The sequence below is a fragment of the Pelodiscus sinensis genome, chromosome 5 (assembly GCF_052426305.1).
Source record: "Pelodiscus sinensis isolate ZL-2025 chromosome 5, ASM5242630v1, whole genome shotgun sequence".
Classification (NCBI taxonomy): domain Eukaryota; kingdom Metazoa; phylum Chordata; order Testudines; family Trionychidae; genus Pelodiscus; species Pelodiscus sinensis.
The window spans coordinates 81,040,680-81,184,858 of NC_143056.1; the positions used below are offsets into that span (position 1 = coordinate 81,040,680).

Below are 144,179 nucleotides of genomic sequence, written 5' to 3' on the forward strand. Positions count from 1 at the left end.
AGCCATTGAACAAAGCTTTGTGTCTCTGTGCACAGGGAAAGGCTGTTCAAAATGAAGCCGGAAGTGTGATGTGCTTCCACCCCTAATCCCAAAAAAGGATGGGTGGAACTGGGAAGCTTTGCATGCCACAGGTGGCTGGACCAAACTCACCTCACCTTTCGCAGCTTCCATGAACAAACCTGGAAATTGAGCAAGTGGCCAGCAAGCTGGCCTGATTGTGAGACAGGATATAATTGGATACTAGATGGCCTCTCAGAGAATGAGAGAATGTGTTTGCTTCCCAGCACACTCCCTGGCTGCCTGAGTTAATGAAGACACCACATCTGTGGATTAACACCTTAGATCAGGACTACTCAACTTTGGAAGCCCCGGGGGCCACAATGATACTCACAGCACATGCCGAGGGCCGCAAATTAAGTGTGGTTGCACATACATGCAAATATATGCAAATAGTTTTTTTTTTCACACTGACAGGCATGAGTCAAAGATTAAGCCTTAAGCCATGGCGCTGGACCCAAACGTGGCCCGTGTGAGCCAGTCAGCACCTCTCAGGCGCTGCCCATAGAGGCTAAGCAGCCAGAACCTCCCAGCATGCCCCAGCACTCCCGGTACATCCTCCCTGGGGGCTAGAGATGCCAACATCCTGTGCCCTTCTGTTACAGCCAGCCCATCCGCTTGCGTCTTTCAATGCTCACCCCACCTGGGAGATGCTTCGCTATTGTGGAGTGGGTTCCCTGTGGAGACCATGTTCAAAGGATCCCACCCGTGGGCTGTGTGTTGAGTAGTCTTGCCTTAGATGATACTATCACCAATTATGAAAGGGGTGGGTATTTTTCAGATGCTAATGCCTGAGTGTATGCAAGACAGAGAGAGCGAGAAATGAAATGTCCCAGTTGAAAAGTTCTGAAAAGTCCGGTACTCCTACTTCCTCTCAAGTGGCCTTAGCATGGCATTCTATTGCAACACCAAAGTGATTCATCCACTCGGCATGTTCAGTTAGTCTGATTAGCCGCCGGGGAGATGATTATGTCTTTCTGACTAAATAGAGCCTGTCAGTTGCTTGAGGAGTTTTGTAAATTAGAATAATAATTTAAAACACTCCAAACCAGAACACCGTTGCCCAGCATATCAAACTCCTGACAGGAAAGTCAGCAAACTCAGGATGACCAAAGATGAGGGTAATAGGAGCCAGAGACACAGGCCATCTCTACACTGCAAACTTCGGTTGACATGAGTTATGCTGTCATAAAACTGCTGCAGTCAGTATAGCTTGTGCATCTCCTGTCATTGACCCACCAGAAATGCTTATGTCAATATGCAGGGTGTTTGCGAGGGGTAGGTATCATAGTGTGCAACCTGCAACTGTCTTTTGGGAAGTTTTGACAACATATATTGGGTCAGAAATGAGTTGTGCAAGGGTAACTGGGCACAACGGGTCAACATCACAGTGCACAACTGTCTCCATCTCAAAATGTCATCGATAGCCCATGAAACTATGTGGCCCTCTTTACTGTCCACCATCTCTGATAGAAGCATGGAGCCTGCACGGCTTGGCACAATCCTTATAAAAGTTGCAAGCTCAGGGTGCATAGTCCTCTGGTATTTACATAGCCCTAACATAAATGGAACGTGCAGAGAACATGATGATTTCCTGGAGAAATAATCTGAAACATTGCAAGAACCAATGCAAGATTGTTGGTGGCATTCACAGAATAGCGACAGATTTTGGAGCCCTGCTTCTGGGATGGAAAAATGAGAACTGAGTGGTGGAATTGCATCATAATGCAATTTGGGATGACGAGCAGTAGTTGCAGAACTTCCAGATGCACAAGGCCATACTCCTAAAGTTGTGTCTCAAACTTGCCCTAGTGTTCCAGTGGCAGGATGCCAAAATGAGAGCTGCACAGAGGAGGGAATAGTGATCACATTGTGAAAATCTGTAGTGCTTGGCTGCTACTGGCTAGTGGGAAAACCATTTTGGAGTTGGTAAATCCATAGTGGACACTATTGCCATTAAAGTCTGTAGGGCCATTAATTGTTGCCTGCTATGCAGGACTGTGACTCTCAGCAATGTGCAGGACATAGTGAATAGATGTGCAGCAATGGGGTTCCTAAATTGCAGTGGAGCAATTGCCAGCACACATATTATTTTAGCATAATCCACCTTGCCATGGAGTACATCAGCAGCAGGGGCTACTTTCGATGATTATACGAGCATTGGTGGATCGCCCGGGATGCTTAATCAGCATCAGTGTTGGCTGGTCAGGGAAGGTGCATGGCACTTGCATGTTTAAGAACACAGGATTGTTCAGAAAGCTGCAAGCAGAGAATTTCTTTCCTGACTAGATGTTCATCATTAGTGATGTTGAAATGCCAGGAGCAATCTTGTGGGACTGAGCCTTTCCTTTGCTCCCCCGGATCAAAAGCTGTATACCAGCCACTTTGACAGCACCAAACTAAAATTCAACTATCTGCTCAGCAGGTGCTGAATGAGAGTTCAATGCACATGTGGCTTCTTGAAGCGATGCTGGAATTGTTTAGTCACAAGATTGGATCTTGGTGGGGAAACAAAAAGAGTCCTCTGGTTATAGATGCCTGCTGTGTCCTACATAATACCTGTGAATCACAGGAGGGAAATTTGCCACTTGTGTGGAAGGCAGAGGTGGAGCTATTGTCTACTGAGTTTGAACAGCCAGATACAAAGATATTAGAAGAGCTCATTGTGGAACTATATTGCTCATGGAGGTTTTGAAAGAATATTTTAACAGTGAGCCACAGTAAGGTGGTGTTGGTATATGATGCTGTACCGGGTCCTGCTGTTTTGGGGCCTGTTAGAAATTGTGTGGTGCTTGGTATTCATTTATGATTGTAGCACTATCAATGTATCTATTAATTTTGCAGTGTTTTCTGTACATTTATGGCTATTATGCTGTTAGTCACTGATCCTCTGAGAAGTGTCACATTGCAGGAACAAGTAATTGGGTCATTTCAGAATTGCTAAGAACTCTACAATGTCTGTTGTGTACTAATAAAGAAGAATATAATATAATATAATATAATATAATATAATATAATATAATATAATATAATATAATATAATATAATAAAGTTTGTTCAGTAACAAAATCAGAGAAATTGGTGCAATTTAAAAATAAATACATTAGAAACTTAATACATTAATGGAACAGAACTTAACAAGGGGAAAAAAACATTCATGCCCATCTTACCTAATCATACAGACAATAACTATGTCTCCTCCAAGGATTTCAAACACTCCAGTCATCTGAAGAAGTAGGTTGTGCCCACGAAAGCTCAGGATACCATCTACATGTTTTGTTAGTCTTTAAGGTGTTACTAGACTATTTGTTGTTTTTTAAGCTTTTCCTGTTACAGACTAACTCGGCTACCCCTCTGAAGCTTTTAAATATACAAAGAAGTGATTGTTTTTAATATATCTGCAGTGGAATAGCAGGCATTGGGAGGTAGTCCCTCTTGCCACAGTGAATATTGAAGGGGGAGGTAGGGATGTGCTGTGGTGGAGTCCCCTGTGGACTGAAGAGCAAAGCGAGCCCATGATTGTCAAGTCTGTATGCCCCCAAGAGTTGGCAGCATCTGTGTTTGCTGCTGACAAAGCTCTATTGTGTCCTGGCACACCTCCCTCCCTTTGTCCTACTGGGACTCCTGGGCTTTTCTCCTCTTCTCTCTTTCCTTCTCCAGGCTGTCTGCAACGTGCACCCACCTTGATCCCTTGTTCATGGTGAGATGCAGCAAAAGGCTGCAGGATCTCACTGAACATGTTGTCCTTCATTCTCTTCTTTTTTTCCTTACCTGGTGTGTGTGTGCCATAGTTGTGGAGAGAGGCAGCAGGCTGCGAAACACACAGAGGTACCACGGTCACACTAGTCACAGCCGAGGGCCACACTTAAGATTCTGAGCTCTTTCCCCTTGCTCTTGGTAATCTTTAAACAAGACCTTCTTATGGATACTTCTGTTTGGGAGTGCCTGTGCCTGGTGTCACTCACAGCACCAGCTAAGGTGAGTGTGGGCAGCCAGGAGTGAGGGAAATGGAGAGAATTGCTTGGTTGCATGAAACTATGAGTATAGACTAGGGGTGGGCAAACTTTGTGGCCTGAGGGTATGTAAATTGTATGGAGGCCTGGTAGAGAAAGCTGTGCCTCTCCAAACAGCCAAGTGTGGCCTGCCCCACACATCCATCCATCCATCCTTCCCCCCATTCCCTGTCCTCTGATCATTTGGGACCCCTGACCATTCTCCAACCCTCCTTGCTCCCCACCTCCTGACTGCCCTGGGACTCGCACCTCCTATCCACATGCACAGCTAGGTCCACAAATGGTAACTTACATCAACCTCATTTTATAGTGGAGACCCCAGCACAGCAGAATGTGACTACATCAGAAGCAACGGACTCCTCCAGAAACAAAGATCCTCTTGTCATGAAAGAGTCCCTAGGACTAAAGAGCAGCAAGGGGATGAGGCATCTCAAAAACCATAAGCTACATCAGCGGAATTGACTCAGAAGAGAAGCTCGCTTTTCAAAGTTTTCCGCAAGGCGTCAGCTGCTCTTTAACTGGAGTGGCGCTTGCCGGCATCATCCCAGCTACTTTCCTACTGTGGGAACTGAGCCTTTTAAAACTGTTTTGACTGTAACCAAGGAATTAGGGAGATGGATGAAGCCAGCCGAAAGTGTGACAATCTCCTAAAGGCACACAGATGGTGAGCAGACTTTGCAAACTGATTCACTTTGAGTGATCACTTTCCTTAAGTGCATTTTGGATGGATTTCAACACAGGGAAGGACCTGAGGGGACCCACAACTTCTTCTCTTAGGTGGAAGAAGAAGAAGAAGAAGAAGAAGAAAAGGAATAGTTCTTCCTTAAAATATACATACACATGCAGTTATTTATTTATTTGCCCTTTGACATCAAGTGGAGCTTGTCTCTTAGAGAAATGTCATCCGTGGCTTAGCCCATATGGAGGTGGGATACAAATTCACTAAGCATGAAAAGATTTTCTCATTTCACCAGAAACCACATCTCCCATAGTTCCCAAACTGCTCGAGTGATGTATGGCTTGGTAATTGCCCTGAAAGATAAGGAAAGCCTTCTCTGTGGTTACATTTGATATTGGCCTGATATATGGGAGCTCAGAGCCAGCTCTGTGGAGGGTTTGCAGACACAGTGTGTAATATGCCTCTCTATGCTACAATTCACAGGGATCTGGGCCTAGCAGAGGGAGGGATTCTGGGGTGGGTTGGTTGCAAATTGCTTTACCACATCTAACATCCCTTTCATAGCAGCCTCAGCCAGTTCTGAACATGATGAGGAAAGTTAACAGTGGTTTATAATTGTGCCAGAGTCTCCTCTTCAGCACTGATGATCTGCAGGGCGTAAACATCAAAGAGGGAAAGGAATTTTAGGGTGGTCCAGTGAGGTAAATCTAGAGAATCCCACGGGAGGCAAGAATGAGCAAGAGAAATATTCAGATTGAATACAGAGAAAAGCTTCTGAATGGTAAGGACTGTGGACCTGTCTCCCAAGAGGAGTGCTGGGGGCACATACCCGAACTGGAAGAAAAATAGTGAGGTAACAAAATTTGCAGATACAAAATTGCTCAGGATCATTAAGTTCAAAACAGACTGCAGAGAATTGTAAAGGGATCACACAAGGCTTGGTGCCTGGGCAACAAAATGGCAGGTGAAATTCAATCTTGAGGAATGCAAAATAATACACATTGGCTACGTCTAGACTGGCATGATTTTCCGCAAATGGTTTTAACGGAAAAGTTTTCTGTTAAAAGCATTTTCGGAAGAGAGCGTCCAGATTGGCACGGACGCTTTTCCACAAAAGCACTTTTTGCGGAAAAGAGTCTGTGGCCAATCTAGACTTGCTTTTGCGCAAAAAAGCCCTGATCGCCATTTTCGCGATTGGGACTTTTTTGCGCAAAACAAACCTGAGCTGTCTACACTGGCCCTTTTGCGCAAAAGGACTTTTGCCCGAATGGGAGCAGCATAGTATTTCCGCAAGAAGCACTGATTTCTTACAGTAGGAAGTCAGTGCTTTTGTGGAAATTCAAGCGGCCAGTGTAGACAGCTGGCAAGTTTTTCCGGAAAAGCGGCTGATTTTCTGGAAAAACTGGCCAGTCTAGACACAGCCCTAGGAAAATATAATTCCAGCTATATATACAAAACAATTGGGTCCAAATTAGCTATTGCCACTCGATAAAGAGTGTGACAGACTGCTGGCTAAGCCAGAGCTCTGCCACTATAGCCTGACTGAAAAGGCCAGTTACAGACAGCTGAGCAAGCCCAGGTCTGAAGGGCTAATGGAAGCAGCTGTGGGCCTCATTAGCTAGAGGGCTATATAAAGCAGCCAGAGAGTATGTGAAAGGGAGGAGTCAGGGTGTGGCTGAGTGTATGCCCGAGCCAGGAGGAGAGCCTTGATGAGTTAGCTGCTAGAAAACCAAAGCTCTGTAAATAGAAGGTGGTGGGAAATAGGCACTGACAATAAAAAACATGGATGACTACACGAGAAAAGGTCTCTGGTTGGTTTGTGACCCAAGAAAGGGTCGCAAGGCAAGGGGCCTGGGTGAGGACCTTGCCACGTAGTCATGGATAGTTCTCTGAATCACAGACACCAACTTTGCTTCTAGCCAGGGGTTGCTTCAACCCCCTTCATCCTGACCCCATCTCAATACCACCCTGTCCCCAAGCCCCTGCTCCCACCTCACCTCCTCCTCTGAGAATACCATGTCCCTGCTTCTCCCCCTCTCTCCTGGAGAAATTGGGGAGAAATTGTACAGTGGGGACACCAGCAGGTGAGAGGTGCTGGGGGAGACAGAAGGGGAGCTTGGCTCACTAATTTTTCTCTGGAGCACCCATAGAGCACCCATGGAGTTGAGGCCTATGCTCTGAATACAGCCACTCAGTGTGCAGTGGCAGTCAAGAAAAAGCTAACAGGCTGTTACGGACCATTAGTAAAGGAAAACATAGAACAGAAAATGTCATAATTCCTCTATATAAATACATGTTATGTGGTTCCCAACCTTTTCCAGATGGGGACCCATTTTGACAATTCAGGAACACTTGGTGACCCAAGGCAATTCAAAAATGAGGGGAGGAGAAGGGGCAGAGCCACCTGGGGAGACACTTGGCGACCCTTTTGAATTGTAATGGTGACTCATATTTGGTTACTGACCCATAGGATGGGAAACCCAGTTATAGCCGTACGTTGAATACTACATGCAGTTCCGGTCGGTCGCCCCATCTCCAAACAGGAATATTGGAATTGGAAGAGGTAAGAGCAATAAAAAATGATTAAGGTTATGAAACAGCTTCTCTGAGGAGAGATTAAAAAGACTGGGACTTTTCTGCTTGGAAAAGAGACGACTTAGGGGCAGAGGTGAAAGTCAGATGGTAAGAGCCAGCTGGAGTGCTTGGCTGCAGGAGGAGATGCGGTGTAGGAAGGAAAGTTAAAGGGGCTGTCTGGAAGGGCCCCCACACTGGTCCAGAACTGCTCCAGCCCTGAGTCTCCCCTCTCCCAGAGCACCAATTAGGGAGGGTAACAGGGCTAACAAGGCTGAAGTTCCTCTTCCCCTGAGATTTGTACCCAGATGTTCTTCCCATCACTATCAGGGAGCAAGAGGAAAGCACACAGTGCTCCTGCATTTCTCTCCTTCCTGGCTGGGGAGGGCAGGGGGCAGAGAAGTGAGTGACCCATGTTGTGCACTTTCTTCTCACTTCTTGACAGTGACGGGAAGGGGAAGAAGAGCAGTGTCTTGATACAAATCTCAAGGTGGAGGGAGGGCTTCAGTTTTCCTGCCTTCTCTGAACGCACGCACACACACACGCACAAAATCCTCTATGCTGACTCCTGCATCCCTTACCCCATCCCCTTGCCCTGAGACCCACCCAAATCCCCTGCACTGACTCCAACAACCCTCATACACCCCAGTGTTGCCTCACCCCAACTCTGAGTCCCTCCCTCACCTCCAACCCTGATTCCCGCACACACACTCCTAGCTACTGGCCTGAGTCCCTTACCTGGAGCTCCTCCCCTACTCTGCAGCCCTCTGCCCTGTCTCCCACACCCTTCCATGCACACCTCAACCCTCTGACCTGAGCCCCTCCTTACACTCCCCAAATTTGACTCCTTCAGTCCTCACCCCAACCCCTTTCCCTCCAAAGCCCCAAACCCCTGCCCTAACTCCTGCTTCCCTCACATCCTCTCTCCCTGCTGAGTCCCTCCACATCCCCATACTCTCCAACCCCCTGCCCTCAGCTTCCCACACTCTATTCCATACTTACATTTCTTACAGGTACTGTTGTATTATCACCCTCCCCCCCAACCTCTTTTCCTGACCTCCCCAGGGGGTTGTGATATGACAGTACCTATAAGAAATTTAAGTTACTTTCACCCCTGCTTAGGGGATATGAAAGAGGTCTATAAAACTGTGACTGGTGTGCAGAGAGTGAATAAGGAAGTGTTATTTACTCCTCATAACACAAGAATCAAAGGTCAAATTAATAGGCAGCAGTTTTAATACAGAAGGAAGTATTTCTTCACATGACATGCAGTCACTCTGTGGAGTTCATTGCTAGGGGACATTACAAAGGCCAAAACTACAATGGGATTGAAAAAAGAATTAGATAATTTCATGGAGGTTAGGTCCTTCAGTAGCTATTAGCCAAGATGGGTAGGGATGCAACTTCATACGCTAAGGGTACATTTACATAGCAGGGCTGAAGTCGAATTAATATATGCAACTTCAGCTATGTCAATTGTGCAGCTGAAGTCAAAATAGCTTAATTTGGCTTTTGGTGCTGTCTTGTACAGAAGGAAGTCAAAGGAAGACCGCTCTTTCTTTTTACTTCCCTTACTCCTTATGAAATTAGGGTTATAGGAGTCGGAGTAAGAAGTCCTCCAGCTCAACGTTAATTCGAAATAAAGGCTTGGGTTATGTCTACACTGCACTGCTCTTCCGGAAAAAGCTACACAAATTGCGAACTGCAATTTGCATAGCTTTTTCCCCTTCTTTTTTTGGAAGACGCTTTTCCGACATTTGGTCCATCTACACTGGGCCAAACGTTGGGAAATCCTTTTTTGGAACATCCCTTCTTCCTTGTAAAACGAGGTTTACAGGGATGCCGAAAAAGCACATCTGATTTTCTGAAAAAAATTTCAGAAGAGCAGAGGCGTTCCCTGGATGCGGTAGAGTTTTTCGAATATCCCAGAAAAACTCTGCAGTGTAGACATAACCTTGTAGTGTAGACGCGGACTATGTTATTTCGGAATAATGTAAGTTACTCCAAAATAATGCTTCTGTATAGACGTACCCCAAGTGTCCTTAGCCTCTGATTACTAAAAGTTGGGTGTGAACGACAGAGGATTTATCATTTGATTATTGCCTGCTTTGTTCATTCTCTCTGAAGCTCCTGGCATTGGCCAGTGTCAGAAGACAAGTTACTGGGCTAAGTGGACCCTTGGTTTCACCCACTATGGCCATTCTTATATTCGAGCATCTTCACTTGAGTTAATTAAAACTACAATGGACAATGTCTCTGTTGATAGCTGTTGGGGAACAATACTGAACTGGGCCTTGGGAGCTAGACAGAAAGGATTTTCAATTTCTGTGATCTATTGAAAAGATTATTTCCCAGATGTATGTCAACACTAGATTCCCGATAAGGGAGTCCTACAAGAACTGTTTGCAGTACGACTAAAATAATTAAAACTACCACTAGAGGGCAATCCCAGCATTATGAGCATACACCACTTTGCAGCCCCAAACATCTGTGCATTCTACTACTGCATTTTATGCCACACAACAGAGTAAAGGCTGTGAGACAGGACTAGTTCTTTTAAACATGCTGCAACACATTGAAATTAATTCATGCCATATATGTGCAATACCATATGCCATCAATCTATGTTTCTACATCTCTTTTAAAATAAGCTAAATATAAATTAGGGCTAACACCCATTCATTGATTTCCATGGGGTGTTGCTGGGTTACAGAGCAGAACTTGCATGAACATCTGGCTGATGTAGGTGGAAATGCCGAGCTACATTCTTTGTAGGGAAGACTAGTGACTTCTTCTAGATAAGCACTCACACAAGAGTTTATCTATAGCTATTACTAGTTGGACCTCCTTCATCCAGCACCACTGGGACCTGACCAGTCCCAGATGAGAGAATTTGCTGGACCAGGATAGGTGTCCCCTGCCACCTGCCCAAATCACCATCAGCTGAGGATCTGGCCTCCATGTCTTTTGCTTGTCACAAGTAACCAGGACTCTAAGATGCTGTTTTGGAGAGGGTTTTTCAGCCTAGGAAACTTCCACACATGTCAGACTTGAGCATAAACATAAATGTTCAGCCCTTGTCTCACAGATATTTTTCTGCCACATTTGTTAAACCTGAGAGCTGTTTCTGGTAATGCTACAGCTTTGTTTCCAGAGAGGGACACACCAGATGAGGGTAAAATAGGAAAGGACCAAATTTTTGAACAAAACTCAAACTTGACTCTCTTCATAGTTTTGAAGGAGACCAACCAGTAAGGATGTATCCCTGAACATGAAGAAATGAACTTGGAGAAGGTTTGCCATGATTAACAGAAAATTAATGTTCCACTGGCAATAGAACTCTATCCTTTCCTGTTGATTGGAGTCACATATTTTCCCTGATGATGAATAAAATGTTAAAGGCAGAAGGAGGGTATGTAGCCTCTTCTATATTCCAAACTACCCAAGTGATCTCAGGGCAGGTTTTCTCATAGCGAAGCCCTCCAGGGAGCTGGGTGAGAGGTCCTGAACTTACAAGAATGAACATAGACTTCTGAAAATGTTTCCAGAGTTAATTAAAAACAGTCCCAGGGTGGGATGGTGAGAGAGAAGTTGAAATCAAACAATACAAAGTCCTATCCAAGCCTTCACTCCAGTCATGGCTTCTTCCAGAAAACTCCTTAGCTCACTACGTAGGCCCTCTCTCTCAAGAGAGCCTTTACACCGGGATGTGGTAAAAGCCGCTTGTAATTACCACTGAGTAAATCTTGTAACATTTTCCAGCAAGATCATGACCTGCTAACAGAGTGAGGTTTTCAGACAAATGCTGCCTGGCTGCTCTATGTTTGCAAAGCCATGGGAAAGCAAACGGGTCCCAACACAACTTCTCACACTACTCCCAAAATAGTCAGTGGAATGCCAACAGGTGGGTTATCATGAAGGTGCACAAAGTGTTACGGTGTAATCAAGATGAAAAGGATATTTCTTTTTTTTAATGTAAACAAAGGAATGTAAAGGGAGTTTACTGATTGTATTAATACATTTGATAATGGATTGATCACAATCATGTAATGCAGATGGTACATGGGGGAGAGCTGTGCTTCTTTATCTTTCAAAGCATTCTTTATTTTGATTGGTTGCTTGTTCTCCACCTCTTCTTATGTCCAAAAGGGGAACATTGCTTTATTAACTATCTGGCATCTGGTTATTCTTACCTGTTTCCTTAAAGGGACATTGTTAGGATTTTCAAATACCCAAGTAGCTAAGCTATCAGCTTCCTTTCCTATGCCACTGATAACACCCACAATCATTAAAACCAAAAGAATTTTAGAATTTACTTTTACCATTGAAAATGTATTTTCCACTTCATTCAGGTTGGAAAGTGAAACAGGACTGATCAGTTTCACTTTTCCCCTTTAGTCAATTTCACTCTCTTAGGCCTGGTCTGCATTAAAGGGGAAAGTCAACTTAAGATACATAACTCCAACTAAGTTAATTATATAGCTGGAATTGACGTTTCTTAAATTGTGTTTTTGGGCCATCCACCCAATGGGTGGTCGATGGGAGCATTTACTCCTCATGAAGAGCAGGACTACCGGCACCAATGGTGACACCCTCTCAGTTCAAATTTGCAGGTCTTCGCTAGATCTGGAGGATCGATCTTCTTCATTGTGTAGACAAGCCCTGAGTCTCATGTAGCAGCCCCATGGTGTGCATTTATAATTTCTGCCATGGCAAGAAAGGTTTAAATATTTCTCCTTGCAGAACTATTTTTATTACAATTTGATAAAGCCTTGAAAATATCATAGTGGATTTTGATCTCACCTTCTACCAGCCTCCTCTTTTTGGCTTGATATTATTTTCCCATTCTGTCAGTGAAAAGTACCATTTTGCAAATCTGAGTTAGTCACTCAGATTTGTTTACTCGCATGCTGTAAATGTTTGGACATACAGGCAGTCCCCGAGTTACGCGGATCCGACTTATGTCAGATCCACAGTTACGAACAGGGCCCGTCTCCCTGGTCTCCAGCAGACCAGGGAGAGGAAGCAAAGTGGCAGAGCACACGGGCAGCGGACAGCCCGGACACGTCTGGGCTGTCGCTGCCCGCGTGCTCCGCCGCTTTGCTCTGCTTTGCTCCCCGTCTCCCTGGTCTGCAGACCAGGGGGACTGGGAGCAAAGCCGCGGAACACGCGGGCAGCGGACAGCCCAGACGCATCTGGGCTGTCCACCGTCCGCGTGCTCCACGGCTTTGCTCTGCTTTGCTCCCCGTCTCCCTGGTCTGCAGACCAGGGAGACGGGGAGCAAAACAGAGCAAAGCGGCGGAGCCCGAGGGGCGTCTAGGCTGTCCCGCTGCCCCCGTGCTCCGCAGCTTTGCTCCGGACGCCTGTGGTACAGCAGCTGAGACACTGCCGGTTGGTCCCGTAGCGCCGCTCTGGGCGCTACTGGACCAACCCGACAGCACCCCAGCTGCTCTGCCCCAGGCATCCTGATTCAGCCACTGGTGGTCAGTTTCAGCAGCGGCTGAATCAGGACGCCTGGGGCAGAGCAGCTTGGGTGGTGCTGGGTTGGTCAAGTAGCGCCGAGGAGCGGCGGCACTACTGGACCAACCCAGCAGCACCCCAGCTGCTCTGCCCCAGGCGTCCCCAAGTCAGCCGCTGCTTAAACTGACCAGTGGCTGACTACAGGAAGCCCCTGCCCCGGGCTTCCTGGAATCAGCCGCTGATCAGTTTCAGCAGCAGCTGATTTGGGGATGCCTGGGGTTCTTAAGTTGAATCTGTATGTAAGTCAGAACTGGCATCCAGATTCAGCCGCTGTTGAAACTGATCAGTTTCAGCAGCGGCTGAATCTGGACGCCAGTTCCGACTTACATACAGATTCAACTTAAGAACAAACCTACAGTCCCTATCTTGTACGTAACCCGGGGACTGCCTGTATTAAGCACTGTCTTTGGGGTGAATAAAATCAGACTTATTTCTATGTAACCAGTTGTGGTTAGAACTGCCTAAATGATGTAAAAAATCATGTTTTAGTTAAAATTGTCTCAGGAACTATATATATTTGATGGTGTTTTTCACAAGTCAGTAAGTTGGGTGAGTAATGTAAAATAGTGGAAAATATGGCAAGGCTATAAACTTTTGGAGGCAGGAACTGTGGGTTTTTTACATGCTTGTTGAGCACTTAGCACAATGGGGCTCTGATCCCTAATTGAGACCCCAAGTCACTACTCTTAAACAAATAAGCATAATACTCAACAAATAGCATTCAACCAGCTGTGCAGATCCATGAATCCAGCCTAGTATCTGACACTAAAGAGAGACACCCAGTGGGGAGAGAGGCAAATAACAAGTTGCAACTGCTTAGCTGAGAAAGTCGGATCAAATTTCCAGCTATCCTCTTGCATTGCACTCAAGCATTTTGCATGTGGAAGGGGGTGTCTGAGGCACTACGTGGGCTCATTGGATACTTGAATGCCCAGCTAGTGGGCCTCAATATAGATCACTGTGAGAAACAGCCAAGGCAGACAAAAGAGAACCAATCCATTTGGTGCTGCTGGTTGGTTCGGTTTAAAATATGCTGTACGTGAGAGTATATTGCTGTTGTAGAACGTGTGCTTCTTACTCCACTTACCAACTGCCCTTTAAGTCAATTGTTCAAGTATATGTGGATTTTTAAAAAGAAAAAAAATCCCTCACTTCTACATCAGCTCTAGGGTGATTTTATGGCCCTTAGCAAACTCAGTGCTGGACGCTCCTTTCAGTACAATGCTGAGGATTTCTAAGTATGTGTACTGCATAGGATGCAAATGCTGAATTCTCCCTAGGCCTTGATGATTATGGTCGTAGAATGAATGCAACCTACACAACAGAATCTCTCCCTAGGTGAGATGAGAGAGGAGAATTATTCCCCCAGCTGGAAAATGGTCACCTATCTCCAAAGTCACTCACACAATCAAGAGTCACTTAACATTTTGCATTCACTTCCTTAGATGCGAATGGTAAACAGAGCTGGTCCTTGGGGAAGTGAATTACATGCATGCTGGCAATGCATCTGGTGTACAAATCATAGAGGGTCATTTGGACGTACACCATGTCTCTTGAACATGTGCTGTGAAAGTGAGCTATAAGTATGCATGCTAACACTGTATTTCAAAAATAAAAGACTGTTCTCTTTGCATCCCACCTCATCCCTCCTCCTGCTATTATCATATTATCATGAGCAATAATAACAACTAATAAATAACAACAAGCATTACTCACCTTCATTTGCCAGGGTATTTCTTACTGCTTTTTACAGTTGGCAAATCTAGTTCATGAGTGTCCCATACATATGGAGAACATGCACATCTGGCAGATGACTCTATACATGTGCTCTGGAAGTTTCTCTACTATGCATTAGCATGGAACACATGTGTATGAGCTTTGACTATCTCCTATGTCTCAGTGAAGGTTCATGTGTGCATGAGCTGTGAGTATATCTCATATGTGGATGACTGACCTGTGAGTGTGTCTCATAGTGTGGATCTATATTTGTGTTGGATGTGAGTGTGTCCCACAAGCATGTGTCATGCATGTGAGCTGTGAGTATCTCCTACATATGTATTATGAATACGGCTATGAGTTGGTCACGGAAATCATGGATTCTGTGATTTTATATGACCTCTGCAATTTCTGCACCAGGCAATTGGGCTCTAGCAGTCAGCCCCAAATGGTGGGGCTTGGGATTCCATGATTTATTGTTTGTTTCCCATGTTCTGTCTGTGACTTTTACTGAAAATAACGGAGACAAAATCTTTGCCTTAATTATATGCATGTCTCATTGTCAGTATGCCAGGGACCAACCTGGGAAGAAACATTGCTTTGCTGTCCTAAAGGACTCTGCCTAAAGCATGGGGGCCTGTCATATTGGAGTTAGAAGATGAGTGGAAATAAGTGGGGGTTGGACCTTTAAGGCTTCAGCTGAGACCACAGGCAACACCCTTCCTGTTTCCCAGGAAATCTGCTGTTGCTAGGTTCATCTTATCAGCTGTGTCTCCCAGACAGTAAAGGTATGTCTACACTACCCTCCTAATTCGAAGTAGGAGGGTAATGTATGCATACCACACTTGCAAATGAAGCCCGGGATTTGAATTTCCCGGGCTTCATTTGCATGAAGCCAGCCGGCGCCATTTTTAAATGCCAGCAGTTCGAACCCCGTGCCGCGCGGCTACACGCGGCACGGAGTAGCTAGTTCGGATTAGGAAGCCTAATCCGAACTAGCTGTACTCCTCATTCCACGAGGAAATTCAAATCCCGGGCTACATTTGCAAGTGCGGTATGCCTACATTACCCTCCTACTTCGAATTAGGAGGGTAGTGTAGACATACCCTAATAAAGTATCAGACCAGTTCTATTAAGAAGATACGGAATGGCTCTACTAGACAAGTCTGGCAGCTCAGTGACCTATTTAACATGGTGCTATATGGACCCATACTGTCCATCTTATGGGGATGGGACTATTCATATGCAAATCTCCTCCTGTCTTCCACATAAAAGGAGACTCAAGAACTTCCACAGCCCTATTCCCTCACTCTAACCCTGAGGAGGCCTCTCCAAGGCCTAAATGGGGACAGATGAAGACTATATGGGCTGAGTGGAGGAGTGAGTAGGAGGAGGTAGGGCCAGGCCAGGGAAGAATGCACATCATCCCCTCTCCAGACTCACAGAGGTCCCTAGGGCGCCTGTGGCCAGGGGTACTCAGTGTTAGCATGGCTCCAATGACTCACTATGCAAATGACCCTGTCCTACCACAGATCCTTTCTGGAGACAGGTTCACAGCCTATTTCATATGTTATGTGCTGGCTACACTAGTAATGAATTGACAGATAAATCTGCACCCATAATGTGATTTTAGCATCACAATGATCAAACACACCGAGGGTGATTTTGGCTCAACCTGGGAGCTCTGCACTCAGCTACTTGCAGGATTAAGCTCTAGTCAGGGGGTTGAATGGAAATTCATCAGTAATAGCATGTCCTGGGTTGTTATTTTCTTTTACAACCCTTGCCTATTAGAACAAATGAGCAGTCATTTCTCTAGGTTAGGATGGAACTTTCCGAGCTATTATCTCCTCTTTGTGGGGGTATGTTTACAAGTGTCTCATTTTAGGAACATAAAACATCCTTATTTCAATTAAATTAATGTTAAAGCCAATTTTCTTTTTTGTTTCTGTGTGGCAGGAGCAGATCCAAGTGGATCCAAATGGCCCAGCACTTGAAACATTGACTCAGAAGGAATTTAGTCCTATTATTGATGCTCTGGCTTTTTCCTCCTGGTATGCAGAAAAATATACAATTACATCCACCCATCCCAGCCCACAGAGACATTGTTATGGAAAGAATTACTCTGAAGAGCATCTGATCTTATGGGAATATGGGGATTTGACAATGCTCTGGGGTTTTAAACCCTCACAGCACAATCTGGGTATAAGATCCAGAATGCAACTTACATTTGTAAGTAGAAAATCAGAGGGATCTAACAAAGATCCCAGTTGCCCTCTGAAGAGGAGACTTTGAGATAGGGGTAGAATAGGTCACCTTGGGTATGACTACACTACAGCACTAATTCGAACTAACTTAATTCAAATTAGTTAATTTGAAATAAACTAATTCGAATTAGTGCATCTAGACCTAAAAACTCATTCGAATTAGTGTTTTGCTAATTCGAAATAGCATGTCCACATTGAGTGGACCCTGAACCGAAGTTAAGGCTGGCCGGAACCAGTTCCGGCAGGGCATCAGGTTAGGACTTAGAGTGTGGAGCTGCTGCCTCAGCCTAGCTGAGGGCTGTGCTTAAAGGGACCTGACCCCCACCCCGTACAGACAGTTCTCAGGGTTCCCCGCTTGCTTGTCTAACACGATGAGGGACAGCAAATTAGTCCTGTCTTGGAGTGCCCTGAGTGCCCACACTCGGCACATCACAGCACTCGGCCATCAGCCCGGCTGCACTTGCTGCAGGCTGCCATCCGGGGGGCGGGGGTCAATTGGGGGGGCTGTCAGGATCCAGGAGGCCCTGCAGGAGAGCTTCCTCCCCGAGGAGCCCGCAGAGCCACCCCAGTCCTCCTCATCGGGGGCTCGTGCCCCATTCCTCCCTCACCTCCTTCCACTTACCCCTCTCTTACCCCCCTTCCTGATGTAAAAAATAAAGGACACGTGTGTTCAAAAATAGAAACTCTCTTTATTTAACAAAACTGGGAGGGGGCGGGGGCCGCCAGCCTGGTCCTGGGAAAAGGCAGATGGCTGGGTGGCAGCGGGTGGCTGGCTCATGCCGTGCCACATGCAGGGTCTGCTGGCTGGGTGCTGACAGGCTTGCAACTGGCACAAGCACTGTAGCCAGACCATGCCCCTTTAAGGGCTGGGGGGCCGGGAGGGGGGCAGAAAAGTTTCCCTGGTTTGGCCCAGAGTGGCCACCAGGGCAACCTGGGAAGGGCTAGCCTCCAACTAGTTTGAATTAAGTGGCTACACAGCCCTTAATTCGAACTACTTAATTCGAACTAGGCGTTAATCCTCGTAGAATGAGGTTTACCTAGTTCGAATTAAGCACTCCGCTAGTTCGGTTTAAATTCGAACTAGCGGTTTGTATGTGTAGCGCCTATTAAAGTTAATTCGAACTAATGGCTGTTCGTTCCAATTAACTTTGTAGTGTAGACATACCCCTTGTCTCTCCAACTGAAAGAGCATGAGAATCACCGGAGAGGCTAGTAGTATGCTCAGCTTCCTCAGAAAAAGATAGCATAAGATGTTGGGAAGAAGTTTGGGCTTAGAGACTAGAATGGAGGCCTCGGGCATTAGGAAAAGCTTCAGATGAGCATCTGGACATTGGGACATTCATCACTGCCAAAGCACTGAAAGTACAGCTCTTGCTACCACAGATGTTCTTCAAGGGACAAGTTCATTCCTGGATGACCCAAATGACTTTAGAAGAGTTAAACTGGGGATGTCTTTTTCCCCCTAAATGTATGTGGTTATTGTGACAGTTCTCCTTCCCGTCCTTATGAAAATTGGCTTATGAATATAAATATGTGTAACTCAGAGATGCTTTGGACAAAACACCTTATTAATCTACCAATTTTAATGTCACAATCTGCTGGATATGTATATCCTATTTTGGTGTCTACTCCGGAAGCCTTAAAGACTGGATGAACAACTTAACGGCTTGGAAGCGGCCTTATTTGTCCTGTAAATCCAAAGGTGATTGGACTAGTAAGACATGTGACCATACCACCTGGTACTGGGATTCCATTTTTTGACCCAGGTAGTTTTCCGTGGAAGGGGGAATGTAGAACAAAAGATTCTTGCCCTGGGAAGAAGACTATTTAAGCAAGCAGAAGTTATCAGGTCTTTGTCTTTTTCTGGTGTGACACACTCCAAAAGAGGGTCGTGGATCCAGGTCAGAGTAAAAGATCATCTTTGACCTGAAGATTGTGCCTGGAACAGCTCGTTAAGGTAATAATCTTCTTGCAATACGTTTTTTAGATAATTAGAACTAGCTATGCATTTTCTATTCATTTAAATTTAGTAACTTACTTTGATCTTTCTGTTTTCACTTGCAACCACTTAAATCCTATTATTTGTACTTAATAAAAACATTTTTGTTTACTAGCAGGCCCTTTGTAAATAATTGTTAGCTGGGTGGGGGGATGACCAGTGTACATATCTCTCATTGGTAAAGAGGGCGAACATCCTCATGAGCTTTCTTTATGTAAAACTTTTACTCAGAGAAAGACAGATTTATGTGGGAATTTGATCCCTTTTGAGAGTTGGTTTCCTAGGTACTATGCTCTAGAACTGCATTCTCCCAGAGTTTAAGTGGTTCAGTTTCTGTATTGCTCAGGAGGGTGACAACCCTAACTCTGCACTTTGTCTGGCGGAGACCAGAGAATCTGGCCCAACAGGACAGGGTGGCAGGGAGCCCCAGAGAGCAAGAAGGCTGATGTCAGTGGCATATTCTGCTAGCACACTGGAGAACAATGCCAAGGGGTCTTCTGTGACTGTGCCCCATCACAGATACCTGTTTTCTATTAAATAGAACTCAGTACATCACCTGGTGATGGTGCATCCAAAGTGGGGAAAGCAGCCAATGGCTTTAGTGTGAATTGAAGTTTTAATGTGAACTACTCATTTGACTTATCAGGCTCCACTGTCAGGGGAGAGAAAGAACCATATATTTTTGTATAGGGATTAGACTGAGAAAATTGGGGATGGGTGAAGTGGCACAGGTGAAATAAGAATTAACATGGATGTTCAGTTGGAGAGCTTCCAGCAAGATTTCTGCCCCAAAAGTTCAGGCGAGTGTCCAATTCATGGTGATATGGAGCCACATTCTTGCCCAGGACCTCAACCTCAGGCCTGAAGTGAATGCCTTGCAAGCCAGTCATATCCCAAGTTTGCAAGCATCCTTTTTCTTGTTAGTGCACACACCTTATGGTGGGATTAGATTATAATTATTCATACTACAAAGAGGAATGTACAAGCAGTCTTCAGCATTGAGAATTTCTCAGTGGATTTATCTCTGGTCTGAATTTATTTTCAGCCTGTTGAAGAGGGAGCAGGGTTTCTTGCAAAACACTGAGTCAACAGGTGTGTTCATGTCTGTTAAAGGCTATTATGAGGTGCCCATTCAGGATCCAAAACGTACTATCAGCAAATGGGAAAGCCAGGCGCTAAAGCCCTGATGGAATAGCCTAGTGCTTTTATCTATTGGAAATTTTAACTTGCATTTCATGATTTAACCACATGAGGGCATATGGTTATTAAGAGAAACCATGCAAATCTTTGCTTACTACATGTACGTTGCCATTTTAAAAATGAAAAATACATCTTGAAAACCATATACTTTTAATAAACATGTTCCTTTTCCTATGTTAAAAATAAGGCATTAGACTATTTAACAGAAGGTGTAAAAGAGATTTTTTTAAACTTCTCAATTTATGTAGTTTTAATTTTTTTCTGAAAAAATGAAAATGAAACCAGCCTACTCTATTTCACTTTTATTGTTAGTCTCTTTTTTCTAAGCAATTTTGTTTTCCAGTCCTTGTTAACTGGTATAATGCCTTTCCAATCAAATTTAAAAGGCATTTGTTTTTAAAAATGCTATGGAAACATTTAAATATATTGACATTAAATCTTATAAAATCTTTTTATTTTTCCTTTATATCATTAAATAAATTCTAAATGTAGGATGTAAATTACTTGGCTGTGTTTCTTTGGACCTGAACTTAATCTAAACCAACACAAACTTTCAGCTAGGCTTGTTAAGTTATACCTCTGCACAAAAGCAACTTAGAAATAATATTTTAAAAGCTAAAAAAACATAAAAACAAAAAAGGGCTAAAATTTAAACTTAGAAATATTAGGGAAGCTTCACTTAAACTTTAAAGGTTCCTGTGAATGTTATTTTTGAGCAACAATAAATACTTGATAAAGGCACAGAATAATCAGCCTACTTAGGTTTCTATAACCACCCCCTTCACTGCATCATATGACCACCTTATCTCACAGTGTACATGTAAATACAGAGGTTTTTTATGGTATAATACTATGCAGCTAGTCCATGCTCAAAGATTATTTGTTTCATAAACATGAACTATGCAATCAAATGTTGGACTGTAAACATCATAAATCCATACACAATTTTCTCTTTTTCATCTAAACTTTATTATTCCTAATCATAGAATCACAGAAGAGCTGAAAAGGACTTCAACTGGCCTCAAATTTAGGCCCTTTCACTGAGGCAGGACCAATAAACCTAGACTAGTGGTTCCCAAACTATGATCCTGAACAGGGTTGCCAACAGACTTCACTGGGTCCTAGGCAAGGTGAAGGATGGGGCTTGGCTCCTGGCCCTCTGGAAGAGGGGGGGCCTTGAGTGGGAGGGGCAGGGCTGGAGACTAGCCTCCCCTACCCTGCCTTTCAGCATTCCTGGACCATGCTGTGTGGGGCTCTGGTGGTGATTTAAAGAGCCCAGGGCTCCAGCTGCTGCTGCTTCTGTGGTAGCTGCGGTGACAACCCAGAACCCTGGGCCCTTTTAAATCACTGCACCCTGGGGAAACTGCCCCCTTTGCCTCCTCCATCAGCAGCCCTGGTCCTGGGATTCCTTCAGGACTGTAGACTACATCTAAGATTTCCAAAAGGGCCCTCACTAACCTTCAAAAATGTGTATGGGTCTGCAAATGAGTAAAGGTTCACACTCACTGAACTAGACTACCCCAACAGGCATGTTTGTCTTAAAAAACCTCCAGTGATGAGGATTCCACAATCTCCTTTGGAAGCCAAAGTCCAGTGCTTAGATATCATTATAATTAGAAAGTTTTCCCTAATATTTAATCTCAGTCTCCCTTGCTACAGATTAAATGCATTATTTCTTCTTCTACCTTCAGTGAACATAGGTTTCTACATAAGTCAAGTTTTCTAAACTCTTTTACCTTTTAACTCTAGGCTCACAGCAATTTGTCCACATCTTTCCTAAAGTCCAAGATTCAGAACTGGGCACATTATTCCAATGAGATCTTATTAGCGCCGAATAGAGCAGGATAATTTCCTCTCATGTTTTACATACAACATTCCAGTTAATACACCTTTTCTTGCAACTGCATTACACTGATGCCTCTTATTTAGTTTATGAGCCTCTATATTCCTCAAATCTTTTTCAGTAGTTCTACCACTTCACCAGTTATTTCCCAAATGTAGCTATACATTTGATTTTTCCTTCCTAAGAGTATTACTTTGTCCTGTCTTTATTGAATTTCATCTTGTTGACCAATTCTCTAATATGTCAAGGTTGTTTTGAATTCTAATCTTGTCCTGAACATTGTTTGCAACCCCTCCTAATTTTATAAACATAATTTCCATCCCATCACTACAATTTTTAATGAAAATATTGAAAAGTACCAGATCCTAGACATAGCTGTATGAGATCCCAGTTGATATGCCCTCTTAGTTTGATTGCAAAACATTGATAATTCTTTAAATATAATTTTTCAAATGTTTGTGTACCCACCTTACAGTAATCTCACCTAGCCCACATTTCCCCCCTTTGCCTATGAGAATGTGATTTGAGACTGTGTCAAAAACCTAACTAAAACCCAGATATATTATGTCTATTGCTTTCCCCAATCCTCTAGGCCAGTGGCCCTGCCAAAGAAGAAAATTAGTTTGGTCTGCCAAATCCCTGCTGCCTATTTCTTGTAACCCTAGCATCCTCTAGATGCTTACAAATTGATTGTTTAATAATTTGTTCCAGGATCTTTCCAGATATCAGAATTAGACTGACTGGTCCTCTTTGTTCCCCCTTTTAATGGTAGGTACTATGTTTGCCTTCTCCAGTACTCTGGGATCTCCATGAGTTCTTGAAGATAATCATAATGGTTCTGAGATTGCTTTAGCTAGTTCCTGAAATACTCTAAGATGAATTTCCTCAGGCCCTGCCAACCTGCATACATCTAGCTTCTCAAATATTCTTTAACCTGTTCTTTCCCTATATGGGCTTGTGTTTTTTCCTCCTTGCTGTTAACATTAGTTGTGTTAAGTCTTTAGTAGCCATTTACCTTTTGAGTGAAGACTGAAGCAAAATAGGCATTAAACCCATCAGCATTCTTGGTGTTATCTGTTATTCATTCTCTCACTTAACTAACTAGTAGACCTGCTCTTTCCTTTGTTTTTCTCTCACTTCTAATGTATTTATAGAACCTCTTCTTTTCACTTTCTGTGTCCCTTTCTAGGTTGTAATTCATTTTCGATTTTGTCCTTTCCTGCTTGTGCTATTGTTCTGTACTCTGATCAGCAATGTTTCCACTTTTTGTAGTATTCCTTTTTGATTTTTCAGGCAGTCAGTCTCTTAGAGTATGTCTACACAGCAGCGTTATTTCGGAATAACATTTGTTATTCCGAAATAACTATGCGAGCGTCTACACAGCTAGCCCGTTATTTCAAAATAATTTCAAAATAACTAGAAGCTTATTTTGGGATTTGTAAACCTCATTCCATGAGGAATAATACTGCTTCCGAAACAGCTATTTTGGAATAGCAGTAGTGTGAACGTTCCACTGCTCCTATTTCGAAATAGCTCCTCCCCCAGGCCATTCAAAGTAATCCTCCCCCCCCCCCCCCAGTGCTTCCTGGGGCTCTAAATCAAGGTATCGCATCCACATTAGGGGAGCCTGCCTCAGACTAATTTCCAGGCTTCCCTGTAGTGTAGACACGCTATTTCAAAATAAGCTATTTTGGAGTATTTCTTCCGGAATAGCATATTCCAAAATAATTGTTCAGTGTAGATGTAGCCTTATTGTTCTTCTTCTCTTTTCTTTGCATCAGGATAGTTCAGTGTGGTACCTTTAGAGAAACTGCCAGCTCCCCCGAATGCCTTTATTCCTTATAGATTCTTTGCACGGGACTTCACTGACCAATTCTCTGAGTTTATTAAAGTCTGTTTTTTGAATGCTGTTGTCCCTATTTGGTTACTATTACTCCTTCCTCGCTCTAATGCCAATTAGTTCAATTACTGGCAGATTAACCTCTGTAGTGACTGTAGCATAGAGGGTCCTGTAGTTGGTCTAATTGTTAAATGGCTGGTCTAGTGATTAGGATGCTTGCCAGGGAATCAGATAACCTAGGTTCAATCCTTTCCTCTTCTGTATTGCCTTAGGAAAGTCACTTAGAGTACGTCTACACTGTAGCATTTTTCCGGAACAACCGTTATTTTGGAAAAACAATACTAGCATTTACACAGCAATTGCGTTATTTTGACAAAAAGTTATTCCTTATTCTATGAGGAATAAGGCTTTTTCCGAAAAAGCTTTTGTGGAAAAAGGCACGTGTGGACGCGGAAGAGGGAGTTCTGTAGAAAAAATAGGCCCCCAGGAAATAACACAGTGGCCCCTGCTGGCCACTCCGTTCACACACATCACAACTCTATAGTTCCTGTCTCCCAGTAGCTCTTAAAACTGCAGACACCTAGGACAGGCCTTATGGCAGGAAGCTGGCCCGGGGAGCTCCAACACAGCGTGCGACTGCCACACATCTGGGCACCCATGTCCCAGCCACAAGTCTCCTAAGAGCCCACGGGCCCTTCCAGGGAGCATGCACAGGGCTCCCAGGAGCCTGCCAGCATCTGGAAAAGGCTTGCACTATCCTGGTCCGGGGCGGAGACCCTGGCCCTCCTGGAGATATGGGGCAAAAAGGAGACTGTCCAGGATCTCCCCTCCCGATGGTGCAATGCTGACATACATGGCTCAATGGCCGAGACTGTGGCCACGAGGGGCCACCACCAGACTCTTGAGCAAGTCAGGAGCAAGGTGAAAGAGCTCCAGTGGGGTATGCCAGGGAGCGAAGCTCTCACTCCGGAGCAGGAGACCACTCCTGCCCCTATTATAATGAACTTCACTGCATCCTGAGGGGTGGTGCAGGCCCTTCCCCACCTCTGGTGGTGGACTCAGGGCTGGAGATGCCCATTGTCATGAAGCTGGGGTTCCCAGCCTAGGAGGAAAAGGAGGATGAGGAGCTGGAGGAGGAGAAAGAGACGGCAAGCACCATCACCACCATCACCCTGGAGCCAGTACCCCGGGGCCTGGATGTCTCCCAGGCATCCTCTGAGGCTGGGAAGGGATCACCAGGAGAGTGCTGTTAGTTTTTCACACACATGGGGCAGGGATGGCGGGCGCTGAGGGGCTGTGGTGAGATCGTCACTCCGCCTTCTTGGCCTGGCCCTTGCGCTGCAGTCCGGGCACCTGGATGCAGTGCCAGTCTGTGCTACGCAGCCCCAGGAGGCAGCCCCAAAGCACCCTGCTCACAGGCTCTGGGGAGGCCAGACACACTTCTGATGCCCAGAGGGAGACGCTCTCCCATCACCAGCCACCACTGGCAGGAGACTGGGGAAAAGGGCACTCGCCCGCCCTCACACAGACTCTGGAGTGCCGCACATGAGAATTCCTGCATGCTTGAGGCACTACTCGCTCCGGGGACAGTGCTGCCAGGTGCTGGTGTGTGTGCGGCCCCGATGGAAACCCAGGCTGCTCGAGGCCCCTCTCCTGGCCATGGAATCCCAGTGTGGCTGGACACTTCCCTTGCCTGCTTGTCCGCGAGATGGGGGTGAGAGCGGGAAGCATGGTCCTCTGGGCCCCTGTGAGGCAGGGCCCACTGTCCAGTATGCACATGCCCTTGCTCCCAGGACATCACCACCCTCTGGCCCAAGGACTGTTGCTCTCAGCTCGCTGATGAGGGCAAGGCCTCAGGGACTGTGCCTCTATGGATGACTGAGCACCTCTCTTTATTCTTCCTAGCAGGACCAGCCGTGACTGTGGGGTAATCACCACCGGCTGAGCTAGCTGCCCAACCCCAGGGGAGCTGCAGGCACTGGAGGGTCCACGAGAACCTAATGAGGGAGCATGTGGCCATCCTCTGGGACATGCAGCAGACGCTGGCCCAGAAGGTCCAGGATGATGCACAATGGCAGGCCCAGATGTGGACCGAGCTACTGCAGCTGGACCACAACATCTGTGCTATCATCCAGGAGATGATGGCCTACCTGGCACCATTCCCAGGCTCTGCTCCTGTCTCTGCTCCAGTACCTGCTCTCCCTGCCATGCCAGCCCCTGCCCCTCCCTAACCATGGCCTATGAGGGCAAGGGCATTGCTCCCACACACAGGCAGAGGTTCTCAAAGATGAGCTGAGTCAAGCTCATGTAGGACCATGAAGGCAGCCTGTAGAAACTGCTGCAGAAACTGCAGCATGGCAGTGTGGGGCTATTGCATGCCCAGAGGCAGCTCCGGCTCCATGACAAGAAGTACGCTGTGGCATCCAAAAGCTGGGCAACTAGAGCATGCACTGCTAAAGCTGTGTTGTCTCTTGGGGTACGTCTACACTACAGCTCTAATTCGAACTAACTTAGTTTGAATTAGTTAATTCGAACTAAGCTAATTCGAACTAACGGATCCAGACTAAAAAACTAGTTCGAACTAGCATTTTGCTAATTCGAACTAGCATGTCCACATTAAGTGGACCCTGAACCGGGGTTAAGGATGGCCGGAAGCAGTGCCGGCAGGGCATCAGATGAGGACTTAGAGCGTGGAGCTGCTGTCTCAGGCTAGCCGGGGGCTGTGCTTAAAGGGACCCGACCCCCACCCCAGACAGACAGTTCTCAGGGGTGCCCCACTTGCAAAGCAGTCCTGGCTTGGAGTGCCTGGAGTACCCACACTGGGCACATCACAGCACTCGGCCATCAGACCGGCTGCACTTGCCGCAGGCTGCCATCTGGGGAGAGGGGGCAATTGGGCGGCTGCAGGAGAGGTTCCACCCCCAGAAGCCCGCAGAGCCAGCCCAGTCCTCCCCATCGGGGGCTCGTGCTCCATTCCTCCCTCACCTCCTTCCACTTACCCTTCCCTAGCCCCCCTTCCTGATGTACAAAATAAAGGACAATTGTGTTCAAAAATAGAATCTGTCTTTATTGAACAAAACTGGGGGAGACTGGGAAAAGGAGGTGGGAGAGGGGAAGAGAGAGGGTGGGAGAGGGGAGGGCAACTACAATGATGAGGGGTTTGGAACAGGTCCCATATGAAGAGAGGCTAAAGAGACTGGGACTTTTCAGCTTAGAAAAGAGGAGATGGAGGGGGGATATGATAGAGGTCTATAAAAGCATGAGTGGGGTGGAGAGGGTGCATGCAGAAAAGTTCTTCATTAGTTTCCATAATAGAAGGACTAGAGGACACCAAAGGAAAGGAATGGGTAGCAGGCTTCAAACTAGTAACAGAAAGTTGTTCTTCAAAAAGCAAAGAGTCAACCTGTGGAACTCCTTGCTGCAGGAGGCTGTGAAGGCTACAACTAGAACAGAGTTTAAAGGGAAGTGAGATCAAGTCATGGAGGTTGGGTCCATGGAGTGGTATTAGCCAGAGGGTAGGAGTGGTGTCCCTGCCCAAAGTTTGTGGAAGGCTGGAGAGGGATGGCACGAGACAAATGGCTTGGTCACTGTCTTCAGTCCATCCCCTCCAGGGTCCCTAGGGTTGGCCGCTGTCGGCAGACAGGCTACTGGGCTAGATGGACCTTTGGTCTGACCCAGTACGGCCATTGTAAGCTCAGGGCTCAGGGTCGGGGGTCTCAGTGGACCACCTTGATTTTCATGCACACCTGCTCCTGGGTGGCCAGGCTGGCAGCTCTCGTGCCCTAGACGGCCACTTTCCTGTGCCTAGTGCGGTGGTCATGGACGAGGTCCACGATGTCCGCACTAGACCAGGCGGGTGCCCGCCTCTTGCGGTCCCGGGCAAGCTCCCGGGAGCTGCCAGCCTGGTCCCGGAAAGAGGGAGAGGGTTGGGGGGCATCGGGTGGCTGGCTCGAGCCATGCCAGGTGCAGGGCCTGCTGGCTGGGTGCTGGCAGGCTTGCACTTGGCACGGGCACCGTAGCCAGCCCGCGCCCCTTTAAGGGCTCCGGGGCCAGGAGGGGGGCAATAGAGTTTCCCTGGTGTTGGCCAGAGTGGCCACCAGGGAAAGCTGGGGAGGGCTAGCCTCCCACTAGTTCGAATTAAGGGGTATAAACCCCTTAATTCGAACTAGTAAGTTCGAACTAGGCTTAGTCCTCGTACAATGAGGTTTACCTAGTTCGAACTAAGCGCTCCGCTAGTTCGAATTAAGTTTGAACTAGCGGAGCGCTAGTGTAGCGCCTATCAAAGTTAATTCGAACTAACGTCCATTAGTTCGAATTAACTTTGTAGTGTAGACATACCCATGGAGAGGTAGGCAAGCTAGCAGAAGAAGCTGAGAAACGGGTGTCCAGGGGGATCCCTTTTAAGTACACGTATCAAATAGCCTTAGGCAACAGTACCCGGAAGCAACTGCTGACTTAATGCCCTGCCTGAACTGGTTCCAGGTGGCCTTAAATACAAGACAGCATCCAATCAGTGTGGACACTGTCTTTTGAAATACCACATCACTACTTCATTGCACTTTTGCTGTATGGACGTGCTGTTTTGAAATGAGCTTTTCTGGAAGATCTTTTCCGGAAAAGCTTATTCTGAAAGAAGCTTGCAGTCCAGATGTAGCCTTAGTCTCTGTATGCCTTGACTGTAATATATCAGAATAGTAGTTCTTCTCGATCTCATGGGGTGGTATATGTTGCCGTATATTAGTGATTGTGAGGTGCTCAAATGCTACTATAATAATTACCTTTGTGGTAATAGAAGAACTGAAGAGAGGCTGTTTGGCCTCCTATTCAAAGGCATCCCAGGGATGCTGCCAGCCCTGAGGGTTTAGTTTAAGTGTGGATGGGTGACTGTTCCAATAGGAGACCTGTAGTGGAACTGCTGTGGTTGTTAGGACTCCTCTGGCAAAGGCCTGAGAAATGAGCACGGGTGGGCCTCTGGCTAGAAGCTACTGAGAAGGCCATGGATTTCTTGGATTAATTGAGGACCCCTGAAGTAAAAGCAGATGAAGGGACTATTCAGAGATTCTAGTGGGAGGACTGCACAGAATTCTTGCAGAGAGGGACTATGGTTAATCCTGGTACTAGGGAACCAGAACTACTCACAGACCCTGATGAGGGTTGTGAGACCTGGAGGACAAGGTGTGGGTAGAAGAGAGTTTCTAGTGCAAGGATGGGAATTTAATTTGTGTATTCATAAACTACATCCTAGAACAACACCCTTTTATTTCAGAATGCTAGTTGTGTGCTGTGGGACACCCCCGGACATCCCCATTGCATGGGGATAGGGGAGGTTGAGACATGGCTGAGCACCTGACTAGGGACAGGGTAAGAGGACACTGTAACAATTGGCATTGTTCTATCAAAGCCAACAGCTCTGTGCCCTCTTACATCAATTGAAGGTGTGGCCCAATAACAGGGCACCAAAGAATTATCTGTAACTTCAGATGAGTTGCATCAAAATGAGTTATATCAGAGCCAGTGACCTCAAAAGGAAAGGCATTATTATCATAGTCCCAGTCTTCTGAGCAGCACAGCCCACCTGTTTAACTTATACAAATGGCTAGTAAACTGCCAAACTCCAACAAAATGCTATAAAATCCCCACAGCATGTCACTGTTTAGCCTGATGTCCTAAAGGCCCGTACTGCCACAATCAGCATTTGAGTCTATTTCTCTGCGCTGGTCTACTTCCTTTGTACTGTCTGCACAGGTCCCCCAGCTGGATCTGAGCCACTGACTCTATACCTGTCTCCCCTGAACCCCCAACACATGGGCCAGGTCAGGAGCAGCGGATGGTTCAACGGGTACTGTGGTTGCCCACAATTTGCATATCATAGAATCACAGAATACTAGAACTGGAGGGGACCTCAAGAAGTCAGCCAGGCCAGTCCCCCGCCTTCACAGCAGGGCCAAGCACCATCATTCTAGACCAGAGGTTCGAAAACTGGGGGGTCATGAAGAAATTCCAGGGGGGTGCAAGGCGACCCAGTCCCCCCTGTCAATTCACTCCCTCCCCCAAGAAAGAGCCCGGTCTGTCCGGTAAAAAAATTCAGAAAATACCATGTGAAATATCCAGTATTTTCTGTTTTTCTTGGTTTGGGCGTCCGCAAAAACACGCGCGGCTGGGGGAGGATGGAGCATCCTGGGCAGACTTCAAAATGGCCACCTTAAAAGGGCAATGCCTGCTCTGCTCTTAAAGGGCAACTTTTTTTTTTTTTTTTTATTAACAACTTTTCCCCTGGAGTACCAGCACCTTTTTTTTACGCTGGTCCCAGGAACTATTTTTTGGCCACGACTGTTTTTCAGTTCCCTTTTTTTTTTTTTTTTGCTGCTATTTGTGTGTGTGTGTGTGTGTGTGTGTGTGTGTGAGAGAGAGAGAGAGAGAAAGAGAGAGAGAGGGTTTCTCAAAAATCAAAAAGAGGGCACGATGCCGAAAAGATGTCTGTCTAACCTGCTCTTAAATATCTCCAGCGATGGAGATTCCACAACATCCGTAGGCAATTTATTCCAATGCTTAACTAACCTGGCAGTTACAAAGTTTTTCCTAATGCCTAACCTAAACCTCCCTTGCTGCAATTTAAGTCCATTGCTTCTTGTTCTATCATCAGAGGTTAAGGAGAATATTTTTTTTCCCTCCTCCTTGTAACATCCTTTTAGGTACTTCAAAGCCGCTACCATGTCCCCTCTGTCTTCCCTTTTCCAAACTAAACAAACCCAGTTCTTTCAGTCTTCCCTCATAGATCATGTTTTCTAGACCTTTAAACATTTTTGTTGCTCTTCTCTGGACCCTGTCCAATTTCTCCACATCTTTCCTGAAATGTGGTTCCCAGAATTGGACTCAATACTCCAGATGCAGCCTAATCAGTGCAGAGCAGAGGGGAAGAATTATTTCTCATGCCTTGGTCACAACACTTCCGTTAATGCATCCCAGAATGATGTTTGCCTTTTTTGCAACAGTGTCACACTGTTGACTCATATTTAGTTTGTGGTCTCACTATGACCCCTAGATGCCTTTCCACAGTACTCCTTCCTAGACAGTCACTTCCCATTTTGTATGGGTGAAATTGATTGTTGCTTCCCAAGTGGAGGAGACTGTTGCCAACTGGTGCATGTGAATGCAGTCCTAAATTGCTCTAACTAGTCTAGGGGAGAGAATGAAGACAGATCTGGTTCCACTTCTCTTCTTTTACTCTTCTCCTGTGCTCTCTGGCCTTGCTGAGTATCAGTCTCTGCTGTGTGCTCCCCTACGCTCAAGCAAAGCTAGCTGAGTTCTTGTCCTGCTCCCTGTGGCTCCAAGGAAGCAAGTAAAGTAGCAGTTCTCAGACTTCATTGCACTGCTACCCCCTGCTGCCAATGAAAATTACTATATGACCCCAGGAGAGGGGACCAAAGCCTGAGCTTTGCTACCCTGGGTTGGGGTATGGGGCAAAGCCAAATCCCAAGGGGTTCTGCCCCAGATGTGGGAGCCTGTAATCTGAGAGGAAGCCTTCAGACTTTGGCTTCAGTCCCGGGCAGTGGGGCTCGGGCTTTGGCCCCAGATCCAAGTCTAATGCCAGCCCTGGCAATCCCATTAAAATGGTGTTGTGACCATTGGGGGTCCTGGTCACAGTTTAAGAACCATTGAACTAAAGCAAAGCAAGGAAAGAACTAATGGAGCATCCAAAGCTGTTTCTTTCCACCACCCTGAGATGCAGCAGGAGATTGCTGGAGAGCTGCTAAGCACTAAAGCAGAGAAGAGACAGCAGCTGCTCAGAGCATTCCTGGGTCACACCCAGGCTGCACCTGATGCAGGCAGTGCTAGTTGGACAGAAGAGTTCTGTCAACCTAACTGCTCCAAAAGGCGGATTAACAACAGCAACAGGCGAACTACTCCCATCACTGTAGAAAGGGTTTCCAATGAAGTGCTACAGCTGTGCCACTGTAGCATTTTAAGTGTATACATAGCCTCAGGCCTGGTCTGCACTTCAAAATTAGGTTGGTTTAACTATATTCAGGCCAGCTTAATTACAGCTTGGTCTGCCCTACACAGTTAGAATGATGTAAGGCAGCTTACATTCTGCTAGACCTGATCTGTACTACTGAGTTATGTCAACATAAACTGTCTTTCATTGATCTAACTCTTTAAGTGTCTGAACTGGGATAGCCAAACGTTTTGGCCTGAGGGCCACATCTCCGTATGGAAATTGTATGGCAGACCATGAGTGCTCTCAAAATTGGGGACTAGGGTGTGGCTGGGAGTGCAGATTCTCAGGTGGGGCTGGGGATGAGGGATTTGGGGTGCAGGAAGATGCTCTGTGATAAGACCAAAGGGTTTGAAGAGCAGGAGGGGGTTCAGGGTGGGGTGCAGGCTCTGGGTTGGCGCTGGGGAGGAGTGGAATGCAAGAGTGTACTCTGTGCTAGGGCCTAGGGGTTCAGAGGACAGAAGGGGTGATCAGGGCTAAGGCAGGGAAACTTGGGGAGTGGGGGAGGACTCACAAGTGCAGTCCCAAAAGCAGCTCAAGCAGCTCCCAGAAGCAGAGGCATGTCCACTCTCTGTCTCCTATACAGAGGCATGTCCAGGCGGCTTTGTGCACAGCCATATCTGCAGATGCTGACCCTGCAGTTCACGTTGGCTGCGGTCCCTGGCCAATGGGAGCTAAGGAGCTGGCCCTTGGGGGCAGGAGCAACACAGCCAGAAGGGGGACATGCTGCTGCTTCCAGGAGCCACGCAGAGTGAGGAAAGCCCCTGGCTCCACTCTGCTCTGTGGTGGGAATTTGAAGACTAAAAGTCTGATGGGTCAGACTTGACCCAAGGGCTGTAATTTACACATCTCTGGGCTACACTAAAATGTCACTCATGTTGATGTAATTCTCCTGCTATGCCAATTTAATAACTCCACCGCCCACAAGAGGTGTGAAAATTAGGTTGATGAAGTTAGGTTGTCAGTTTCACTTACATACATTGCTGTTCGTTTTCAGAAGCCATCCCACAAAGCTCCACACTGACAATTCAATTGGTGCCAGTGCTCTTGGTGAGCATACACACTGACAACACAGTAGTAAGGACATGCCAAAGTGATTTATTTACTGTAATGGCTGTACAACAATGTAACTTAGGCCATGTCTAGACCAGTGGCCTTACAGTGCCATAGCTGTACTGATGCAACAGCACCACTGTAAGATCTCCTGTGTAGCTGCTCTATGCTGAGGGGAGAGAGCTCTCCCAGTGAGCGGTGGTAGCAATGTTGGTGGGAGAGCCCCTCTTCTTGAAGTAGATAATGTCTTCACTAAAGTGCTACAGCAGTGGTGCAGTAGTTTCTGCTATAGTGTTTTAGGTATAGACAAGCCCTTATAGTGATAAACTTAGTCTCCTTCCTATACAGAAATTAGCCATACACATATAAGCACTTTTATTCTGGTGTTTAACTGAAGTCACTGAGGAGTTGCACCATTGTACTTATACTGGTAGAATTAAAGAGATACAATTTTTGTGTGTAGATAAGGCTTTGCCAAACTGAGATCATGACTACACTAGGTGCACTTTGAGTAGGAATGCCAGTATACTGTACTTGTAAAGCACTCCGAGGCTACGTCTACACTGCTCATTGTTGCTCAATAAGATATGCAAATGAGGCACGGGGATGAATATCACCTCATTTGCATACCTAATAAGCTGCCATTTTTGCGGCACGGGCTTTTGCGCAAGAAGAAACTGTTTACGCTGCTCCTTCTTGTGCAAAAAAACCCCTCTTGCGCAGAGCCGTTCTTCCTGAAAATAAGTTACGCCAATTATTTTCAGGAATAACGGCATTGCACAAAAGGGGTTTTCTTGTGCAAGAATGGTCAGTGTAGACAGCTCCCCTGGCGCAAAAGCCTCTTCTGCAAAAATGGCGGTTCATTAGGTATGCAGATGAGGCTCAATGATATTCCACACTTAGCCTCATTTGCATACTTGACACAAGAAGCCGCGAGTGTAGACATAGCTCTGGTGTGCAGGACACAGTTGAACCAGCAAAGCTGCACTCTACAGTACATTAAAATCACCCTCTCATATGTGAAACAAGTTGTACTAGTAAAAGTTCTGTTTTGATGTAACTGCGTCTATTCCCTACTTGTGTAGAACTTGTGTGGGCAAAGCTGTGGTCACTCGTGCTATGTCTACACTGTAGGGAAAAGTTGGAAAAAGATACCCTAGTTGCAAACTGCTATTTGCGTATCTTTTTCCATTTTTCTTCCAAAAGAGGTTTTTCCGGCATTTGGCCTGTCTACAGGGGCGGCCCGTGCATATAGGCCAAGTAGGCCGTTGCTTAGGGTGCTGCATTAAACAGGGTGCCCAATAATGATGTCATGCCATTGAGGGCTGTGGAGGTGGGGGCGCCAATTGCACATTCTGCCTGGGGCGCCAGCTGCCAGCAGCCCACTTCGGGCCACCCCTGCCTGTCTACACGGGGCCAAATGTCGGAAAAACTCCTCTTTCGGAACATCCCTTCTTCCTCGTAGAATGAGGTTTACAGGGATGCTGAAAAAACGTGTCTGCTTTTCCGATTTTTTTGTTTTTTGGAAAAGTAGACCTGTTCCTTGGATGTAGCAGAGCTTTTCGTATCCCGGAAAAGCTCTGCAGTGTAGACATAGCCTCAGGGATCACCCACCCGGACATGACTATACCGGCAGAAGTCTGTAATGTAGAGGAGGCAGTGGAATCAGCTATAGAGGTAGAAAGTAGGAGACACAAAGCACCATGCAAACTCAGAGAGGAATGTCTCTGGTATCAATGTGACAGGAGCGATGATGTGTTTTCTGCTCTTAAATATAAGGCAAAGGGAGAAAGACTTTCGGGTAATTATTAAAGGATTAAAATACCCCCCTCCCCAAGAGAGAACCAACTCTTGGGATCCGATCACAAGTCATGTAACGATTGGTGTTTTTCCTACAGCCCCAGCTCTTGCAGACATGTGATGAAGTGAACAGCTCAGCTTTTCTCTCTCCCTTCCCCCCATTTTCTTTCAAGTAAGTTTCTAGCCCTCAAGGCTGCGGTGGGAAGTCTAGAACCCGGAAGCCAGTGTTGGCAAATCAAAGCAATCCCAATTATGTATCTCTAGTACAACCTCCTGGATTTTAAACCAGTTTTCATAATCGCAGGCTTGGAGGTTTGCGATTGGCAATAGCGTATGGCGCAGGAAAGGGAAGAAAGAGCCAGCAGGCTGACACTATGGTCATGTTCCCGGCGCCCAGACCCGTTGCCCTACAGCCAGTCGTAGGCAGGCGCTGTTGTTGTAGCAGGGCCCCTGATCAGCGCCGAAAGCAGCAGGGGGCGGGAAGGGGTAGGGCGTTCGAACTCTGCGCGCAGCTGCCGGCTTCCCGCGGGCAGGCCGGGGCTTAGCTGAGGCTGGGCTGGAAAGGGTTAAAGGTGCGAGGCGTCTCCGGGCTGCCCCCAGGGGGTTGGCCGCTGCCGCTGACTCCTCCCGGGCCGAGGAACTGAAAGCAGCCGGGCAAGCGATTAGCCACATCGGCTGAGTCTCGGCGAGGGAGGGAGCTCGGTACCAGCTGCAGCAGGTGAGAGCGCGGCGCCCAGCGCAGGCCGAGCAGGGGGACGAGCTGGAGAAGGGGCTGCGCTCGGGGAGCTTACCGGGAATGGCGGCCTGGGGTGAGGGGTCTGCAGCGGTGTAAGGGAGGCGAGGGGGGCTGCCCCCTCCCGGAGCATGTAGCGCTTCCCAGCGCTCTGGATCCCGAAGGGCCGTGAGGTGGGGTGTCCATGCCCCGTAAGGTAACTGCCGGTGCATGGAGCTGCCGCCTTGGGTCTCCTCTTCCCCCCCCCCCTCCCGGGCGCTTAGCGACCTGCTCGGCTTGTGCTACTAACAATGCTGCGGGGGCCCCGCAGGCCCGGCTGGCGGAGAGGGCTGCTGATGCTCTCGGCTCTCCGGGGAAGTCTCTGCCCTAAGCACGTTTGCTCCCATCCTGTGAAAAGGGGGGGGAGGCTGAGACCGGCTGTGCGCCCCCCCACCCCCAGTGGAGGCAGTGAGACGCAGCTGCGCTGGTTCGTCTTTCCTTGATCCAGGACGTTTCGGGGAAAAGACTGGGGGGGGGGGGGCTGCCAACCAGCGCGGTAGGATTCCGCTTGGGAGACCCCCTGGCACAATCCCCACGTGTGTGTGCCGCTGCGCCTGCCACTCAGCGTGAGGGGGATTTTCCCAGTGGGCGAGAGTATCCGACCGGGACTTTCCCGAGCGTGGCAGGAAACTCCGATATGAACTCCCCGCAGAGAGCTGGGCAGCAGAAACCCCCCGTGTACAGTCCGCGGGGCCCTTGTGACTCAGGGGGCTGTAGCGCTTACATCTGGCAGCTGAGGGCAACGCCTCGGGCGAGAACCCAGCCCGTGGGCCAAAACGTGGCTCGCAGTGTCCCGTGGGAACGCAACAAGCGATCCCAGCCTGGAGGGGTTTGAGCTGTCGGGGGCAACAAGCCAGCAGCGCGGATGGCGCTTTCCTCAGCTACCTGTTGTGGAGGAAAACTTTACAAGATCTGCCTTTACTGGGGTCGTGTTCTTTCGGCGCAAGCGCGTGTCATTGCGGTGCTAGCTGTACATGGCCTTGGGCTAATGGTTAATAAATGGAGCTAATGTGACTTGCCACAGAGGTCCGTGTCCATTTATTTACTTTAGAAGACTTGTGTCTAACGCTGCGTCTGCGAAGAGCTGCCTGTACTCTGCCAGGTCGCCTTGATTAAAAGCTCTTGTGCGGGGGAGGGGAGAGGCTAGGGTTAAACTCAAGGTAGTAATGTAAAAGGGCTGCCCTGAAAGGAGGGGGCTTGTAGCTGCTCCAAGAGGGTTTCTCCTGCTGGAATGCAGCAGCTGCTGCCAACTTACTAGGACATAGCTGAGTGGAGGCAGGTGCTAGGATCTCATTCAGCCATGCCAGCTTAGCCTGGAAGCCAGAGCCTGCAATGGCCTATTTTACTATTTTACTGTGCCTTGTTCAGTCTGTTGTGGAGATACTAGCTGAGGCTCCTCCCATGAGCCTGTCGTCTTACAGACATAGGTTGGCTATTAAACACACCTAAATCTTCCTGCTTGTGGCACACGAGTCTAATATGTCTCCCTTCTTGGTGTCCCCCCCTTCTGACATGTGATTGTGGGGTTTCTTGGTTTTTTGCAAGCTATATGGCTATGTCTACACTGGCAGCTTGTTGCACGAGAACTCCTTTGTGGAAGAGTTCTTGTGCAAAAACTCTTCCAGAAGAGCATCTACACTGGCATGTACTTTTGTGCAAGAGCATCCATGCCAGTGTAAACACTCTGGTGCAAGAAAGCTCTGATGGCCATTTAACCATAGAGCTTTCTTGCGCAAGAAATTCATATTGCCTGTCTACACTGGCCTCTTCTGGAAGAGCTCTTACACAAGAGGGCTTATTCCTGAGCAGGAGCGTCAGAGTTCTCACGCAAGAAGCCCTGATTTTATACATTAGAACATCAGTTTACTTGCACAAGAACATGCAGTCAGTGTAGACAGGCAGCAAGTTTTTGCGCAAGAGCGGCTGCTTTTACATGAGATCGTGCCAGTGTAGCCTGAGCTAAACACATAGGTGGTGTCTTAAGTCTACACTGGCACTTCACAGCATTAACTTTCTGGCTAAGGTGTGGGAAATCCCCCTTCCCTGTACTATAAGTTGCAGCATTGAAAAGCATCAGTTGTGAGCCAGGCTACCATGCTGGGAGCCATGCTGTTAGCTGCTCCCCTTATAGAGGTGGCTTAGGTAGAGTGCTGGGGGAGTGCCAGGGCCACACTTCAAGTTTAAAGTACAGCTGTGATAGCACTTCAAAGCCTCAATTGTTCCTCAGAGATCATTCCCTCCAGTCTCCTGACTGCTCTTCACTGACCTTTTCTAAACTCCAACTTGTCAATATCTTGTAACATGGTGCCAAGTATGGAATACTGTCTGCCAAGTGTGGTCTTGCTAGAGCTTATAAAGTGGCATTGTTGCCTTGCTGATCAGTGATTCTGTTGGATACTCTGTGAGGCAGCAGAGCACTATAAGTAGAACTTTAGGAATGGCAATTGTTCTAAGTTAACAACAAAACATTGTGATTCCTTCTAAAGCTTACAACTGAACATTGACTTAAAATAGCTTTGAAACTTTAGCAAGCAGAAGAAAAAGGTTGTTTCACTTTTTTTAGTAGTTCAGGTTTTATGCAGTATCTGAGGAAGTGGGTCTGGCTCACGAAAGCTCATCACCTATTAAACCATCTTGTTAGTCTTTAAAGTGCTACACTCTCCTGGTTTTTTGTTTTTTGTTTTTTTTGTTTTTTGTTTCAGCTGCATCAGACTAACACAGCTACATTTCTACCACTATGTATACTGTGTGTGTCTGATGCTGCCTGACCGTGTTATGGCAGTTCCAGTGAGGGGTGCAGTTGACTGAGTTACAAACACCAGAGTTAGGAACTCAGAGGTACACACCATAGTGGCTTCACTGTAAGTTGCAATGTGGTCCATCTACATGGTGTTTTTTTTTCTTTTTCTTTCTCTTTCAAATGTCTTTTAATGCTTCAGAGGAAAGTAACTATAGGATACTAACTAGTCAGGACTTCTCTTGTATGTCCTCTCTAAAACAGCGTTCCAATCACAGCAGTTAAAATCTGCAGAATTGCTCTGCAGCTGTACAGGATGTTCTTTTGAGGAAGCCATCTTATTGAACTTTCTCTTTGATATACTATTTAAACTGCAAGCAGTAGGTTAAGGCAAGGAGGCAAAGGTCACCTGTTAGTTCAGGCTTTTAGTTATCACTAGAACGAGGATGTCTACACTACTACGCTTTTTTTTTTTTTTGCATAACCAATCTGTTTAGCTATTCAGATACCTAGCCATGAAAAGCATGTGAGGACTTTAATAATTGGTACAGTTTTTTTTCTTTAGTGATCAGCATATAGCCTAAGAAGTTGTATGCTATCCTGCTTAGTATTGCTGCATGTGCTGCCTTTAAGTGAATGTTTGATCCATCCTTTTTTGATAGGCAGTATGATGTACTTTTTAAATTTTGCATCTGTCCTGCAGCTGAGAGTTCCACAGGTGGTGGTATTTCTTACCCCAATCAAGCTATTCGTAACCCTTCAAAATATTTGCCTTGCCATCTTCCTGGGGCATGACAATGACACAACAATGGTATTTGGATGGCTTCATTGCTTTGATGTTGGGGCTCTAGATCTGTTAGCTATTATATCTGTCTTTAGAGACTAGTACTGAGCATGACAAATTCCAGATATGGTCCAGCCTGTTGGATATAAAAACGGATGTTGCTAACGGTAATGGCGGAGAGCATCCATTGTAGTTCAACATATATATTTTGGCTGTGATGATCCACTTTGTGGTAAGATTTAGTAACGAATACTCATGAGAGGTTATACTTAAATCCTATTGCAAGGGCCCTGGCTGCTACAGGATTTTTGGAGATGGGTCAGGAATGTCACTTAAACAAAATGGTAGCTTGAAAATGAATAGTCCATACAGCAGTCCTTATGTATTTTGTTTCATGGTAGTCCGAGACAAGGTAGTGGGATAATCTCTCTCACTGGATCAGCTTCTGCTACTCAAACTTTTGGGATACATGTAGCTCTTCTACAGGCCTTTTTGAAATAAAGACAACTTCTTTAGTTATGTCTCGAAGTCAGGGACAGAATTTTAGTTTTTTGTGTGTTTGTTTGTTTTTGGTTTTTTTTGGTAGCTGGGGTGCTCTCTCTTCCCTGCCCACAATACTGGAGGGACTAACAGAATAGAGACTTGGCTCGATTCCAGAAGCACCAGAGCCACTTCTTGCAACACCATGGATTCTCATGGGTATCTCCTATCCAAATACTTAACAGGTCTTACCCTGTCTAGCTTCTGAGAACACTGCCTGATTGGCTGCACATCTATATTCTGCATAAGTGAAAGTCTGGTACTGTAGAAAACTTCCCATTACAGGGTTAAGTGATTCTCCCATTTTTTTTTTTAACTGTCACTTTGGGATACCACAGTCTCGTCCCCAGACTGCCTCTGTGTGTCTGAGGGGAAATGCTGCTTTGCTTCAGTCTCTGATGCTGGAGTTTGGTGCAGTGAGGCTGAGTTGGCATGCAATACTCATGCTCACATGCCTCCTCTGAAGGTCAGAAATTTGTTGTTAGATTGCTACAGTTTGAACTGTGTAGGGTTTTTTTAAATGCCACAGTATCTGTGGCAGAAGTAGTATTGCAAAGTTCTGTGGAGAGGTGGCAGTGTTTGAGACACCTTTGCAGGCCCATTAATAGGCTGATATTGCACGTATTGGGGTGTGTCAGTTTCTGACAAGATGGCTGCAAAGGTGACAAATTCTTCCTGCTTTATAGGTTACTGAACAATCTCTGCATATGCAGACATTAACAGGACATGGGAAAACTAACAGGCTGTGGGGAAAAGATGCAAGTTGGTTTGGTTATGCTCAGACACTTCAAGGTGGCACTTCTATAAGTGTCTCAAGCACAGGATTCTGGTTTTGGTTGGAACAACTGACCGGTGTATCACTTCATTCCTGCTCTGGCACGATCTGATACCAAGTGTCTCAGTTGGAGCAAAAGTACCAGAGTTTCTGTAAATACATGAGACATTTGTATTCTTGAGGTGTCTTGATGCTTGGTTGCATGGGGATGTTCTGTTTATGGTGTTCTCTTCTTCTCCCCCCCCCCGCCCCCACGCACTAGTTTGTCCTCCTGCAAGCAAAGATCCAGATTGAGGGACAGTCCTCCATTTTAATGGAAGCGGATAGCTTTCTCTTGCTTCCTCTTCTGTTCTCAGTAGCACATCTTTTCTTCACTACTTCTCCCCTCCCGCCCAATCCCCTGTATATGAAGTCTTTTGGATTAGAAGAACAGCTCCACTTAACAATGTGGTTTGGTCCAGAACCCAACTTGACTTTGGCTGATCTGACCAGCAGCAGGCCCTGGGAAGTACAATGGAGAGAACCTGTGAATGAGGAGGTCTCTAAGCACTTAATGATTCTGTGTGTGAATGCATGGTGCTGTGAGTCTGAGTTATGAGTGTGAAACTGGGGTTGGAGTAGGGGTCTGGCTCCTTTTAGTGTAGGCAGATGCCCTGGGTGTGCATTCAGTTTCATATCAGCATGTGACAGAGACAAAAGCTTCTTGCTTGGAGAAAGCTTCCACAATTTAGGCTGGCGTTACCCAATTGTCTGCAGTCTCCTCCCTTGTGAAAATTTCACTGATTTAACAATGCAGTTAATCTAGACTGGCCTCATTCCAGTTAGCATGCCACTTAATTTGGTTTCTCTGCATAGGCAGTTGCAACAACCTGGAAATGGAGACTGGCAAAGGAGATATCCTCTTCAAAGCTCTGGGTTCAGTTGCTTGCATCTGCTCCTCTTTTCTCTGGGTGCTACCTAATCATTGTAGTGATACTTGGATTGGGGGCAGAGCTTGAGGCACGTGTCACAGAGCGGTGCTAAAGTTATGTCTTCCTTAGAGGTATTGCAGTGGTTCAGCTGTGTCCTTTATAGACGTGGCCTTAGCTCTGGCCTGCTTCAGAATAGTGTCAGGCTTGGCAGGTATTTTCCACCCTGCTTCTTACCTGTGCTTCTATGGTATCCCTCAATGTGTGAAGCTTTTTTTTAATAAACAAGGTGAATCTGTAAATAATGCTAAGATTAAAGTGAAGGGGAAGGGTTTCATTCTTTCTTGCCTGGTCTATTCAAATCCTAGCTCAAGCAAATGCAGCCCACAGAAGGCACATTGTTAGGTTTGTAAATGTCTTTGTGGGACGGGCAGAGAGTGATAGGCTTGTCTCAGTTGCATAGACCCTTCTCAGCTTTCACTCAGCTAACAAGTTCCTCTCTCCCTGTTAAATACTTAAAGATCTGGTTTTGATAGACCTTTGACCTATCTCAACCTTCTAAAGAGTTCTTTTGCCATCTCCTCAGACCCACAGGTTCAAATCTAAATGGCATGAACCTCCCCCACCCTGGCAAGCCTCTGCAGCACTTGATCAGTCTTTGTAAGACATGCTGCCTTCATTAATGATGGAAATCTGGGGAATAAACCTGGCCCACTATCTTTATCTAATTCATTGTTTTAATGGGAAGTCTAGCTGGCAAAACTGAGACAGTTGGGATTCTTTCTAAACTGACACCTTTGGTTTAGGGCTTTCAGGAGTGGGAACTCCTTTAGCTAATTAAAGGTAGATGGTTATACAAAATTACTTCCCTTCAGGGACTCTTCTTTAACAGGTCCCATATGAACGTTACAAGCTGCTGGAAGAGCTGGAGGTTTAGAAATATCTCCCACATGCACACTTGAGAAGAAGCAAAGGGTGGGAGTTGTTGAAGGCAGATCTCAGCAGGGTAGGATGTTAGGCTCCCAGGCACTTGTGCTAGGGATGATGGACAGTACACCAGGGAAGAGGAGCTGGGGCAGCATTGGCAGAATTTAGTAATAGTTGGCAAAGACTATGCAAGACTAGGTTGTCTTAAGACTGTGGCTAACTTAAAACTGGGCAGCATAACTGTAATGCAAGGTACTGGGAAACATGTTTTAAACTGGCTGTGTGCACCACCAGGTTCAGACTTCACTAAACTCCAAGCAGAAAGGTAAGGAATTATTGTGGGCAAGGGGATTTAGAATAACCTAGAAAATGCTATAAACCCAAGGTCAGCCTCACCTTGTGTCCAATCTCAGATCCAGAAGAAATAGAAAAGCCATTAAGGAGGGTAATTCAAGGCATTTCCACCACCACCACCAGAGGCAAACTTAGTGTTCAGTACCTTCTACTTCCAAGGGAAGATATACTCCTCAGGGAATCCTGCACCCAGAAAATCCTGTGCAGTCTTTGAAAATTCTGCGCAATTGTCAAAATATTGCAATGTAATCACACGTTTTATTTAAACTGTAATACAGTGGATGTGGGTGGGGAGGAAATGGGGGTGAGGTGTTTGGGGATTTCCTTCCCTATCTGCTTGCGTAATAGAAATGTTGCTAGGTTTGAGTCTCTATTTTTAGTTATCTGCTCTGTGCTACATCATGGGAAACAGAAGAGCATGTGAGGGCTGAGGAATTGAAGCTCACAATTTTACACTGTCTACTGATCATCACTAGAAAGGTCAATAGCAAACAGTTCTTGAAGCACTTTTTTAATCAAAATTTAGACCCATTCTAATCATTAAAGCGCCATATGCATTTACAAGGCCATACTGTTCTTTACACTGAAATGGAAAGGAGCCTTAAAACCCTTACACATGGCTTATACTTCTGGGGGAATTCATAAAGACAATGGGAACAACTTACTAGGCTGACTTCAGGCAGAGCAGTTATGCTGCTCAGTTTTAAGTGTCAGGTAGGTTCTATCCTCTACCTCAGAAGCACCCAGTGCCCTGCCCTTACACTCATAAGTGTGCAGCAATAGTGAGTGAGAAGAACAGTGTCTTTCTCACATATGACTTCCAAAACCTCTCCCCTTCCAGTGGCCAGTTTGTCTTTACTGGCTACTCTAGGTGCCCAAACAGACCTGCCTGTGCTGCCAGGGAGCATTATGTGACCACTCTTACAGCTCATCTTTGTTTCCCTGTTGGAAATGGTTGGTGGATGATGGGTTTTTTTTGGGGGAAAGGGGTTGGTAGGGAAGCAAATCTGGTGGGGGGGCACAAATTCTGTGCACATGCAGTGATATAGAATTCCCTCAGAAGTAAGAAAGAGGAGGCACAGAAAATAACTGAGTATTCCAATTTGTAGAATACCCTGGGGAATTCAGGCAACCACGTTAAAACTGAGCAAAAGGAAATACTTTCAATGACATGTGTTCTGAACAGATGAGACTTGCTGCTGCACATTAGCTATTTGCTTCAATCTGGTATCTATAAAGTCTAACAGCTGGAAAGTCAGTTCATTAAGGGTTACAGCACTTGTGATAAAATTTCCAAAGGCCACCTCATCCTCATGTCAGGGCACAGAGGTGACCAGCTGTGTTCAAGGAAAACACTTCCTAACTTCAAGATATCATTGCACAGCCATGTGTTGCAGAGGTTTATCTCTGCAGATAAAGGCTGCAGCCACTATTAGGATATGTCTAGACAGTGGGGGTATTTCAGGATACTGGAAGTATCCCAAAATAGCAATTACACGTCTTTCAACGTGCCTGGTATTTTGAAATAACAGGTGCACTATTCTGGCGTCCCTGTAACCCTCGTTCTACAAGGATTAAGGGACTTGTCAGAATAGCGCTGTATTTCAAAATTTGGTGCTGTGTAGACCGTGCTAAATTTTGAAATAAGCTACAGAAATTGCTATAGCATCCCAGCCTCTGCATATAAAGGGATCCAGGCTACTTACAGAAGGAGGTTGTTGACGAGAGAGAGAGAGAGAGAGAGAGAGGCTTGCTGATTCAGGTGGACGCATGTGTGACTGCTGAATAGCTTGCAGTCTCTTCTGCAGTTGGAATGTACTGTGTAGGCAGTCTAGGTGTAGTTAGCTAAGTTCACAAGCTATCAAAGTGTGTGTGTGGGGGGGGGGGGCGGGGAGCAGAGGAGGTTAGTTTTATGTAAACCACATACCCAAGCAGTCTCATCTGTTGACTCCATTCCCTCTGTTCCATAGCAGAAGTATTTATACAGATACCCTCTTACCGGTGGGGAGCAACTGATTCCCTGAACTGCACCCTGTCCCTTAGTGCATTCAGCTAGGCACTAGGTATCATGCAGGCTAAAACTGGAGCTCCTGAGGGGGCATTTTAGATCTTAGCAATATGAGTCCCCTTGCTGTGTTTCATGGGGATTGTGTATTAGTCAGCTTTTATCAGAAGCTAGTTTCCATTTGACCAAATGTTATGAAGTGAAAGATCCAAAAAACTTCCTTATGCTAGAGCAAGTTGGACACAACCCCTCAGATCCATGGGAATTGTATTAATCTGGGATCAAACGTGAGCTGCTTTTAAGTGACCATGGCTTTGCTGTTCAGGTGGAAATGACCCTATGTTCCTCCCTGTTATATGGGGTTGGGGTATAGAAATAAGGCATCAAACATAAATGTGCAAACTTTGTCCAGACCGCTGTTGGCTGCTAATTTATATTAGGAGTTAGATGGTCCTTGGCCACAATACCTGCTTCATTCTCTGATGGAAGACTAGATCTATACTTGTCTGAGATGTCAAAAGTGACCTGCACAGTGTGCACTTGTCTCTACTAATCATGTACGGAAAGGGACTATGGGCTGGATTTGAGACCCTGCTGGCTGGTTGGGCCATGTGATGCAAGTGGAGAATCTTCTGCTTTAGCTCCTATTAGATTCTCGGATAGCTCTTCTCATTGAGACCAGCTCACTAAGTACAAGGTGTGCTAACCAGGAACCAAGAGGCTCTTGCATCAGTAGCGTTGCCATTATAAATTCACCAGCTTCAAAGGAGAAATGTGGCATCTAGTCTTTGTTTTCGGGTTCACTGCCGATTTCTCAGGCTAGCTGCGCCACCGCTCTAGCTGGAGAGGCATTTCAATTGCTTTGCTTATGAAACAACCTCCCTGTTGCTTAATAAATCAGATAAGTAAGGAATTTACTGGGTGTGAACCTGGTGATGGGCCCAGTCACTAGCCTCAGCATTGTAATTGTGAAATAAGGTTTACTTGCTGATGCTAGTGCTATGCCTTGCCCAGCAGCCAATACTGCTCCTTAACCACTGCAGAGCTGGCCATCTGGATGTGAATGTTATGCAAGTTGAGTGGTTTTTAGAGGGCTAAGTGGGCAATTTAAGCTACTCAGTAGGCTAGGCTGCATTTTGGGGGGGGGGGGGGGGTGACCAGACATGATCCTCTTCTCCTACCTACCCAGTCACTAATCCATGTTTTCCCTGTGTCCGCTGCAATGAGGCAGCATGGCTTAGTGAGCTGAGTATTGGACTGGGACTAGGGTGGCTCCTGATCTGCAGGTCCTACCACACTTTTAAATAGAAGAAACAGGCTTTTAAGCTCTTCAGGGCAGAGATTGTCACAAGCACAATGAGAGCAGGATCTCAATGCTACCACAGTACAAAGCAACTTCATCGTTTTTGCTTTCAAAACTCTCTGCTGTGGCTCTGATTTGTCTGACTCCCCAGACAGACTTTCCCATGCTACTCACTTGGTGTATAATGTCCTCCCCATCCATCTATCACACTGCCACCTTCTTCCTGCTTTCAAGATCATTCTCTGAAAGGCCCACAAAGCCCTATGAATTCCCAGTTTTTCTGCCTTCTGGGCTGTGTGGTTGGTCTTTCTATCTGCCTCTTGTACTGTAAGCTCTTTGAGTCAAGAACTGGTTTCACTGAAGGTCTTGTGTAGCACAGAGCAAATACTAACAATTGTCCATGGACCATAGCTGTGGGGGGACTGATTAACTGCATATAAAATAAGGTAAAGTGTACAGCCTTTTTGTCAATTTTCTCTGTAGCAGCAGAGAGTAGGCCCTGGGTGGCAGAGCTGAATGGGAACAATGGCTGGCTGGCTGGAGCTATGACACTCATCATGGTTGGGGGGGGGGGGAGGGGGGTAGAAAAGTTGCTGGAGGCACCTAAAAGTCAGATACAGGTTTCAGTAGGGAGACTGTCACCTCTTGTCTCCACAAAGCAACTGTCATCCCACCCCTCTTGTCAGGATTGTTAATGACATAGCGCTTAATGGGATGCAGAATCAGATACGGTGGCTGCCTGCTCATATGTGGAACTGGCAAAAGTTAAATGGCTCCAAATATCTCTGGAGATGGGGACAAGGGGATGGACAAGGAGAGTATGTGTTGTGGAAGAGCTTTCTGTAACAGGGCTGAATGAGCTCTGAATGCATTACAGTAAAAATGGAGTAACTGAACATCTTGTCTCTTCTATTTGGAAGACTTTTCAGGCCCCTGAAAAAGCAGGCCGGGATGTTACAGCCATCCTTCTGGATAGAAAAGCAGAAGGGATTGGCAGGTCCTAACCTTTCTTGGTAAGAATGAGGTGTAATGTGGTTCTCTCCCCTCTTCTCCCCCCCCCCCCCCAACCTTCTGGCCCCCGCGGGCTCCCTCCCCCAATCTGTACAGAGACCAATCTCGGTCTGTACAGAGACACAGCCATGTCATAGTTGTGTTTACTAGCATTCCAAGTTCTTCCCGCTTATTCCCCATACTTCTTGCATTTGTATATAATAAATTCAACCTATTTATAAATGATCTGGAGAAAGGAGTAAACAGTGAGTGGCAAAACTTGCAGATAATGCTAAACTGCTCAAGATAGTTAAGACCAAAGCAGACTGAAGAGTTCAAAAATGTCACACAACTAAGTGTGTGGGCAACAAAACGGCAAATGAAATTTCATGTTTATAAGTGTAAAGTAATGAACACTGGAAAAAATGATGGGGATTAACTTTAGCTACAACTGCACGTGAGAGGTCTTGGAATCGTTGTGGATAGTTCTCTGAAAACAGCCACTCAATGTGCATGAGCAGTCAAAGGAAACAATTTTAGGAATCTTTTTAAAAGGGATGGTGAATAAGACTCTTATTGCCTCTATTTAAATCCTTGTTATGCCCACACCTTGAATACTGTGTACAGATGTGGTCGCCTAATCTCAAAGATCCATAGGCACTAGAAAAGGTTCTGAAAAGGGCAACAAAAATGATTAGGGGTCTGGAATGGGTGCCATATGAAGAAAGATTAAAAAGACTTGGACTTTTCATTTTCGAAAAGAAGAGACTAAGGGAGGATATGATAGAGGGCTACAAAATCATGACAGGTATGGAGAAAGTGAATAGGGTAACACTTATTTACTTGTTCCCATAACATAAGAACTAGGGGTCACCAAATGAAATTACTAGGCAGTAGGCTTAAAACAAACAAAAGGAAGTTGTGCACTGCAAGAAGAAAAATCAACCTGGAACTCCTTGCCAGAGGAAATTGTGAAGACCAGGATTTTAACAGGGTTCGACAAAGAACTAGATATATTCATGGAAGTTAGGTCCATCAATGGCCATTAGTCAGGGTGGTTAGGAATGGTGTCCCTAGCCTCTGATAGAGGCTAGAAATGGATGATAGGAGAGGGATCACTTGATTACCTGTTCACAGGGGCATCTGGTATTGGCCATTGTCAGAAGACTGGACACTGGGCTAGATGGACCTTTTGTATGGCTATTCTTATGTCTTTAGTGGAAGGTTGTTAGGGGGGTACAGCTTGCTTAGGGAGGAAGTGTTGCCTTGGCCTCCAGTTGTGATGGATGTAGACAGACTTCCTGGGCAAGGTTAAAAGAGACTTAAAAAAAAAAACCACCCAAGAGTGATGTCATGATAGGGGATCTATTACAAACCACTTAACTAGGAGGTGGATGAGGTTTCTTGTTTTTTTTGTTTTTAAACAACAAAATCCTCCAAAGCACAGGACTTCAACTATCCAGACATCTGTTGGGGAAAATAACACAGCAAGGCACAAGTTCTTGGAATATATTGACAGCAATCTTATTTCAGAAGGTGGAGAAAGCTGCTGGAGGAGGAGAAGCTGTTTAGATTTGATTTGAACATCGAAAGGAACTGGTTGAGAATTTGTAAGCGGAAGGCAGCTTGGATGAAATGATCAAGTTCATCATCCTAAGGAATGATAGGGAGATCTAAAAATCTGATTTTTAAAATCCTGTCTTAATTTTTCTGTAAACTCAGGAGGCTTATAGGTAAGGTCCCATAGGATGCAAGGTAGGAAAAACAATTGAAGACAGCTGGCAGTTTTTCAAAAGGACATTAAGGGAGCAAGAGCACACTTTCTACTGCATAGAAAAAAGCAGGTCAAGCGACCACCCTGCTGGCTTGACTAGAAGATCTTGGCTGATCTAAAAATCAAAGTCTGATCAAAGTACAAAGGATAAATATAAACAAACACACAAGTAAGTAGTGGTAAAATTAGAAAGGGGAAAGGCACAAAACCAGCTCAGTCTAGCTAGAGACACAAAGGGTAACACAAAAACATTCTACAGGTTCAGTTTGACTAGCCAGCATCCTTGGGATCTGGCCAGTTTTGAACCACAGAGGTCAATATTGTGTAACAGTATTGCTAACACTTCTACTGCTTACTGGGCTCTTTAGAAGACATTTAGTGGTAAATGAGCAAAATAACAGCACAGAACACTTAGAGCCAGGACTGGTGGCTGTAAAACTTTGAGATGATAGAAAATTTGGCCCCACCTATGCATGGACATCTGGCTAATTTAAAATTGTGCCAGGCCACAGATGTTGCTGGACTCTAGAGAGGGTTGCTGGACTAGAGAGGTTCAATCTGCACAGATATATTAGAAAAGGAAGACAAAGGACAGGATAGGTCAATTTCTCAACGAAGCAGGTGTATGTGGTGGGGAGAATAATAACAATGTGGAAATGGCAGAAGTGCTTAACTTGTTGGCTTTCACCAAGTTGGTTGGTGATGAGATGCCTACAATAGTGAATACCAATGGAAATGGGGTTGGTTCAGAAATTAAAATAAGAAAAGAACAAGTTTAAAAAAATACTTAGACAAGTTAGATGTCTTCAAGTTACCAGGGCCTTATGAAATGCATCCTAGAATACTCAGGGAGCTGACTGAGGAGATATCTGAGCCTTTAGCTTTCATTTCTGAAAAGTCATGAAAGATTCCAGAAGGCTGCTTAAAAAGAAATAAGGACAACCCAGTAAACTATAGGCCAGTCATCTTGACTTCTGTGCCAGGAAAGATAATGGAACAAATAATTAAGGAATCCCATCTGTAAAGTGAGTCAGGATGGATTTGTCAAGAAGACATCATGTCAAACCAATCTGATAGTGTTCTTTGATAAGATGGCTAGCCTTATGACTGAGGGGAAGTGGTAGACTTGGTGTGACTAGACTCTGGTAAAGCATTTGATCCCACGTGACCACCTCATTAACAAACTAGGGAAATACAGTGTATTTGGGACTACTACAACGTGGGTGCATAACCACTGAGGCTATGTCTACACTTGCTCCTATCTCAAGATTGGGATGCAAATGTAGTGTACTGAAATTGCTACTGAAGTGCAGGATTTTAATATTCTGCACTTAATTAGCATAATCACATCCAGCCACTATTTTGAAATCACATTATTGCAAAATAAAGACGCCCCCGTGTAGCAGCATTATTTCGAGAGAAAACCCTTCTCTCGAAATAGCTGTTAAACCTCATTTAAATCCCATACTTCAACAGCTATTTCGAGAGAAGGGTTTTCTCTCGAAATAATGCTGCTACACGGGGGCGTCTTTATTTTGCAATAATGTGATTTCAAAATAGTGGCTGGATGTGATTATGCTAATTAAGTGCAGAATATTAAAATCCTGCACTTCAGTAGCAATTTCAGTACACTACAGTTGCATCCCTATCTCGAGATAGGGAGCAAGTGTAGACATTCCCAGCATTATCAATGGTTCAGTCATGCTGGAATGGTGTGAGTGGGATTCCAAAGCAATCAGTTTTGGGACCAATTATGCCATTAGCTAAATATCTTCTCAATAGCTTCATCTGTGTACACTTATAAAGTTTTCAGATGACACCAAACTGAGGACAGTGGGGTGCAAGTACTTTGGCAGATAGGGTCATAATTAAAAATCATCTGGAGAAATGGTCAGAGATAAATAGGATGAAGTTAGAGAAGGACAAATGCAAAGTACTCCATTTAATAAGGAACAATCAGTTTCACACATACAAAATGGGAAGTGATTGTCTAGGAAGGAGTACTACAGAAAGGCATCTAAGGGTCATAGTGGTACCACAAGCTAAATGAGTCAACAGTGTGGTGGTGTTGTGAAAAAGCAAACATGATTTCTAGGATGTATAAAACTCCTGTTAATAAGCAAGATATGAAGTAATTCTTTCCCTCTACTCTGCACTGATTAGGCCTTAGCTGGAGTATAGTGTCCAGTTCTGAGAATTAGACTTTGGGAAAGTTGTGAAATTGGAAAAGCTCCAGAGAGCAACAAAAATGAAGGTCTAGAAAACATGACCTGTGAGGGAAGACTGAAAACTGGGCTTTCTTAGCTTGGAAAAGAGAAGACTGGGGGGATATAACAGCTCTCAAGTACCAAAAGAGTATTATTTGTCTCCCTCCTCCTTGTGAAAACACAACATCTGATGACTGAACAAGAAGTGATGGGGTTAAATTGTAACAAGGGTCATTTAGGTTGGACACTAGGGAAAACTTCTTAACTGTCAAGATCAAGTACTGGAATAAATTGCCTATGGTGGCTGTGAAGCCTTCGTTGGAGATATTTAAGAGTAGGTTAGACAAACATCTGTCAGTCTAGATGGTGCTTGGTCCTGCCTGAGTGCAGGGGACTGGATTTGATGATCTCTCCAGGTCCCCTCTCCAGGTCCCTTCTAGATCTGTATTCTTAAATTCCCACCACTTCCTGTAGATCATAGCTTATGCTCTACGGTTTGCAATGTCTCCTGTGTCTGAATAGTCTAGGCAAAGATTTATGTGCTCCTTGGCAGTTGTTGTAAATGTATGTATCTCTGGGAGCAGTTTGCTTCCCATAGGTTCTCTTCTCTTCAAGCTGTATAAACTAGCTTCTGTCATATTTCTCTCATGGTATCAGTGGTGGTGTTTGGTACAATCACTTGCCAAAATTTCCCATTGGTCAAATTCCTTTATCTCCTATCTTCATAGGTGTGGGAACTGGCACTGTTGTGGCACCACATGCTGGCAAGCTTTTCTCAGGAGGGTAAAGGGGCTGGAGTTCAGCACCCTACCCCCATTTTTAAAAATGTTCCCTCATGCAAGTGAGTTGCAGTGGCATCTTTACTATTAAGCTTGGGTCATCGAGTTGTTCTTCCCTTTGCCAGCTCCCCATATAGCACATCCCTGGATATGTCCGCTTTCCAACCTTCTCAGATGCCCCAGCCAGAGCAGCCCTCTTTGCTTCGGCAGGGCTGTCACACTTGGTAAACTTGCCCTTTTAAAGAATCTCTTAGTTGGTGACTTTACGCTGCAAACAACACGAAATGGCAAGATAAACAATGTAGGTAGACCTTGTTTAGCCTTTGCTCTGGAGGAAAGAACACAAATTTTCCATGTGAAAGCAAAACAGCATTACACAGTGCATTAGGGAATTCTATCTGGGGTAAAGAAAAGTAGCTCCTTCCTAGCCCATCTGGTAACTTTTGGCCTTTTTAATAGCACTTTTTTTATAACAAGAATATCAGGTGCACAATCATCATCCACTTAAGTTTAGTGTGGCAATTGTTTTTTTACTATATCATTGGAACCGTATTTTGTGCAATAATTGCCCTCTGCTTTGATTGAAGATGGAATAACTTTCATTGAGGCTTTCAATTACAAGATGAAATTACAACACATAGGTGGAACTTGGAGCTGGAAGGATTCCTGGCCAACCAGTGTCCTGGCATTGTCACAAATGACAACCTCAGGAGAGGTTACACATTCCTGCATGTTAGCTGCTCCTTCTGTGCTTGGGAAGGCTCAGTGCAGAGCTGTCTGGTGGGCAATGTATGCCATTTGTTGAGCAGTACACATGCATCTTTGGCACAGCTGACTGTGACCAGCTGAAGATGGTGAGGTGTGTCCCATAGAGGTCAGGAAGGGACTTGGGTATTCATTTTTGGTTTTTTTTTTTTTTTTTCATAGCGTTGCTCCAATGTGCTGTGAGAAGACAGTACAGAAGTGAAAGGTCTTTCATACTTTAGCCCCTTCACAGTCCGTCTGAATCAGCTACTCAACTTTTTTGCATCCATTCCCACACCAAAGAGACTAAAAAACAACAATCAGTAAAAACAGGATAACACGCTTCTGTGGGTCCCCTCTGAAGTCCGAAAGTTATCAAGATCCATCTGATAAAGTTTAAAAATCGACCCCTGCCTCCATTCCATCTCCAGAGTCCAAATCTACTCAAAGGATTATCTTGCCTTGGCTAACTCCACTCTAAAATGCAGGTACAGTACTTGCCTAGGTGCTGAGGCATAGTTAATATATGTAAAGCATTTGGAGATCCCTGGCTGAACACGTTAGCCTTAGAGCCCAAACAGCACCCTTCTAGCAGGAGTAACTGCCAAATTCATGGAGAACTTATCCCATATGCCTGACACTAAGAGGAACAGTTCTTTTTACAACCATGGAGAGGTCTGTCGGTGTGATGGTCTGGCTTCCTCTGGGCAGAGTAGAAGTGATGCTAACTGAAGATGGCAGGGCTCAGTGTGGGGATTGGAGGGTCTGTAATTGACTGACTGTTCTAAATCACTCCAGTTCCAAGCAGGATTCTACCAGCTTTTACCACAGGCAGTCTCTGGGAGATCAGTGCCTGGGTGTGTCACACAAATCTTGTCAGCCTGGGACAGCCTCAGGTGTATTGTAACTGAAACGTTGTCTGACATGGCAAGGGCCATAAGATTTGTCTTTCAGGTGGCTTGTGTAGTAAAGGGACTGAATTGTTTGGTGTTGGCCTCGTCTAATGAGGCTTCCTGTTGCAATACTTGATTTAAACACATGCTTTGGCTACAAATCAAGTAGATTCATTGCAGCTTCTGTAGCTCCCTTTGTAGTTTTCACTGAATTGCTTCCCTCCTATAGCACTGCTCATTGCTGTCTTTAAACAAACACTTGTGGCTGTAGTTGTGGGGCTGAGAGTGATTCTCCCTGGCTGCCCTGCTCCCCCCTCCCCCATCCAGTGGCAAAAGAAATCTTGCATGGGGTCCTGGTACTTTGAGCAACCTCCAACAGGGCTGGCTTTTTAAATTTAGCATTTTAAGCACGTGGGGCTTGGTACATGAAATTGAGGCACCTAGGAACACGCTGCACGTTGGGTGGGCTGGCTGTCTGGATTCCATTGTATCTTGTGCAGGAGAACTCTCAACAGATCTTTGCCACTCAGTTGTGGAATAGTCACTGGGTACGGAGGAGGTGGGGAACTTCTCCATGCTTGAGCAGGAACAAAGGGAGTGTCTCAGGGATGTAAAAATTGCTGACTACTGGAGAAGCCCAAGCTTATTGGGTAGTTGAGCCAACTACTTGCATTTTTCCACCCCATACTCCACTCCTGTTGCCTCTAGCAAGGGGTGGGAAGCAGGAGCTGCTGCTGGGGTGGGACAGCTTAAAACCTGCTATGTTCATCTCAACTGGAGGGTGGGTGTGGGTGTGTGTGTTATATATACACACATACAAACACCTCCTTATGCCATCTCAACTGGCAGCTTACCCCTGCTGCTTCCTTTTGAGGGGCAGGGAGCCCTATGCTTCCCTGCTGGATCCACTGGGGAAGGAGGAGCAGAGCTAGAAGCAACTCCATGTGCTGCTGGTCTCTCCTCCTCCCCCCCCAACCCCCATGATGAGCTGCATGGAAGCTTTCCCTCCTTCTCCCATTGGCTGGAATTTGGCCAATGGGAGCAGGAGGAGGCTGTCTTGGAGACATGATGCCTGGGAGTGGCATGAAAGCAAGTAAGTGTGTTCCCCCAGCCCATCCATGACCATACCCTGCACCCCCCCCCACCACCTGCTCCCTCCTTTCTGGCCCCACACTGTACCTTCTCTTGCTCTGGCCCTCTTCCTCCCCCAGCCCCTGGCCAGACACCCTATTCCTTAATCTCACCTCCCGGCCAGACCTCACCCCATCCCACTCACTGGTAGCCCTGTCCTGCACACTGACCCCCTCATTTTTGTTTCCACCCCAGAGCCTGGAGGGGTGGGGGGAGTCTACAAAATCCACAAACCCCAAAAAGTAAATCCAGCCTATGGGAAGTCCTGACACTCAGTCTTCCCTGTCCTTCCACTTGCCGCATGGCGCTGGAGTGCCGGAAGAGTGAGGTGTCTCAATTGCAGGGGCCACATCATTGAGGGTTTTTTGTGGGATTGTGTGTGTGGATTTTTAACACAGATTAATCACTTAAACTTAATTTCCTTTCTCAATGGTTAAATTAAACTGTTCTTTAGCTGCAGCACTAGCAAAATGGCTTTGGCGTAATTATGTAATGGTGAGTTTTCATTAGCAACTGATTTATGGAAAGGTTTCCATTGAGCCAGCTGCGGCATGGGCCAAAAAGTTTGAGAACCACTGATCTAGTACCATCAGGACAAGGACCACAATTTTCTGAAAGAGAGAGGTAGTATGAGCTCTGCCTACCAAGCACATACTTGCCTATCGGACACAATGTTCTAGAAATTCATATGGGTGCAGTGCAAAATGGCTTCTCTTTGCTAAACAATAGCAAGGGTGAGGGATAGAAATGCATTGGCAACAATGCACTTCAGTGGGAGGCCCTGCCCTCAGTCTAAAAGCTTTCACTGAATTATCTTGACAGGGTAGATTTTGTCTTTCACTTAACAAGAACAATGTTGCAACCCATGAGCCACCAGATGGCTGCCACCAAACCCAATCTGTCTGCCATCACTGCTCCCTTTCACCCATGAAACTTTAGTTTTCTGCTGTGATCTCATAATTATCCCATGCTATCCAGTGCAAACGAACTCCTTGCACCCAATGAGACATCACAACACTGTCACCAGCAAAGGAACCTGGCAGCAGTGAACAACAGTATAAGGGCAATGAGTCACAGCAGCAGTGACAAGTGCTGTAGCATGATGTAGTGTCTGGAACTCTTAGGTGCATAGTGTCTGGTGCAGCCAAACACCATGGATTGGAAGGATAAAGTCAGTCCAAGATCAAGTTTGAGGGGGAAGAAAGAGACCCTTCCTACTCTAAAGCACCTACCCTCTATATTTTCCTTCTTTAGAAAAACATGCTTTAGAGTAGATGTCTGAGACTAGGGATATTTGGGGGTGTTTTTTTTTTTGATTAACCAAACGAGTAGTTATTCAGGGGGACAGGAAAGGTAGGACCTTACCAGCTGTGAGCTTACTAAAATCTGCCTTCTTGAAATCCTGACTTTTTTTCCATTCTCCCTCCTCATGGTTTTTATGTCCCAGCCATAAAACTGACCTGTTTGAAAACTCAGAGGTGGGACTGGGGTGGGGGAAGTGGTAGGGTGGATCTCCTTTTCCAAGCTATTCTCTTTAACCATACGTCTAGAATCTCAGGGGTGGAGGGCTAACATTTCAAACTCTGTAGCCATTGGCGGCTTAGTCCCCACTCAAATTGCCAAGGAAAAGTTCCTACACCCCTTTGGGGAGTAAAGTTTGCTTCCCCCCCCAGCCATTACAGATCACTGGAAAACGGAAGGCTGTAGCTTAATTTCCGAGAGAGGTACTAGTGCGTGGCTTTGCTTTCTGACATCTGTGAAACTACTTCCCTCTTCTGGGGTGCTAAGCAAACTTAATTGTATTTGTGCACAGGAACCCGACAACGGAAAGTTGTCTTTGACGCTTTCTCCTTCCTGCTGCTGCTCCTCTGTCTATCTCCACAGATAATAGAACACCACCTCCTTTCCACTTCCCCAAAAGAGAATTAAGTCTGTCCCCTCTTATCAGCAAAAGCTCCCTAGGCCTGCACAGACTTGCTTTCTTCTTGTCTTCTTTAAGTGTCAAGCTAAGCTGCAGCAGCTTCTGAATGATGCGGGGGGTGGTGGTTGGCTGGGGAAAGGGCAGAGATGCTTGCAGACTTCAGGACAGAACCCTACAACCCAAGTGGGCCTTAGTTTTAAACTAAGGCACATTTCCTTCATTAAGCAGGCTTGAGGATTGTGCTGGTGCAGTACTGGCCCAGTGGTGAGTCTATTCAGATGGATCAAATCACATATTATCTTGTCCAATACCAATTGGAAGGCAGAGATGACTTACCTGGGCCCAGTGAGTGAGTTATGCTCTGTCCCTGCTAGCTTTAAATCCTGAATTTAGCAACTTTCCTGATGTGGGCCTGCTATTAGGCTGGATTCAATTCTGCGTGTGGGCTCCTGGAGCTTGTCCCCACAGAGGGAAGTGGGGCTTCTTAGAGCATGTTCTATGTTAATTTGTACAGGAAAATGAAAGGATGCTGCCGCCAAAGCAGTGGGTTGTACCAGCCTCTTTGCTGCTGCTACTAGAAGGGTGGGGATGGAATGGGAACAGGCACTTGGCTTAACCAATTAAAGCTAGTAACTGCATCCTCATTTTATTTATTTATTAAATAGTCCTTTTTCAAAGCCGTTAGACTGTGTGGTCAAGTGGCATCTCTCCCAAAGGTTGCCAGTAAGGATGTGAGTAGTTGACTACTTGACATACCTAGGCTTATTGGGTAGTTGGCAACTAATTTTCTTCCTGCTCTCTTCCCTCTTCTCCCTCCCCCCCCCCCCCCCCCCAACGCTGCCTTTGTATCAGAGGCTAAGGGGTGGGAGAGCAGGAGTCAATGCTGGTGGGAGCCAGCTTAAAAGCCAGTTCCCAACCCCCCAGGCACTGTCCCACAGTGCCACCTTCTCCTCTCCCCCCCCCCCCCCCCATGCTGCTGCCTCTGTCAGCAGGGGGCAGGGGAGAATGCTGCAAAGCAGTCTCTGCCCACGATGGGCCCAGGTTGCAGTGGACAGAGGCTGCTCTAGCAGCAACCCCTGTCTGCTGGAGGTCCCGACTCCCTGCTGGGATGCCCTGTGGACAGGGACTGCTGGACCCAGTGTGTGCCAGGACTGAGCAAGCCCAGCTCACACCACATCTGGGACCTACCTCCACTGTACCTCTGCAGTTCAAATGTAGTGGGAGCCAGGCTGCCTGCACAGCCTTCCCTTATCCACTACATGGCTAGTGGATTACCCACCACAACATCCTTAGTTTGCTCCCCTCCCCCCCCCCCAACATTTCTACTTATGTTGCTATTTAATGGACTTTCTCCATATTTGCACCTCTGCCTGAAGTGTTGGGAGCATCACCCTGTTGCATGGGGAACAAAAGCAGCTAGATGGAACATTCGTATACTCCTGTGAACTAGACTTGTGGCTAGTCTTGATTTTCTAGTTTTAGTCAATTTCCTCCTCTCCCTCCCCCCGCCTCTCCCAAAAAAGACTTGAACACCTAACTCAGTCCCCTGACCAATGCTGTATAGTGAGCTAGTTCCCCCTCACTTCTACAAGGGAAATAATGAAAATGACTAGAAAGTGTAGTCAGGGGCACAAACTTGTTATTTTGGGTAACTCTTTAATACTGTTATGCCATTGCTTGTAATCTAAATGACTTTCAGATAGAAGTGTGGTTTGTTGAGTGTGGGGTTGTTTCTTTAAGTTCATTTGCTGTTCTGGGTACTTGAAAGGTTGCAACCTGTTTTTCCCCTCCCCCCCCCCCCCCCATGCTGAGCCTACTTCCTGGTTTGTAGCACAACCTTGTCAATAACACCTGATTTCTGTTTTTCACCATTACTTCCCTTTAATAATCTCTGAAAGGCACTTGGTGGGTTTCTCTAGCACTTATTTCTTATTTGAAAACAAACTGAAGTAATGCTGCACTCTTAATTGGATGCCTGTTATACCTAATGCCTGCCATCTCATTGGACTTTCTACTCTGTTCATCTTATTAAGAAGTTTAACATACTAATGACACCTCAGCTACAGGAACCAAACTAGAAAAGCTTTCACTGTTTACTAGAATTGTTCCTACTCCATGTGATGCTAAATTAGCCTGGTTGCCTTATTTGATGTCTGATCAGAAACCATGAGTAGTCCTGTGGCACCTCGGGGGGGGGGGGGGGGGGTACGTGCGCACGCACACACTCCTGAGTAACACTGACTTGAAGTGGGTTTTACCCACAAGCTCATGATTCTACTTTTTTTTTTGTTAGTCTTCAAGGTGCCAGAGGCCTACTCATTGTTTCTGATAGACATCAAAGTCTGTAACTTTAAAAACAACATGGCTACTCCTCTCAGAAATGTAGCCTTACTAAAGACTCTGCCCTTCATGGTAAGTGTCTTTACCTTGGATCTTGTCTATAGGGGAGTTCATTGCCTCCTATTAAAGAGATAACAAGAAATGAGGCAATAAAGCAACCTATTTCCTTCCATGTTCCACCCTTACTTCTCCTTTTCAATAACAGTGATATCGCATAAGAGGCTTCATTTTAATATATCAATTGCTTTCTTAATGACTTCAGGCCTGGCCGTACCTGTACCAAATGATGGAGGTAACAGATGGCCATCTGCATTTACTTGATTATTGGTAGGTAACTGAGCCTAGAAGCTGAGTTAACTGTTGCATCTTTAAAAGAAACACTGCAAAGAGGGTTATGTCTCTTCTTCTTTTGGCCAGGGGTGGGGGGGGGGGTACTGTTGAATTTTAAAGGAGAGGTTAAATTAGTGGCTGTACATCTTCCTTGCCATCCCCAGTGTCCCTCTTGGGGGGGGGAAAAAAACTGCTATCATAGTTGAGTTCAGGCCCAGGTGCTGTGAATAGTAAACTGTGTAGTGAAAGTACAGGCAGTCCCCGGGTGACGTACAAGATAGGGACTGTAGGTTTGTTAAGTTGAATCTGTATGTAAGTCGGAACTGGCATCCAGATTCAGCCGCTGAATCTGGACACCAGTTCTGACTTACATACAGATTCAACTTAAGAACCCCAGGCATCCCCAAGTCAGCTGCTGCTGAAACTGATCAGCAGCTGATTCCAGGAAGCCTGGGGCAGAGCAACTCTGCCTCGGGCTTCCTGTAGTCAGCTGCTGCTGAAACTGACCAGCGGCTAACTTGGGGATGCCTGGGGTAGAGCAGCTGGGGTGCTGCTGGGTTGGTCCAGTAACGCAGCCGCTCCTCGGCGCTACTGGACCAACCCGGCAGCACCCCAGCTGCTCTGCCCCAGCGTCCTGATTCAGCCACTGCTGAAACTGATCAGCAGCGGCTGAATCAGGACTCCTGGGGCTGAGCAGCTGGGGTGCTGCCGGGTTGGTCCAGTAGCACCAAGGAGCAGTGCTGCGGGACCAACCGGCAGCGCCCCACCTGCTCTACCACAGGCCCCGGGCTTTGCTCCACATCTCCCTGGTCTGCTGGGGGGGGCACTAGATGCGTTCCCTCCCTCCCCCGCCCCCCCCTTCCCAGCAGACCAGGGAGACGCTGAGCAAAGCCACGCAGGACCCGGCCCGACCCGCGGCACTTCCAGCTGATCTGGAAGCGGCCACGGGTCCGGCCCCGGGTCCTCCACCGCTTTGCTCAGCGTCTCCCTGGTCTCCTGGCTCCCGCAGCAGACCAGGGAGACAGGGAGCAGCTTTTCTCGCCCCGGAGGAGGTGGGCGGCGGGACCAGGCATCCCGCCGCTCGAGTCCTCCAGGGCGAGAATCCCCTTTCGTAACTGCAGATCCGACGTAAGTCGGATCCGCGTAACTCGGGGACTACCTGTAATGAAATGCCTCTGGTAGGGCGTGTTGCTCAGGCAACTGTACTTCTCACCTGCACTTTAAAGTCCAAGGCCTTTGTTAATGTCAACAGGACACAGCTTGTCACGTGTCTTCTGCTCACTTGTTTACCTGATTGTTCTGTAACTCTACTCCTCACAGGATGCTGGCCTTGGGGAGCGCTGTGCTGTGACTGTGTTTAGTAAAGAAAAGGCTCATTAGTTAGGGTGGGGGGGGGGGAGGTCGCGTGCTCTCTTTCTCATATATTACAGGAACAAGGTTGAGGTAATGTTTTTCAGACCAACTTCTATTGGTGACAGACACTCTTTTGGAGTTACAAGAGCCCTTCTTTTGGTCTCCCTGATCAATAGTCATTCTGATTCTCCTTCAGAGTCAGCCTCTGGGGATGCTTCCTTGCCTATGCTCTCAATATACACTAAAGCTGAGCCATGACACTGAAGTGAAACTGTTCCAGCAATTAGTGCCCGTTGCTTATGCTTTTGAGGCCATTTTTAGTGTAGTTCTCTCCCCCCCCCGGAAAGGTTTTTCACCCCATTGGAGTTGAAGGCAACTTCAGTTTTGAGTCTTTCACAACAAATGGTTAATGCAGAGTTGTCAACCTTGCAAAGGGAACTGGGCTGGTCTCCTAGGTGAGAACTCCAGATGGCCGCCGGTTCCTCAGATCTTGCTTTGTGTGCCAAGGCACAGCTCCACACTCTTCTCCCCCCCCTCCCCCTTTCAGTTTTAGGGCTTATAGTAAGGAAACAAAATGGAGAGCTGCTTTTTACAGCTTGGGATCACAAAGCAGGGTTCCCAGGGGAGGGCTGTGTCTTTTGGTTCTTAAAGATTGGCCTACCAACATAACTTTTGGGCACCTCAGTCTCACATCTAATCTATCAAGAATTATGCTAAAATGTGGTCAAGAACTGAGCCAGCAATTTACATGTTCCCTTCCTAAACTATCTGTACTACTTTGGCCCATCCACTAATAGACCATGTCCTGTGTCTTGGTAGCAAATCTAGTACCTACATGGCTCCTCTTCCTTCCTCCCTCCCTCCCAGTTTTTTTTAATACTTACTGCATGAGGACAACTGCCAACCTGGAGGCAATTAATGAATCTGATAACTGGGGAGCTCTGTATTGCAAAACAAACATCTTAGTCAAGTGGGTGGTGTGAGAGCCAGGGACAGAGTAGCTACTGCTGCAGGCTGCAAAAAAAGGACTAGTTTCTAGAGAAACCCCACACACATCAGGGCTACGTCTACACTGGCCCTTTTTTCGAAAGGGGCATGCTAATTTTCAACTTCAGAATAGGGAAATCCGCAGGGGATCTAAATATCCCCCACAGGATTTAAAGATGTCTGCCGCTTTTTTCCGGCTTGGGGAAAAGCCGGAAAAAAGCGTCCTGATTGGCTCGATCCTCCGGAATAAAGCCCTATTCCGGAAGATCTCTTATTATTACTTTGAAGGAGGAATAAGAGATCCTCCGGAAAAGGGCTTTATTCCGGAGGATCGGGCCAGTCAGGACGCTTTTTTCCGGCTTTTCCCCTAGCCGGAAAAAAGCGGCAGACATCTTTAAATCCCGTGGGGGATATTTAGATCCCCCGCGGATTTCCCTATTCTGAAGTTGAAAATTAGCATGCCCCTTTCGAAAAAAGGGCCAGTGTAGACGTAGCCCAGGAGAATAGGCAGATGGGTGCAGTAATGCCCAGGGAGTGTGGAAAAGAAATGAGGGGGAAGCTTCTGACTCTGGTACCACAGCTCTATTGGGTAGCCTGACAACAGCTAACTAAACGATGTACTCTGCTTTATGTTCTACATCCTGATCTTGAGCTCCTGCCTTAGTTCTGAAATCTTAGCTTTGGGGGTCCATTGCAGTGTCCATTTTCCCTCCTCGCGCCCTCTCCCCCCCCCCCCCCCCCCGGGATTTTTTAAATTGATGTGCAGAATAAGTGTGCACCAACATATGTGGGTAAGCATGCACCATGAGCACAAACAAAACCTAGCTATGGGCTACTCTGCTACTCGGCTGAGCAACCTCTGAATCTCTTCCTGATTGGCCGCACAAGTGTCCAGCTTACAGTGAACACTGCTCAGTTGTTTGGACTATGACCCATAAACAGCTGGCAGCTCTTCTGGATGGGCGACCCTTGCCTCAAGGAGAGATGATAGCACCATGCAGCTCATACTGAGTCTTGATTTTAAATACATGTGTTTCTTGGTCCTGGGGTGATGCTTTCCCACAGTTCGGTTGGTTCTGTATGCCTTGCTATCTGTTGTCTCAAAGGTGTTATGCACTTTCCTGGTTAGCACCTGTTGCTTTTTGAGAGGGACTAGCTTTTTTAGCCATGAACTGTGGTTTCTTTGGGTTGTGTTAATACTGTTCCTTTGCCTGGAAGAGTCACTCTAGAGGAGTCTGACATAAATCAGCAGGTAAAGGGGTGTGTGTGTGCACGCGCGCGCAATAGCCAAGCATGCTGCAGGTCTAGACTGAGGTCTGGTGTCGGAGCTGCATAGCAAGAGCTTCATAGAGTGACTTGAGCCAAATATAATCAGCCTCGCTTCAGCGAGCACCACATGTATTGAGTTTCCATAAGCTGTTTGTGAAGTCAAAGAAAAACATTAGATTTATAGTCCTAGCTTGCAATTTAACCAAAACCAACAGCTCACCAATCTTAAGTAGCCCCCACTGGTCTGTCTCTTCTATATGCAATTCTCTTTGCACTGTAGTCTATGCTTTCATCTTTCCACTTCCTCAGGACTCCTGGTTCCCACTGGGTCACCTTACAGCTCACCTTTTCAGAAGGGACAGGAATCTCCCAAGTTTCCCAATGCCACCTGTGCCTACTTTTCCCGCCACCTTTGTAGATGGGGGAGGTGGCTGGGCTCCTATTACAGATCTGAAGTGCAGCATTGAGGGCGAGGCAACTGACATGACCAGCCCTGAACAAAGAGGGGCTCTGTTCTCTTCTCAGCTCCATGCTTTCTAGATTGTGTGCACCACCTATTAAAGTCACTGCTGACAACCCTGAGCTCTCCCTATGTGCACACTACCCCAAGGGAAGAATCATTTTCCCACTAGGGGAATAAGGGAGGGCAGCAGCCCTTAATCCATACAGGCTGCTGCACTAGTCTGTGCAGGGACAAGAGCCCATTGGCTCCTAAACCTACTTGTTCAGTACTGCTGAACCCTCTGGGATTCAGGTTTTTACAGCCTCCCCATCCAGTCTGGTTTTAGGCTGAGCATGGGCCGAACTAGTCAAAGGGACCTGGGCGTCAATGTGGACAGACCAGTTACGCAGAACAGCAGGCTTAAAATATTTAAATACTGAGTCCAATATGGTGGTAGAACATCTCCTCTAAGTCAGTGGTGCAATCTTCTGTAGCTGCATCTTCAAAAGAATCGCTTCCCAAATCTGTTTAGACAAGTACTCTGTCCACCTTGTGGATATTTTATTTTGTTCTTGTGACTCACTGTTAAATGCTTCAATACTTAGAAAGCTATAGGGGATGCACCTCGGTGCCTTCCTTGGTGTTCAGGGACCCTCATGAGCCCCACTGGAGACCATTAAGTGATCATCTGATTGCTTAGTGTCCATGGTAAAACTCTCCTGAACCCTAAAGAATAAGGTGCTGTTTTCTGGAGAGGCTGACTCCTAATGCCAAAGCCCCGTGGTCTTGGGCAGCAGGTTACAGTATTTGGCTTTTATATTTCAGCTAGTAGAGCTGAATGGCAACACACACTCCTCTGTCTGAGGAGCTGGCTTCCCTGAGAGCTCCATTGAGACAGGCTGAGGAATTGGTACATGAGTACAGGATGCTTGCTTGCTTACTGGGTTTGCAGCAGTCACACCTCTAGCTCATTTAATCTCATGAATTAAAAGATCATGTGGAAACTACGAGTACAATCCCTCATGCAAACAGGAGTATTCTTAGTCTTGGCAGATCTCAAGAATAAGACAGTAAAGACTGCCTCACTACTTCGGCTGTAATGAAGTGGGACATTTCTGCAATATTTTTATGAAGCCTGGGTTTTCCTCTGTACACTGTATTGCTACCTACTGACTACAAAAGTGAACCCTGCTCTTGGAGCAGTGCAGGAGAGGGGATGTGAGGGTGGAGGTGGTGATTTTGCTGTCTGGTGGAATGAATACCATCTCTTTTAAAGGACTGCCTCATAGTAACCCAAATCAACAGGAGACCGAGCAAGCCAAAAAGATGCCACAGTGGCTGAACAACAATAGGTAACAGCAGGAAACTCCAGTAAGCAGGACTTGGGGATTGAACTGGAGAACAAGATGTCAGGTGACTGAAAGAAGGGGGCCTTATCAGAGCAACTCTGGGAGTCTGGAGACAAGGAGGGAACCAGGGAAGAGCAAGAAGCTGGGACTCCACTTGGCTGACGCATCAGGGCAGTGGCTTGACCCAGGATGCTGTATGGCTTAACTTCTGCCTCACTTTGCTAATCTAAGGACTTGTGAATTCTTCCTCACTTTGAAAATCTGATTGTGTTGCTTCAAGTACTTGCCCCTCAGTGCATAATACATCAGTAATGTACAAGCCTCCCATGGGAGTCAGGATTTGCTGCAGCACCAGTGATCCCAGCCTCTGTCCATGACTCCTTGAAGGACCAATAGCAACATCATAGAGGCTGCAGTCTGGCCTCTGGAACTGTGTGGGTCCTTGTGGCCTGGCACACTAAAGGGGCCACTCCCCAGGAGGCTTGGGCATTGATCACGCCCTCTAGCTTAATGACAGAGGTCTCTCCAGAGTCTGTGCAAATGCTGCTTGCTTAATGTGATGTCCTTGTCTTATGCATAACTGGAAAATTCTAATGTCTGGAGCTGTGGGTAAACTCTTGGAACAAGCAGCATCTTTGCTACCCATGCAGAGGCAAACAAAAGCATGGTGTTCCAAACACTGAAAGACAAGCCTACACCAGATATACCGTCCTTTAAAGCATGTGCTACAGTCCACTGCTGGAGATGCAATACTAGATTAGGTTAACTTCATTAGTTAGCTCAAATGAACAGAAACAAGGCATGCATGTATGATTAGCAATGTACCCATGCAAGGCTGTAGTGCTGAATTAATTCATCACATAAGCCTCTGTCTGTGGAGCTTGGCAATTCCAATATTGGAAACCTTCACACTTAATATATTGGGGTGGCTAGCTGCTTCCTAGATTGCCCTGTGCTTTTTTCCTCCCGCGCCCCCCCCCCCCATCTCTCCCAAAGAGAAAGTGTGGATGACTTTTGTGGCTAAAGATGCTGTATTAGAACCAGTCTACTGTCATGCGTAACCTTCGGCAAGTCACTTAATCTGTCCCCAGTCTGTAAAATCAGGATATTTGTCACCTTGGGTTATGAGAATAAGCCTAGCAGTGTCTGTGGTGCTTGCACTCTATGGTGAGTGAGGGGCCATTGAGCTACCTACATACAGTATGTTTATACTGCAGCTGATTACCATGGACCTGCTGCAGGTTTCTTGCTCAGGCTACAGAACTGTTCTAATGCTGTATAGACTTCTAGGCTTGGATTGCAGCCTGAGGCTTGAGACCATTCCATCTTGCAGAGTCATGGAGATCATGTTCCTTCCTGAGCCCAGAAGTCTACACTGCATTGGAATAGCCCTGGGACCCTGTCAGGTGACACAAGCCAGCTGTGAGCAACTAATAGTACTGACATGTATGGTGACTATTCCCAAACAGGAATGCACATGCTACATTACGTATGGCACTTGTCTCCTGTCCCAAGCTGTGTATTATGGTAGTGTGACGAGGGCTCGGTCACAAATTCACCACAACACTTTCCCATCAGTTATATGAAAATACCTAGCCATCACTTGCTTTCTAGCTACAGAGTTAGAACACCATCCAGTCTTGGTGTTTGCCTCAACAGTGCAGTAGTACCTGCTTGCATTATAGCTAGAGTTCAGTATGTGTACCCTTCATGCAGTCTGGAAGTGACTGCTGATTGGTGGGGGAACAAACCAATTAGAACGAGACTTACATTCCAGTTTAGCCCAGAATTAACCTAAATATTTAATAGGATTAACCAAAAGCTTTGGACTGAAACAAAATAACACACTGGCTTCCAGTGAACAAACCTGAAGCCAAGAAGCTGTTGAACACCCTGCCCTAAGTGGCTTTTTTGGGGGGGGGAAGGGGCTCGCTGTTTGTGGAGAAGCATCACTCCCACAAATCTCATGCTTCCTGTAGGGTTACTTACGTTCTTTTTAAAGAACCATCAGTTAGTCTTGAGAGACCAACTTAGAAGCTGCAAGCTTTTCATATAGTCATATTGGAAAGGAATCTGAACTCTGAGGCTTTGTCTACACTGCAGGGTTTTTGTGCAAGAAGCTTTTTGCAGAAGAGATCTTTCGCAAAAGCGCATCTACACCTCAAAAGCAATGCGCTTCTGCATAAGTGAGCATCCACACTGCATGGACGCTCTTGTGTAAAAGTTCTGATTGAGGGCCATTCTGTTAATGGGAGAGCACCTGTGCTTTTTCTGATAGGCTCTTTTTGGAAAAGAGACCCCTGCAGAGCGTCCACATGTGCCTTTTTGCTCAGAGCTGTAGCACAAAGTTATTCCTCGTGGGGGGGAGGAATAACTCTACCGGCAAAAGCCCTCTGTCCTATTGATTTACTGTGTGTGTGTGTGTGTGTGTGTATTGAGTTGTGGATGCTCTGCCAGCTTTTGCACAAAAACCTTGTATAGGCAGTCCCCGAGTTACGCGGATCCGACTTATGTCGGATCCGCAGTTACGAACGGGGCCCTTCCTCTCCCTGGTCTCCAGCAGACCAGGGAGAGGAAGCAAAGTGGCGGAACACGTGGGCAGCGGGCAGGGCTGTCAGCTGACCGCGCGCTCCGTGGCTTGGCTCTGCTTTGCCCCCCCCCCCGTCCCCCTGTTCTGCAGAACAGGGGGACGGGGGGGGGGGAGCAAAGCCGCGGAGCCCAAGGGCAGCAGGACAGCCACGGTGCATCTGGGCTGTCCCGCTGCCCCCGTGCTCCGCGGCTTTGCTCCTGACACCTGTGGTACAGCAGCTGGGGCACTGCCAGTTGAACCTGTAGCGCCGCTCTGGGCGCTACTGGACCAGCTGGGCAGCACCCCAGCTGCTCTGCCCCAGGCGTCCTGATTCAGCCACTGCTGGTCAGTTTCAGCAGCGGCTGAATCAGGACGTCTGGGGCAGAGCAGCTTGGGTGCTGCTGGGTTGGTCCAGTAGCACCGAGGAGCGGCGGCACTACTGGACCACCCCAGCAGCACCCCAGCTGCTCTGCCCCAGGTGTCCCCAAGTCAGCTGCTGCTGAAACTGACCAGTGGCTGACTACAGGAAGCTCCTGCCCTGGGCTTCCTGGATTCAGCCGCTGATCAGTTTCAGCAGCGGCTGAATCTGGACTCCAGTTCCGACTTACATACAGATTCAACTTAGGGACTGTAGGTTTGTTCTTATCTTGTACGTAACCCGGGGACTGCCTGTAGTGTAGACTTAGTCTAAGTTGTTGATCTTTCTCCTTTAAGTATCTGTGTCTCAACACCATGGGTTTGTCTTTTTAGGATGACATAAAAGAGAATAACGTAATTTCTCCAGCTCCCCTTCGTTTCGTTTCATCTCAGTCTGCGTAGCTGTAATATTCAGTTCTGGGTACTTACTAGAGTCTCCCAAAAGCATTACTGGGATGAATTAGCCTCTCCTTGCAACAGTATGTGATACTCATGCAACCCCAAATTGCACTGGCCTCTTTCCTGTACCCTGCTCCATGTTCTCATTACCTAGATGGCTAGGTCTCCCAAAACTTGTTTTCAGGCATAGTAAATTTGTGGTGTTTTGTGCCAAAAAACTGGCTCTGTAATGCCCTGTGTATTGAGACAGGCAAATAGTGAAAATGTTGCACAGGATTCTCTTACTGGTTTGGGAGACACCAAACAATCTACTTTGGTTCTCTGAAACCCCTGGGCTAGACTGCACGTGGTATGGTCTTTCGGTCTCTCTTGCCCTTACTGTGTCTGTCCAACTCTGGCCTGCATCATCAAACTCCTTCCTGAAGTGTTGGAGTCTTCACTACGAACACCTACATCTAGAGCAGGGCTACTCAACAGCCTACTTGTGTAAGCTCAAACTGCATCACAGGCCGCAAGGCTCAACTCACGGCTCGCAGGTGGGATCCTTTGAATATGGCCTCCACTGAGAACATGCTCCACAACAGCGAGTCAACATAATGGTCTTCTGTGATACACGTTTTAGTAGTTAAATTCCTGGACTGTTTTTGCTCATTAAAAGTACTGTCATATGGGTGGAAATCGGGCAAATATTGCGTTTTTACTAATATCAGCAGAACTGACTTAAATGGGGCCTGCGTGTGATGTCGTCTTGCCTTAATCTTTGAAAGAAGCTATTTGCACGTATATACAACCACACTTAAGTTGGGCCCTCGGGGCTTCCAAAATTGAGTAGCCCTGATCTAAGGTTTGTCCTCATGTTGTACTGAATGTAAAGATGCTTTTTGCAGGCACATTCTTGTGAAAGCACATCTTTTAAGGGTCCCTGAACCAAGTAATTTGTATGGTGCTGAATTATAGCTTATGATCTGTATAATCATGCATGGCTAAGGGTTCTCACAGTCATATGGGTGATGGGCTACTGAGTTGAGTTTTACAAGGCAAGCAGGACCTAGATTCCAAGGCCAAAAGGAATTATTTTGATCCTTTAGTCTGTCTGTTATACAGAGCCAGAACTAAATTACTAGACACTTTCTATAATAAAGGGGGGGGGGGGAAAAAAATAAAATCTTGATCTTTTAAATTAGTCTCTTACCCATTTTTGATGGCCCACAAGGGGAAACAATGAGTTGTTTGGGGAAGCAGGTAAAGGAAATTAATCTTTCTGGATTCCCCAAAGCTCATCTGTACCCTCAAATATGGAGTTGGGAGCCCACGTCTGATTATATCTAAGTGATGGAATTACCAGGCTCCTAGCTGGTTAAATCCCTTCTGTGCCTGACAATTGCATTGTGGGCCCCCTGTCACCATCCAGGAAACCTTCAGAAAGGTAGCATTTGTCACTGGTAGTCAGCCTGGTCCACCTTCTTCTGGGACAGTAAGGAAAACCCTTCATCCAACTGGCTAAAGCATGGTCTCTACAGAACCAGCTCCCATGTAGCTATATCGCTCTGGCAAAATGGCACAGAGCTATCTCTAGTGATGACCAGTACTCCTTTAGCACTGTCTAGAAGCTATGTACTGATGTGGATTGTCTTTTTTTCCCTTTAGATCCTGGAAGTGAAGGAAAATGGGGTCCGACTGTCTGAAAGTCACCAAGTATTTTCTCTTCCTTTTCAACCTCCTCTTTTTTGTAAGTATTTTTGTGCCCTGTGTGGGAGGGCTTGAGTAGGTGGGTGGCTCTGAATTAGATGATGAGCAGAAGGGACTATATATAGCCTTAGATGTGGAACATTAAGTGACCTTTAGACTTCAGAATAAACTAAAATCTATCAGACCATTCCAAAGCTATCGCTACCTCTCTGGTAGGAGAAATCCACATAACTGACCCTGACAATCCCTCTTCTGCCTAAAGTAGGAGGTGGATTGTCCCAATCCCTATATCTGCTGTGTCTGGGAATGTTAAATTTCAATTAATCAACTAATCAAATAGTTAATGGAATTTCCATCAACTACTCAATTAGTCGATAAGGGAGGAGGGGTCAGCTCTTACTACATTTCAAAGGCAGAGACGATGCCGTTGGGGTTCCCTGCTGCGCCTCTGCCTCTTATCAGTCTCCCTACACCCACACCCTGGACCATGGAGATGGTGCTGGGGAGAACTGGCTTGCAAGCGGGCTCCTTCCTCCCCTTGCTACCTCTGAAATAGAGGCAGCAAAGGGAGGAGAGAGGAGAAATGAGAGTAGTTGACTTGACTACCTGATAAGCCTAGACTTATCAGGTAATTGACTATTCGACACACTTTTTTATATCCCTAGCTGTGTCTAGTGCCTGCACCCTCCTCTGTCAATGGAGGATTCCTTTGCTTCCCCAGAAATGTGCTGTTGTTGCATTTCTTTCTCTGCCACATCTGGAACAACTGGGTTGCTCCAGAGCAGTGAAGCCACAAAATCTGAAGAATCAACTGCAAACCTCCTCTTTTAAATAAGCCAGACAGGCTTCAAAGAACCATCATAATTTCACGTCAAGTCCCAGCGGCTGGTTTTGATTTTGAACAAGCTGAATCCATCCCAAGTTTTCCATCTGAAGTGGATTTTTTTTTTTGAGGGCCTTGGTGCAGGCTTGCCTGGTGAGATTAGAAGGATTGGGTTTTGGGAGGATGACCCACTCTGAGCTGCTTCAGAATCCCTGATCAGTGCTGATTCGTTTGGTTTGGGTGACAATGAGAAGGTCTCTGTCTGGCGCATGTATCCAACTGAGTGTTTGGCCCAAACTTCTCCTTCAGTCTCTACTCTCTTCTCACCCCTCCCCCCCCCCCCCACCCCCAAATATCTTGTTTGGCTTAGTGGGTCAGACATTTCTCCACAGGCTGATCTAAATTGTACTAGTCTCGCTGGGATTGTTCTGTCTCTCTGTCTCTCTGTCTCCAGGTAGCCTGAGACAAAGCCTTTTATCAGAACTGACTACTGCTTTTAGTTCAGGTCTCAGGCTCACTGTCCGTTACACCACTAGGGCAGGGAATACTGAAGTGGTCTTAGCTAGAAATGCTGTGGAGTGGTGCAGATGCTCACTTGATCCCCCTTCTTGAGTAGGGATGTAAAACAGTCATCTACCCGATAAGCCTAGGCTTATCGGGGTAGTTGAGTTGAATACTTGCATTTCTCCCCACCCCTGCTGCCTCTATCAGACTGTATATACAGAGGACTCTATAGCTGAGGCAGCAGGGTGGGGGGGGGGGAAGGAGGCATGAGCCGGTGCTGGGGGGAGTCAGCTTGAAAGCTAGTTCCCTTCATCAGTCTCCACAGTGCGGTGGGGCTGATCAGAGGTGCAGCGGGGAACCCAGCGTGAGCAGGGACTGCTTCATTCCCTGCTCACGCCAGGTCCTAGCTGTTACGTCTCTACCTTTGAACTATAGCAAGAGGCAAGGGTGGCTCTTGCTACAGTTCAAAGCAGAGGGGCAGCGGGGATAGCGAGTGTCCCCTCCTTATTGGCTAATCTGAGTAGTCGATGGAATTTCCATCAACTACTCAAACTTCAATTAATCAGCTAATCAACATCCCTACTTGGGAGCAGGTAGCTAGGTTGATGCAAGGCTTCTTCAGGCTAGCGCTGTCCATGCTGGCATTTAGATTGGCTTAACTGTGATGTCAGGGGTGTAGATCGCACTCACTCCTGAGCAACATAACTGGGCTGATATAACTTTAGTGTAGACCTGGCCTCAGACGAAGGTCGCCAATTCCCAGAATAGCTTCAGTCAGGGATATGTTGAATGGTTTGGGGAGGGGGAGGGTTACACTGGGGAGGGGGTATCTGGCAGAGGAGCCTTGTAAAAGGAGAGCTTTACTTTCCAAGTTCGTCCTCGGTGGGGTGGAAGAGTAAAGCTATGCTCACTACCGTGCCTCAAGCTGTACTAGGCTGCAGCCTCCCAGAGAGCTGGCTTCGATGTTGCAACTGGGACACATCTGGCTCTGGTTTTCCTCAGTTTGCTATGCTAGCTAGTTCCCTGCCACAGGTTTCTGTTACTTCCCTCTGTAGTGGCCAGAATTCCAGTTAAAGACTGTCTGGGATCAAAGGTCATGGATGTTGTTGGCATACAAAGAGCCGTTTAAGGGCCACCAGAGCTTTTGAGGGGACTGGTTTTAGTTTAGATTAAATCTAGTATGTGGGAGTTATAGGGGGATTGTACTGGGCCCTTCTGCCAGTGCACGCTTGTTCCCAGGCTTATCTGTAACTTCCCATTAGTTTCAAGGGAAATTAGGATTTTGTTGCATCCTTACCAGCCCATAACAGAAGGTATAACACCATAAACAAAGTGATACTTTATGGTATCCTTTGACCCCTACTTCTCTGTGGGTGGCTGGGGTCCAGAGGGACCTTAAAGTTAAGAGGCTGTGGCTTTCCTTTACTTCAAGGCAGGTTCTGGTTTGCGTTGAGCAAGAGTAGTGGGGGCTCTGTCCTGCCCCCTGGATCATGGGGTGAGGTGGGGAGAGGTACCCTGGGACAGTCATCCTGCTTACAGGCACTGGGGCATTTCCTGTCTTCAGTGTAAGAGTATGAAATAGAGGGGGGAAGGTTTGGGGGGGGGGGGGGTGAATAGGGATTGATGTGCCTTTCTTTTCTCTCCTCACTTATTGGTTTCAGGGCCTCTTTGCAGGGGATGAGGGAACTGTGGGGTAACCAAGTGGTGAGAGTCTTGTCCGTAAATAGCCTGCTCTCTAGGAATGGAGGTGGTTCTTTCTATGGCATTTAATCCAATAGGTGAGGCTGTGTGCATGTGTGGTTTTTTTTAAATAATAAACCAAATCCAGCAGTGTTGTTTTAAACAAGGTTATTCTAGGGCATCTTGCGGCTGCTGTGCTTTTGAGTGGGGATTGCAAAGCTGCTTTATTCCACACACTACCCATGTATGCTCTGCCTCCTCTTCTCAGCCAGCGTTCCTGGGGAGCCCTAACGGGACAGCTTTGAGTTGGCGAGGGGGAGGGAAGAAAGGGGCAGAGCTAAGCTGCTCCATCAAATTGATCCATGTCTGAACTGTCATGTATTTTCCCACATTTTGCATGGGAAGAGGTTGAAAGAAGCTGAAGCGGGGGAGAGTAGTAGCTAATGCTGGAACTCTGCAGCAGGATTCTCATGGATCTTGGGCCTCTGGCTGGTTGCAGGTGACAGGAAACAGCTGTTCTCTGGGCAGCTTCTGGATGTTTATTCTCATGTGATGTTTGCAGAAACAAACTGCTGTTTTGACTTAGCACCGGGCCCCTCCCCAGTGGAAAGCTGAGCTGCAGTGCTGAACTAGGGGCAACAAGTTGAGGGAGCTACTGACCAATTGTGGTCCACTCATCCTTTCCCTGGCCAGACAACTGCCATTGTGGGCTCCCTGTAAATAATAAAAGGGTTGCCCTACCATCTAGCAGTGCAGTCACTCTGGGGTCTGTTCTGAAGCAGAAGAGCCAAACAGTACCCCTTGTAATTCATCCTGCTCTGCTGTGGATGTGGGGAGGTGGAAACCTATCCCAAAGCTGCTGTGGCATCTAGAAATGGCTTCCATTTGGGGTGGGTAAGTGACTTTCTCCTTAATGGAAGGATTCAGTCCCGGTTTCTGAGTTGCTGCCTTGTGAGAACAGGGGACTTGCATTAACACTCAGTTTCTTCCTGAGGACAGCATGTGGGAGCTGGAGTCTTTCCCCTTACAGTAACATAAGGATGACTGGGTTGAAAATTCCTTATACAAATCATGTATCCCAGCAAAATGGATTCACTCCACTCTAATCTTCATGTCCGAGCAGCCCTGCCCAGGGGTGCTGAGAGCTGCTTCTGAGAGCTGTAGGAGCTCATAGTTCCAGAGACTTTTTTTCCTGTGTCCAGCTATGCTAGTGAATAACAACTAGTGACTGCCCTCACCTGAAGTGACAGACATGTGCTGGGCTGGGTTGGATTAGGGGTGTAAACCTCAAGTTGGCTGGAGCACTGGCAATAGGAAATGCCTGTCCTGGCAGAACTCGAGTGTTAATGACCTACTTTGTATGGTCCACAGTGACCCCCTCAGTTGCAGCCCTGTGATGGGCACCTTCCTCCTACTAACCTGGGCTGGAGGGAATCCATTCAATGAACATCTCAAAACTCCTCTCAAATCCAGGGCTCTGCAGTATGTTTGGATTTCCCTGTGAAATGTGAGCGTGTGCATGCAATTAAGGTTACAGGCCTGAACCACTGTAGGACTTCAGGTGACCAGGGTCTCCAGGTCCTCAGTCTGAGCTCCCGTTTGCTGTCAGCTGTCTAGGAAGGATGAAAGTGAGAAATATTTCTTAGTCCTGGTTTCGTAGTCAGGGTCTCTAACCTACAGTGTCCTTGCCATGCTGAAATGGGCTTTTCAATCCTATTGGAAGTTGATCACTAATGTTGCAGGGGTTGGAGGGACACTGCCACTTGAGCTGGTGGTTTGGACAGCTGTCCATAGTAGGTGATGGCTCCTGAGCCAATTGAAGTAACCAAATTGCAGCCCGCAGTGCTGTTTGGGTTTATGGGGCTCAACACACAGCCCGTGGGTGGGAGCCAAACCAAAAAATAGTCCATATAATCTTCTGTTATGTGCTTTAGTAGTCAAATTCTTGGACTGTCATTGCTCATAAAAAGTGCTGTCATGGGTGGAAATCAGGTAAATATTGCATTTTATTAAGTCAGCAGAACTGACTTAAATGAGGCCTGCGTGTTGTGTCGTCTTGCCTTAATCTTTGTATTCATGCCTGTTAGTGTGAAACTATTTGCATGAATATGCAACCACACTTAAGTTGTGGCCCTTGGCATGTGCTGTAAATATCATTGTGGTCCACAGAGCTTCCAAAGTTGAGTGTCCCTGCCCTAGGGGGACCAGGCAGGATATGTTTGGAGTGGAGACTTGATGATCCAAGGCACATCAGAAAGCTCCCCTGAATGTGGAGGAAATTCACCTATGCTACCTGCTTTCTCTAATTTTCCTTATGGCAGATGTGAGATGCAATCCTGAATGGCCAAGTGGAGAGGTCATTGTGGGGCTGACTAGGAGGAGGCTGAGTGTTTACAGTCAGTGATGTATTGTGCTCTGGGTATGGCTTTCTTTATGCAGTGAATAGTGACAAGCAAACTTGCATTCAAACAATTGCCTACTGCATCAGTAGGTGCTTCTCAATTTGTGTGCTGAACTGTCTAGGGATGTTTCAGGACCATAACGACCACCTTATTGGAAGCCTCTACCATGGGAAGACCTACTCTAGATAGACCCTATGATGATCGGGATCTTTTTAGAATTGTCCAAGTAGCAGGACTGAGTGGAGGTTTTCACTGGACTGTGCAGGTCTCTGTGCATCACTCACATGGGCATTGAGAAGAGAATAACCGTCACCTTGAACAAATCCCCAAGGTTAAAAACAACCCTCAGGCTAGCTGGTCTGCTAGGCAGAATGTCATCCCAAGATAGCACGGTGCTGGGCCCTGTAATTATCCCTCCTGAGGGCAGTATGGTTTGAGGCCATAATTGCCATCTTGCAATAGGCTTGGCTTGGCACATCACTCAAGTGCATTTATTTTTGGTGCTGGATAGTGACACTGACACTTTTCCCAGGAAAAGCCCTGGTGGCTGGTATTAGAACAGATCAGAAGTCATGGTCTCAAATCTGCTGTAGGCATCTGTCTCTTCTCCCCTTCTTCCCCATCCCCTCCCCCTGCCCTTTTATTTCTAAGGGTCTGTGCCCTGAAAGCTGCTGGCCAGCCCCTGGTCCTGCACTGTGGGAGAACCAGTTTGCTGGCTTGGGGATTTCACTGATAGAAGTTTTACACTCTGACAGGAGCCCTGGCTAGACTCCTGTCCCCTTCCTTAGGTACAGAAACACCTTTGCTTAATCTGCTCCTAGTGAATTACTGCATTTCCCACCATGGGCACTGGACACTTCCCACCTGCAGACAGGATGATAAAGATGCTGACCGCAAGGTAGTGGAAGAAGCAACCCTGCTAGCTGTGCTCAGTGACCTGGCAAAATCATGGTTGTGGATATGAGATTCTCTCTGCTAGGGGATAGCGGTGTAGCTACAGGACAGCCTGTATCTCTTCACTTCCTCCTCCCCCAATCCCTTTTCTTTTTTGCACTCTTGTCTACAGCAGCTTCTGTCAAGCACAAAATTTACAGATTAGAGCAAAGGGCAGAGTGAACAGAGGCCCTGGATGGTCAGCCACATAATTGCCTCCCTGAAACACAACTCATCAGGTGTGGGTGAGGTGTTTTGGTTTGGGGTTGAGGGCTTTTCTGAAGAAACAAAAGCAGAAGATAGGCAACATTCCAGGGTCACTGCTCTATCAAGTCATGCAGCCAGGATCATGCATTTTTCTTGAATATTTTTGCAGGAAACTATTGGCATGTGCCATGTTAGCTGGGGTTCTCCTACCTCCCTCTATTTTGCCTTTTTCTAGCTGCCTCCCTGGCTTGCTCTGCTGTCCTAACCTTGCCCAGGGACACTAGTGTGCTCAGACCCACTGGAAGAGGGCCAAATGGGCATTTTTTTTTCCAGTAATGGACTGTGTTTAGTCCAGTTTGAGATAGGGATGTTACCGTGTAGCTGACGACACTGTTAACCAATAAGCCTGGGTTTATCAGTTCATCCTGTTGACTATGTGCATTCCCCCCTGCCCCTCTCCCTGTAGCCTCTGTATCAGATTCAGCAAGTGGGGAAGGCGGAAGCTGCTGCTTCATCTGCTCCCCTCACCGTCTGTGCTGCTGCCCCTCAGGTGGGAATCAATATGTGCAGGGAGCCAGCTTTTAATCCATCTCTGTGCATGCCCCCTCACCTTGTTCCCCCCACCCCCCTGTAAGAGAAGATAAGAACTGGTCTGGGGGGGGAGTGGTCTTAAAAGCCAGCTCCCCCCCCAAAAAAACACTGGCTCTGCAGAGTTGCCTGCCCCCCGATTCTTCCAGAAGCAATAGTGCCAGGGCGGCGGGGGGGAGGGAGGGAAGGAGAGGCTGTTGCAAAATGGTCCCTGTCTGTTGGGGGGAAGGGGGAGAGGCGGGTCTGAGCGCCTTGCGGAGAGGGGCCTCTCTCCATGGAGAGCTTGGACATCCCTCTTCTCCCTCCAGACAGAGGCTGCTGCCACCCCACGCTGCTGCCTCTGTATCTGTCTTTTGAACAGTCATGTAATGGATAACTTTTATGTGGTTACACAACTATTCAGTTGCACACAATCTAACATCCCTAGTTTAAGATCAGGATGGGAGCTATTGCACACTGCAGGATCCAGTCCTGTAGCCATTGCGAACTTTTCATGCAGTTTCCTTCACTCACCCTCTACCACTTAACTCTGTTTTAATTTGGTCAGTGAGTTTCTTATCCTTTCCAGGAGGCTTCTTGATCACCAGTCCCCTGCCTAGCTACAGGCACCTCTCCCAGCCATGTACTGCTGTCCCCCTAAGCAAGGAAATGGAAAGCTGATTACACTCCTTCAGTTCAATGAACACTTCCTGGTATAAAGAGGTGCAAGTCTGTTTATGGTATTGGCAAGGACTGTCAAGTTAGAGCAGTCTTCAAAACGCGTGGGAACTGTGTCTGTCCGTTTCCCCCACCCTCCCTTGCTGGCTCACTTCGGGAGCTAACTTATTATTTTCCACGTTTCCACAAAGCTCTGTGAACATGCTCCAGCTGGCCCACAATCTGAATCTTCCCATCTTGGCTTGTCTAACCTTCTCCGTCCCATCCTGCAGTCTTGTTACTGTTGGTGCAAGGGCCTTCTTGGCAGCTCCTGCTATCTGGAACAGCCTCTCTGTTTCTGCTGGGACTCCTTCCCTCTCACATAAGGTCGCAGCAGAAACCTCTGTTCAAAGTGTGCTGGGTTCTGGGTTTTTTTTTTTTTCCATTAAAGGGATGAGAGACTGATTGGTGTGCCTTTGAAGACATAAGGGCACGAATCTCCTCTTGTGCAGTGGAGCTGTGATCCTGAATGGGGTATCTGGGCACCACACCATACTGGGTGTTAGCATTAACCCAACAGAAGATGTGGTACAAGGCAGGCCCCTAATAATGAGGGCTTTGCCTCTAGTAGGACCAGAGAAGCTGTGTATGTGTAGCAAAGTGTAACCCACGCTCAGTCCAGTGCCTCCTTCTCTCAACATCCAGCTCTACATGAGTACCCAGAGGAGCAGCAGCTGCTGCTGCTGCTGCTGCTTCACCCCTGGCATGTCGTGTGGTAGCTGGGGATGGGCTGTTGCTTCTCTGTGGAACGAGCAGCTCTTTCTGGTTTGTGCTATCCCCAGAGGTTGCTAGCTGGCTGATACCAGGGCAGTGTAATGGGTTTTGGTTGCGCTGTTGTCTTTTCAGTTTCCTGGTCGTAGCTTGGCCCCATGCCAGAGGCTCAGCTGCCATACGCATGGCTTGTGGCTTTATTCCTATGCAGGGGGAGGGGTGAACTTTCTGTCTGTGCAAGTTGTTTGTAGGAGCCTGAGTTTCATGATAGCACTAACGCTTTTTGCATTTGCTTTGCACTTACCGGCTGGAGTCACATATGACAGGCTGGCATGTCCCTTACACCTACCTGATGCATCCTTGGAGGGTCCCTATTGCAAGTCCTCCTCCCCAAAGGACTAGGATGCTGGTTTCCCAACCTGTGTGAAAGCACAGCCCAGGCACCCTGAATCAAGCAGGAAGGTTTTATCTGCCCAAAAGCTCCTACAATGCCTACTTGTGGGGGTGACATACCTGCCTCTTGCTGCTGTTTCTGGAGAGCAGTGCTCCTTACTTGCACAGCTTGTGCCTTGAGTCACTAAGCCTTTCAGAGCACAGAATCTAGACGGTCTGTCGCAGACCACCTCTGCAGCATCATGTATAACTAGAGCATTGCATGAAGAGGGCCTATGTGCTGATAGCTGAGACTACTGTTGGGAGTGATGGTTTAATCTTTCTCACTCTTTGGGGGGGTGGGGTGGGAGGGATGGGGAGAATGGTGGGATCTGACACAAGCTGTTTAGCTCTCAGCCACTATTTCCTGGTGGTGGTGGTGGTGTTCAGCTAGTGACTTTCACTCTTGTTCTTTCAGATCCTGGGTGCTGTGATCCTGGGCTTTGGATTGTGGATCTTACTCGACAAAATCAGTTTCATTTCATTTCTGCGTAAGACTATGAATCACTCTCTTCCTCCCCCCCCCCCCCCCCCCGATTTTTGTGTCCTGTGGGAGATCTGTTCTGCTGTGCCTCGCTCTCACTCTTCAAATACAAAGGCATGAGCAGAGGAGGTGGGGAAGAGGGGCCTACATGCAGCGCTTCCAAGGAATATATAAGAAGCAAAGACTGGCTTTTAGAAGAACATTAGTAGTCAATGATCTTTCTTCATGGGACTGTTGGATTAGTCGAGGGATGGTGACCTGAAAATGTGCCCCATTAAGAGAAAGTAATTCTAAATAAAAGATCTCTTGAAAAATCCTAGATGTCTTCCCCAGAAAAATACATTACTAGCCACATGGCTAGATCATTGCTACAGGTCCACAGTTCAAATGTGTTCCTAGAGATGTGCAGGGAGGCAGCGTCTGCCTTACTATTGAATCCCATGTCCTATGTGGTCTGCAGAGATGGCAAAAAGAGCAGCTGATTCACAAGCTGTTGTCTGAAAAGCAGTGGATTTACAAATACACTGATTTTGGTGAATAACTGAGGCAATGGATCTTTTCCTCTTGCTGTTAAATTCACTTTTAGTCCGAAGTCTGCAGCCCCTCTGCACGTGTAGTAATAGGTTATTTCTGGGTAAGGAGACTGTTAGGAAAAATACCTTTGACTCTCCTCAGTGGGGTGAGTCACTACATTGTCAGTTCAGTTTTTTGACTAACTTAGAGCCTGGACCAGGTCGGGATTTAAAGGGATTTAGGTTAGCTGGGTTGCTAAAATTTGGCCTGTTGAAGGGTGACAGAATCCTGTGCTAAATGTTAGAACAGTCCCACTGATTCTTTACTGAGGCATCTGGGTTGCTACTTCAGCCTCTAAAAGGGGAAGAATCCAAAGGTGAAGAATCCAAAGGTGACCGACAATGAGATTGCAAAGGGATAGATCTCCCTTCACGTTTGCTGCCATAAGGGTTTGCTCCGGGCCTGACTGCTTGCTTGTGGCATTCCACGAAAAAACACTGGTATCCGTTTCACTGGAGGATGGCCTAGGTCTCTGATTTGAACTCTGACATTGCACCATTGGCTGTATTGGCTGCTCTTCCCTCCTCTAGGGACTGAGTCTTTCCATGTTGTAGCTCTGTCTTCCCTCCTTTGCCCCTCAGCCCCCATTTTACCCATAAGTTCTGCTGACTGCAGCATAGGGTTTATGCATCCTTCCTTAGTTTGGAAATCCAAAGTGCTTTCTCTGTCCCACTACTTTCCTTCCCCCTCTCCCCCCTTTCCTGTGCTGCTTTCCCAGTCTCTGGCAAGGTTACAAAAGCAAAGGGGAGGAGGAAAGAGTTCTGCACAGCAGGGCATTCCAGCATGCTGCCAAAGGGGCCTACGTGTCTGTTTTTCCTTTTGGCTGCCTGCCCAGAACAAGGGGAAGACATGGAGCAAGGGGGAATGGAAAGCAGGAATCTCCTGCCAGCAGAGTCTGGAGAGTCTTCCTTGGAAGAGCCAACATACTGCAAGCAAGGAGCCTGGGATCTTTTTGAAGACTTGGCTCTGGGGTTGGAAATATTTTTTTATTTATTTTTTTTAAATGTGGAAATGTCCCATCAATTTTCTCCTAGGAATACAGCAATTCAACAAGTGTTCAAAAGCCCCAATCCATGTCTGCATTTCTGTGGGGAACTTGAGCATTGGGCTTGGCTTAGATCCAAACTTACATTTGTGAGGCTTAGAGTTTTAGGGCTGCTACATGCCACCCCTACCGTTAAAAACCATGCAAGACAAACCTGTTTTGTCTAGTCACAGGGTCAAGATGTGATGTCCTGACATTACATCAGTCTCAAAGTTGTCGACTTTCTTTTCTGGAGGGTGGGCGGATGGGTGGGTGTCCCTGTTCTAGATACCACATGGTGTGGGATTCTCTCTCAAACCACTGATCCATGAAGATCCCAGTCTGGACACATGCAAGGTTAAGAGCTGGCTCAGGCTATTCCAATTAATGACTAGCCTTGGTGGCTACCTACCTTCTTCACAGAACATTCTAGTGGAATGGATTTCCAGTTGGATACGTTTTATAGCTTTCACTTCCCTGCATTCTGACAATCCCATGTTCCTAAATGTCTCTTTGGCACTGAGGTTCCTCATAAGCTGGCTAAACCGGCTTTTTGCCTTTCCGTTGTCTGCCTCCCTCCTACCTCTTTGTAGGGTGGCAGTCTGCAAGGAATAGTCTTCTCATAATTAGTAAGTCTCTCTCCTCTGTGGCTTCCACAATTGGTATTTAAGGATGATTGAGAAGCAAATAAAGACTGAAATGGCAGCCCTTCTCCTATAAAGTTACATCTTCCAAATTGGGTTTACTGTAATTGGATGCTGTCCCCTCTCCCCAAAGTGCAAGAATTGCCAGTAGGCTGTGCAAGAGGCATGACAATTGAAGCTCGATCTGTTTTAAACCTGAAATAACTTATACACAGCTGGCTGGCCCCTGGCATCCGAGCTGACTACACTCAAATTGTCTAGTAACTTAAATACCTGCAACCTTGGCTAGTCAACACATGCAGTTGGTTGGGTGTCAAACTTGTACCATCTCTCTCTCAATGAAAGGAGAACGTAGTCATCTTTTTGTACTATTCCTTTCCTGCACATGGGTGAAAAGAAACTGGACAAAGTAAAGATGGCTTGTTAATGTGCAAAGGCAGATGAGAGGGAGTGCTTAGGTGGGGGAAAGAGTAGAACTTTGTTACTGAATAGTAAGAATTGGGGAAACCGTGATAAGGTAGAAAAGGGTGGAGGGGGCAACTCTCCTGCCCATCTCCAGGAGTACCAGTGTTTGCTCTCTGGTCAGTGCTCTATTGCCAGTTCACAGCCAGCTTCTTCTAATTCCTAAAGGAGTGAATAGTTCTTACTCGTTCAGCCTGCTTGTAAGTCTAACTGCAGGTTCAAGAGTTTGAGGCAACCTTTCTTCCCACAAACATTTCTGTTCAGGTTTCTGCCTAGTGCCTCTGTCAACCTTCCCACAGCCATGGGTCTGGGCCTTTGATGGACTGCACAAGCATTAAAACCCTTAATGTGGCAGTAAGTGCTTGTCTGTTAATGGGCTGACTTCTGCACTCCCTGTCCTCCACAGAGACCTCATCTGAATCGTTAAAGGTTGGTGCATATATTCTCACCGGAGTCGGGGCCATCACAATGCTCATGGGATTCCTGGGCTGTCTTGGAGCAGTCAATGAGATCCGATGCCTCTTGGGTCTGGTGAGTGAATTGCTGCTGCCTTTGCCCCACCTTCCCTTCTGGTTATGCGCTTGGCTTGGTGATTGTGTTTCTGAGTAATCCAGTCCTTTGGCTCTCTCCTACATAAGTCAAAGGGCCTGCCATGTACTGATTGGGGCTCTTGTTTGCAATCTTGACTACCATCTCCCTTCTTTGCAATGTACTCTTATCCCAATTGGATGTGGTCTCAGTCCCCTCTCCCTGCCTCCATCCTCCTTGCAGTCCTGAGAAAACAAGGTTATGTGCGAGCAGCAAGGGATCGGAGGGGGGAGGGGGATTGAGGAGAAAAAACTTTCTTCCTGCTGCAGTGCAGGTATTATAGGGTAGGGTTGTCTCTCACTTCTCTGGGTGCCTTATTATGCTTTGCTGCTATAGCTCCCAGCCAAGATGCTCGCAGCCAGCCTACCAACATGCAGGCCCACACCCTTAGTGCATCTGGAACTAGGCCTAGACTGCGGCGTTTTTGCGGAGAAAAAGCTACGTAAAATGTGCTCCACCTTTTGCGTAGCTTTTGCTGCTCTTTTGGGAAGAGGCTTTTCTGCCATTTGGCCTCATCTAGCCGGGGCTAAGTGGCGGAAAAGCCTCCTCTTTCGGCAGAGCCCTTATGCCTCATGAAACAAGGTATACAGGGCTCCCCGGAAGAGCGTATTTGCTCTTCCACAGAAACCCAAAGAGCAAATACGTTCCTTGAACACGGTGGGGGTTTTTGCAGGATACTGAAGGTATCTCGCAAAAACCCCGTAGTCTAGACATAGCCTGGGAGTTACGCAGCCAGCCCTGGGTGAGCGGCCTTGACCCACCAGTCTATCTGCAAACCCATGATGGATTCCACTGGCCTTAGTTACAATAAGAAAGGTGATCTCAATGCACTCCTGGATTCAGATTTTCCTAAACTTGTGCTTTGCACAGCCCAGCCCTCTCCCCTCTTACAAAGCTTCAGGAGGGTTAGCCACAGGCTCACCTAGAGGCAGCAGGTCGGAAACCTCTCTCTGGGAAGGAAATCTACCCTCATTATTTCCCTTAACATTTCCTCTACGTGGGGAAAAAAATCTGGTGTCTAGACGCAGTCTCCAGGACATACTGGAGGATAGTCCTACTTTCAGCTGGAGCTGGTACAAACGTTTCAATGACCCTAATGCTGAAACCATACATTATGTAACCTTTTAAACAAATCCTGTCTCAGGGGTGTGAAGTGTCAGGTCTGGTGAGACTTGCTGACACAGGGCAGTGAACCGAGCTGATGAAAGCTTAAGTGTTCTCACTAGGAATCTGCTTGCTGCCTTACTCTGGCTTTCTCAAATGGCTCACTGTAAAGTCTCCTTCATTCCATTGATTGGCAAAACTGACCCCATAGATCCCTGGGGCTCCTTCCTGTTCTAAGTATGCCTTCTGAGGAGAACGAGGGGTGGCTGTGGCTCTTGGCACCAGATTGGCCAAGGCTGTGCCACTTCTGCCCTCGTGGCCCAGGGTTGGAATGGGGGGAGGCATGGCCCAAGCCCCAGCATATTCTGTCACGTGGACACTGTAACTGGGGCTCCCCTACCCACCAAACTGGTTCGTCTCCTTGCTGTGGTGTCTGTTCCTGGCAGCTAGCCTAGGGGTAGAGGTAGGGTTGCAGGCCATGGTTGATGTATATGAAGCAGCTGACTCTTGAGCTCTTTATTTTCATAATCCTTCAGGAATCTCCAGCTTGAATGCTGTTTACTCCTGTATGAAAGGCCTGTGCCAGGGTCCTGCAGGCAAAACCTCTGGAGGGAAATAGACCTTGGCCTTGGTAAACTTAGCTTGCGCTGGGAGCTTCTCCCTCATGACTGACTCCAGCAGATCACCATGAGGCCTACAGAGGCTGCTGCCTCCTGTTGTAGACTTGGTTCGGGAGTTAGCTCAGCTAACACCATCTCTTATGTTTGTTTCTAGTACATCACCTTTCTGCTGCTGATCCTCCTAGCTCAGGTGGCTGCTGGGTTGCTCATCTACTTCCAACGAGATACAGTAAGTCTCATTTGTCGTGTCAGAGCTCTACAGGGATGGTATTGGCACAGACCTGCAATACCTTCCTATCTGGTTAGGGGCTAGGAGCCTTAACTTTCCCATCCTGGGTTAGTTTATGTGCAGGCAACAAAGTCAGGCTCCCTTCCCATCCAAGCTATCACCATGTGCCCCAATATCCAGTCTGCCCTAACGTGCCTGCCAGGCCCAGCAGCACCAACGACTATGACCATCCCTATTTCTATTTAGTACTGTGTCTCCTGAGGGAGTCAGAGTACTGTAAAGCATGCTCAGAACTGCACAAGACTCAGTCCCTTAATTCCTAGGATACTTCCCAGAGTTACTTCACTCTCATCCCTGAAGGTTGGATAGAAATAACTAGGCAATGGACAGTCTGACTATTTTCCCATGGTTTGTTTTTTTTTTCCTCCTTTCCTTTCCCTTCCTATCCCCCTTCTCTCTGCTATTTTATTTAGAACCTGAATCCCTTAAACTCCATTCATCTGAAGAAGTGTGCTGTGTCCACAAAAAGCTCATGATACTATCTGCATTTTTTGTTAGCCTGTAAGGTGCTGTAAGACTATTTGTTGTTTAAGGTTTTTTTTTTTTTTCTTTTCTATAAGGTACGTCTAGACAACAGGGCATTTTGGGATACCATTGGTATCCCAAAATAGCTACCCCATATCTTTTAAATGCATCTGTTTTGAATTTTTTCAAAATAATGGGTGCAAAACTTCAGCATCCCTGTAACCCTCGTTCCATGAGGGTTACAGGATGTCTCGAAGTAGCACTTTATTTCGAAATTTGGCACTGTGTAGATGTCCCAAACTTCAAAATATCAATACAATTGAAATAATATACGCAGATTGCATATCTTATTTTGAGTTTAGGATGCTGTGTACACACACCCTTACACACTAACACTGCTACCCCACTGAAACTGTTGAACATTGCAATAGGTTGAAATGATGGTGATAGTAGGACATCTTGGGTTCAAACCTCAGTTTAACCTGAGTGGAAAAGCAAAGCTGGCATCTTTGCACTGCTATTTTAGCCTAAGTTAAGTACACACCTTTACTTTACAGTGTAGGCCTGATCCTAGATGTAAGGCTATCAGAACAGCCTCTTCTCCACTGCCTTTCATTTAATGAAATAGGTGAAAGCTCTTCACAGCTGGAAAGAGAGGGAGACTGGAATCATCTACAATAGCAATGTGTGTCTGAAGAGTATGTTCTACTATTCAAGCTGCATGTTGCTGTTTAATTGTAGATCCCTGTTTCAATAACCCACTGTCCCTCCATAAATTGTGTGGTTACTGTAGAAAGCTATACAAACCAATGGAAAAGTTGATTGATCACTTTCCTTTGGTAGTTTGGGTGGCTAGCTGGTGACCTGGACTTCCATGCCACGTGCTGGGAGTTGTAGGGCTTGCATTTGTTCTATTGACTCCACGATACAGGCAGTCCCGGACTTATGAATGGGTTATGTTCCGAACATTTGGTTGTAAGTCGGAAATACCCTTAAACGTGCTGTTCAAAAAACTTGATGTACACGGTTCTCAACTCGAAAATGCATTTAATGGGCGGTTGGTTGTAAGTCGGTGTGTTCATAAGTTGGGGAGTGGCTGTATTTGGACTCCAGAAGTAACTCTGTCAAAGGAGGAACAAAAGACAGGACCACTGTTAAATTAGGAGGTGGGGACTGCAATGCCTCACTCAGCTAACTTTGAACCATGTCCTACAGTAGCTCTGTATAGTACAGGAATGCGTTTTTGGGGATGGGTATTGACAGTAACTGGCAGACAACTGCTCAATGCTTTTTCCAGCTAGTTGCTCTTTCAGCTAGTTGCCCTGGGACACGTGGGGCAAGGTGTTAAGTTTGGATGCCTGCATTCTTTCTTGGCTTGTTCTGCCAGTTAGACTTGAAAACAGGTTGTCCTAGGTTCACTTTCCAGACCTGTATTGTACGTGGTTTATAATTAACACACCTTTTCTCCCCCCTCCCCCCGAATCCTTTCTGAAACACCCAATAATCCTTGGTTATAACTTGCAGCTCCTTGTAATGATGGTACACCCCCCCCCCCCACCCCTAATCTTAGAGCTAGAGTTGCTTGAGTCTCCTCTCCCTTAACCCCCAAGCACCACATCCTCATGTGACTGGCACAGAACATGCCCAGTAAGAACACAAGCTAGAGCTGTGTATGAGCAGAGTTTTCCCTGAGCTCTGAGGACTCAGATCTGGGACTTGGGTTCAGGCCCATGTCATGTGTCAGCAGTCTTGGCATGTGAAATAATGGGGCTGATCACAATCTGGGACAGAAGCGTTTGAACTGGGCTTGGTCCTCTTGCTGAGCTGGCCTTGCTTTTACTGAATGTGCAGGTTGGCAGCTGACTTCTTGGGTGGGGTTCTGGGTGGAAAAGTAGGTCTCCTTGCCTACTTCCGCATTTAAAGAGCGGCATAAGGAAGGAGGTGTGATGGTTCAGTGACCTTTAGTGCTTATTGAAGCCTCAGAGGCCAACACCATTAGCAGGAATCTGGTCCAAGTGCTGTCATTTCCCCTTGACTTGGGGAAGAAGCTGGTTTCCCAAGGACTAAGAGGAAGAGCCTGAGTCAGCTGAGGGAAGAAGAAAGATCATGAAACTCCCATCTGTGTGGTGAACCCAGCTGTCCCCACAGAAAGCCACGCCTTGGAGTGGCTGGGCCCCTAGAACACTGTCTTGTTCTGGGAGTTATGACCAACTGTGGCTTTGATGAACTTTCCTGCTGCAGCTGCACAGGCTGTTCCGGCAAGAGTGTCTGCCCTGAGCTGGGTCACTTTCTGTACCAAAAACTGGATTGGTGATCTAGGCAGGTTACTGAGCATGGGTTGGCTTGGAAATGCTGATTCCAGCACCTCCTCAGTGGGGGTGACCAAATGGGCACCACTGAACTTGGTGGTGGGTAGAGGGGGTTCTTTCAAATGTTCACAATGGGTATCCACTCTGCTCCTGATTCTTAGTGAAATCTCTAGTTCCCAATGTTCCTTCTGATCCTTCCTCTCTTCCCTGGCAGTGGTGGTGGCTGCTGCTGTAGCCAAAATAGTGACTGAGGCGGACCTGAAACTTCTAGTCCGTGACTGGGGCAAGGAGGAAACGGAGCAAGGACTAACCATGAGGAAGGTGTTGCTGAGTGACTAGCTTGCTCTGCCTGTCAGGCTCGAAGTTGACATGAATGCCAATGCGCACATGAGCTATTGACTGATGGGAAGGGAGATTTAGGTCTGAGTGTTTTGCGATTTACCATTTGCATCCTGAGGCTTCTGGGCTCTCCAGTTAGTAGGATCTGTCAATAAAACTGCTGGCAAGGGGTCTTGGCTGCTGTCTACTCCCCTCGCCCAAGGCTGAGTCGGGAAACACTTGCCAGATCCTGCACAGTGGCAGTGTGAAATGGTGGGTGTGAGGCCAGTATTGTGACTCTTTGTGTGATTCCCACACTACTGGGTACAGATACTACATTCTGTGCAGGTTGGTCTTCAGGGTGGAACCAATTAGTGTCTTGGGAGTTTGGTCGGTTTTCTTCCCATCTCTACACCTTCTCAGGCCCCTTGAAAAGAGGCAAAGGGAGTCAGCAGACCTCCCTGTGTGCCATACTGCCCAGAATCTTCACTTGAACATCGTCAGTCACTGGGGATCTCAATGTACTTTGCAAATACCTTGGGCTGTGACTTCATTAGTAAGTCTGTGTGTTCAGCCCTGCCCTACAGTGAGGGTAAGCCACGTGCTTTAGGCTGCACAGTGAGTTGCATAGCCAGGCTGATAACCTCCCATCTTTAACCCCGAAGAAGCAAGTACAAATTCCTTGCATGGGCAGCAGCCTTCACTGACCTCTGTTTCACTGTCTTGTCCTTCTTTGCCAGGTGAAAAAAGAGATGTCCACCATGATTCATGAACTCATTCAGGATTATGACCCTGGGAGAGAAGACAAAAAGAACATCCAGGATGCATGGGATTATGTGCAGAGAAAGGTGAGTCATCGAGCAAGGGCCAGAAGAGAAGCTATTGCTGTATGCAGGGGAACTGACAGCCTGGCCAGGCCCCTGGGCAAGGTGTGGGTGGGGGGGGGGGGGGGTCGGGGGTGGCTCTGGACTTCTGAAGCAGCCAAACACCCATTGGCACTTCATATAGCCTATAGGGCCGGGGATGATGGAGAGTTGCGTTGTGTTGGTCTCCATTTGGATGCCAAAGAAGAACCTAGGCCACAACCTACTAGCACAGTTGTGCCTCTTTGCTGATGGCTCAATCAGTTCTCTGCTGAGGCTGAAGACACTGGAGTCATGCTCCTTAGAATTCATTTCAGCAGCAGGGAAGCCTGCTCATCTTCAGTGTGGATGAGCAGCATCACTAATCTTATGATGGAGTCCATGTGTGAGCCTGGGAGGGGGTGTGGCACAGAGGGTACTGACCAGAGCAGTCTGGATTAACAGCTCAATGCACAGCTCGCTCGCATTATGCAGACTCCAGATCTCTTTACAGTAGAATTAGCTTGTCCCTGGTGACATTTTTTAAGTGGAAGTAAATATTCTAACGGAGTCTTAAATATCAGATGCTGGCTCTAAATTGGATCCTTTTCATTATTCAAGCACCAGCTCTGGCGTTTTCAGGAGTGTCCATTTCATTAAATTGTAGTCTCGTTTAATACATGCATCCAGTTTAAGCAGAAGGACTTGCTAGTGGGCCAAGCATCTGAATCCCAGGCTTCCACCTGGTGAGTTTCTGGCAACCTTGTGAGTCCGATATTAGGGTGGAAGCGCTTGGCTACTGTTTGGGTGCTGTGTATAAGACAGCCAGCTCAAGCATAAATTTGGATTGTGCCGGTGGGGGTGGGAATTTGTTTCCCACGGAAGCCATCCTGTGAGGATGGAGGAAGATTGTGTGGCCCTTAGAATCTCTTTGCAGATGGGAGAAGTTGTCTGTCCGGTCTTTTCTGTAACACCCTCCAACTCCACACATTCTGCTGACTTGGCTATAATTGACTAGAGGTGGGTCTGAAATTTTGGGTAGACTTGGTAGCAGGTGGGCTCCATCTTGTGGTGGCCAGCTGTTACTGTTGCACTTACAGTTCCAGAGCTGAAGGTTTGGGCAGAAGAGGATGAACCTTGCCCTGAAGATTTGTCCGTTTAATTTTAAGGTTGCTACTTTGCATATTCTCCCAAATGTTCCAGTTGCTTTCATCCAAGGCATTGCTATTTCCATAATACTCACACGTAAGAAGATCAAGTAAATACTTGGAGTCTGTACAATCAAGTGAAAACATGTAAAAATACTGTTTATCCCCTATGTGGTCTTCAGATTTGATTCTGGGCAGGGATAATATAGCAGCCACACAGTCTCCCAACTCTCACCCATTATTAGCCAGAAATACCATCTTGCCCTGTCTCATTTAGTGGTAGCACTCTTGCTTTCAGTGTGATGGCCGCCTTATGAGTTAAGAAGGCTTCTTTTTAAAAACTATTCTGGGGAAACTAAGTACCAGAGTTAGACACACTCTGGTGTGAGTAACACCAGTGCTAGAGTTTTGTGGTGTGTGTTAAGGGCAGGATGGGTAACGCAGAATGCACTTCTGATGTCTCTCATAGCAGAATGCCTCTGTCTTGTAGTAGCACAACTCTACAAGTCATGTGGCCTATGGAGCTCTAAGCGATGTCTGCCTAAGGCTTTTTCCTAGAGGTGAAGCCTATGAAAGCTAACATCCAGCACACTAGCTGCCCTGCATGCTAGGTCTTGTACTGTCTGCAGCTTACGCCTGTGGATTGAAGATGGAGGCTGCAGTTCCCTCTCTTAAAGCATATTAGATGTGGCCCTCTTAACTCATGGCTAGCTATCAAAATGGTCCTCAGGAAGGTAAAGTTTGAATGGGTGCCTCTGTTCTAAAGATTTACTCCACGCACCCACATCTGATATGACCTAGAATGCCAGAGGCATGTTAATGTTATGGAGGAAATCTCAAAATCCAGCCTTTAGACTTCTCATTAGGTTGCGTAGCTGCAGTAGGTATTGCATGGAGAAGGCCTTTCCCTTCCCATGGTCAGCTTCCTCCTCTGGTTTCCTAGCCCAGAGTCTGAAAGACTAAATGGGAATGCCTTGTTCTTGCTCTTAGCTCTTTTGCTGTGGCTGGACTAGTCCAGAGAACTGGACGGAAAATGTGATCATCAGGAATGAGAGCTTGACTTTCTATCCCTGCTCTTGCTCCAATGGCACGGCTGACAGTGGCTTCTGCGATATCCTAGCTAATGGGACTGTGTCAGTTGCCGACTGGCCTGTTCATTCAAAGGTAAGTGTTTGGGCCATGTGGGACCTGCATGGGAAGTATCCATTGTGTGATCCCTAGTAGTAACTTATGGGAAGCTAGAGATGGAAAACTGCTAATAAGGTCATCTAGTCTTTAGACTCCTGGGTACATGTTCAAGAGCTTGGCCCGTTGCTTTGGATGTCTTGTATCTCCTCCCCTTCCCCCCCTGGTGAGGCTGCTATACAGCCTGATAAATCTCGCTATTGGTACAGTCTGTTATCCTGTGGTGCAGAAGGAGAAAAAGGGAGCCATTCCTTTTCTGGAAGGACACAAGAATGATCATACAGGGTGAGACCTCTAGTCCAGTGTCCAGTCTCCAAAAATGGTCAGTAGCCGAGCTTCAGGGCAAGTGGAGGTTAGAGAACAGGACAATTAGAGGGAAAGACAGACTAGATCACGCCCACCTGTGGCCAAAAATTTATGGTTGTCCCAAGCATGGGCATTATATCCCCGACCATCTTAACTTATCGTCACTGAAAGACCTATTTTTTCCATGAAGGTGTATATAATGTTGGCTGTTTTCACTCTAACACTTTTGGCCTTTGCAGCATCCCATGGCAATGATTTCCAGAGGCTATCTTGTGCTTTCAGAGGGTGGGGGTGGGGCGGGGGGGGCGGCGGGGGGGGGGGGGACGACGACTACATCTTGTTGGTATTAAACCCTCTGCTTATTTTCATTAGATGATCCCTGTTTCTTGTGTCCTGTGAAGGAATAAATAACACTTCTTTCTAAACTGAACAGACCCACTCTGTCTCCTCAAATAGAAGCTGTCCTACATGGCTAATCACTTTCATTGCCATTGCATATACTTTTTTCCAATGGTGGTAGTCTTTTTTTCAAATGAGGCAACCAGAACTGGACACAGTATTCAAGGCATGGTGCACTTGTGTAATGACACTGATATTTTCTGTCTCATCTTTCTCTTTCCTAATTCTGTCTAACATTGTTAGCCTATTTGACCACTGCTCTGCAGTGAACTGAAGTTTTCAGAGAACTATCCATGGTAGGGATGAGCAATGATTTTTTTTTTTTTTTTTTTGTTTGTTTTTTTGGCATGGGGTGGGTATGCCAAGAATTTGATAAATGGGTGACCACACTCTTCCACTATGTTAATGGAGGAGATGCAGGGTCTGGGATGGAGGTTGGGTGCAGAAGGGAGTTTGGGATAAGGGTTTGGGGTGTGGGATCTAGGAGGGAGTTTAGGTGAAGGAAGGGATTGTGACTTGGGGCAGTGGACTGAGGTACAGGAGGGGGTGCCGGGTCTGGGAGGGGTGTGTGACCTGAGGTAGAAGTACAGGGTGTTGGGTTGTGCTGTGGGACAGGGGATTGAGTGCAGAGTCTGAGAGTAGGGGGTGCAAGAGAGGCTTCTGTCCTGGGGCAGGAGTGCAGGATGCAGGGGTACAGGGATTTGGGTTGTGATCAGTGATAGCAGATCAGGGTGCAAAGTCTGGGTAGGGGTTGTGACCTGAGGGGTGTAGAAGAGGGTGCAGTGTCTGGGAAGGTGTATGGGGGCTGGAGCAGGAGTGCAGAAGGTTTGGGTTGCATGGGGTAGGCATGGAGGAGGGGGGCAGAGTAGGGCAGGAAGGGGTTTGGGTGCCAGAGACAAGCTCCAGAAGGCAGATGCTTACCTGGTCATCTCCCAGCCAGAAGCCCAGCAGGTTTCTTAGCCATGGTCTCTGCCTTCCATGCCCCTGTACGTGCTCAGAGAAGCTCTAGGGACCATGTTGACTGCTCTGAATTCAACACTATGAGCCTGGGGGATGAGGAGGGAGGGGCACTTGACATTCTGCCTGTTGTGCAAACAGGCAGCTGCTATTGTCCAGAAATGGGCCAATGGGAGCTACTGGGGGGCAGGAGCAGTGTGAGAACCCTTCCCCCGGGCTCTCGCCATTCAGAGACTCATGCATGGTCCTGCAGCTAGCTTTTGAATGCTGAGCAGGAGTTGGGCAGGCAGGAAGCTGGCTACTTTCGCAGGCCTGATCCAACCCATGGACTCTATTTTTTTCCCAGCTCTCATCCATGGTGATCTTAAGGTCTTTGCATGGTAACAACTAATTTGTAACCCATAGCTCTGTGTAGCTGGGGTTTATCAGTGTTGAAATTCATCTGTCAGTTTGCTTCCCAGTGTCTCAATTTTGTGAAATTTCCCCCTTGAATTCTTCCCATTCTGCTATGTATTTAACTATCCTGTGCAAACTCACTTCATTGTTCACTCCCTTTTCCAGGCTATTGAATTAATGTTAAACAGTGCAGGTCCCAGTACAGATCTTTAGGGAAACCTGCTGCTTACCTCTCTCTCCATTGTGAAAACCGCCCATTTATTCCTACCACTTGTCTTCTATCTTTTAACCAGTTACTGATCCATGAGAGGACACTCGTTTGCCCCGTAACTACATTAGTTTTCCTTTAGAACCTTTGAAAGGACTGCATTATCTAAAGCTTTCTGAAAATCCAAATACGCTGCATCAAGTGGATCACCCATGTACGCATTTGTTGATGCCCTTTAAAAATGCTAGTCGCTTGGTGTAGCTTGTAGTAATATCTGGTTTTCAAATGCGGCAATGAGACTCTTTGCTTTGGCTTCTCCCCAACAAATCCATGTTTATCTGTGACTGATTGAATTCAAACTAATCTTTCAGATGTTTGTAGACTCACTCTTTCCCCATGTAATTTCCTTCCCAGGGCTGCATGAATAATGTGGAGAGCTGGTTACAGGACAACCTTGGCATCATCCTTGGAGTGTGCACAGGTGTTGCTGTCATTGAGGTGAGTCTCTCCAATGCCCTGCACTTGCAAACCTAAATTGTGGGTCACTTCATGCACCAGAGCTCTGGCTGGGGTTGAGTCGCAGCTCTGCTGCCCATTGGGCTGGGTTCAAAGCTCCAGCAGCCAACAAGAGCACTCATTGAAATGGAGAATGTTCAGTAGCTGTAGGTTGGATTTGCCTTCCAATCAGTAACCAAGTACTCACTTCTGTTCTGAGTGAGTCTCTTGTCTGTGGTCTTGCCAGCGTATCTGGCAGATGGGAATCCCTTCTGTCCATAATAAGAAGAAAGTGGGTAATCTCAGCTAGTGATACCTGTATAAGACTAAAGCAGACTGGTAAAGATTTTAAGATGTTGATTCTGCAGCACTGTGCTTTAGCCTCATGCTGGCTGTTCACAGCCCATTGTGGCAGCGGGAGCAGCTGTGTCTGCCTGCCTTGCACTTTGATCACCTGAGTTACTATAATATGCGTGTTTTTTTTTTCCCTTTTGAGCCTACCTGTTTTCTGACACACTTACCTCTTCCCGTACCTGTTTTCAGCTGCTGGGGATGGTGCTGGCCATTTCGCTCTGCAAGAACATTCACAGAGAAGACTACACCAAAGTGCCCAAGTAACACGTCTTCTAGAGCAACTTCAACACAGAGGCGAAAACTGAACATTTCTGCCTCATCCCCCTCAGACTGTCCCATCACACTGACCATTACTTCAGTGAAATCCCATTTCTCTCAACCCTGAGGAACTGTAGGAACCACCAATATAACATCAATCTTCTGGTGACTGGGGTCCTGGGCAGCCCCTCTACTGTCTCTGGATAGTTCCTACTATGTGAAACGAGCCACTTTTTTTTTTTTTTAAATCGGGTGATGCCCTGATCAACCTGACTGGGTGCAAAGTTTCCACTGCTAACTCCATGTTTTTTCATTCCCTTCCAGTCCATCAGGTCTAAGGTGGAATAACCCTCTTCCCTGAGCCACCCCTCTCTTCACTGCATGAGCTGGGAATCCAGTGAACCAGCGAGAAGACTGGGGGCTTGGCCTACTGGTGGTGGTGATGCGTCACCCTTGGGTGTGCATTGTGGGTGAAAGAATATTTCCATTCCAATTTCTCTCCCTTTGTCTTCTCCCTGCCCCCATCCAACTCTGCCTAAACCTTGTATGCCCAGATTCAATCTGGCTCCCCAAAAATCATTCCTCCTATTTTTGAAGTTAACCAAACACTGCCTTCCATGGAGCCCCATTCTCTTCTCATTAGATAGGCAATTAGCTCCTTCCAGGAGGTTTCTAAGCCCATCCATTCCATGAGTGGCCAATCCAGCACCTCAGATGTGGCTGCTGAGCTGCTCTTGGAACAGATGCAGGTGGGCTTTGGGCTTCACTAATTGCATAGCCCATTCTTCCCTCCCTAGTCCTCCCTTTCACTGGCTCTTGTTGGCTCAGTGGCACTTTAGAGACTGAATACTTCAGGTGTCTGTGGGCTGAGCCCAGACTGGCTCTGCTGGGCATGTTCTTGGGTTACCAGCTTTTAGAGAGGTGATGGACGAACTGTTTTTTTGTCTTGTTTTTGTGTTTTCCAGTATGTAATCGGCAATTGTTAATTCTTTGCTCTTTTTTTAATCATAAGACACCGGCATCCATGTCTTAATTGGTGGCCAGGGAAGCACCACTAGCCCTGGAGTCCTGGTCATAGGGCATAAGATGGATATGCTTGTCTGTATTTGGATTACTGACTAGGTGCCTGGAATCACTGTTTTTAGCTTTTGGATTATGGGTTTTGGTAAGGGGAGTCACTACAGTGGATATCCCAATAGGTGGATTTGCACAACAGCTGATGGCTGGATTGCTGGCTCCAGGCTCCATTCTGGGTGAGGAAATGGGATGGTTTGGTGCCTGGACTTCTGGTTGTCTGCAGTGACAAGGTTGCTGCTGACTGAGACCTAGGAAAGAAGGAGTTACTGCTTGCAGTACTTGGGAGTACGAGCTTCCATTCGCTCTCCTGTTTAGGCCTAACTCGAACTCCCTGAAACTGCCAGCTTGTGACTACAGCTCTGGTCTTGCATACTGCCCTCTTGGAAACTCAATTAAGGCTGGGGTGTTCATGCTCCTGATGCTTGTGCTGTCCAATTATGGGGGGTCATAAAGAGACAGGTGTTGCCTACCAAACTCCAACATGTTGGCATCTCTCTAACCCAGGAGAATGGTTGTGCTCCCTATGACCAGCAACAGCTCCAAAGTACCTTGGGTGAAGAATTCCCTCCTCCCCCTCCTCCTGAAAGGAGCAGTCCTGGAGTCCAGTCTTTCACTGGCATAGGAGGCTTGGGAAAGGGTGGCCCCACAGTGGTGAATGAAAATCATTGCTCTTGTGGAAGATGGGTGCTGTTTTTACTTGCTATTCTAGCTGTGGAATGTGATTTTTAGATCCTTGGCACAGGTGCCTGGTGGGTGAGTTGGCCTTCAGTGTGAATGTGTGCCATGAGTCAGGGAAACAGGAAGTCCTCTGCACTGGCTCTTCAGGCATATATTCTGACTAAAGGGGTAGGTGGCTGACTAGCTGCTTTACTCTCTTCCAAGGGGGCAATAGTGCAAAAGCCTCCAGGGAATTGGTACACACCAGTGAGCAAAAGACTGAATGGTCCATGGAAACTGCACTTCCCTTTCACCCTAGATGTCTTTTCCTTTGTGAAAAGACAAATCTATCAGCAGCCAGCACTGGAGAAAATTGCCATTGCATTCTTAGGGAGTCTCTCCTGAACCCCCTCTGCTGTACACACTCCTTCATTCTGAGTCTTATGGGGGAGGCACCATTTTATTCTGAGGAAAAACTATCATTTTCCCTTATCAGTTGTAATAACCTTTTTTCCCTTGAGGTGTGTTATTTGTGTGGCTCTCGTTCTCCAGTTCAGATGCCAGTGCTGGGTAGAAAGGAAATGGAGTCCCTGCTGCACTTTTCTATGTCCGTCTTTTTTTAGGTACCTCTTCCTACTGGAAGAAACGCATGTACAGATCTAAAACATAGATGGTATTTCTGTAATAAAGAGATTTGCTTAAAAAAACCCACCGCCCAAGCCTTGTGCATTGTGATGTTTTGCTCTGTCCTCTGTCTTGTTTAAAAAAAAAAAATAGAACCTCCTTGTGATGGTCCCACCCTAAGGGGACTTGGTGATGTGGTAAGAAGCACCCAGTGCTGACCTCTAATAGGACAAGAGGCCTACCTGTGAGACCTGGTGTGGTATTGTGGAGACATCTCCTCCCATTGTGTGGGAATTTTGGGTGAGAGGTGCTTTGTGTTCTCTAGAAATGTAGGTAACTTTTACTCCTGCTCCCTGCCTACACATGTAGTAGTACATCTTATTTTCAAGGCAGTTACTGTATTGAGGGCTAAATTAAACTTTGGGGCTGGGTGTACTTTAAGATCCACTTAGTTTAGCCCAGGGTGCCATTTGTATTTTGATTACTTTTAAAACACATGTTATAATGCCTACCACGAATGTGTGCTTTTGGTTACTGCCCTTTAGCCTTAGCACACTATGCCCACAACAAACATGGAGTACTGAATGTTTCCTTCTCACCCAGGCACCCTGTGTAACCCTAGATTTCCCAGGATGTCTTCCTGTGCCCCCTTCCTCATAGGAGCCAACTCTGTTCTCGGGTGCTGGAGCAGCCACCTACAACCTTGCAGATTATTACCTTCCACCCACCAGCCAGCCAACTCTGTTTCCCACCTACCATAGATCATCTGTTTGGTGTTGTGGGGGTTGGGATGGGATTAGGAAGAGGTGGCAGGTTTGAGAGTGGGGGAAGAAGCAAGTGGTGAGCCAGCCCTCAAAGAATTGAGGAAGTTGGCATCTATGCCCCTATTGCTACACTTCATGCTTTGAGTATGATCTTTAACTAATGGAGACCTCAAGAGGAGGGTGAGAAGTGGATGCAGCTATATTTGTTGTGGGCTGTTGAGAGCATTCTTGTGACTATAGAAAATCAGCAGAGCCATCAGTATGATTAACAGTATGGGGGGGAAGGGGGGTTACCTGTCTGCAGACCACTCTGCCTTGGATAATCTGAGTTCTGGCAAGATGTAATTAAGAAGTATGCAGTTATGAGCTGCAGGTGTGGAACCTGATGATTAGTCTACCAGACCCCACTGTGCTAACCTATCCCTTTCCCCACAGCATAAACTAACCCCAAGTGAAGTGACTCACCCACAGTCATTGTGATTCCTGGCTCTGCCACCAGCTGGAAGCCAAGAGTCCTGATTCCCACTCTGCATCTTGTAACATACAGAGGCAATGTGGTTGGAAATCAAATTACTGAACAAGAAAGGTCTACTTTAGTTGGGCAAGGAGCAAGATATGCTGTGTTCCAGCCACTACTCTTGGGTGGGAGGAGACTGAGAAGGTAGCTGGCTGCCCCTGCTACTCTTGGGGTAATCTGCTATTATGCAATACGCATACAGAAGACACTGCTGGAGGGAGGAAGAGGGGTTAGGGCAGAGGTGGTCAATCATTTTTGAAGAGGCTGCTCTGAGAATTTGGGAAACAATCAAGAGCTGCACTCCTCTGATCCTAATGGAGGAGAGGGGGTGTGTGTGTGTGGGGGGGGTCGATCTGGAATAGAGTTTGGGTGCTAAAAGGAACTTTGGGTAGCGGATTGGGTGTAGGTGCGGATGTAGGGTCTGGGAGGGAGTTTGGATGAAAGTGGGCTGTGATCTAGGGCAAGGAGTGCAGGGTTTGGGAGCAGTGTTCTTTTTTCTTCTATCCATGTGTGGAACAAATTTTATGATCACAAGGCCTGTGTGGCTGTGCACCACCAGTAGAAACCCATCTTGTGGCTGCTGCCAGCTGTGGGCACTCTGCTAATCAGCTGTGTGGCTGCCCAAGTGCTCATCTTAGAGGAAACAGTCTGGGAGGGGTTTTAAGTGCAGCAGCAGTGGTGCAGAGGGTTTGGGTTGTGACCTGGGGCAGGGGTGCAGGAGGGGTGTGGATAGTTGCGGGGCAGGGGGAGAGAGGAGGAAGGGAGATGCTGACCAGGATGTGCTTACCTTAAGTAGCTATTGGCCAGCACCTCAGCAGTACACCCAGCTCAAAGTGGCTGGCTGCAGGTAAGGTTGCCAGGTGTCCAGTTTTCACCCAGACAGGCCAGTAATTACGTCTTCTGTTTAGTTTAAAAAAAAAAATTGGACATGTAAAATGTCCGGTATTTTCTGCTTTGCTTAGCTGGAAGGCCGGTGCAGACATTTTTCCCCTACCTCGTCAGGCGGGGGGGGGGGGAGCGGGGAGCATGGGAATTTAAAGGTGCAGCTTTTTTTTTTTCTTCTGCCATGTTCGGGATTTTTTTGTGAAGGTATCTGGCAACTCTAGCTGCAGGGACTTCACCCGTCTTTGCATGCTCATTGGGGCATGGGGGCCTCTGCACTGCCTGCACCACAAGTATAGCCCAGGCAGCTCTCCTTGGCCAGTTTGCAAGGAACATTGTGCACAGGATTTCCCCAGGAGTACACTGCTTAGGGCCCATTTCCCCTGTTGGCTATATGCAGAATGAACTGAAAGCTGTTGATGTTACCCTCCATTTGACCACTAGAGGGTGGTGCTTCTCTATAGCAAGTTTAGGACTGCTAGTCCATAGTGCTGCTAATCAGAACAGGTTTGCTGATTGAGTTTCTGTAGCAGTGGAAAGTACCAGCAACCACTGAAGCAGACTAACATGCAAATTAGTACAATAGAAGCAGTCTATTTTGACGCTTCAAAAGCAAAGGCTTGAAGCTGTCAACTTCCTGGACTGGAGGTGTTCCTAGACTTCCCCAGTCTCTGAAGGCAGCACACAAGCCTGTCGCCTGGCTGCATGTATCATCCTCTACCATGTTTGACCTCCCTTTCCTCTGCAGATAAAGCAATAGAGGGTCTCGTTACTGCTGCCTCTCCTTGAGAGGGCAAAGAATGAATCTCGGAGTCCTAGAACACTAGAACTGGAAGGGACCTCAAGGGGCCATCAAGTCCAGTCCTTGCCCTCACGGCAGGACCAACTGCCATCTAGATCAGCCCTGACAGATGCCTGTCTAACCTGCTCTTAAATATCTCCAGTGATGGATGTTTCTCAGTGGCTTTCCAGAGCAAGGAGGCAATATTTTTTTCTCCCCTCCAGTCCTGTATGGTGCTGATACCATTGTAGGAAGAGTTGTGGATGGGTTGCTGCCAATAAATCTTGCTCTCAGCTGCAGCGGAAACTGCTGGTGCAAGTCGAAATTCCTCTGATCCTGTGTGCCCCGTACTACTTTCTGCAGGTTGCAGGGAGCCTGCTGCTGTTCCAGGGTTCTGTGTGCCTGGGCCAAACTCCCAGCTTCTCTCCAGGAGCAAAACTTGGCCATTTTCATCATGGCTGCTGTTGGAATTAGGGACACTTCACCTTCTTGAGAGCTTCTCCTCCTGTCAGCCTCAGTCCTTTCCATCTACAGGGCAAAGGCTTCCCTAGTGTCTGTCCATCCATAGCAACTAGTAAGTAGTAGGGAGCTGAGGTGGAATGGACCCTGGCTTTCCACCCATGCTCTGAGGCCCAGCCAATGGGCTGCTCCGGCAGGCCTCTAGTGTTTGTTTTTTTTTGTTTTTTTTTAAAGCCCTTAAGGCATCTCTGGGCTCGAGGCACATTCCTATATACTGGCTGCCTTGTCGTGGGCACAGTAGCTGGACTCTCGGAGCACCCTCAAGTGTCCCAAAAGTTGTAACTTAATAAAACTGCCAGTGCCCAAGAGTACTACCATGACTCAGGATGGCTCTAAGTAGAAAGGAAGGTCCTAGAGGTGTCCACAACTGTATGAAATAGAAGTGCTGTTGCTGCAGGAGCTGGTAAACCTTAAGAACATACGAACGGCCATACTGGGCCAGACCAAAGGTCCATCTAGCCCAGTATCCTGTCTGCCGTCAGTGGCCAATGCCAAATGTCCCGGAGGGAGTGAACAGAATAGGGAACCATCAAGTGATCTCTCTTCTGTCACCCATTTCCAGCCTCTGACAGAGCTAGGGACTCCATGCTGGCTAACAGCCATTGATGGACCTAGTCTTTCTTGAATCCCCTGTTAAAGTCTATATGTTACAGTCTGATGAAACCTTCATCTGTACAGGCAGCAGCCTGAAAGCTGATGTATTAGAACCACTGAGACACCTTTTTTTTTTTATCTTGCAGGTTAGGTAGAGCTGAGAAATATAAACCTGCAGTGGATTTGAGCAGAGAATTTCATGGGTGATTAACCCTTTCAGAACTGTTTAGGACACCCATCAATGTTACCAAATCCATAGCCAGACCAGTTACGAAGTTGAGTGGTGGTGCTTACAGTAATATTTGAACTCTGTCCCCACTGTTGTAAACTGCCCCATTCCAGTACAAGGTGAACCACGTGGCTTGGCTTGGGATATGGCTAAAGAAGGAACAGCAATTTGGGTCAAGCCTGGGAAATCGGGGGGAGCCAAGAGCTTCCCACAGATGCATGTTTTTCACTGCCAGTAGCTGTCACTTTAAACCACTGACAGAAAACCCTCAGTTGCCTGTGGTCCGGATACCTGTTAACCCCCAGCAACCCTTGGCTCTGCTTCCGGGGTTTTGTTGCAAGAAAAGAACCTCTCCTAGTCAGGATTGTTGATTGGAATCTTTGGTCAGATTAACCTAACCTTTTTACTGGTTGCAAGATGAAGGCAGTTGCCAGGATAGCTTATTTGGCTCAGGAACTGGTATTAGCTATACTCAAGGCTTCTTTAAGTTGGTTCAAGGAGGGCATCAACTAGGGTCACTTGCTGGTGTAGCTGTACCCCCTAAGTCCTTGTTAATGTAGACAAATCTTTGGGCCTTGACTACCCTCCTCCAGGTCTGCACAGAACAGCTGTAGACAGAGCTCCCCCTTCTGTTCCATAAAAGGGGAACTGGTACTTTCACACTCAGGCTTTGTCTACACTACAGGGTTTTTTTTCACAAGAAGCTTTTTGTGGAAGAGATCTTGAGCAAAAGCATGTCCTCACCTCAAAAGTGATGTGCTTTTGCACAGGAGAGTGTCCATACTGCATGGACACTCTTGCACAAGAAAGTTCTGATGGCCATTCTGTGAATGGCCATCAGAGCCCCTGTGCTTTTTGTGATGGGCTCTTTTTGCACAAGAAACCCCCTGTTGAGCATCCATACACACCTTTTTGCGCAAGAACTCTTCTGGAAAAAGGAGTTATGCCTCGTAGAAGGAGGTATACCTATACCACAAAAAGCCCTCTGTTCTGTTCATTGACTGTAGATTTTTCTTGCGCAAAAATGTTCTTGAGGTGTGGACACTCCGGGTTTTTGTGCAGAAACAGTGGTTTTTGTGTGAAAACCCTGTAGTGTAGACATAGCCTCCGCCTCTCTTATGAGCAAATGATAGTAACTGGCTTCCATATTCCAGGCATATGTACTGCTGGTTCCTTCTCCTACTACTCAGGATTGATGTGAAAGTCTTGGCCAGGATAGAGCTGGAGTGGGGGAGGGCAAGTAATGGCAAATATAAATTTATGCAAAAGTTCTCATGAGCTATAGTTTCTGGCTTGCACAACATAGGAGTAGCAAGTGCTGGCTGTTTAAAGTACCCTTCCTTCTTTTAACTGACTCCTGTAATATGGTAACACTAAAGAGGACATTCAACTTTAGCTACTGTGAGGTAAGTTCTCCACAAGCTTTAGCTTCCATGTAATGCTGGGTTAATGTGACACCTAGATCCTAAGGTAACTGGGCCATCCATAAAAAGACCATCAGCATGATAGGCAGAAGAGCCCCTCCTGAAACATGGGGCTAGGGAGGAAGCTACCCCTCTAGATGAAAACTGGGTGCACTCCACTTCACTTCCCTCTAGCAAATTCCAATAGGGTGGTGAAAGTAATGCTGTTTAAGATCATGCCATTTACCTTCTACGTGCTCTACAGCGATAACCTGCCCATCGCCCTTCTCCACAAGGGCAAGGAAGTGGTGCTCTTTGGCTATCCTAGGCACACCTGAAAGACCCCTAAAGCTATTTTTGCTGTCTTATGGCCTTGCTTTAAATCTCACTCCTTCTTGCCTTGGGCCCAAAACCATCAGACAGCATTATTGCTGCCTTCCTCTAACTGCCCTCTCCCCCTCCCTCCCGCAATGCTGCATATCCTGTCCTGCCCTATGCTGCCTTGCCTTACCCTTCCAGCTCTAGCCCAAGTCCAAGCAACCCTCTCACTGCAAACTCTTTTATTTCAACCTGAGTCAGGATGCCCTGACCTCATAGAATCATTTACCCTGAGTGACAGGCACAGCACTATTTAATTTAACCTCCTTGACACTTCACTACTAATTGTTTTCTTTCCCACGTCCCTCTCACTCGACCTACAGGAAGCTCAGATGGGACACATGGCAGTTCATCAGTCAGGTTAGCAGGGGCTTGCTATTCTTGATTAACTGGGTGAATGGCTGAGTACTGGGTCAGTGATGCATCTAGAAGGTGATACTGCAGAGCAACTTCAGCCCTCTCAATCAAATTATTTCTATTGCCCTGCTAACAGCTGCTTCTTTCCTCCTCTCTTCAAAAAGCAGCTGGGACCTAGGTCCCTTGAGTAAGTTCAAGGCTAAATCCTGAAGCCACGTCTACGCTGCAGCACTATTTTGGGATGCCGGAGATGTCCCAAAATAGCTATTCCAAGTCTCTCGAGTGCACCCGTTATTTCAAAATATAATGGGTTTGCTAATCTGACATCTCTGGAAACCTCATTCCATAAAGAGTAAGGGACTTTTCACAATAGTGATTTTATTTAGCGGTAAGTGCTATATAGACAGTGCCAAACTTCAAAATAAGCTATTTTGAAACTGACTCCAAATAAGCCACACAATGTGCGTTGCTCAAATTGTGTAGCTTATTTCGAGTTATGGGTGCATGTAGATGCAACCTAAATGTGTTCCCTATAGGAGCTGGGTCAAGAGGACAGAGTCCAAATTGCATGTATACATGTATGTGCTTGTGGCCAGTACCTAATGAAGGTGGAAAAACTTCATCTGATGAAACATAGTACTTCACCCATGGGTCTTTACCACTAGCACTCTCTGTAAAAACTACTTCCTGCCCTTCCCACGCGATCAATTTGTACACTGAAGTGTGTGCATTGAGCTATCTTTTCAGCTTTGAACAGACACCTGAAAATGTTATCAGTGTGGAATTTCAAAGCATGAGTTCAGAAGCAGAGAGCAAGCACAGTTCTAAAAATAGAGGTGGTGTATTCCCAATGGTGGGAATTCCCAAGAGATGGACAATACAGGCAACTATATACCTTTAGGAAATACCTAGGAAGAAGCCAGTAGCATGTTCACTAAAATGCCCTTGTGGAATTTGTGAGGTTCTGTCAGGGTTAGTTTAAGGCCTAGAGCAGGCCTGGGCAAAATACAGCCCATGGGCCAGATCTGGCCTGTCATGCTACTGAATCCACCTTGCGGAGGCTATGGGGGAACCCCAGGCAGGCTCCTCTGCTTGCCCCACATGCCACTCAAACACAGCTGTGGAGCACTTTCGCTGAGTCTGGAGGTGAGGGGGGAAGATTCAGATGCTGCTCCCAACCCCAGCACAATTCCATTGGCTGGTACTCAAGCACACAGGCAAACATTGTTAAGCTCTGCAAGCCTATAGCTCAGGCAGCAGGCTGGTCTGGCTGCTGGCTGGTAAGTCCTGGCCAGAACCTGCCTCTGGCACCCCAGCCCCTTCCTTTCCCCAACCCTCTGCCTCCCACTCCTGCCCCTGCTACTCTGCATGCACCCATACCCTCCCCAGATCTGGCACCCCAGTCTCCTGACTGAGATCACAATCCCCTTACACCCTAGGTCACATCCCAAAACCCTGCACCCTAGTTCCCCACCCTAGGTCATACTGCCTCCTTCACCCAAACTCCCTCCCAGACTCCATTCCTCCTGCACTCCAATCCCTTACCCCAAGCTCCCTTCTGAACCCAACCTCCATCCCAGGCCCCGCACCTCCTCCATTAATATCATGGAAGACTGCGGCCCTCTACCACTTCACAAAAGCTTAGAGTAGCCCCCACATCAAAAATTGTTGCCCAGCCCTGGCCTCGAGGCCCTATTGCTGAATTAATAGCATGACCTCAATCTCTGCTTCCTCCCATCTCCTGGTGTGTTGAAAGGTATAAGGATGGCAGCAGGGCACCTGCAGTAGTAGCTTGAGTTGGGAATTGTCTGTTAACACCTCCATTCCTGTGAATGCTGAGCAGTCTCTTTTTTGCATGATGCTGGGCAACACCACCCTCTCAAGACCTCTGGACATGCCCTTGCTGCTGCCACTGCATCATGGATCTGCCAGAGTGGAGTTGCAAGAGTCCCTTTGAGTGTGTGTGGGGGGGGGGGGGGAGGAGGTGAGGGGGAGGAAGGGAGCTGAATCCTTCTGTTCTGGGATGTACTCTTCCCCCACTGACAGGGCAGTGCTGACCTAGGGCATCAGAAGCCCTGGTAGTGGTCGCAGGCTTTCGCAGGGGTGGCCTGTATGAGTTCATTCCAAACCAGTTTGGTGCCCTGGTACAGGGGGGATCTTTGTCCCCGGATTGCTTAGTCAGCTGTGAGTTCTGTTGGCAAAACAGGAGCAGCACCCCTCATCCTGAATAGGCCTTCATGGGCCAACCCACCCATCAAAGCAGCAGTTCCAGTAATTACTGCCTTCATTGGTGGAAGGGACTATGAACTGGTGCTCCTGAGTGACTTCTGTCATCCTCAATGTCGCTAGCCTTTGTCCAAGTGTCCTTAGTGACCAGCCTCAGTGTTTCTCCTGAGGCAGGTGCAGTGCTTGTGTGGGGAGCAGACTATCATGCTTCTCCCCTTGACTCTTGTGAGCTGTGTTTGATGTGCCCTAACCATGGCAAATCTTTCATGTAATGTATCTTCAGGGCTGGATTATCCTCTTGCCCTGAACCTTGACCTCCTCCAAGGCAAGGACTCTGTCAATAAATCTCATGAAAACAGGGGCAGCCTCCTGCTCTGAGGAGAAGAGCAAGCTGCTCCTGAGAGCAGTGTAGAAGGACTTGTTAATGCCTTTCTTTTATCTGCGTTAAAAACATTTGCGTTCTAGGGCTTCAGCTTCTTCCCAGGACAAATGAGTCAGTGATTTAAAATTCCTGTAATCTGAGTTCTTCAGGCAGATCCTTTGTAAGGGTAATGTCTCAAGTAGCACCCATGAATGAATATGGTATCCATGCTCTGGCTTGGCAGAGTTCTAGATTTTTTTTTTTAAATACAATTTTGATGGATAATATCAGTGTGTTTATTCAAGCACTTTTTATTTTAATTGATTTACATTTTCATTGCTATGAAAATTGGAGCAGGGGGAGGTCAGACAATTTAATGACAATAGACGTGATTCAAAAAGTTAATGGCCCTACTTGAATTGTGGAATGTTTTTTTTAATTGTAGCTGAGTTGTAGAAAAATTGTGGAAAAATGACTTTATTTGTGGTAATATATTCCAATTATTACTTCTGCAATTTTCTGTTGCCGAAGACTGAGAACACGGGCTCCTACAATCCACGGGAACGCTGACTGAGGCAGCTTGCGCTCCTGCGCACTCAGCCCCATGTGTGGCAGGGCTCCTACTGTCAAAATTACAATGGAAGCCTAATATTGGGGAAATTTCAGATTCCACAATACTTATAACCACAAAAACCTATTGTAAATGTCCAACATCACAGTGTACAAAGTAAATAACCGTAAATCAATCTTAAATTCTCAGGCACAGTTAAATGTTGCTTATCTCTAAATTCTGATTATTGTTAGAGGTGGGGGGGGGGGTTACAACTGGCATTTACTGTTTAGACACACGCTGGATTATGAGGCTTTTCCCTTTCTTGTTCAAATATAAAGGTTGAAGATTGGGGGAGGGGGATGATGTGATGAAATCTGCTAACATGTCTTTCACCTCTGAAAAGTCTTATCTACTCTAGAAGCAGAATGAAGTTGGGGCTAAAAAGAACTTGGTCAGGAATGTAGCATGAAGGGTCACCTTTAACTGTAGCTATATGTATCTGTGTACACAGTACTGCTTTTAATACATGTTGGTGGCACACAAGCTTTTGCAGGGCTGAGTCTACATTGCACCCCTTCAAAAGACTGCCATGCTTTTCTCCAATGCTTATACCTATCTGTGTCAGTAAGTCACAGCAGCTCCTCCGTTTTCAGGGTGTTTACCTTTCTCGCTGCTGTGGCTCCTGGGGCCATGCTCTGTGGCAAGCTTATATATTCAAGTACTTCTAACTTTTCAAAGGCCTTTAAGGCTGAAACTTCTCTTGTTAGGATTCATCCCAGGGATGAATCCTATGGGAAAGGTTGGCTTGCTTATGAATTATGACTAGAACAATAGTATTTCTCCCTGGGTTTAAAATTCAGGTTTTTCCTAGAGGTTAAGTGCTCAGAGAAGACACGCTCAGTCTGGAAATAAAGGGATAATTTAAAAATTGCATATGCATGATACACGATGTTCTGTTCACTGTAAAAATGTACCGTGCTCTAGAGAGATGCTCATGAACATGCATATAGCTGGAAAATCCCCTGATGAAAGAAACCCAGCTGTGTTTGTTTGCATGGGTGACACACTTCATCTGAATGTCAAGTTTTACTTTCAAATGTGCCTACTGCTTGTATCTGTTTGAATGTTCAATCAGTGTTCGTTCTTTTCACTGAGAAATTAAGTGCAGAATCCATGCTAATGCAACATTTTAAATGCATAAAAGGCAGAAGAGTCGAAGTTATTGTTACTTCAGTTGGGTTAATTTTTGTCGTCCTTGCATGTAAAAAAGCTACTGCTATATATAGGACTATGAAGGGCTGCAATGTAGCTACAATGAAAGCCATTGCCATTACCACAGCGGTGCTTTTGGTTTAAACCTGCGCACACATTCCCATACACGCAGGGCTATGTATATTGTGTACAAATAGATGTAAATAGAAGTCTGGTTTCATCCTTTAAGCAGCAAGATCCTGACTCTATTTTTCAGTACACGAGTGCAAAAACAGATCTCCACCTCTGTGACAAGTAGTTCTTTAATGGCCTATGTCCTAAGGAAACATACAGTAATTTCAGATGCCCTGATTTATTTCAGAGCTGACCTGTGCTCATAATCACCTAAAATAAACCAATCCAGGTTGCTGTACCTTCTGTCCCGGTTGGAGACCTCATTGACTATTACAAAGCCTTTGCTGAGGCAGAGGGGTTGAGCTAGCCTAGAACCACTTGAAAACACAACTAGTTTCACAATATTCTGAGGAGTAAAGAGCTGTACACAGAAACAGTTCCCATCCCTCCTCCTGCTGGAGCCCCCTGACCAAATGGAGCACGACCTTGCTCTTTAATACGGATTCTACCAAACGGAGTCTGTGGGGCCCAGCTGAATTTCTGCATAGGAGGTAAGTGCACAGAAAATCTCTTGGATGTTTCAAATGCACTCATCGAATGCCTATGATGATTGTACAAAGGTACTTTGCTTGGTGTCTGCAGTTGCTTTAGTATAAAGGTCAGGCAGACTCCATACAAACATTAATCCATAGCTTCTCAATGGCAAAATCTCCAGTAGCCCAGGGACATGTGCTGATGGGTCTGAGGTTAATTTTGAGCAGAAGAGTGCCAATATTGCACAGTCCACCACTGCAGATGGAGAGTGGGGTTGATTCTGAGGAGATTCTCAGAAGCCTCTCCATGGCTAGAATGACTGGCACTTCCACCACACTAACAATATGGCTTTTCTGTAGCCATTTTCGAAGGTTTTGTTCTAGGCCAGAACCAAAGCTTCCTTCTGCAGCCAGACTGAAGAGCAGCAGCCATTACTGTAAGGCAGTGGTCCCCAACGTGTGTGCCCACTGACAACCTGGGCCAGCCTCTTCTCCCCCTCCCCTCCCCCGGCGCACAGTGCACTGGAGGCGCCGGCCCCAGGCACGCGACACGCACTGGCGCCTGGTGCGCTGCGCTCGGGCAGCCCCAGCCCCGGGGCACATCCGGGCGCGCGGCTTGGGCGGCGGCCCCACGGCACGAGGCACTTGGGCGGCCCCGGCCCTGGGACACATGCCAATGCCGGAAGCAAGGGCTTCCCTGCCCCTGGCGTGCCCCAGGACGCATGGCCCCATCCCCCGGGCACCTGGTGCGTGAGTGGCCCCGCCCCCAGGCGCCCGGGAGCCTCTATAGGTTAGAGACCACTGCTGTAAGGACTGGAGTCACATAATCAGTGTCACACCAGGCTGTGTGGAGGGGACTTTGCCTTGATAGCTCTTCCACTGTCACCAGATAAGTTCTTTACCCATCTTGAGATGTTTAAGTAACACCATTCTGTCTGGCAAGAAACTGCTTATCAATAGAGAATGTTGTGGAATCCTGATTCTATGATGATTGTCAGTACAATTTCCTGTTTGTCTGTGTGATCTCTGGCTTGTAACTGTTTCTGTCTGTTGTATAATTAATTTTGCTAGGTGTAAATCAGTTAAGGCAGTGGGGTATGACTGGTTAGGTAATTTTGGTATGATTGGTTAGTAAAATTATACTAAAATAATTGGCTATGGTATAGCTAAGCAAGACTCCGGTTTCATTATATAAACTGGGTTCCTAGAAGGAGGTCAGGAAAAAGATCAGAAGCAGAAAGAAGGAAGCAAAAGGCTGAAAAGACCAAAGGGAGACAAGGAACCCCAAGAAGAACAACTCATCTACAAGACCCAGCCTAAGATAAGAGCTGCCAGGACTCTACTGCATGACCACAGCAGCTAAGATCCAGAGAGACTGATATTGCCTGGCCAATAGGGGAAGTCTGCCTGCCTTTATCAGGATTGGTGAGCATGACACTGTGCTTAGCATGTGTATTCTGCTTGTTTGGGAATTGTCAGTAAATAGAGGATAAGGATATTGCGGTGTGAGGCTCTTTAAGTGGCTAAAGATCCTGTAAAACCCACAGGAAGATGTCCTGAGCTCTAGGAATTGGGTAAGGGTGGGTGTGTAAATTAACAGGATTGCACCTTGAGCCCTAGGAACTGGGTAAAGGTGTGTCCCTACAGTGTGGAAGGGTTAGAAATTTGTTTGGATAACAACACCAAGGAGCAAGTGGGATAGGATAGCTTATACTGCCACTGCCATTAGAGCACTTGTTCCTGGGCAATAGGGGGCAGCTAGAATTCCAGCGTGCAAGCTCTTCAGGGCAGGGACCTGGTCTGGCTGCTTTAGGAAGTTTTTAACCTCCCTTTGGACACTGTAGAAATAACATATCTGTGTGACCTGCCCCTATAAACCCTGCAGTCTGTCCAAACTTTCCTCTGACAATGGCATGCGCTGGTGGATGGACATTCTTCCTGAATGGAAGTGCACCCTTTGCAAAAATTTGATCACTCCATCTGGGTTAGCGATCTCCCTGAAAGAGTATGGGCTTGTCAACGTGCTTTGGCTATGTTTGTCTCTTCCAGAGACACACATGTGAGGTGAACTCTGCCTGGTGTTTTCAGGGGGCCTCCCAGCCTCACTGGCCTATTTGTCCAAACCAGAGATGAGCCACTCTCACCCCTGCTAACATGAGCACATTTCGGGTAGCATCTTCTCATGCCGCCACCACCAGGATGACTGAGAGCAGCAAATGGAGCTGTCTGGGTTCACTGAGGCCATTCTGCTGTACCTTCCACACTCTTCCATGAGCTATTGATGAGGCAAGTCTGATCTTTGTCCCGTTGGGGACACCATGTTAGCGGGTCAGGTTCCCTCAGACAATGAGCTCGTGGTCATGGGTGAAAGGAATGTGCTCTGCTGAGTTGGGCCAGTCAATGTTTTCTATTTTTTTTCCAGGAGGCCTCGTGGGTGGGAAGTGGGATGTATGGGTTTCTTTGAGACACACCCGAGGGGAGACTATTGTAAATAGTGAACTGGGACCAAGGGACAGGCCAAGTGAAGGGATCTAATAGGACATGACTCGTGCAGCTAGTCTGACAGAATTTGATCTCCTCTAGCCCTCTGCTGCAGCTAAAATTATCTCCCAAACTATCCACTATTTTCATCTTTAGTAGTGTGACTACTCCAGCATGTACAAGACACTTCTGCTGACTCTTTGCACATACAAAGAAACACTTCTGTGTTGCCCTTCTCCTCAAACAGATGGGAGTCAGTTGTTTTCAGGCTCCATTCAAGCCTGCACTCTTCTGATTATAAAATCTTCCACTGACTTCTCCAGTGGTCCTCTGACATCTTGTCTCTCTTCTCATCCTTCCCCAAATGTCAGCCTCCTTTCTATTCCTTCATGCAGCTTTACCGCTGGTGGTGAGAGCCTTTTCCTCTATAGCTCCAGCCTTCTGCAAAACCCACTTTCTAAATCTCTCCACTTCATTGACTCCATCTCTTTCAAATTTCATCTGAATCTATCTGTTGTTGTTTTTTTTTTTTTTTTTTTTTTTCTTCTTTGGCTCTGAAAATAGACAAATGTTCAGGAAGTTTGGATCCAGAGTTGAAGTTGGCAGCTTGGGCCACTGTTCCTAATTTTTCAGCCAACGGCTGGCTTTGTCACTAGAAGGGCATTGGGCCATGCCCACCAGCATCATATCTGCAGAGTGGAATATGGATGAGATTTTGGTTTGTATTTGAGCTAGTTCTTACTTTAACTACTTTCCCTTGGCTCCCAGCCTGCCATTCTAACTAGGTCCAAGCATTTGATTTAATCTCAAAGAAGCAAGTTACAGCCCGGCTGGTTCTATGATAACATCTGATGAGTACTATTGCAAATTTGACAGTTTGTGCCACACCCTGCTGTTCTGATCCAGGCAATGCAGAAGCAGGGTTACAGGGTCCTCCCTTAGGCAAAAGCCTCCTCTAACATGACAGGAGATGTCTCTCTAGGTTTTGAGGAGAGGTAACTGCATGAAACAGTGGGGGTTTTTCCTGTTGCTTCTAGTCTACTCCCCTTTTGACAGAAGGCACAATGTGACTGAATTCTTTCTTTTGCCATCATCCGTTTGGCCAGAAGACTGTTTCCTTAGAAGGTTCCTCAGTGGGGACACCTAAATACAGCAGTGATGAGTGCATTAGAAAACCTAATAGCAAAAGGCCAGTTGGAATCCACCTCAGACTTTTCTGGGCCTGAACTCCCTGGTTTCAGACAATGCAGAAGCTCCCTGTTGACTCTGCCCATTGGTGTAATCCTCAGTAAGCCCTTTTGCTTGCCCTTATCCCCCATGAGTCTTTTGGATATTCTGGACTGGAGTTTAGTTTCCATCAACACAATTTGAGGAACAGCTCTGCACCCTCATCATCGATTCTCTCCCACCCCAGTTTTGGGGGTGTCCAGATTTCTAGAGTGTTGGTTTTGAAGATGGGGAGGGGGGAGGATTTATTATCCATAGTTAAGTTTATGGATGAAGAAGCATTGTGGACATTCTCTGTCCCAGACACCATGAAGTTTTCTTTGTTCTGCTTTCATCTGTCAGGCTTCTGCTATTATTAAAAGTAACACCATGCAATCCTCTAGCAATCTTTCCACAAAGGATCTTTTTTTTTTTTTTTTTAAGTGGCTATGGAACTAGCCCTGTGTCCATAAAGCAAGATGTCCCATTGGCTGTAGTAGCATTACCTGTATACAGGAAATGGTTAGGGATCAGGACTTGTATGCTTGCAGCAATGCAGGGAGAGAGGGCAGCAGTGAGTCAGGAAAACTTTGACAACAGATACTGGGGGAAACTTATTCTGCCACCCCTCCCCAAAAAATCCTTATGAGATACTAAGCCGCCTCTCTGCATGAACACTTACTTGGAAAGGTTTTGCTTAAAAATCCCTCTTATACTAAATTATATGAATTCAATTCCAAAGCTCCAAAGAGTTAACCTGAACATCCTGAGATCTGTAGTTACTCAAGAGAACACCACATTTTACGTCTCTTTAAGCCATTAAAAAGGTCTGCTGCTATGTAGGTCCCATGAAATACACAGGAGGGAGCTGTCGTATGCAGAGAATTGTGCTGTTGCAATACAGGAGGCCTTTGCTCTGGCATATCTAAATAAGCATGACTGGACACAGAGAAATGCAGCTGATGAGACTTTTACAAGGTACCCATTTTTCCAATCTCCTGTAAATTTTGCAGGGAATTCAGGGCAGTTCTGCATCTGTGCTACTCCTTCCTCATGTCATCAATATTTAATTATAGAGTGATCATCTTGAAATGCTGTTGAATGTGAGGCTAGAGCTCTTGTCACTGATCGCTAGTAAAAATCCTGGCAGTGGGATAATTTGGCAGCCTGCTCCTTTTCATGTTCCTTGGAAAAGGCCCCCTTATTTTTAATATGAAAGTAACATCCTGAAAAGGGCCTGACTCCTGGGATGCATGGGATCTTTTTTTAATAATACCCAGTTCCTCAGCCTTGTGGGAGAACCTCTGTCCTCTCATTGTACTGATGTTCCTTTCCAAAGTGCTCCAGACGGGATATTTTGGTGAGAGGAAGAAAGGGAGGAGTTCAGTGCCAAGGAATCAAACCACCTCTAAAGTTCTTGCCAGCCCCCATTACCCTGGAGTGCTTCTTGTCATCACCTGCTATTACTGGCTGGTTTATGAGTTCTTTAATAGCTCTGCTCAAACTAAAACCATTCTCGCTCCCTCTAGAGCCTCTTGCTCAATGGCTCCTACCCAAACACACAAGCAGGTGAGAGATTTTCCACAGCTGCCAACCCTCCCTACTTATAAACATACCACACTAAATCAAATACTGCCACTGGCCATTTGGGCAGAGTATCCCTTGCAGGGAGGAGGAGATAAACATCAGTTTCTGGTGTGGGACACCTACCCTACCCTTCCTAGAACCTGGGAGATAAAGATGAGAGCCTAAGAAGACCATACAGTATGTCTTCCCTGAGTTCAGGGCAGGATTATTCCCTATGGTACATCAGTAGAGGATAAAAACCTAATTTTCTTCTATTAGCATGGATGTTAGGTGAGATGGACCTTTTCTGAATGCTTTCTACTGCTGTGCTGCTGCCACATAGCTTTTTCTCCTGAGACCACTTCTCCCTGTGGGTGCTATTTGCACCACATCCTCTACTAGTCACATTTTGGCACCCTGCGGTGGTTCTACGGGTACTGCACACCTGTCCTTGTGCCTCTTCATGTGCAGTGAGCCAGAGCTTTGCTTCAGTTGCATCACCAAAATGCTCTGTCCTTGCATAGCCTGAGCTGTGTTTCTTACCATCAGCATGCACACATGTTCATTTTCCTTGATCACCTTGATTATGGTGCTAGTGTGCCAACTTGAGACAAATTTAAATAGAAAGTTGTGACCAACAAAAGGTGGAAATGAAACTGTTCCCAGCTCTTCTCTTTACTTTTGAAGGCCTGGAAATCCCCTCAAGATTTTTTTCAGTTTTCCTTTCATTGTAAAACTGAATTTTTCAAAGGAAATTTAATTTTCTCTGCTTTAATTAGACTTTTTCTGCGAAGGCAGTTACGAGCACTGGTCAAAACTGTACTGTGGCTACTCTGGCTCTGCAGAGAATGGAAATTCCATTTCAGAGAGGCATTTTTTCATTCCACTTCGAAACACAATGCTCAAAATTCTCAGAGGCTACGTCCTGCGCTATGACTTTTGCTGCAAGAGCCTATGCAAATGAAGTGCAGATTAGCATTTTCTTGCACTTCCTTTGAATACTCTTTCATTCTGTTTTTGCGCTAGGGGCTTTGGGGCAAAAACAGCCACTGTGATGGTTCCTTCTTGCACAAAATCCCCTTTTTGCGCAAGATCCTTATGCCTCAAAAAAGGATGTATACAGATCTTGTGCAAAACCCCTTTTTGTGCAAAAAGGAAACCATCACACTGCCTGTTTTTGCACGAAACCCCCTAGCGCAAAAACAGAACGAAAGTATACAAATGAAGCATGAGAAAATACTAATCTGCACTTCATTTGCATAGGCTCTTGTGGCAAAAGTCTTAATGTAGATGTAGCCTGAGAGAATTCATTTCAGAAAGTGAAAGTATTTCACCATGACTGACATGTCTTCCTTGATTTTTAACTTTTTTTAAAATTATATTTTACACATTGAAAACAGAAATGTCATTTCAAAACAATCAGTTTAAGAGTGCCAGGGGTTTTATTTCAGGAAGGGGGATGAAGAAAAAGTTTAACAGCTTGGTTTTACATAGTGTTTCACTTTCGAAGGAACTGCATTTTTGATGGAGAGCTGTAAAGTTTTTCTGATATAGCCACAATATTAGACCACTAAGGGGGGGGGTCCTGTAATCCAGTATATATGGTCTGTGGCTGTCGGCAATAAGGCCTCTCATTACTTTCCTTCACCTTTCCATCCTGAGCCTTTGTGCAGGAATAATCCACTTTATTTTCCCTTCTGTGACATTAAGGCTCACAAGATAGAATTCCTTTCCTGGTTGCTTACCTCATCTCTTCTGGTGCAAGTTAATAACAGTAAATGTTTCAAACTAAATGGGTAGTTCAGCCTGGGTCCAAACTGATTTCCCCTCCCCTGCCCGAGTGAACAGGAACATAAACACAAAGGCTATGTCTACACTACAAGATTTTTGCCAATAATGGCCATTTTTGCACAAAAACCCACAGAGCATCCACACTTCAAGCGTGTTCTTGTGCAAGTAAATTAGCAGGAGAGAGGGCTTTTGCTGGTAGAGTTATTCCTCTCCCCAAGAGGAATAACTCCTTTTTGCATAAGAGTTCTTGAGCAAAAAAGGCAAGTGTGGATGCTCCACAGGGATTTCTTGCCCAAGAACCCCCTATCAGGAAAAGCACAGGTGCTCTGGTGGCCATTCTGTGGATGCTCTCTTGCACAAAAGCACATCACTTTTGCGATGCGCTTTGAGGTGTGGATGCATTTTTTGTGAGACGTTTTTGAGCAAAAACTTCTGTGCAAAAAGCTTCCTCCGCAAAAACCCTGCAGTGTAGACTAAGCCAAACACAGCCATGCAGAATTCAGCCCATTCCATGTACTATTTAAGTGACCGAGCACATTCTATTTGCAAATGGTTTTGCTAAGCCAAAACATTGGATGGCCAACTACTCTGACCACACAGGATTGAGCACAATGGGGTTCTTGTTCATGGCTAAGTTTCCTAGGCTCTATGATAAACACAAATAATAAGTTGGGGCATTATCTACCAAAGGCTGATCTACTACAGCAGCACGTGTGCTAGGGAAACTCTGCTGCTTCTCTTCAGCTACTCCCAGTCCCAACTTTGGGGCTGAGAGTGGTAGAGCTACCCTTTAGTGACCTCTTCTTTATCCTTCCACTCCCTCTTTTTGGACACCAAACATATTCCTAGCCTGTCCTATCTAGACCAGCTATCCAGTAAACCTGGTTCTAAGCGCTTAAAATTTTATACCACTTTGTAGAAAGACAAATTATTCCATTCCCTTTAATGGTGACTTCCAAGTCAATTTGCACCAGTTGAGTAACGTACAGAACAGACATTCATAGCACATTTTCTTTCCCAACCCCATTTTCCTTAATATTTCCATTTTGTTTAAAAAATGTTGGTATATCCTGTCTAAAAACCAAAAGGATCCAACTCCTATAAAATCAATTCTCTCACCCTTCAGCATACACGTTCACTTTGGCATTCATAGGAATTGCCACATCAGCTATACAATGAACAACAGACATGACTGTCATCAGACGTCTAGCTGAGATCGGTTTCTTTCATTAATCACTATTTAGCTCTCTAGGCTAAGATCTAACACATTTTTGTTCCTAGCAAACTTTTAACATTTTTATTTGATTCAACTTACGGAGGAATTTTCTGTTCTCTCTATGGATTCCCGATGGAAGTCAAACTAAAATGGTAGCTCTCCATGCATTGACATTCTCCAGTTTAGTTCCTCCTTAGGCCATTTCTTCTAAAGCTCAAAGACACCCCCCCTTCCCCCCCCCCCCCCCCCCCCCCGCCAGGACTCCTCTTTTAAACAGACCAACCTTTTCAAGGGTTAAACTCCTGCTCCCTGCCACCTTGTAGCTTGGCTGATTCAGAAGTGGATGGAGCAGACTTTCTAGTTTTAATGCCTTTTAACTCTTGCATGGGCTATGGTGCTTCCATTGCACCAGAACCCTGGTAAAAATACACTGGTGTTGGGTGCATGTGTAAGGGGTATGGGGCTCACTTCACCCCACCCTCTGTCGCTGGTCTGTCTCCATAGTTTAATGCTTGTGATTTAAAGAATCTGTTCCCCAGACCCTACTTTTGGCTCAGACTTTGTTTGCAGTTTGCAGCCCCTGCCAAAAGTAACTATTATTAGTCTAAGATGGGGGGAAAATCCCACTGCATTCAGTCAGTGTTCCAATTAAATCCCCATTACAGCCTGCTAAAGTGGTATGGCTCCTGAAGGGGAATTTTCCATGTCTCCTCACCCAGCAGCCACTGGCAGCTCTCACTAATGTTCCCTCTGTCCTTCCCGTGCAGTGAATGTGCTCCCAGGCAGGTATTAAAAACCTGCAGTTCTGTCCTTCAAACAGATTTTTGGGTGTTTCTTTTCCCTTGCACTTTGTTGCTAGCAATGTGATAGTTCCACTGCTTTGGTCCCAGCAGAGCCCAGATTAGCTGTTGGTTTTCTTTGTATTATAGGTTTGGATCTGGACAGCCAAGGTTAGGGCAATGTTGACTGAGCTAGCAGTGGTGCTATCATGATGCCCACCATGGCATGAGGGCACCTGTGAGCCATATACTGTACTAAACATGGAAAGGAACTTGATTGTAGATACAGTCCCGAATGCCTTGCTGAACCATCCCTCTGCCCACCTGTCCTCTGCTTTCTATGTTTATTTTGTAGAAAACTTTGGCTTTACACGTTCTTTCAAAACTAGCATGTGGCCAGGTACTGAGACTGTTCCTATGATACAAAAGCAAATGGGGTACAGTTGAGGTCATGTCTGCATTCTGTACATAAGTGTTTCATGAAATTTTGTATATAGGATTTCCTAACTGCTTTGTTTTGTTTTTGTTATAAGCACTTGGGAGACATTTGGTTTAGTACCACTGAAATGATCTACGGATCAAATGTGTCTGTCTCCCTAGCTGCTGTAAGTCGTCTGGGACAGGGAACGCCAAAGTTCTGCTTGAGCAAGGCAGGAGCCCAGCAGCCTTTACGTTTCTCAGCAGATGCATTTGTTTTGTCCACCTCAGGTCTTCTGCAGAGAAGCCAGGATTCTATGCTGAGCTACTAAGCAGAAATTCAGCTCCAGATCTTTGACGCTAGCCAGGGGAGTTTTGGGAGTGGAAACATCATCCTTTCAGAGTTCCCCAGGAGCCCAAGTAGGGGAGGCCTCATAGAACAAGAATAAAAAAGAGCATACACCAAACAGGGATAACAATCACCATACAGGCTGCTGGCAGCCATGTGTACAGGGAGCATCCTGGTGGTGCTCCCTAATAGTTTCTATTAGCAGCCCACATGCATCCTGGGGAAGGAAACAGCAGCAGAACAAAGCCCAGAGAACAGACAAAACAGGAAAATGACAAATGCTCAAGTCCCCTTGTAAATGAAGTTAGCTTATTGAAACAAATCCCACCCTCAGTCATCAGCTTCATTATCAAGTGCTCATATGACCCTGTGCTCCTCCACATTGGTGCCTTGACTTCCTGTTTGGGCTATGTACTTCCCAGCTGTGGCCACCAGGTGTCCTCAATAGTGGTATCCAGTTTATCTCAGCAATTTGTTTATTGACCAGCAGTATTCTTTTGGGGATGGATTTGCTGTGGGCTCCATTGGGCATTTGTTCTCTTCATTGTGAGACACTACGCAGTCATCCCTGTGCAATGAATAAGCCAATAGCTGAGGGTGTTTGAGTTGCTTTTGCAGTTTGTCTAACTCTTCGTAGGCAGCTAGCATTAATTTTTAACAAAGGTTGTGTAAACTGAACCTGGAGCCGTAACATCTCAAGCTATGATCTCTGCAGAGTCTGTCCTGGTCAATATGCGGATGGTAGATCTCCAAGAAAATTCTGGCATTGACTTAGCAATACATAGAGACCCAGGAATTGCCACGCCACATCTGCCTAGTGGGCCCTCTAGGCTAATATCCTGCTCTGGCCATGGCCACTACCAGGTACCTCAGGAAAGTGTGAGAAGCCCTATAATGGTCATGTTGTTCTGTAGCAGTACATAATTGATAGTTTGATCTTAGATGGGCTTATGCCCTGACTCCAAGGATTTTACATTCCTTTATAAATAATTTGCCCTGAATAATGTGTGAATTTTATTACTCATTAAAATAGTTATATCTTTTTCTGAATACTGCTAAGTTTTTGTCCTTTGTAATATCCTGCTTCAGTGAGTTCCACAGACTAATTATGCTATCAGTAAGAAACCAAAAAGAAAAATGGAGGAAGAAGAGCTGGGCCTCTTTACAATTTTATGTACCTGCATTCTTTGCAAGCCATAATCCAGACAGAATACTAACCTGTATTCTTCCTTGGGTGTGTTATCATGCTAATGAAGCTGCTGCTCTGATGGGAAAGATTAACACCCCCCCCCCCCCGCCTACCATGTGACTTGCTTATTGAAATAAAAATGCTGCTAGTACTTGCTGGTTTGATGAAAGGCAGTGAGAGTGGCCTCGAAAAACAGGAAGGGTCACAGGTCAGTAACTCTTCAAATCTGTCTAGTGACCTTCCCACTTTAGAGGGATGCACCTGGCCCAGGAGACCTAACTTTCACAGTGTCTGGTGCTCGTGAGTGATAACAAGTTATTTTGTTTTTTGTTTTTCTCTCCCCTGTTATTCAATAATATTTTCCCCTCTCCATTGTGTGATTAGCTCAGCAACACTAGTCAGTGAAGGGTTAAAATCCTAACCCTGTCTCCTACCGCTTCAGTCCCTTATCCTATTCATAACTAGTTTTACAATGAACCTGCTGCTTTTTTTTTTTTTTTTTTTTTTTTTTAAAAAGAGGCTGGTTAATGCAGCCCAGGGCCAGTTATTATCTGGACAAGCGTCTCTCAAATGCAATTCTGCTGATACACCTCAGTCCTGAGCAGCAGCCCTCCTTCCCATATCCCCTCTGGGCATCCCTTGAGCTGAGTGTCCATCTTACTGAGTAGTGATGGGTTTTTTTTGAGAGAGAGACACATCCACAAGGGTGACACCCTCACTCTCTCTGTGTCTGTGTCTCGTCTTCAAAACTCATTTTACTTTTGACCTATCCATGATCTGAATCCAGGTCTTCAAAACTCAGCCCAGTTAGGGACCAAATCAACCCCCATTGAAGTCAGCCAAATACCTACTAAATCAGTGGTCTTCAATATATCCTACTGGATGCCTGCCAGCCAGCTATCCTGCCACATGGCTTAGGGTATTCGCTCAGTGCAATGAGCATGGCAGGCAGATGACTGGAATTGGGTGCTGATGCTGATGCTGATGCTGATGCATGATGCTGAGGTTGGGGCTGCCAGAGGATGATGTGCTTGATATTGGAAACTGAGTGATTGGCTTTCCTATCTGAGGGCTGCATTTAGTTTCCTCCTCAACCAGTGAGCTCCTTTAGTGCAGGCATTCCTTAGTAGGCAGTTGGGGGTGTGTGTTCAGTTTTTAATTTTAGCTGAGTTCTGGGTTCTATTCCTGCTTCCCCCCCCCCCCCCCCCCCCCACCTCAGGCAACATGGCTTTTTTCTTCGGAGACATTTTTATTATGAGTCCCTGTCTTAAAGTCCCATGGCAGCCTTCTCCCATTCCAAGTACATTATGGGATATTTCATGGGTGCTACTGTCAAGTTTAATGACACCATGGCAGTGGGCTGAAATGTAGACCTTGCTGGTGTTCAGCTCTGAAGGGGCTGATGGGGGAAACAGGTGCACATGAATGAGGAGCATAAGGGGTGAGGTAGGTGGAGACTGAGACCAGAGCAGATTGAATCTGGAAAACCCTCTCCAGGAAAAATGAGGGGTATTTACTTTTCCCCTCCTTTGCTGCATAAGCAAAATCCTCTGCCTCACCTCCAGTATACTTAATTGTATGTGTGTGGGTAGGTCCTGGTCAGAGTCTCCACTCATTATTAGTGGCTCCTTCTCCTGGCCATCCTGGGAATTAGGCCTGTCAGATACTGCCCTCCTCTGGCTGTGTCCTTCCCTGTTTGTCCTTTCTTACCCTCTTGCTCCAGGAACTGCAGCTGCCTCCTTGTGACCTGGCCAAATCAGTGTTATCCCCCTCGAAGGGGGACTCGCAAAGAGGTTCTGGAACAAATCATCCATAGTAGCCCACAGTCCTTTGCCTGGTCTGTGCTTGTCCTCAGTGGCTGCTGGGGGAACCCATGCCAGCACTCTTTACCACATTCCAACGTAGAGGCCTTCAGGTCCACAACCCAGGCTGCACTGTCCTACCTTGCTGCTTTCCCCCTGGGTCTTTTCTGCCTTTCCAGTTCTCACTCTGTCATGGGGTTTACTAGCCTAAACTGCCTCCCACCAAGGAGTAACTTCAGGATCTCTACAGGTATCTCTACCCCAGACACAGCTCCCTTCTCCCAGGGAGTGACTGCCAAGCACTTCTCCTGCAGCTCCCTTGTGTTCTCAGCTTCTGGACTTTAGCCAGGCCCTTCCTGTTTCACTCTAGCTCAGCCTAGTGTCTAATCAATTCCCTCTTTCCTGGCTCCTCCTCCACGTGCAGTTAATGGACTCATCTGCTCACCTTAACTCTTTCCAGTCTTGTGTAGGGTAACTTCCCATCACAATGCTCTTCAAGTGACTTATTACAGCTCTTAATTCTGCACGTTTTATTCAGTTTTTCTCCTGGTCCATACAGAAATGTCTGTACAGCACCTTTCTGAAACTCTGGGAAAAGGTCTCCTCCCAGAGCCACCAGATGGTGACCAGTGTAGGAAACTGTTGTAGGGGGAGAATCACTTGACTTGAGCATCAGAGACTCTTGGGGTTCCTCCCTCATTAATATAGAGGAAAGAAAGAGGGAATGCGATGCTAAATATGAACATGATGAAATAAACATAATGGCTGAGGAGGGTGTCAATGAAACATTTGCGTGAGACTGGGACAAACCCATGCTTCGCATATGGCAAAATTGTCAGTGAATGATGCGGGCCAGTCCAAATTCATACTAAGAGAGGCTTTATGCCACGCCATCCCATCACATATTTTCTAGATGTATTTGAATAAACATTTCCAGATCCTTTTGTCTTTAAAGCCAGGATCTCTCTGTACCATAAGCTCAACTGTTCAGACTTCAGAGGGAAAGGAAAATTCTAACTCATGCATTTTAGAAAGCATTGAACAACTGATTGCAGAGGATCAGCTTCTGCCATTCCAAACACTCCAGCAACTATCCAGCCCACTGGGTTAGCTGCATGGTGTTACCGACAGTATAAATATCTCTTGGGGGATACTTTTATCCCTAATGTACTGGGAGCACCAAAGATTCCAGAACCGTTGATGTGGAGAGGGATGCATTGATACATCTGACTAGCTGTAGCCTGTTAGGACTGACTGGTCCAAAAGAGCTTCTCTAATTTAAATTGTTCCAGGCCTGGCACGGGCAAGCAACTGTGTGTGTCTTTGAACCCTCGCTGATGCAGAAACACTCCAGTGCATGAACCTTGCCAGAACAGACTATGGCTGGAGAGATGGGTCTCCCAGGACCATCCTGCCTTTGAGATTGTCCCAGGATACAATCATTTGACTAGATATGGGCAGGATTAATATGATCATTGATACCTCCTTTAAAAATTACTGCCCAGAACTGTGTTGGGATATATCTGATATTTAAAATTCTCCAACTCACAGGCAGCTTGGTTCTCTTTTTCAGTGCTTGTAGCCAAACGACTCATTATTGCTTTGACAAAAGAGCAGATTGATTCCAGAGAGAGAAGCTTGGATCAGCAACTTTTCTCACCTACCGGCTGTAGAACAGGTAACATTTTGGAGCAGAAGAACCTTAGACAAATTTGAAGGTTTAGTTTAACTTTTCTGAAGTCTGATTTCTAGCAGATGGAAACAGAGGTGTTCTCTTTTCTTCCCCCTACCTTCATTCCTTTCCTCTCATTTGTTTACTTTATTTTTGTCTATTTTCCCTGTTCTCTTATTTTTTGGTGGGGAGGAAATTTCAACATTACATTAGTGCTCATGTTTTGAGAGTGACCCTGTATCAAGAATTTCTGGTGTGAGGAGAGTCAAAACACTGGTTAGATATTGAATGCTAAGTTGGAGCTCTCCCACTTAAATTTCATTCTTGGATCTAGTCCTGATACCTGATAATGAGGCAGCATTGTTGCAAAATGCAGCTTCAGTGGTTAAAAATTTGATCCTGCAAAAACAGAAAATTGGATCCCCACCAAATGTTAATGCCAGGCTCAGTGATATGGCTGACCTGTCAAATAACAAATGACTGGCACTCGGTAGAAGGAGAATGGCCCCCCCAAATACAAAGCAATTAAGGTTACTTTTTAGAGGGTTTTGATTAATGTGGATCCTCGAGACAGATATGTTTACTCTCCCCTCCCTTTATCCTAACCCTCAGTACGTACTTGGTGTATTATATAATGGAGCTGTGATTTTTTTTTTTGTATAGCTGTCTCATTTGGAAAAATTAATAAGCTATAAATATCCCCCAAAAAACGAAACTAAAGAGGAGCAGAAATTATTTTCTATATGTAACACCACATAGACAAGGAGGTCCACTGTCTTGCAAGGGCTAGTGGTACCTTAGCCCAGTGAAAATGGCGGGGGGAGCGGGAGGTGCAGATTTCTGGCCTTCTGACTTATAACTCTCCTTTTCTTTCCCTGATCTGTCTTGAAATATCAAACCTTAAAACTGAGCAAGATTGAATATTGTCCATTTTAGACTTTGTCCCAGTGTAAGATGTTCCATACTTATTGGGGGCACTAATGAAAAGAAATGGCCACTGTTTAAAGCTGCTTCGGAGTCTGCTACTAACTAACCTTGCAGTCCCAGGAGAAATGGATTAGTAGGCAGAATGAGTGCATGGGGGTGAAAGTGTACAATGAGTCCAGTTTAACCCATGGCTCTGCAGCTTCTCACTTTATAAAGCAGTGCGACCGTGTATATCACATCTCCTGTTTCCATTGTAATAGATTATGATGGTTGAACTTCAAAAGACCCTGTGGTTTAACAGGACGAATCCTTCACCACGCTTCGGTAGAGTTTACACTGGTCATTTTGTAGGTATTTTGGGTTGAGTCCTTGGAAAAGTGTTGTTCAGCTATTCCTGTGTTCCAGGCTCTGTACTCAATCTCTCTGCCCAGCCAACAAAGAGCTCCTACAGGCCAGTGGGAGGCCTGGCAGAGGCTAGATTGGGAGGGGTTTTTGTGGCTGCAATTCTTCCATGTTCCAAAGCTCTTAGTACATGAAGCCTTTTTCCTTTTCCCTAACAATTCTAGCACCCTTCATGTGCTTGAGAGCCAAAAGAGCCCCTTCCTATCAGCACAGGGAGTTGGCTGGTTGCTGTAGATGACTGAGCTTGATGCATGACTGTTTGCCTAGAGGATATAACATTTTGCTGCAAACAGTTCCTCATGTATGAAATCCTATCTCCAGTTCTAAGAGTGAAGACAGTGTCAGCAAGTCAGGAGTTGTACCTCTGTCCAGCTCTCCCCAGACATCCAGCATGTGTGCAAGAATCCAAAGCCAAAGGAATGACCTTTCTGCACTTCCCTAAGACCCTCACAATCCCTTCTTTGTGGCCTCTTCCCAGGCAGGAACTAAATGAGACAGTAATCAGCCTGTATGTTTAATTAGTGCAATTTCCAGGCATTTTGCTTGTAGGCTGTGTATAATATGCATGTCATAGACATTAGAGAAGGACACACTCTATTACGATAGGTTATCTTATTGATCCCCATCTGGCCAGTGGATGGTTGTCTCCTATCAAAACTAGACTGGGAAAAATTCTGACAATGAAAGCAGCCTAAATGGTAGGTCCCAGTGGTTCCACAGGCTAGTAGATCTTTCTGCTTAGAGTCTTTTTTTTTTTTTTTTTTTTTTTCCTCATCACTTCTCATTTCTCTCCTGTGGTACCACCCCAACAATTCAATAAAATGGAGAATCAGAGTGAGAGTGGATTACACACTTCCCTCATGTAGCCTTTCCTGCAAATGCCTGCTGAATTGTTACTCTCCTCCTGCAGCCACTCCAATGCACAAGTCCCATATCTCCAAATATTTCAGTAGTTGCAGCTCACCAGCTTCTGAGATACAACCAGTAATGGCACTGCAGACTTGGGCTTTTAGCTATACAAGGGGAAAAGGTGCCCTCTGGATGCTATATACTGTATTCCTAAAGACCATCTGATAAAGTGGGGTTTGTGTATGATATGGTATAACTTTTGTTAGTCTCTGAGGCTGGGTCTACACTACAAAGAAAAGTCAGAAAAAGATATGCAAATTGCAGTTCACAATTTGCGTATCTTTTTCTGCTTTTCTTTTGAAAGAGGCTTTTCTGAAATTTGGTGCATCTGTACAGTGCCAAATTTTGGAAAAAACCTTTTTTCGAGCCATCCCTTCTTCCTTGTGAAACGAGGCTTACAGGGATGGCCAAAGAATGTCCACTTTTCCAAAAAAATTTCAAAAAAGCAGATACATTCCTTGGACATGGTATAGCTGTTCCGGGATACCTCTAGTATCCCAGAAAAGAGCTGCAGTCTAGACCTAGCCTAAGGTGCCACAGAACTACTCGTTATAGAAACAATGCAACTTCCAGGATGAGACAATAGAACAAGCTGCCATGGGAGGGAGGTTGAATCCATGTCACTGGAGAGGACTCTTTTTTTAAATCCTGGAAGTCCAGGCATTATATTTCTGCAAAGAGAGTTAGAGACTCATTCACCTAATTTCCCACTGCTACTCTTATGAAGGGGTTAAGAATCAGGGGCCCACCTTGCCCATAGCTGCAACTAACTCCATTTTTCTAGCTACACCATTTAATTTGAAACTATTTCTTTTTATACCAAAATAACCACTGCCTCGTCCCTCAGGTTGGCTGTAATCTGTGCTCTAGCCCTCAGAGGAGCTTCCCTGGGAGGTGATGTCAAACTCTGTGCCAACTGTCCCCGTGAGACTCTGCATCTGCTAAGCAGCACGATTCCATACTTTGCACTCAAACCAGGCTTTGTCCTGTTCTAGTCTGTTGACCAATGTTCACAGAAGCTTGAACATATCCATCTCCTGTCAGTCAGATTCAGATGCACCATAACACACAGTCAATGAAAGCATGTGCCCTGCAATCAATCATGAGCTCATCGGGGGCTGACTGTCCCAGCTGAACTGCACAGGAGGAAGCTGGTGGTGCATAATGGTTTTTGATTTAAAAAAAAAACCCCACTGGCAGGTTGGTGGCAGCCAGACCTGCAGTGCGACAAGCCAATGATAGCATTGCTCAAACTAGAAACTCTAGTATTAGCACAGTGCTCAGGATTTTATCCAGGCCATATTGCTGTCCCTTGGCAGCCAATGCTCATTCCCAGTGCAGGGTTCATCATCCTCTCTGGCACTTCTTTGGTCCACTTCCACCCTTCCTATCTCTGGCTCAGAGAGAACACAACCTCAGTCCTGCTGCTAGCTATCCATCCCAGCTGTTCTAGACTCATTCCACCAGGAAGGTTTTTCCCCGCACACTATACTGAAGTGTTTGGCAAGTCCATATTGGTAAGTGCTTGGTAACTCTCAGTTAAACAATCTAGTCTGCTCACCCATCCTCTTGTCTGAGCCTATGCATGGGCCAATCTCCCAGCCTCGCCTAGTCTCTCTGTCCTCACTCAAGGATCTTCTGATTTGTTGCCACTTACACCGACATGGTGCCCTCTATTTTCTAGACAAACCCCCTAGCCTTCTCAGGGAGCAGCCTGAGAAGTGCTTTTTATTGAGAGGTCAGGGAAGAGGTAAAGGGAGAGGTTGTGTTGGGAAAGGGATGGGGCAGCAAACCACAGGCCCCTTTTGGAGAGGCCCCAGGGAGACTTTCTGGGGTCCTTGAGAGAACCTCTCTCTCAGGGTCTCCCAGATGTGCACCCTGGCCTGATGGGCCTGGCAGATGGCAGCTGTCCGTGGCTGCTCGAAGGCTTGCCTCTCACTGCCAGCATCTGCCCCCCACTCCGGGAGGAAGGCTTCCCCCTTTCTCTCCACAATGTTGTGAAGGACACAACATGCTCCCACCAGGTGGGTCAGCTTCCACCTGAATCATGCCTTGAGGCAGCTGATGGCACACTTGACCTGGATACTGGCCTGGTTCGGGCAGGCATTAAATTGGTCCCTGCTGGGGTTCAGGTGTCATGGCATCAGGGTGTAAACCGCATTCCCCATCATGCACAATGGCATCAGCAGATCCCCAACTGCTAGTTCACGGCGGGTGAAGAATGTGTAGCTTTCGATACAGGCTAGAGTTCCGAAATATGCGGGCAGCGTGTGCCCTGCCTGACCACCCCACAAAAATGTCTGTAAAGTGTCCACAGTGGTCAACCAGGGCCTACAGCACCATGGAGAAGTAGCCCTTCCTATTAATATACTGGTCCACTCGATGCTCCAGTGCATGGATTGGTATGTGGGTCCCATCTATGGCTCCAGTGCAGTTTGGGAACCCCAGGGCAACCAATCCAGCCACAATTGGTTCCAGGTCTCCCAGGCGGATGACCCTCCACAGCAGGATCCAGTTGATGGCCTTCACAACTTGCAGAAGGAGACAAACAAACACACAAAACAGAGAATGAGAGAGGGAGTGCCTGAGCCATTGGGAGGTACCTGCCCCCCTCTCCTCCCCTAAACACCCCTGGGGCCACCCCCTATGAGGCGACCTCCCCCCAGCAGCAGGCCTGTGTGAGGGTGGAACAGCACAACCCCAAAGGGGTTCCCCCCCCCCCACTACCAATCCACTCCTCAACCCCCCTTTCCTGAGGGACTCACTTTTCCAGGACCCCCCTCCCTCCCCACCAGGGACTGCAGCCCCAGAGTGCCTTTACTCCATGAGGAGGGCCCTGATGGTGGACTTCCCCACACAAAACAGGTTGCCCACCGACTGGTACCTGTCTGGGGTGGCGAGCTTCCAGATGGTGAACACGACCTGCTGCTCCAGGGGGATGGTGGGCCGCAAGTGGGTGTTGCGTCTCCAATGGGTGGGGTGAGCTAGGTGCACAGCTCCAAAAAGGTGGCCTTCCACATGCAGAAGTTTTGGAGCCACTGCTGGTCATCCCACCATTCCATGACCAGTTGGTCCCACCAGTCCAAACTGGTGTCCAGCCTCCAAAAATGCCTCTCCACTATACGGTACAGTTGCAAGAGTACAGCTCCCCTACCCAAGAAGAGGGTCCCAAGAATGAGCTTGGAGTTGAGCTCATGCAGGACCAGGATGGCAGCTGGCACAAAGTGCTGCAAAAACTGCAGCATGGCTGTGTAGGGCCATCACATGCCGAGGGCAGCTCTGGCTCCATGGCACCAAGAGAAAAGCTGTGGCATCCAAAAAGCAAGGCAACCACAGCAGGCACTGTGAGAGCTTTGCTGTCCCTCGAAGATGTAGGCAGGCACACAGCAGAAGCAGAGAAACGTCTGTCCGGGGTGTCCCTTTAAGTGCATGTCTTTGCAAGGCTCCGGCACCAGCACTCAGTAGCAACTGGTGACCTAAAGGTCTGGCTGAAGATCTCTTCCGAAAAAAGCTTCTTCTGAAAGAAGCCTGCAGTCTAGACGTAGCCTGAGAGGTGGATTACCTATGCCAATTAATACATTTCTTCCATTGATATAAGATGTGTCTACACCACAGTAGCGCAATAGATGTGCTGCTGTAGCCACTGTAGACATAACCTTACTGTTTCCTTGTTGCCCTGAACCTTTGTAGTGATTTACACAAGTGCAAAATGAGTGTTAAATGTTGGCCTTTTACACTCACTTTTCTCTGGTGTGTAAATGACTACAATGCAGTTCATGGCAACAAAGAGTCATGCCTGTAAATGTTAGCATCTGTACAATGCTTTTGTTTGCTTGTAAAGGTGTAACCTATAGGCAGAAGCTCTACCTAAAAAAAAAATTCTTAGGCAGAGATTTAGATAGACAGCTGATCGAGCCAGATGAAATGCTATTTTAATCCTGTATCTTCAGATAAACCGATCTTAAAACACATGGTAATAGTGCTGTTTTCTAATAAAGTTACACAACTGTTGTGCCTCTCTGTGATTTTAAACAGCTGCTGTCTTGTGCGGTTGCAACACATCACTATTGATTAATCTCTCCTTGTCCCACCTGTTCTGCAAGGTTGCTGAGCAGAGCTGGCTGAAGACTAGGGGAAGTTTTGTGAAAAAATATTTTTTTAAAGAATATTTTTCTATTTTCTTTCAAAACTGTCATGCCATTATTCGACAGCTCGGGTCACACATGTTCAAAACACTACACTTTTTTTGAATATTTCTGTTATTCCTTCCATTCTCTCACGTTAAAAAACTTCCCCCTAGAAAAAGAAGGGCACCTAAAAAGTGTGCGAGAATTTTGCTTTGCTATTTTGAACCCAAAATAGAGTTTTTAACCATTCATTTGAAATTTCTTCCACAAAGCACCAACATTTCAATGACAATGAAATTTTCCACAAAAAATTGCCTTTGGAGCCCCCCCACCCTTTTTTCAGTGACAAAGTTTTGATGAAAATAGTTTGACCCATTTCCATTGTTGAGCTCATAGTCTATGTAAGAGGCTTGAAAGAGGCTAAGGATTATTATTGTTATCATCATCTAGCCTTGCGGTTGCTTACTTTACTAGAAGCATCAGTCTTCTCCTTGTGACATGATTGTTTCCACAGCAACCAAATCATGCCATGGAGGGCAGAGCCGGAGCTAGGCATAAGTATTTGCCTAGTGCCCCAAACAGCTCAGGAGGGCCCCCTTATGTGCTTTTTATTGTAAGAACGTGCCTGTTTTAGTATGGGAGGTGGGCAAAAATACTCCTGATTAAGGCTCCCAATGGGCTAGCAGCACCTCTGTGGAGGTTTCTATGTTTATATGTTCTTAATTTGACTTCTATCGAAATCCATAGGGTTAACGCAAAAGGCAGGACAATGTAGCACTTTAAAGACTAACAAGATGGTTTATTAGATGATGAGCTTTCGTGGGCCAGACCCACTGGCCCACGAAAGCTCATCATCTAATAAACCATCTTGTTAGTCTTTAAAGTGCTACATTGTCCTGCATTTTGCTTCAACTACCCCAGACTAACACGGCTACATTTCTATCACCATAGGGTTAACAGTTCCCTAGGGCCCTCAGGTCAAAAGGACTCTCATCTGCTTTTCCTGCTGGGGAAGAAACATTCTGGGAAACTGCTTTTTGGCAGCATCTAGGAAGGAGAAAGTGGGCCATGGAGGGGCAAGGCCACTATCCAGGAGCAATCAAGGAACAGCATGTGACTACATCTCACAGGCAACTCACAGATGAGAGGTGAGGGAAGAGACCCAAGTGACCAGATGCTGCTATAAAAATGATAGTGAATAATTTGCATTGCAATTTTGGATTTTTTTCTCCCCTCTAAATTGTGGGAATGAGCTTGGAGGGGAAAAGGATCTCTCAGGCGAGCAGAGCTCTCCAACCTTGGTTGGTCCCGCTCTGCGTTACATGGATTCCATTTCCATTTCGGCTGTGGGAACCTTCCCAGCATTGGAGGCATGTTCCCAGGCACCTTTCTCCAGTGCAATTTCTGCATGGCAGCCACGAACTGTTTGTCTGGCTTGCCCCATATTCTGTGCAGCTGTGATGCAGGTAGATCTTATGGAAAGAATCTTGCCCCTGGACTCATCTTTGAAAGCCCCAAGGGCCACAATGATACTCATAGCACATGCCGCGGGCCATAATTTAAGTATGGATGCATGTACATGCAAATAGCTTCTTTCACACTGACGGGCATGAATACAAATCTTAAGGCAAGACTACACAACACACAGGCCCCATTTAAGTCAGTTCCACTGATATTAATAAAATGCAATATTTACCCAATTTCCACCTATATGACAGCACTTTTAATGAGGAACGACAGTCCAGGAATTTAACTACTAAAAGGCATATCAACAGACGACCATTATATTGGCTACTTTTTTGTTTTGGCTCCCACCCATGGGCCACGTGTTGAGCCCTGCATAAACCAAAACCACACCGCGGGCTGCAAAGAAATGGCCCATGGACCGCATGCGGCCCATGGGCCACATATTGAGTAGCCCTGCCCTGGATTGTCCTACTATGAACATGAGCTAGCTATCAGTGTTGCTGCTCTGCATCCTTTTCTTCCTCTACCTTCACTTTGCCTTCTCTCTTCTTTCCCCTGACTCTTCTGGCCATTTTTCCTGTTGTCTTTGCTGTTGCTTTATATACTATGAATAATGCTGGGTAGTACTGAATTGTGACAGGCCAATCATTACCCTGCACCTGATCTTTCCTTCCCAGTGGGATGATGACATCAGTGGTAAATCAATCAATCCTTTCCCTCTCTGTGGATCCCACAGCTCTTGCGTGTACGTAGATGATGCCAGTGTGAGTGGATTTTCTGTTTGTCAGGTGGAGTCTCTTGGTTACTTCTCAGAGTCCTATTACACAGCCGTTCTACGCAGGCTGCATGCGCCTGATGTGCCTTCTCACAGAAGACATTGTCATGTGACTCTGTGGAGTGGATGCTGCAAGATCCTGTACAGTTGCAGAAGAAATGGCCTTAGTGGGAACACGGACTGAAGGGTTAGAACCATGTCTATCTAATTACTGCCCCTGACACCAAAAACTACAAAATCAGCTAAATAGGAAGTCTGTCAGGCTAGGTAACTGTTTTCTGCAAATGCTTTTTATCACAGCCACCCCTGCCTGCATCTCACCACCTTCCTAGTTCATATAGTCTCATAATTTAAATCCATGCTCCTGGGTGCCATTTCATGTTTACATTTTAAAGTAAGCTATGAAAAGAAAGCAGTCACGGGACAGCAGCCAGCACACAGGGAAGTAATGGTCTAGAGCGGGAAATAGACAATTAGAAGATCAAAGTCGGGGAAATTAAATAGTGAAAGGAAAGGGCAGGCTGGGGGTGGGGCTGAGAAAAATGGTAATAATAGTTCCCAGGGGAGACAGAGATTGAGAAACAGGGCTGGAATCAGAGTAGTACAAGGGCATAAAGCAATCACTATTCCTTGCAAATGCTCCCTGTGGGAAAAGAGAGGAAGTGGGGGAAGAAGATGGAGTACAGATATAAAACCATAGGCCGAGGTCCACAGAGCTATCTAGGTTCCTAACTTCTATAGATTTCAAAGGAGTTTAGGAGTCTAAATACCTTTGTGGAATTAGTTCGTATATTCTCATTCCCGTGGCTAATGAGGCTTTAGCTACACACAGTTTGAGCCCTGGCTTACCTGAGTCTGTTTCTTTGTTACTGTGGCATCATTATGTAAATAGTTGCCAGGTGTCTGGTTTTGAACCGGACAGTCCAATATCTGAGCTTTCTGTTCAGGAAACAAATTGAGAAAATATAAATGTCCGATATTTTCTAAATAAGATGTAATGTAGATTGTGATGTAATGTCAAGCATGTCTGGTATTTTTGTTGAAACCATCTGGCAACCCTAAATGTAAACACTCTTATTTTGGATTGAGTGATTTTATATTGATTTTGTTTAAGTCAATAAGGAATGTGACTTAAATAACATTGAAAAAGAGCACTCCTGATGCAAAATAAGAGTGCTCAGGTTAGGGAGTGCATCCATTTTAACTCATTCAGCTACTGAAAGGTTTCAGTTAACTGGGAACTCAAAGTGTGTGTAAACTAGTACTTGCCAAAAGATTTTTCGCCTAAAGACTTTTTAAAATGAAAGCTGAAGTTTTGACTAAAATGAAACTTTGGACTGAAATTTCATTTTTAAAATTAAAGCCAAAAGAAAGCTAAAGAAAATTGTTCTTTTTCTCTTTACAAATGTTTTTGGTTTGTTTTCCCACTTTCTTCAAAAACCATTTTAAAAAACTTTCCCTCCTATTTCTGCCCCTGGAAAATTAGTTGACAAATAAAATAAGAGAAATGAACCCCCTACCCTGAACCATAAAGTCTGACATTTTTTAAGTAACGTGGCCTTTGAAATGTTCCCCTCTTTGAATCTAGTGGTGGAACCAGAACTGCTCTGATGTGTCTTAGAGGCCTTTTTTGACCAACAGAAATTCTATGTTAGTGCCAGTGTTAAGGGTCGTGTGCTTTTGAAGCAGAATGATTTGCAGCCTCTCCTAGATGCCAGCATAGTTCCAAATGGTTGCAGGGCACATTTAAATGGCAATTGGGAATTAGGACTTGCTGGTCAAAGTATTGTTAGAGCACTTACCTAACTCAGCACATGGGGGTAGTAATTATTTGAGAAGCACTTTGAAATCCTTCAATGCAAAGCACTATTGACGTTATAATTATTGTGTTTTATTTGTTGTACTAAGGAATATTCAGAGAAGCAGAAGGTGCTGTGCTAATGATCGAGGTGAGAAACTAGATTTCAAGTTGACTCCTTGCAAGTCATCTGTAGAGCAGAAGAGTACTTCACTGAGGTGCTGCATACTGTGCTCCTCTCCTGCTTTTTGCTGCTCATAGCACGCCAGGACTATGGGTGAACAAGCCAAACACATTGCCGAACAGATGCTCACTGTAGCTGCTGATACAGAAGGAGAAGAAGAAAAAAAAAAGTATTTTGATCAGCCCTGAGGTTATAGCTACCTTTACATCTTACATGTGCACTGGAATATGAGGTAAATTGTCTAAATGAGGCTACAAAGAGCTGCCTTAATGCATAGAGATTCTAAAGGCACTCATGGCTGTTCAACTTACAGAAGCCCATGGATATCTTTCATCGGGCCCTCAGCATTGGTAACCCTTCCCCCTCCCCCCAGCAAAATGGGATCAGACCAGTTATGCCCAAATGTGTCTTGCTTTGTGGTGATCAGCAACTCTATGATAAAACAGCTTGTAAGGTACAGATAATGCTCTTCTCTGGCATGCACAATGCAAAGCAATGAGGCCTTCTCAGGATTGCCCATACAGGAGGTATAACATTACCACCCTTCTATCATTTGACAGGCTAGGCAACCCTCTTAACAGACAACAACACTGCATGTCTTCTGGTTTTGTGTGCTGCCTTTTTTCACAGGATTGCCCTTAACCTCACATCCTGCCCTGTAAGGACAACTTGCAGTTACTAGCTCGCCTCTGGATAGCTCTGTACCTTGAGATGTCAGCCCAGAATGCTGGGCAGTTTTTTAGAAAACACCAACCTATGTGGGCCCAATAATTCACATGTGCAGTAGCTTAAGTCCGCATAAACAATGGGGTGTAGAGTGGGCACGTTCTTTAGGTATAGTTATAGCAGAAAAACATATACTGAAAAAACTTTCCCACATATACAAAACTATGCTCATGATAGCATCAGAATGCACACTCATTGGCTAGCCATCTCCTGCCTCCTGGTGCTGGTGGAAGCAGTGACCTTGAATGCTGGTCACAAGAGATGAAAATGGGTCATAGAGAAACTTTACTAAACAGGAAAAGACCCACAGAACATCTCTAAGAGTACCATGGATGAAGCCCTGCCATTAAGAAGAACCTGGCCCTTTAGCCCTAGGTAGTTACAATACGTTACCAATGGAGACTGACCTGTTTTGACCCAGGGACTTCTAGGTACCGACTGGCAGAGGGCATGCATAGAGTGTTCCAGAAATCCCCTGGGTTTGATAGCTACATAATAGGTGTCAAATGAGGGTGTCAAATGAGGTGTCACCAAAGGGTGTCAAATGAGGTCTCTACAAGAGCTAGTAGACCACTTGTCACACTGTCATTGCAAAGTGGTTGTACAGAAAATAGATTGCATTGCGTAAAATGGAAAAGATTAGAATCCCAAACAGTTAAAGTTAATTTTGTCAACTGAGTTGGGAGAGCCTGTGGGCTAACTCAATCAGCGTATAGAACACTGGACATCTGTAAACCCAGCCTATGTTTACCATTTGACCCAGATACAGGCTTGAGGATTTATCAAGACCCAAGGAACCCGAGGATCAGATTCCAAAAACTGGGGGGAGGAGATCAAATAGCCTCTAATGCCTTTAAAAAAAAAGGGGAGGGGGGAAAGATGGGCATGATTTTATCCTGCACTGAAGAGGCACCCACCACCATCGGCATCTCATGAAAAGGGGTCACAAGCACCTTTGCTGTGAAGTGCTGAAGAGCAATAGGCTACGTCTAGACTGGCATGATTTTCTGCAAATGCTTTTAACGGAAAAGTTTTCCGCTAAAAGCATTTTTGGAACAGAGCGTCTAGATTGGCACGGACGCTTTTCCGCAAAAGTACCAATCTATACATGCTTTTCCGCAAAAAAGCCCCCATTGCCATTTTCGCGATCGGGGCTTTTTTGCTGAAAACAAATCTCAGCTGTCTACACTGGCCCTTTTGTGCAAAAGTCTTGCACAAAAGGGACTTTTGCCCGAACGGGAGCAGCATAGTATTTCTCCAAAAAGCACTGATTCCTTACAGTAGGAAGACAGTGCTTTTGCGGAAATTCAAGCGGCCAGTGTAGACAGTTGGCAAGTTTTTCCGGAAAAGCTGCTGATTTTCCAGAAAAACTGGCCAGTCTAGACACAGCCATAGTGTATTAGACACAAGCATATCTTGTTAATTGAGTCTCAGCTCTAGAGTGTGTGACATGATTTTAGTTCATAGTAACCATTTAGTCCCACTGCTTTTGTTGTCTATTTACTTGATGCTTTAAACTTTGTTAAACAATGTTTAGTGAAGTGCCATGTGTTCAATGGAGCTGTGATTAGCTATGGAACAGGTAAGCTGGGGTGTTCTGTTTCTTAGGAAGCAAGTGTCTAGTGGAACGGGGTCCGGATATTTCAGGAAGAAGCTCAAAGGGCTTGGTGTGCCTATCGCTAACCTGTAGAGAGCCAATGGGGCCTGTGTAGGCTGAGAACAGAGTGTTTGTGGTGCCTGGGTTAGGGAGCTGACCCCTGGCAGCCAGGTACAAAGCTTCCTCACCCTAAGCAGATGTTAGCAAGGTGTTCCACAAGCCTGGGTAACCAAGGGAAGTGTCCCTCCTGCCTATATTGCCTCTCCAACAGAAATATTTTGGGGCTTAGGCTGCTAAAGCTGCAACAAAACCATGTACTGTATTTAGAAAAAATACATATAAGGCTATGATTTAGTCAGGTAATTTTAGTAGAAGTTAGGGACAGATCTCTGGCAATAAACAAAAAGCCATGCCTCTTGGCCTGTCCATGACTAGACTAGAAAGAGTCCTGACTAAATACTGGGAGGCTGCTGCTGAGGGGCACTTAGGGGCTGCAACTGGGGAAGGCACTGCTAAGGGGACCTGGGGCCAGTGGCACCAGCTGCAGGGGGTCACCAAGCAGCAGCTGTTCCAACCACCTTGGGGACAGGCGGTTCTCAGGTCCAGACTGGAGGGCTGCTGCAGAAGTCACAGAAAGTCACCGATTCTGTGACACAGAACACTAATTATACAGTTTAAAACCCATTGAAGAGACATTTCTAATGTTAATAGTCCTTATTAACAAAGCACTTTTTTCCCCTCTCATACTCCTCTAGTGACCAGTTTACCAAATGACTTACTCAGTCTTTTAAGCCAGAGGAAATCAGTTCTGCTCTCATTTCTACTCATGCAATCCTAGTGACATCAGGGGGCTGGAATGAAGTGCACAATTCTAGCCCTAAATTGTTTATTACAGGAAAGATAAATATTTCCATGCAAAGTGGGATCCCATCAGTTCAAGACTAGAGAACTTCATTTCAGTTTCACCCAGCTTCCTACTATGTTTCCATCCCCTTTCCACTAGCAACTAGCAGAAGATGTATGTGGCTGCAAGGCAGAGCAAAGATGGGGTATACCATCTTGGCGTCGCCCCTGGGGTGATGGGAAAGGAAGGAGAATGCCTGTGGCTCAGATACTGAGCTCCTTTTCACTCTTCTGCTACCAAAAAGAGCCATGTAAAATTTTAACTCAAATAAACAAGGCCCTGGTCTGACCACTGCTGACATCAGCTGTTTGTTATGCTAAAGTGTAATGTAATTCAGCCGCTCCTAGGACAGCAGCTCCAGTTAAACATCCATTTTGTGCTGCATTACCGTCCTGGGGGACATGCTGTTTGCACATGAGTGCTATCAAGAGTAGACCACAAGCCTGTGGTCAGGAGAAATGGCCTTGTTTGAAAACAGCGCCACAGAACCAATATAAAAGCCACAAAGAAAGCCTGTGTTGACTGAGAAGCCCAAATAAATATACCATAGGATTGTAGCTGCTGCTCCCCAGATTGGAAATAATGGGGTTGCAAACCCATAGCCTCCATGAGAAAAGGGACCAACGGATTGGGAGGAGGAAAGCAAATAGTACCCGCTGCACTGCTGCTTTGTGAGCAGAACACTTCCTGCATATTCTAGGCCAATGGTGTTCAGAGATGGTACAAAGACATGCCCTAAGTACAGTGACAGTAAACTGAAGCAGGGTTGCCTTTCTGAGCCTGTCAACAGCCTCCATTAAAGGCTCAGAGAGGCATGAACTCCTGGGTCCCATGGTCAATTCATTGGAGTGTCAACTAAAATGATACCAGGATGGCAACAGTCACTACTGCCTTGCTGATCATCACAGAGTGGGGGAGGGATAAGAAAGTAGCCCTGGAATGAGGAAGACTTGTGAATCAATACAGGAAAGGACATGCCGCCGGAAGGACAGAGGAGACACTAAACCAAAGAAGATGATGAGAAGGAAGGATGGGGAAGGAAGAGAAACAAAGGGCAGGAAGAGCATTTGAATAATATGGAATGTGATACTAAAGCAACTAATAAAGAACAGCAATTGGATGTTTAGATACTATAGGAAGGTCAGAGTCTAACCTCCATCTTCATGCCAACTGCCCACTGATCTCAGCAGGCAGTCTGCTGACGAGAGAAGGGGCTATACAGTCCTTAATGTACATGCTGATCCACAGACTATAACTAATCATGGAATGTGGCCCTCTCCACTGAACAAGTCTGACACCTTTGTTTTAGCTCACTTGGCATTCCCATTCCCTCTGTTTTCCTGGCACTTCCCCTGCTGCCACCATAATCTATATAGTATGATTTTCCTTCCTTCTGAAGCCCACGGGGTGTGTTGAGTCAGTGTGAAGCAATGACAGCAGCTACAAGTACGTCTGAGAGTTCTTTTTATGCAGACTGGCAGTTGGCTGAAGTATCATGGGGTTTCATAGGCCGGTGCCATCCAGTTTTTAAGTTCTCAACTGTTCTGACCTTACAAATGACACTCATGCAGTGTACAGCTACAGTAAGGCACATGTCTGTGCCATGCCAAGAGTCCTAAATCAGCAAGAGACCAGCGGTAACTCAGTCAATCCTCACTCTCACTTTACAGATCATTTGCATGCAACATTTTAACTGGCTGTATGAGGGAGAGTGCACAGATGGTGGATTACTTGACCCAGCCACCACACCTGAATGCCTAACTACCACCTGCACAAATCAATACTAGTCCCCCCAGCACAACCTTCCTTAAACACAAATCAGCCCATCCTACACACATTGTAACCCCGAGCACACACAGCTTCTTTGCGATAGCAGACAGACTGCTTCAGTCACCATCTGCACAAATCCATGCAACTTCTGGTGTAAAAACAACCTTCCATGCACACAAATTAACACAACCAGATCACACAAGAGTTCCAAATGGCATTCTGATGCCTTGAATGTCTGTGGAATTTGAGAACAGCTAGAAGCATAGTTGAGAGAACTTTTTGTTTAGAATAGCATCACTTACCACAGGGATTTGTGGTCTGTTACCAGCCAAGTCTTAAATTTTCAGCCATTTTCAGCGTTAACCCCTCCCTCTCTCCACACACAACTTTACAATTTACACCTGTACTCCAGCACAGCTTCTGGTATGTGTGAAAATGTCAGCTATTCAGAAGATCAGATACAGTGAAAATAGCTTTGGTTCCCAGATTATTCAATTCCTTTGGAGGTGCATCTGTGATGGGGTGAGATTCCAATAAAAGCCCTGCAAGAGCTGAATTAGGCCAAGTGGGCCCCATCAGCTCATTAAGCTGCAAACAACAAAGCTTTTGACCAGAGTAAATAAGTAAGAAGCAGTCCAGGAAATGAGCAGTTAGGGTAGAGAAAGGAAGACCAAAACTGTAGGGCTATGTCTACACTTGTGGCTTCTTGTGCCAGAAATATGCAAATGAGGCTAAGCATGGAATATTGCCAAGCCTCATTTGCATACCTAATGAGCTGACATTTTGACAGAAGAGGCTCTTGTGCCAGAAGGAGTGGTCTACACTGCCCCTTCTTGTGCAACAAAAACCCTCTTGTGCAATGCCATTCTTCCTGAAAAGTAATCAGCGTAATGGCATTGCGCAAGAGCCTCTTCTGCAAAAATGGCAGCTCATTAGGTATGCAAATGAGGCTTGGCAATATTCCACGCTTAGCCTCATTTGCATATTTCTGGCGCAAGAAGCCGTGAGTGTAGACATAGCCCTGATGTGAAGGACCCTGGATTGGAATCCAGTGAAGATGGTGAGCCCTGATTCCCCCTACCATCTGCTGAAGGTGTGATATAACAGTGAAGCAGGGACTGAGAAGGCTGCCTAGTGTTGTTCATGGACTGTATCCTGGAAAGGGGAGGAGAGGTGCTGAATGACCTTGCCAGAGGCCAGAAGTGGATGTTGTGTGCACTGGAGGGAGAGAAGAGGCAGACCAGAGTCAGTGATGTTGTGCGAACTGGATGGGGGGGGCGGGCTGTTGGCTTGGGGCTAACTCACAGAGCAAGGGCGCTCACGCTTTATTGCACTATGCCTCCTTGTGACAACAAAAATTGCTACGTGGCCCCAGGAACAGGGAGTGAAGCCTGAGCCGGGCCACCCCAAACAGTGGGGGCCTATAACCCGAGACCCATTGCCTAGGCTTGAAGCATTTGGATTTCAGCTTTGGCTTGAGCTTGGCCCGGTGCCCCACCAAATCTAATGCTAGTGGAGGTGACTTCAATAAAATGGGGTTGTGAGCTGCAGCTTGAGTACTGCTGCCCTAGAGTGAGCAGGAAGTGAATGCAGCACCCCAAGGCGGCGTTGGCAGGAGAAAGGGGGTGGGATGGAGAAGGGAAGGGCAGCTGCTGCACAGTATTTGAAGATTGTTGCGTGTTCATTTTCTGAAGCTGGGACTTTTCAGAAGCTGTGGGGACGTTGGCTTGAAGGCCTGGGAGGGCAGCTCCAGAGCTTCTGCCATTCAAACAAAAGAAGCCCAAAGGACACCATGCAATGCTCTGCTACAGTGAGACAAATGCACCAGACCTCAGAGATCAGCCCCAAGCAATGCAAGGTGCCTGCTGGGATTTGCCAGCAGTATCCAAGCAGTAGGGTCGACAGCCACCATGGGCTCTGAGTTAAGGTGTGGGGGGGGGGGGGGGGGATGGGGGAGGGGGAGGCAGCTATGTGCCCTTGGGCAGAAGGGGCAGGGCCTTGGGCAGAAGGGGCGGGGCCTTGGGCAGTCAGCCCTTAACAATGCCCAGACCATGGCATGCCCTGTCGCAATCCCTCAGAGCTCAGCAGAGTGGTACACTGCTCAAACACCAATTGTAAGGGGCCCAGGGCTTCAGCCTCTGTTGCTGCAGTAGCTGGAAGCTCCAGGCCCTGGGGCAACTGCCCCTTTTGCCCCCTTTCCCCAGCAGGGGCCTGCATGCACACTCCTGCTTCAATGCTTGGGGTAACGCCAATACAGGGTTGGCAATGGGCAGGTTCTTGTTTCCTGCCTTCTGCTCTCCCTCAGTGGGATCTCCCAGATACCCAGTCAGTTCCATCCCAGACCTCACTTCCTTTAGAGCTAGGTGCTGCATGCTGGTTTCCTGTGCAGAAGGGCTCTGCTTCCGCAACCCTTCCTTCTCTTCTCAGAATTAAGGGGAAAAAAGCCAAATCGTTCAGAGACCGTTTCCTAAAGCAGGAACACGCATGAGAAGTCTCGCTCCGGCCCATGTCCTTGTAGCCTCACGTCTGGCTCAGTGTAGCTCCCTCTTCATGATCCTGAGGCTCAGAACTCCCTGCTCAGTGGGGAGCCTAAAACCTCTGAGCCTGGCTGCCAGTCAGTAGATATTCCTGTAGACATCTGAGGCATCATCTGTGTCTCTACATGCCAAAGGCCTGCTGGAATGTCTGCCTTTCAGTTCTAATGTATTCATCGCTGTAGTATTTAATCTGGTATTTGCTTTACTGTGCACCTGTAGACCCCCACAGAGACCGTAGCCCATTTGAGCTAGTAGATGTACAAATATACTGCCCCAAGAGGGGGAAATACAGGTACAGGGACTTGCCCACGGTTGCACAAGTCATGGCCAACCCAGGAGTAGAACATAGGTCTCTTGAAGCACACTCCATTGCCATTTCCACTGGACCTTTCAGAAAGTTTTGCTTTTCATACAATGCTGATTCCCTGCTCCTGCCAGGAGACTTTCATTACATGTCTCGTAAAAGATCATTAAATTAACCTTTTCTGTGCCTTTCCCCTTCCAACTGGGGGCAGTATGGACCCAAGTCATACAGACATTCCTCACGGCTAGCTAACCTCTGGATCTATTGTTCTGGCATCCATGGGACTTGTGGAGATGGCTCCAAAGCCATCCCCTCCCTCAGCATGTACCAGGATTCTCTGATGTTCCTCAGGGAGGAAGTTGGCTCCAGGCTTCACTGTAGCAGTCCTTTGGCAGACACATCTCTTTTCCATTATTTGCAGTGGAACAAGTCATGGCCTTTGCTGGTCCCGAGGGGATTCTTTTCCTCCCCTCCCAAGATGAAATGGCTCGGTCCTGCCAAAGCATCACTTAAAAAAGAAGAAGAAGAAGAACTAGCACTGTCCCTGGCACGTAGTGATTGATCCCAGGAGCCACTGATAATATGTCCCCTCCAGGCAGCTCTCTCAGGAAGAAACCATAAAAGACTGTAACCCAGATTAAGGCTGCTGGATGGCAGGGATTTGCTTTCCCCTCTTAAGGTAGTTGCAAAGGCCAGCAGCACTGTAGATGTGAATGTACCTGCCCCTGGAATGGTGCCTCTGCTTGATCTCTGAGGTTTGAGTTTGAATTTTGCATTCTTTGGGTGGGGAATTCTTGCAAGAGAAAATGATGCCAAATAATTTGCTGCTGCTGCTGTTGCCATAACCCTCAGAAGCTGGAGAGGAAAAGCAAGCAGGAGCCCAGACTGGCCTTGAAGTGCTGAGTAGGGCTTTCGGAAGGAAAAGAAAAGAGAGGATGAGGTGATCGGATTGTTTAAACAGCTGCAATGAATCAGCAACTCCCTTCCCCTCCCCCTGTTGCACAGCAGCCCCCTCCATGCCAAGCAAAACAAAGTAATCCTGAAAAATGTAATTCACCACAATGGTGTCAAATCTCACTGGAGGATGGAACCCACATGCCAGCTGGGTGGAAGCAAAAAGATGTGTTCAGGTGAGGTGGAGAGCTGGGTGGACTCTTGCAACAGACAGGAGCTTGGAGGAGAAGGAACTCACTCTTAACAATGAAAGGACACAGATGCTAAATAGAATGAATAATAGGGGAACTAAGAAAGAAAGGGGATCCAATTCAGCTCTGACATAAGCTGACTGCAATAGAAATTGTTCTACTTACACTGGGGGTTAAATGTCCCGAGTCCCATTGACCATGAGGTTGGTTAAAGCAAGTTTATTTGTGACCAAGGTTCAGTATGTTACAAATCCCTCTGTAGGGATTCATTCATGGAGGGTAACAGCCTACTGCTGCTGTTGACAGATAATGGAGTACTCCTTTGGCTCAAGTGGCAGTGATCCGGGCTTTAGGGTTAACCATCTAGTGGGTGCAAACCTTGGCAATAGCTGGTGCAGGGTGGTAGTTGGATTGTGGAAGGCTTTCAAAATTGCAGGGAAGTTTGGAGCTGGATCCTGAGATAAATGTGGAGCTGAAAGGAATGCCTTGTGGGAGGAGTGAGGGGTATTCGGAAGGGGAGAGGAGCAAAGAACTGGGAATTATTCATTATAGGAGGCAGGCAAACACTACTCGGTACAGTAGCAAGAAAATGGTATTTAGATACTAGTCAGGCCCCCTTCCTGCCCATCCCCCAGTCTTTCAGCAGGGCTGCAGCTCAGTCTGTCAGGCCGAGCTTGGTTAAGTATTGTTATTACAGGGAGCGCAGTTAGAGGCCTTGTAATTGCCCACTGATGGCGTAATGGCCTCTCTGAGGATTCATCCCAGGCACAGTAATGACACAGCTGGCCTGTCTTGCCCGATGGGATCATTTCCACATTATTATAACTGTGATTGCCAGCTCAATAATTTCAGAATATTTTTAGCCCCTTAAGGGGGAAAATGTGAGTTTGCTGAGGTTCCCCCACCCGCTTGCGTCTGGCAATCAGAGGCAAAGAAAACTTCTGAGCAAAGTCAGAGCAGGCTGGGGAGATGGGTAGACTCCTTCAAAAGACATGATGTCCTATGTATACAGCACCTTGCCTGCTCCCCCACCCCACCTGGGAGACAGGAGACCTCTCCGAAAGCTGCTGACAGACCATAGAGGGTGAGAACTAGTTAGGATATTTCTGAGATACAACCAAGAGCAATGAGGCAAAAATGAGCCAAGGGAAATATTGGCTGAATATCCCACTAGGCTTTGTCAGATAATGAAATAGTCTTTCAGGGGAAAGGGTGGGAGCCCCAACAGTTAGGTCATGTCCAGGTAGGCAGAGTATATGCTCTAAATATGCTAATTTATAGGATTGGTTTCTTCCCTCCGCTACTCTTCATTTGTACCCCCACCCCAAAAGATAATGTGAAGGCTAACATGGCTTGTGCTTTGTAGGTCTGCTTACAACTCAGGAAGGACCAGGAGCCTCCCTTCCTCCAGCCAGTGGCAGGCAATGTAGTATAGTGCCTGTCTCTTATCCTCTCTTTGATGTGAAAGATAATGTCCAGGGGCCTGTTACTCTGGGGAGAGTTGGACACAAATGCAGAACCTACCCCTCTCCCTTCTATTCAGAGCCTAGACTGGCTAATCTGGCACTGTAAATTGTCATTTCTATGCACAGATCTGGATCAACATACTCTGATATCAGAACAGAGCCTTGGGCCTCTATTAGCTTTTGTTTAAATACTTTATTACATTGTATGAGCATCATACAAACCAGACCGGCCTTAAGAATGTGTCCTGGTGGTATCTACAATAATCAATTAAAATCCGAGCCATGCCTTAACTCTATTTTCAATGAACTACAGCCAGGCAATACTCAGCCCCGTAGGATGAATGGAGATCTCATTAACAGAATTTAATTGCAAGCAGCGGCTAGTGAATTGTGTACGTTGGGGAGTATTTCTGTAGACACGGCTTGTTCCCAATGCATATGTTGAGAAATTATAATGAATCCAGCAACCAATATGGAATTGTTTTGAATCATTCCAGTGCTGAGGCTGTGCTTCAGCTGCTGAGGTTGTTTGAATGATTAACCTTCTGCTGAGATAATCGCTTTTGTTCACCTGAAAGATTAGTAGAAAATGGTGAATTTTCTCTCTTGTGTCTTCTCCATTAATTGGCCCCAGAATAACCTAATAATGCCAAGACGCACTTTTTGCTGCATCTTACCTGTGAGGCTTTCTCTGCATTTGACCACAATTAAGCCTCACAATACTCCTATGAAGCTGGTGGAAAATATCCCCATTTTACAGGGGAGAAAACTGAGGCAGAGATGGGCTCGGTATTTCTCACATCCTATATCACATAGAGGCTTAGTGACAAAACCATGACCAGAACCCCAGATTTCAGGCTCTTCCTGCAACTATTCTACACAACTTCCTCCCTTAGTAGAGGGACAGTGAAGGCGAGTGTGGCATTAGCAACAAGAGCCATTGTGAAAGTACCCAGCTTTAAGCATGGTAGCTAGCATCCATAGTACACTGTGTAACAGGGAAATGTGCTGGGAAGCGCAGAGCCTGAATGATGTGTTAAGCACAAACACACCCTTCCCTAGTCATACTATACTTGAGAGACTGAGCAGAGATTTCTTGCTCTTGTTCATTGGCAATCCCATGATTGAAACAGTATGTTATCACGGCCATGTGAGATGGTGACCATTTAGCTTTGAAGAACTATATTGATTCACCTTAGAGACTAACAAAAAATGTAGATGGTATCATGAGCTTTCATGGGCACAA

At 46.5% G+C, this 144,179-nt stretch overlaps 1 protein-coding gene across 1 annotated transcript; it reads left to right on the plus strand.

Annotated features, from left to right (window-relative positions):
• The first annotated feature begins 35,034 nt into the window (after positions 1-35,034).
• On the plus strand, positions 35,035-99,613 carry CD82 (CD82 molecule). Its single transcript, XM_014574254.3, has 9 exons — positions 35,035-35,272; positions 69,201-69,282; positions 78,637-78,709; positions 81,812-81,936; positions 83,872-83,946; positions 87,839-87,946; positions 90,079-90,252; positions 92,954-93,037; positions 93,578-99,613. Exons 2-9 carry the CDS (start codon positions 69,220-69,222, stop codon positions 93,650-93,652), a joined length of 777 nt encoding a protein of 258 aa, XP_014429740.3. The 5' UTR covers positions 35,035-35,272; positions 69,201-69,219; the 3' UTR covers positions 93,653-99,613.
• The last annotated feature ends 44,566 nt before the right edge of the window (positions 99,614-144,179 follow it).

Bases quoted from the DNA above. Each gene is read 5' to 3' on its own strand.
- CD82 (XM_014574254.3), top strand. From the start codon at position 69,220: ATGGGGTCCGACTGTCTGAAAGTCACCAAGTATTTTCTCTTCCTTTTC. The intron at 69,283-78,636 runs GTAAGTATTTTT...TTGTTCTTTCAG, and splicing joins TTTTCAACCTCCTCTTTTTT to ATCCTGGGTGCTGTGATCCT. The intron at 78,710-81,811 runs GTAAGACTATGA...TGTCCTCCACAG, and splicing joins CAGTTTCATTTCATTTCTGC to AGACCTCATCTGAATCGTTA.